The following is a 108,922-nucleotide window of genomic DNA, read 5'->3' on the forward strand; positions in this document are numbered from 1 at the left end:
GCGTGAACCACCCCGTCCGGCCTGCTTGACTGTACTTTTTTTTTTTTTTTTTTTTTTTTTGAGACAAAGTTTCACTCTTGTTGCCCAGGCTGAAGTGCAATGGTGTGAACTCGGCTCACTGCAGCCTCTGCTCCCAGGCTCAAGTGATTCTTCTGCCTCAGCCTCCCAAGTAGCTGGGGCTAAGGCGCCCGCCACCACGGCCGGCTAGTTTTTGTATTTTTAGTAAAGACGGGGCTCCTCCATGTTGGTCAGGGTGGTCTCGAACTCCCGACCTCAGGTGATCCACCCGCCTCGGCCTACCAAAGTGTTGGGATTATAGGCATGAGCCACCGCGTCGGCCAACTGTACTTCTAAGTGTGGTTTATATGCTCACTATAATAGAATGGTTTTTATGTGAAGAAATGGTCTATGTGGGAAATTGATAGCTCTTAGTCATTAAGTAGAAAATAAATTGTGTTTTTTTGTTTGTTTTTTGTTTTGTTTTGTTTTGAGATGGAGTCTGGCTCTGCCACCCAGGCTGGAGTGCAGTGGCGCGATCTCAGTTCACTGCAACCTTCGCCTTCCAGGTTCAAGCGATTCTCCTGCCTCAGTCTCCCGAGTAGCTGGAATTACAGGCATGTGCCACCACGCCTGGCTGATTTTTGTATTTTCAGTAGAGACGGGGTTTCACCATGTTATCCAGGCTGGTCTCGAACTCCTGATCTCAAGTGATTCACCTGCCTCGGCCTCCCAAAGTGATAGGATTACAGGCATGAGCCACTGCACCCGGCCAATAAATGGTTTTTGAGGATTGCCTTGGGATAGTGAGATTTTAAAGGGTTCAAGTGCTAGGAGAAATGACATTTGAGGGTTGTTCAGTTTTTTATCTTTTTATCTCTTCATCAATTTTCAACTTTTGTCTTTGTTCATGCCTCTCATCTCTGAACATTATATCTACTATCTTTTTTTTTTTTTTTGAGACAGAGTCTCGCTCTGTTGCCCAGTCTGGAATGCAGTGGTGCGATCTCGGTTCACTGCAACCTCTGCCTGCTGGATTCAAGTGATTCTCCTGTCACAGTCTCCCGAGTAACTGGGACTACAGGCGCATGCCACCATGCCTGGCTAATTTTTTGTATTTTTAGTAGAGACGGGGTTTCACTGTGTTAGCCAGGATAGTCTTGATCTACTGACCTCATGATCTGCCTGCTTCAGCCTCCCAAAGTGCTGGGATTACAGGCATGAGCCACCACACCCAGGCAATCTACTCAGGATTTTTTATGGGATTCTTAAATAAGAACCTGTAAGTGCCAAATCTCAAAATTTCCCCCATTTCTCACAACAGCAGTTGTCCTGGCCTCACCCAATCCTTTTGATTTCTTTTTTTAAAAAGCCAAAAATCAAACAAAAGTGTTGGGTTTTAAAACCAGTTTTAATATATCTGCTAAGTATTAAAGGTGCTACCAGTAGGTACAATACTACTAGGTACTAAGTCAATAATTCCATTCATAGTTGTTGTTTTTTTTTTTGCCAAGTTCTGTTGTTCTCCTCTTTAGTGTATCCCAGATCATTCCTACCAACATTACATGCCAATCTTCCTTGATGCAAGTTTTCCTTTTATAGTCATGATCTTTCTTTCTTTTTAGAGATGGGGTCTTGCTGTGTTGTCCTGGTCTCAAACTCCTGGCTTCAAAATAGGAAGATCTGTTTCTCTTGTGTTCTCTTTGGATGGCTGCTGGACCACTGTTTCTGTGCACAAGCAAAGGGGCAGAGCTGAGGAACAGTCATTCCTCCTCGCTGTCCATTATCTGTTGCCAACATGGTTATTTTCATCTTTTTGCCACAGGCTCATTGCTCACAGCATTTTCCCTCTCGTGTACCTGCTGCCTCCTGATTCTCACATATACAAGTGTGACCCTGGACAGGTCCTTCTGTTCAGAGCTGAAGCAATATGAAGAGACTTCATTGCTTTTTATCTACTTAGTTAGATCTTTTGACTTATCTGCATAACTTTCGTAAAGTTACAAAACTTAAGTAGAGTTTTGGCCCACAATAGATAACCGCCTTAGAAACTCTAATCGAGGTAAGTAGACCAATTTCCTAAGTGCTCTCTAATTATGTTTTTAAATTTATTGTCAAACCAACTATGACCATAAATTGAAGTGCTGTGGTTAGAGGTTACATTTCTGGTCAAATGAATCACAAACTCATGTCAGCTGGTCAAGGAATAATATGCTATTTTCAGTTTTTATAGTAGTAGGAAGCAATAAATGACAAGGACTCACATGCAATAAAGCTGTTATCAGTCTGTGAGAAAAATCTCATATATTAGTAGTTATGTTATAGCTGTACTAACCTAATAAATTCAGATGTCTTTTGCATATTAGATTACTTTCCCACCACAAACATGCTACAAATAATGTTTGTCTTTCTGAAGACAAACATTTGTCACAGTCATTCCTACCATTCTTGCATGAATCACACTAGTTCATCTGCTATGACTTAGAAGATTATGGCCAATGGTCAACACAAGCCAAAGTGATAAATGTGCAGTTAGCTCATGTGAAAGCCCATGTAGACTCATTTCTAGAGCAATGGGAGGAAGATTTATGGTAGTAAGGCAGTGGCATGTGTGAGAATTTCCATAATGGTGGAGCTGAGACATGGAGGAATTGGGGTGAGAGTTGTTCTTCTTTGTATCCAGGCCCCTCTTAAATTTTTTTCACCATAGGCCGGGCGCGGTGGCTCAAGCCTGTAATCCCAGCACTTTGGGAGGCCGAGACGGGCGGATCACGAGGTCAGGAGATCGAGACCATCCTGGCTAACATGGTGAAACCCCGTCTCTACTAAAAAATACAAAAAGCTAGCCGGGCGAGGTGGCTGGTGCCTGTAGTCCCAGCTACTCGGGAGGCTGAGGCAGGAGAATGGCGTAAACCCAGGAGGCGGAGCTTGCAGTGAGCTGAGATCCGGCCACTGCACTCCAGCCTGGGCGACAGAGCGAGACTCCGTCTCAAAAAAAAAAAAAAAAAAAAAATTTTTTTCACCACCAATAAGGACAAAGCAGCTACTAATGCCAGAGATCTCAAGATCTCAAGAGTGGCCCCTGGCATGGAGTGGAGGCACAAGATTAGGGGATGTCCCATTGAGGTAGGTTTGATTTTTTATAGGCTTGGGACAGGACTTGTGGTGAGGGAAGAAGTTCAGTTCAGTTTCCTGTTATGGTAACTGGCCAATTTTAGCACACACTTTACAAATTATATTTCATTTTGGTGAAAATGCACTTTGGAATTAATCATAAGAAGAATCTTGAGAAAGATGCAGAAAGTAAATCTACTTTTCTGCCGGGCACAGTGGCTCAAGCCTGTAATCCCAGCACTTTGGGAGGCCGAGACAGGCGGATCACGAGGTCAGGAGATCGAGACCATCCTGGCTAACACGGTGAAACCCCGTCTCTACTAAAAAAATGCAAAAAATTAGCCGGGCGAGGTGGCGGGCGCCTGTAGTCCCGGCTACTCGGGAGGCTGAGGCAGGAGAATGGCGTAAACCAGGGAGACGGAGCTTGCAGTGAGCTGAGATCCGGCCACTGCACTCCAGCCTGGAGGACAGAGCGAGACTCCGTCTCAAAAAAAAAAAAAGAAAAAAAAAAAAACTACTTTTCTGCTTATCATTATGAAGTATAATGTTTACTTTTTTTTTTGAGACAGAGTCTCTGCCGGGTGCGGTGGCTCACGCCTGTAATCCCAACACTTTGGCCCAACACCTTGGGAGGCTGAGGCAGGCAGATCACCTGAGGTCGTGAGTTCGAGAGCAGCCTGACCAACATGGATAAACCCTGTCTCTACTAAAAATGCAAAATTAGCTGGGCGTGGTGGCACATGCCTGTAATCCCAGCTACTCAGGAGGCTGAGGCAGGAGAATTGCTTGAACCCAGGAGGCAGAGGTTGCGGTGAGCTGAGATGTCACCGTTGCACTCCAGCCTGGGCAACAAGAGCGAAACACCATCTCAAAAAAATAAAAAATAAAACATAAAAATAAAAATACAAAAAATTAGCTGGGTGTGGTGGCGGGCACCAGAGTCCCAGATACTCTGGAGACTGAGGCAGGAGAATGGCGTGAACCCGGGAGATGGAGCTTGCAGTAAGCCGAGATCGCATCACTGCACTCTGGCTTGGGTGACAGAGCGAGACTCCATCTCAAAAAAAGAAAGAAAGAAAGAAAGAAAGAAAGAAAGAAAGAAAGAAAGAAAGAAAGAAAGAAAGAAAGAAGGAAAGAAGGAAAGAAGGAAAGAAGGAAAGAAGGAAGGAAGGAAGGAAGGAAGGAAGGAAGGAAGGAAGGAGGGAAGGAAGGAAGGAAGGAAGGAAAGAAAGAAAGAAAGAAAGAAAGAAAGAAAGAAAGAAAGAAAGAAAGAAAGAAAGAAAGAAAGAAAGAAAGAAAGAAAGAAAGAAAGAAAGAAAGAAAGAGAAAGAAAGAAAGAAAGAAAGAAAGAAAGAAAACATTCTTAGATAATTTCTACCCAATAAAGAATTCAAGGGCCAGGTATGGTGACTCAAGCCTATAATCCCAGCACTTTGGGAGCCAAAGGTGGGAGGATGACTTAAGCCTCAGAAGGTAGAGGTTGCAGTAGCCAAAACTGAGCTGCTGCACTGTAGCCTCGGTGACAGAGTGAGACCTTGTCTGAAAGAAAGAAAGAGAGAAAGAAAGAGAAAGAGCTGGGTGTGGTGGCTCACATCTGTAATCGCAGCACTTTGCGGGGCTGAGGTGGGAGGATCACTTGAGTTTAAGAGTTTTACATCATCCTGGGCAACACAGCAAGACTCTGTCTCTACAGAAACTTTTAAAAACAAGCTGGGTGTGGTGGTGTGAGTCAATAGTCGCAGCTACTCAGAAAGGCTGAGGCAGGAGGATCCCTGGAGCCCAGATATGCAAGGCAGCAGTGAGCTATGATCAGGCCATTGCATCCCAGCCTGGGTGAGAGAGTGAGACAGAAAAAGAAAGAAAAGAGAGAGAGAGAGAGAAAGGAGGAAAGGAGGGAGGGAGGGAGGGAAAGAAAGAAAAAGAATTCAAGGAAACAAGGATCACGTTATCATACAGGAAGAGTCTTAAATTTATTTGAAAAGGTGAGAAATTGGAGAATTTAGATGTTCTAACTATTGTCAATCTCTTGTGGCTCTTCAGATGGATAGCAAGACCCAGGCTGCTATCACACACAGGTGTGCTGCCATAGCCTGAGATGCTCTGATCTAGAAAACTTCTAGAGGACTTGAAATACAGCTGAGGTAACTCTTTCCTCTCCAAAGTTACAAGAGTTCCACAGAACTACTCCTACTCCAAACAATAAGATTCCTTTATCAAATGCAATAACAGTTTAAAATATAGGCTGGTCGGGCTGGGTGCGGTGGCTCATGCCTGTAATCCCAACCCTTTGGGAGGTTGAGGTGGGCGGATCACCTGAGGTCAGGAGTTTGAGACCAGCCTGGTCAACACGGTGACAGCCCAGTCTCTACTAAAGTTACGGTGGTGGGTGCCTATAATCCCAGCTACTCGGGAGGCTGAGGCAGGAGAATCTCGCCATAGAGCAAGACTCCATCTCTAAATAAATAAATAAATAAATAAATAAATAAAGGCTGGTCTGTGTGCAGTGGTGTTTACAACTAAGATTACTACGAGTTACATATTTATTTGTTCCTTCTCCACTCCCACTGCTTCACTTGACTAGCCTAATTCTTCCAAAGGAAATAGGCACCAGAACAAAAGATAGAACTCAAAACTGGAGTATGACAAGATGTCAAAGAAGCCTGGGGGGGTACTGTACCCAGATACAAGTTCTAATGGCCATGGACTGGCATTTTATTATGATTTATTTATTTTTATTTTTTATTTTTTTTGAGACGGAGTCTGGCTGTGTCGCCCAGGCTGGAGTGCAGTGGCGCGACCTTGGCTCACTGCAAGCTCCGCCTCCCGGGTTCCCGCCATTCTCCTGCCTCAGGCTCCCGAGTAGCTGGGACTACAGGCACCCGCCACCACGCCCCGCTAATTTTTTATATTTTTGGTAGAGACGGAGTTTCACCGTGTTAGCCAGGATGGTCTTGATCTCCTGACCTCGTGATCCGCCCGCCTCGGCCTCCCAAAGTGCTGGGATTACAGGCGGGAGCCACTGCGCCCGCCCGCATTTTATTTTTTTTGAGACGGAGTCTTGCTCTGTCGCCCAGGCTGGAGTGCATGGCCCCATCTCAGCTCACTGCAACCTCCGCCTCCCGGGCTCAAGTGATTCTTGTGCTTCAGCAACCCAAGTAGCTGGGATCACCTCAAGTAATCTGCCCATCTTGGCCTCCCAAAGTGCTAGCATTACAGGTGTGAGTCACCGAACCTGGCCCAAGCCCAGAAATGTGTGTAAAAGTGGGCCCTGAATAGGATGATATCCGTGAAAGCCCTGACAGAAGTTAAAACAAAATCTCCCTTTGGAGACACTTTTATAATTCAAGGCACATGGAATGTCTAATGAACAGTTGCACTTTGCTAAAAATGTGTTCGCAGTGAAAAATTACAGAGCATGTGAGGAAGTGATCTACAGGGGAGTCAGGAAGCAAAATGGGAGAATTAGCACCCCGAGAAACTGAGACAGTAAATGATAAAATAAAAAACAACAAAAGAAAACAAAGAGGCAATCAAATAAAACAACACAAAAAGGAAAGGATGAAAAGTAATATGCTATTTAGTAAAAGAGATGTTAGAATATGACCTAAGTGTGCATACTCCTACAAACTCACTAATTCATAATGGATTCAAATTGAAACTAGCGAATTGAAAGTAAGCTTGAAAATGTTTGGTTATACTTTAGAATAAATTACCTGAAAGAATTATGAATTATGTGACTCTCATTGGATTTTATTATCTCATTGGATTTTATTATCCTCATTGGATTATGTGACTCTCCTTGGATTATATTAAAAGCTATGTGACAGGTTTAGCTTAGATGATAAATGCATACATTTTTCATTGATTTTGAGCTGCTATACAAATAAATTTTTTTCATAGAAATGTTTTCTGGGCTGGGCGCGGTGGCTCACGCCTGTAATCCTAGCCCTTTGGGAGGCCAAGGCAGGTGGATCACCTGCGGTTAGGAGTTGGAGACCAGCCTGGCCAACATGGTGAAACCTTGTCTCTACCAAAAATACAAAAAAAAAATTAGCCCAGTGTGGTGGCAGGCGCCTGTACTCCCAGCTACTCGAGAGGCTGAGGCAGGGGAATCACTTGAACCTGGGAGGCAGAGGTTGCAGTGAGCCAAGACCACGCCATTTTACTCCAGGCTGGGGACAAGAGCGAGACTTCGTCTAAAAAAAAAAAAGTTTTTAAAGTTTTAACTTGTTTAAATTAATAAAATAACATAACTTTTTTATTTGAGATAAATTCCGAAATATGGAAGAGACCAAACCCTCCCCCGCAAAAAACAAAAAACCAAAAACCCAATAGTCTCACTACCCAGAAACACTGTTGATACTCTTTTTTTTTGAGACGGAGTCTCGCTCTGTCGCCCAGGCTGGAGTGCAGTGGCACAGTCTCAACTCACTGCAAGCTCTGCCTCCCGGGTTCACCATTCTCCGGCCTCATCCCAGCGAGTAGCTGGGACTACAGGCGCCCACCAGCATGCCCAGCTAATTTCTTATATTTTTAGTAGAGACAGGGTTTCACCGTGTTAGCCAAGATGGTCTTGATCTCCTGACCTCATGATTCACCTGCCTCGGCCTCCCAAAGTCCTGGGATTACAGGCGTGAGCCACCACGCCCAGCCACAGTATTAATATTCCAGCAGAGTCTCTTCTGGGTCTTTTTCCTGAACAATGTTCGTTTTTTTGTTTTTTTGTGTTTTTTTTTGGAGACAGATTCTCACTTTGTCACCAGACTGGAGTACAGTGGCGTGATCTTGGCTTACCGAAATCTCCACTTCCCAGGTTCAAGCAATTCTCCTGCCTCAGCCTCCCAAGTAGCTGGGATTACAGGCAGGCACCACCATGCCTGGCTAATTTTGATTTTTAGTAGACGTGGGGTTTCTCCATGTTGGTCAGGCTGGTCTCAAACTCCCGACCTCAGGTGATCCGCCCACCTTGGCCTCCCAAAGTGCTGGGATTATAGGCATGAGCCACCGCTCCCGGCCCTGGACAATGTTTTCTTACGAAGCTGAACTTACACTGAAATACTGTTTAATATGCCCTTTATTTTATAAATTTAACCTACATCATACACATTTTCCCATGTCCTTAAAACTTGCTATAAGTATAGTTTAAATGATTGTATAGTATTTCTTCCTGGATACACCATTTATTTAATAATTCTCATTATTGCATATTTAAATTGCTTCCTTTCTTTCATTGTTATAACTCTTCAATAAATATTTGTGCATTAGTCTTTGTTTATGGGTTTAACTATGTCCTTAGGCTACATCTATAATTTTTAAAATCAAGGGACAAGCCTTGATCTTTACAATTCATATATTCAAATGTATTTTATTTCAATTCAACAAAATCCACTGAGCATTCACTAAATGCCACATAACTTTTCCCTAGACACTTATTATTTGTCTTTGTTTTGTTTTTCTGATTGTCAAAGTCATCACATAGATAATTTGGAATATATATGTGTGTTTTTCAAAAAGGAAAAGCCAGGAAAGAGGAAGCATCAGTGAATTCAGCTGTTTTCTATGTTCAGTTTGTAGGATCTAAGCCAACAAAAAGAAAACTCCAAATCAAAGAACTTTTGCTGGGCATTAAAAATTTTGCAAAGTGCACGGTGGCTCACACCTATAATCCCAGCACATTTTGAGGCCAAGGGAGGTGTATCACTTGAGGTCAGGAGTTTGAGATGAGCCTGGCCAACATGGTGAAACTCCGTCTCTACTAAAAATACAAAAATAAACTGAGTGTAGTGACACGTGCCTGTAATCCCAGAGTGCGAGGCATGAGAATCGCTTGAACTTAGGAGGCAGAGGTTGCAGTGAGCTGAGATTGCTCTACTGCACTCCAGCCTCGGTGACAGAGTGGGACTCTGTCTCAGCAAAACAAATAAATAAAAAACTTTAAAAAGTAGACCGGGCATGGAGGCTCCTGCCTGTAATCCCAGCACTTTGGGAGGCTAAGGCTGGTGAATCACCTGAGGTCAGGATTTTGAGACCAGCCCGGCCAATATAGTGAAACCCCGCCTCTACTAAAAATACAAAAAATTAGCTGGGCGTGGTGACGAGCACCTGTAATCCCAGCTACTCCGGAGGCTGAGGCGGGAAAATCGTTTGAGCCTGGGAGGCAGAGGTTTCAGTGAGCCGAGATTGAGCCACTGCACTCTAGCCTGGGCAACAGAAGCGAAACTTCGTCTCAAAAAAAAAAAAAATAGTAAAAATTTGCAAAGCAAGTTTGCTGCATGGGTACAAAGGTGATGGAGTGTTGGTTTATTTCACTTGATCTTTGGAATATGTCTGCACCAAATCAGTAAGGTAAGCCAAATTACCACCTTTCCAGACTTTCTTCCTGCTATCTTTCTGTATTTGGTGGCAATTTTTATAACAACGTTAAAAAACTATGTTGGTTTACCAAAATGCCTAATCAACCAAAACATACACGTTTCAGAGCTGTGTTTACAAACTCCAGCTCTTCATTACTTACTTCAGCTAAAAGAAACACTAACCCTCTAATCAAATAAACCAAATTTACTCACAGCAACAGTTTCCTGGAAAACCTAAATTTAAAAAACAATTAAGTTGAACTTATTTCAAATAGGCCAGTTGATTTCCATTCTGTCTTAGACACAGAGGTAGATAGGCTATTTTACGTCTGTTTAGATACTGCCATAACAGAGAAAATGATTTAAAAGTCATAGTGCTGGCTGGGCGTGGTGGTTCATGCGTGTAATCCCAGCACTTTGGGAGGCTGAGGCTGAGGCAGGCGGATCACCTGAGGTCAGGAGTTCGAGACCAGCCTGACCAACATGGTGAAATGCCATCTCTACTAAAAATACAAAATTAGCCAGGCATGGTGGCATGCGCCTGTAATCCCAGCTACTCGGGCGACTGAGACAGGAGAATCACTTGAACCTGGGAGGCGAAGTCTGCAGTGAGTCAAGATCGTGCCATTGCACTCCAGCCTGGGCAACAAAAGTGAAACTCCATCTCAAAACCAAAAATAATAAATAAATACATGTTGTAGTGCTAAAACCTAGAAATAAAGCAAAAGGTTACAGACAGAGCAGGAGTGATAAATCAAAGGACAATAGTTCTGTTATGAAGTTATCTGCTCCAGTGCTCAGTTCTCCTAGCATACAGCTCTAACCTCAGGGCCACTGCTTATGGTTGTTTGTGCCCTGAATAATCCCAGGGGGCGCCATTCACAGCAAGCCCTGGCAGAGGACTCAAGCATTGTAATTCAATAATGCAACAGACTGAGATGACTTCAGAAAGAATAAATGACAATAGTTTATTATGTGAAGGGATATATTTCTGAAGAAACAAAGAAAAGTGACAATTGTGTATACAGTTGAGAAAAACGAAACACAAAGAAAAGTGACAATTGTGTATACAGTTGAGAAAAACGAAACACCTTTTTTGCAGGGAAATATCTTTTGCTTTGTGCTCCAGTCTAGGCTGGAACCATCTGCAAAATTTCGAAAGTACACTGCAAAAAGCTGAGGCTGTGAGTGTCTGTCAAAAAGTAATGTGGGGAAATAGAAATCTAAGAAATTTAAGAAAATAGAAATTACTTCAATTTAGTGCCTAAATAATCCCTTAAACGATGCTCAATGGTGAGGAAGAGGAAACGCAAAATGAATAACAGGAAAAACTACAAGCTGGTCTTCACTTTGCAAGAATGGTTTCTCTTGTGCTTCCACTGCTCGCCTACCACTTGAGCCTTTTCACACCATTGGCCTAAATAAATAACTAAAACAATGTTTTTAAATTTTTTTTAGAGACAAGGTCTTATTATGTTGCCTAGGCTGGATTCTAACTCCTAGGCTCAAGGGATCCTTCTGCCTCAGCCTCCTAAGTAGCTGGCCCTGTAAGTATGGCCCACTACTCCCAGGTAATAATTTAAAAATATGAGAAACCATGGGGATAGATTCCAACCCTCTGTCTTCCAGCCTGGGCAGGCCCAATAAAGAGTCAGGTTGGATGCAACCAGGACTTATGGATGTCTTCCAAGGCTGGTTTGTTGAAAATGGCAGCTTCCCCTGCCTTATTTTTAATTATTTATTTATTTATTTTTGAGACAGAGTCTCGCTCTGTGGCCCAGGCTGGAGTGCAGTGGCATGATCTCGGCTCACTGCAAGCCCTGCCTCCCGGGTTCACACCATTCTCCTGCCTCAGCCTCCCCAGTAGCTGGGACTACAGGTGCCCGCCACCATGCCCGGCTAATTCTTTGTATTTTTAGCAGAGCCGGAGTTTCACCGTTTTAGCCAGGGTGGTCTCAATCTCCTGACCTTGTGATCCGCCTGCCTCGGCCTCCCAAAGTACTGAGATTACAGGCATGAGCCACCGCACTCGGCCTCCCCTGACCATTTGTAATCTTTTTCTAGGGCCAGAACCCTGGAAGATTCAAGGAGACAAAGGAAGGGTGTCTGTGTCTAACATGTGGTACACTGTGTTTGCGGGGCATTTCTTCTATTTCATGATCTGATTAATCAAATTTTCACTATGCATATACTTTTCCTTTGGAGTCACTATGCATCTTTAGAAGCCATACCAACTTTTCCTGTGCAGAAAGGTGGAAACAGTAAGAGCTTGGGAATCAGGCAAAACCAGATTTTGAATCCTAGCTCTAAACTCTGGGCAAGTGACCTGTACCTTACTTTCTTCATCTGAGAAATGGGGAAAACAATGAGCTCCTCATGGAGAAATAATTTAATAGCTGAAGATCATTTGAGACAGTGCCTGGCATGCAAAAGTCTTAAATAAAATGTAACTAGTGTTGACTAGCCATTTAGAGAGGAAAAGATTGGACTTACAGCCAGACTGCCAGAGCCTGAGCGTGTTGGCTTGTCACTTACAGCTATGAGACCTTGGGCGGGTCACTTCAGCTCTGTTTCCTTATTCCCTAAGATGGGAATAATGAGAGCACTGCTTTGTGGGTAGTCGTGAGGAAGGAATGAGTTAATCCATATACAGGACCAAGAACAGCACCTGTCACGTAGTAAATTCTCAATAAAAATCTTAGCCATTATGATCCCTAGGCTCAGAAGTAAAAAATTATTTCCCCTATCTCATAAGCTTGTTGGGAGGTTTATATGAGACAACCTATAAAAGTACTTACGGCCAGGTGGGGTGGCTCACGCCTGTAATTCCAACACCCTGAGAGACAGAGGTGGGCAGACTGCTTGAACCCGAGAGTTTGAGACCAGCCTGGCCAACAAAGTGAGACCCTATCTCCACAAAAAAATAAATAAATAAATAAATAAATTTTAAAAAGTGCTTAGCAGAGCTCTCAGCTCACCTTAAGTCTTCAAAATTAGGTATTAACTTGGTGATTATTATTACTATGATTATTAGTTCACTATATCGAAAAGTTGTATAGTATGACAGCTTTCTATATTTCTAACAATAATTATTTAGTATTAATAATTAATTAAATACTATCACTAGTTAGTAAAATCAGCATTTTCACATATGGCTGCTAAAAATGTGAACTGAAAAGGGTTACACTAATATAATTAAAGCATACAATTTATTAGCCTTTTTGGAAATTTCCTACTTTACTACTTTCTAACTTTTTATAATACAAATTTTCTGAGTTTTCTACATGTTGTCATATGAGTTCGGTAAAAATATATTTATTTCCTTCAAAGTAATTTGAGTCAGTCCCTTGGTATTCAGCTAAATTGAACTCTGGTATTTTGGAACAGTATCTGTTGACACAAATATATTTGGTATCACTGGCGAATTTAAAACTACATACAGACAGTGTCATGATCCCTCAAACTCAAGGCGACAGTACTATTACAGAGGACAAGTGTTGTTAAAAAGTTTTACGTTGTCATTTCTATACTGAACATATGGGCATTCTAGTTTCTGGTTAGCAGTGGCAGTTACAAAGACTAAACTATAGTTTTGCAAACATTCTAAACAAAGTATTTAGGATTGCTCAAGAAAAGAAGCATGAGAATCTGGCAAGATATACATTGAGACACGTGCAACCTCTCATTCACCTTCTGTCTGATCCTGAGGTGACTGCATGGAGTAAAAATCAGTTCCCTTGCTCACTTCAGCCCAGAGGCATATCTGATTCTCACCAACCTTGAAGATATGGGCTCATGCTCAAGATTGTGTTTGGGTTCTGCCTAGATATTTCTAGTCTCAGAAATTCCCCGATGGCTAAATTAAATGAAAAATCTAAGAATTCAGACACTGACAGGCCCGGGAAGAATATTTGTGACTCTGAATCTTCTGCAACAACATTTTGTTTTTCTAAGTAAAGAAGTAATCTGAGGAGGCCCTTAGTGCTGAATGACCAGACTTTGTCACCTTGCCTCGGTTTCAGGTTTTCATAGGGCCTTCCAGAGGTCAAGAGAGGCATTGGCTACTTCCATATTAAACAAAAACCAAAAAGAAGAAGAAAAGATTTGCCAAAATAGGGTTATAAGATTTGTGGCATATTTTAAGTATCAGTATTTAACAAGTAAGCAATTCTGACACCCACATGCACACACACATTCAGTTCAGTATAATTATTATATTCCCAAAGTGATTGGGGGGTTATTAGGAGATTTATTTAAAATATTGGTTCATACTTCATGAGAGATGAGACAGTAATGAGACAGAGAGCTAAAGTTGGTCGATGCCATCTTCTTTCTTCAACTCTGCCATGCTTCTATTTAACTATGGCTGTGACGTGGTGGCACTAAGGCCCTTGATGATAGTGAGGCCTGGAGCTAGTGGCCTCCTGGTGGAGGCCTTAGTGGTTCAGTCTCAAGACGTTTGCTCTTGGAAATATCCAGCTTATATAGATAGGCACCACTGCCTATCTTTTCTTTTTTTAGGCAGAGTCTTGCTCCATCACCCAGGCTGGAGTGCAGTGCCATGATCATTGCTTACTGCTGCCTCGATCTCCAGGGTTCAAGCTATCCTCCCACCTCAGCCTCTCCAAGTGTTGGCATTACAAGTGTGGGCCACCGTGCCCAGCCCTACCTATCTTTTTTTTTTTTTTTTTTTTTTGAGACGGAGTCTTGCTCTGTTGCCAGGCTGGAGTGCAGTGGTGCGATCTCGGCTCACTGCAACCTCTGCCCACCAGGTTCGAGCGATTCCCCTGCCTCAGCCTCCCGAGTAGTTGGGAGTACAGGCGTGCTTTTTTTCACTGAATGACCCTGTGGAGAGGACTCATGAAAAAATCAGGCTGGTTTCAAATGATAGCTTATCCAGTTTATGAGATTGGGGAGTAGGATGGCCAAGTGGGATGGCAGGGGTACAAGGAGGGATTTGGACTCAGGGTCAATGCCTTAGAAGCGCCGCTTTCTGTCTTGCCCCAAACCTTCAAGCTGTGCTATTAAATAATTAATATGAAGGTTGCAAACTTTTTGATCTACATAGTCTGGGCTTCATGCAGGAGCCAAGGAGCCCCTATAAAATATGTCAGGTTCAGTGGCTCTCCAGTGGCTTCCCATTTCCCCCAGAATACACTCTAAAGCCCTGTCTAAGGCCTGCAGGCACTTTAGGACCTAGTGGTATCTTGCTGCCTCTTCTAACCACATCTTCCATTTTCCCCCAACCCCTCTTCCAGGTACCTGGCTCCTTGACTTTCCTCTAGGGCTCTGCTTTTGGGCTATTCCCCAAATACCCATAGAGCTTGGACCCTCTCACTTCATCCAGGCTGCTTTCTATGCCCCTTGTTAGTCTGCTTGTGCTGCCATAACAGAGTACCACAGATGGGTGAGTTAAAAAATTTATCTTCTCACAGTTCTGGAAGCTAGAAGTCTGGGATCAAGGTGCTGGCAGGATTGGGTTCCTCTGAGGGCCGTGAGGAAGGGATTTGTTCCAGGCCTCTCTCCTTGACTTGTAGATGACCATTCCCTCCCAGTGTCTTCACACGGCCTTCCCTCCACATGTCTATGTCCAAACTTCCTCTTCTTCTTTTTTTTTTTTCGAGACAGAGTCTTGCACTGTCGCCCAGGCTGGAGTACAATGGTGTGATCTCGGCTCACTGCAACCTCTGCCTCTCGGGTTCAAGCGATTCTCCTCCCTCACCCTCCCAAGTAGCTGGAATTACAGGCGCCCACTACTACGCCCAGCTAAGTTTTTGTATTTTTAGTAGAGACAGGGTTTCACCATGTTGGCCAGGCTGGTCTCAAACTCCTGACCTCAGGTGATCTTGGCCTCCCAAAGTGCTGGGATTACAGGCGTGAACCACCAGGGCTGGCTGGCTCTTGAGATTTTGATTATTTTTCTCTCATTGATGTGTATTTTCTGATTTCTCTGTAGTGAATATAAATTCTGTAAAAGAGAAAAAACAGTAGAAGTTATGAATGGTTAATAGAAGATATGTTGCCATACTTTTAACTGGCTGTTAGGTTAAGAAAGAAAAAAGACGCTCTTTTTCTTTTCAGTGGGAATGGTGGGAAGCACAGAGAGTGGGTGATGTCTCTGAACCCAGCAGCTGGGGACATAGCCTGCGCAATCCATCCCATCTGGATTCACGTCCTAACTTGCCACTTTCTAGATCCGTCATCTCAGGCATGTCTGTCACTCATAGTGTCCTGGTTCTTCATCTGTAAAATGGGGTAATATTGTACTTACAGGACATAGAGCTGCCTGTGGTCTCTGGCCCAGGCTGGAATCTTATTTTTTCCATCTCAGTGATTTGGAAATATCAAGACACCAAGGGTCAGAGACTAGTCCAAGGGTTTGGTTCTCCTTTTATTCCCCTTCAAGGGCAAGCCAAGCAATATCCAGACACTGCTCACATTGCTTCTGGGTACAGGGCCTGAACTAGGGTGAAGCAGTAAGGTGCTTGCCACAGGCACCGTTCCTAAGGAGCACCAAAACCACTTGGTACTCATCATAAATAATGCGTTAATGCAATATTTTAAAACATAAAATTATGAAAATTTACAATGAACAAGATAGCAATAATTTTGGTAAAGACACGGTAAGTATTAATAATTTTTTCTTTGCCTCGGGCTCCGTTATGGATGGGTTAAGCACTGCTTCCAAACCACAGCCTGAAGGGAGCAGACCATCAATTATCCAAATCATTATTAATTACTTCTTAATTATAATTAATTATCCAAATTGTCTTGAGCCTCAGAAGCTGCATTGCTTGTTCTGTGTTTATTTTGCTTTCAGTCAAGGCCCTGTTAGGATATCAATAGGGAATGTTTATTTTTCTGACCCTGTTTGTTCCTTTCCTCTATATAGATACCTAATCATAATTGCTACCTAATTGTGGCCCTTCTACCTCACTGGGAACTCTGAAGGGCAGGTTGCTCCTTATTCTTTTATAGAAACATAAAATGCTAGCGGAGTATGATTTCTACCCAAAAGAGCACTAAGCAGAGTTTACAGATGTTGCAGATACTTCTGGGGAAGGGCACTCAGACCTGGGCATACCTTGCTTCAAAAACAGGCCATAGCACACAGTCTGCTCATTCCATCCACTTCCTAAGAGAAGGGAAATTCTTATGTGATGGAGTTAGGCAGGTCTTTGGTCTTGGTGGAGGGTTTCCTGAGGGACTTTCATATTACCATACCCTGGGATTTTTGTGGGTATTAGTTAATCATGTAAAGCAATACCGTGTACACATTCACATGGTAATTGCTAGTTAAAAGTAGCAATGATAGACCCGTGCTGTGGCTCATTCCTGTAATCCCAGCATTTTGGGAGGCCAAGGCGGACAGATCACCTGAGGTCAGGGGTACGAGACCAGCTGGACCAATATGGTGATACCCTGTCTCTACAAAAAATACAAAAAAATTAGCCAGGCGTGGTGGCACATGCCTGTTGTCCCAGATACTTGGGAGGCTGAGGCAGGAGAATCGCTTGAACCCAGGAGGTAGAGGTAGAGGTTGCAGTGAGCTGAGATTGCGCCACTGCACTCCAGCCTGGGTGACAGAGCGAGCTCCGTCTCAAAAAAAAAAAAAAAAACTCAGAGGCAAGGAGAAAAATGGGATTCTTTGGATGCCAGATAGTGCATAAGATTTACATTTGGTTACAGTAATTTTAGCATAATCCATTGTAAGGTGATGATCTGGATGAACGTCACAATAGTGAAGAAACTGGTTTTGAGATTCGGGGTTTTTTTCCCCCTTCACTGGAAGGAATGTTGCTCACCACACCTCTTCTACTTGCCCCATGTTTTTAGATTCATGTTTCCTGGAGAAGTGAGACACACTGAGATTAGATAGCTGTATTCTGTAAGAAGTCTGACTGTTCTGAGATTACCATGCTATGGGGAATATGCAACCAGTCCCACATGTGCCAGCCTTCACGGGCTAGTCACCTGATTTGCAAGTTATCATAAACTTTCAGTCTCGGGGATGTGATCTGGAGAAGAGTGGAAGAATCCCACTGCAGCTAGAGCGAACACTCCAGACATATGGCCCCAGGAGAGCAGGCTCAGCCAGGTCCAATCATTACGTCCACTCCAGCTGAGGTCCCAGTCATCCCGGAGCAGGGATGAATAGCCCCTACAGTGGTCTGCCTAATTTCCTGACCCGAACTCATGAGCTTTATACAATGGTTGTTTTTTTTTTTAATGCAACAGAATAGAAATTAGAAGCAGAGGCATAAAAAAGAATAGGAAAAGGCCGGGCGCGGTGGCTCAAGCGCGGTGGCCTCCAGCACTTTGGGAGGCCGAGACAGGCGGATCACGAGGTCAGGAGATCGAGACCATCCTGGCTAACATGGTGAAACCCCGTTTCTACTAAAAAATACAAAAAATTAGCCGGGCGAGGTGGCGGGCACCTGTAGTCCCAGCTACTCAGGAGGCTGAGGCAGGAGAATGGCGTAAACCTGGGAGGCGGAGCTTGCAGTGAGCTGAGATCCGGCCCACTGCACTCCAGCCTGGGTGACAGAGTGAGACTCCGTCTCAAAAAAAAAAAAAAAAAGAATAGGAAATACTGAACAAAATAAGGAATCATTGCACACAGTTCTCAAATTGTGATTGTTAGTACTGTCAATTCAACTTTTTCATGTATTTATTTATCCATTCATTCAGGAAAAGTTTGTTGAGAGTACTACAAGCTAGTTAGTGTGGGAGATACTAAAAAATAACTAAATTAGCTCTGATCTCAGCAAGTTCCTAGTTTAATGGGGGTGTCAGACAAGTAAACAATTAGCATACACTGTAATACAATGTTGCTCTATTGTAAGGGTTTGGAGAAGGGACTGATTGCTTTGAAGACGCAGAATCTCACAGCCTTGAAAGAATCAAAGAAATTCATAGGAACTCTGAGGCTCAAAGACTGAGTAGAGGTTTATCGGATGGCCAAAGCTGGGCAGCTACAGAGTTCCCAACTCTTTGGATCTTGGAGCTAACACTATGGCTGCAAAGAACAGGACAGGCCCAGTTTGGACACTCTGGCTTCAATTGCTCCTGTGAGCTCAGAGCTTTCCTTTTCCTTTCCTGTGCAAAGCAATGATTACATAGCCAGAATTTTTTTTTTATAAGAGTATTCATGGCCTGGTGCGGTGGCTCATGCCTGTAATTCCAGCACTTTGGGAGGCAGAGGTGGGCGGATCATTTGAAGTCAGGAGTTCGAGAGCAGCCTGACCAATATGGTGAAACCTCGTCTCTACTAAAAAGTACAAAAAAGTTAACTGGGTGTGGTGGCGCACACCTGTAGTCCCAGCTACTCAGGAAGGCTGAGGCAAGAGAATCGCTTGAACCCAGGAGGCGGAGGTTGCAGTGAGCCAAGATTGTGCCATTGTATTCCAGCCTGGGCAACAGAGTGAGACTCCATCTAAGAGAAAAAAAAAGTATTCTGTTTCATCTGTGTGTTGAAAAGAAACAGCTCATGGAGTGTGTGGCATTATTCAAGGTAGACTCATCAAACAAGCACCTTATAGAAGCAAGGTGTGCTCACCAGAGGAGACAAGGACCTATTCCCAATAAAATTCAATCTAAGTAGATATTTTGTTTGTTCATTTGTTTTAATGTGTTTTCTATACAAACATATCGCTTAAGACAAGTTTCCTAGGCCCTATATCCATCCAGGTTGCTGTCCTAATGCCTTCCGATAGAAAATTTCTAGAGGCACTTAAGGGTAGACTGCATGCTGTGAGGATAAAAATAGAGTTGTCTTAACAATAGGGCAACAGAGCCATCACGAGTAAAAGATGACGTCCTAAGATCTATGAGCTTTGTTTCTAGGGGACAAATCTGGTTCAAAAGACTTCTTCAAACTTTTCCCTGCTGTCAAGTTTAATGCAATTCCTCCTCCTCCTCCAGTTTTGCCTTTCTAATGTCAGATTGATTTGAGAAGGTAGCTGTCAAAAAGGCTAGTAGAATAACCTGGAGTGAATGTGTTAAGCCATTGCAAGAAAGTGGTTCCAGCTGGCCGGGCGCAGTGGCCCATGCCTGTAATCCCAGCACTTTGGGAGCCTGAGCTGGGTGGATCACCTGAGGTCAGGGGTTCGAGACCAGCCTGGCCAACATGGTGAAACCCCATCTCTACTAAAAAAAAAATACAAAAAATTACCCAGGCATGGTGGCAGGCACCTATAATCCCAGCTGCTTGGGAGGCTGAGGCAGGAGTATTGCTTGAACCGGGAGGTGGAGGTTGCAGTGAGCCAAGATCGTGACATTCATTGCACTCCAGCCTGGGTAACAAGAGCGAAACCCCGTCTCAAAACAAAATTCTCGCTTTGTCACCCAGGCTAAAGTGCAGTGGTGCTATCTTGGCTCACTGTAACCTCCGCCTCCTGGGTTTAAGAGATTCTCCTGCCTCAGCTGGAATTACAGGCGTCTGCCACCATGCCCGGCTAATTTCTGTATTTTTAGTAGAGATGGGGTTTCTCCATGATGGCCAGGCTGGTCTCGAACTCCTGACCTCCAGTGGTCTGCCCACCTTGGCCTCCCAAAGTGCTGGGATTACAGGCATAAGCCACCAGACCTGGCTAGTTTATTTATTTATACTTGTGTTGTTCCAAGATTAATTTTGTAGTAAGTTTATTTCCTGAGCAAGTGTAGATGGCAGCTCTCTTATAAAACTAGTTAACTGCAAACAACATGTTATCATAGTCACTGGAACTAGGAGTAGAGCAGGCATTTGCTTTAGAAAACCAGGAGCCTGAACAGACACTTCTGGAAAAAAAAAAAAAAAGGATCTTCCACCCCCACTGGGAGGTGATCTGAGGAAGTCTAGCAGTGGGCTGAAAAGGCTGAGTAAGATTTTAGACCTTTCACAGCACCTAGGAAAATGAAACTGGAAGCAAATACACCAGTTTATAAGGTGGAGAAGAGTAAAGAGCCCAAGAAGGCAAAAGGAAGCTCCTAGTCTCTCTTAAAACTGCAAGCCTTTCCTAGATTTTGTCTCATAAAATACCCTGATGTTTGGAACTGTAATCACAGTGGAAATTTGGGGCAAGAACTGACCTGTCCAATAAGCACTATCTGCCCTGGTGATATGGCAAAATAACACCCTTCCCATTTTTTTTTTTTTCCAGAGCATAATTTCACATAAATTAGCTTTCTCATCTCAACTGACTCACTTGGCAGAAACAAATATACATGCTATAGAAGAGAGAAGGCAGGTGAATAGTTCAGAAGGAGTGAAAAGAGATAAGTGGAAGAAGAATTGGGCAGTTTACTAAATTATAGGTACCAGCACCATTGTATGCCCAATTTACTGAAAAATCCAGATTGGAATTTTTTGAAATCAGGAATGAGAGAAGTTGAGCTGTTCCACATCATATTAGGCATAACAGTAATTCTTAAAATTTTTGTTAAGAGTTACCTTTGAGAATATGATGATAACTGTAGACTCTCTGCCGAGAAAAAAAGGACATATGACTTACACACAAAATCTTATTATATTAGAAGAACTAGTTATGATACCTGAGATGGAACCAATTAGTCACAACACACACACAATATACTGTATATCCCTGATCTCTTGACTGTCATAAAATTGTTCTTGCATCTAACCTGAAGTCTCGTTCTATAGTTTAATCCTCTCTGCACTTTTTCTGTCTTCTTAGCTTAAGAAAAGATTATTACAAATTCCTTGTTTTTCACATACTCTTGCAAAGGGCTATGAAATTTTATTGCTATTAGTCTTTCTCTCTCTCTCTCTTTTTTTTGAGACGGAGTCTCTCTCTGTCGCCCAGGCTGGAGTGCAATGGTGCGATCTCGGCTTATTGCAACCTCTGCCTCCCGGGTTCAAGCGATTCTGCTGCCTCAGCCTCCAAAGTAGCTGAGATTACAGGCACGTGCCACCATGCCTGGCTAATTTTTGTATTTTTAGTAGAGACGGGGTATCACCATGCTGGCCAGGTTGGTCTCAAACTCTTGACCTTGTGATCCACCCGCCTTGGCCTCCCAAAGTCTTGGGATTACAGGAATGAGCCACCACACCGGGCCTGTTATTATTCTGGTTTAAAACAGAAACTTCCTTAATTTTTCCTTACAGAATATGGCAGAGACTGCTAGTTGCCTTCCAATATCCATTTCTTCCTTTTGTATTAGTCACCCGAGCTATATGATTATGTTTTTTTTTTTTTTTAGCTTCCCCTGCAGCTAGGTATGGCTATGTGACTAGTCTTTAAGCCAGTGATTTGTAAGCACTATGCTATGTGGGCTTTCCAAATTTTTTTCTTTTTTCTTCTTCTTCTTCTTCTTTTTTTTTTTTTTTTTTTTTTTTTTTTTTTTGAGACAGAGTCTTGCTCTGTTGCCCAGGCTGGAGTGCAGTGGCACCATCTTGGCTTGCTGCAACCTCTACCTCCTGGGTTCAAGTGATTCTCCTGCCGCAGTCTCCTGAGTAGCTGGGACTATAGGCGCCACCATGCCTGGCTAATGTTTTTGCAATTATTTTTGAGACAGACTTTCGCTATGTAACCCAGGCTGGAGTGCAGTGGTGTGATCTTGGCTCACTGCAACCTCCACCTCCATGGTCCTGGTTCAAGCAATTCTCCTGCCTTAGCCTCCCGAGCAGCTGGGATTACAGGCAGGCACCACCATGCCCAGCTAATTTTTGTATTTTTAGTAGAGACAAGGTTTGACCATGTTTGCCAGGCTGGTCTTGAACTCCTGACCTCATGATCCGCATGCCTCGGACCTCCCAAAGTGCTGGGATTACAGGTGTAAGCCACCGTACCCAGCCTTTTTTTTTTTTTTTGTATTTTTAATGGAGACAGGGTTTTGCCATGTTGGCCAGACTGGTCTCATCTCCTGACCTCAGGTGATCCACCCCCCTCAGCCTCTCAAAGTGCTGGGATTTCAGGTGTGAGCCACCATGCCCGGCCCCCCAAATTTTTCTTTCTTTTTTCCTTCCTCCACACTGCTGTCTGGAATGAAGATCCAATAGCTGGAGATCAATAGCCATCCTAGGCCATGAAGGTGGAGGTGATGGCCAATGTTGTCTGTTGACTCCCTTACTGGAAGTTTTGCAAGAACAGGAGCCTTTTTTCATCTTGGTGAAAGCAACATCCCCAGCACTTAAAAAGTATGTGACATGTGCTAAGAGCTCAGGTATTGAATGGATAGTGAATGTATGAGTTAACTCTGGACCTATATAAAGTCTCAGCTTCTCTGACAGAATCAAACTCTTGCTTAATTCAAAGCACATTCCTCCTACTTGCCTCCTTTTGCTCTCCCAGACTTGCCACTGTTATAGAATAGAATTTTTTTTCTTAATTCTCTCGAATATTCCCTTCATTCAGAATGTTTTAAAATCTATTTCCATAACAATGCTTCCCAATATCTTCCTGGTTAGCAACTTTTAAATTCTTCAATTTTCAAGGTCATAGATATCTATTTTTGTGTGTGTCTATTGTTAAATGCAGGCATTATTTTGTACCTTAAAATAGGCATCGTCTCAAGTCTACAAGATCATCCAGAATGGTATCTAATGACATTCCTAGGATTTCAGACAATTTTTTTTTTTCTTTGAGACGGAGTCTTGCTCTGTCACCCAGGCTGGAGTGCAGTGGTCTGATCTGGCTCACTGTAACCTCTTTCTCCCGTGTTCAAGCGATTCTCCTGCCTCAGCCTCCCGAGTAACTGGGACTGCAGGCGCCCGCCACCACGCCCGGCTAATTTTTTGTATTTTTAGTAGAGACAGGGTTTCACCATGTTAGGCAGGATGGTCAGGATCTCCTGACCTCGTGATCCGCCCGCCTCCGCCTCCCGAAGTTTTGGGATTACAGGCGTGAGCCACCGCGCCCGGCCGGGATTGTTTTTAAGGGTTAAATAAATACACCACAGTTGGAACACTGGCACATAGTGCTTGTCAAATGGTAACTATCCATCTTCACGGAATCAAGACTGTGGTACCCCACTGCATGGTTCTCAGTTTTGCGTGAGAAAATCGTGCTTTATGTGCTGTTTTTAGTACAAGAAGGGAAATCTGGAAGTCCCTGCCTAGAGGGGAGAAACAGGCAAGAAAAGGCAGTTGGTGAGTCCCAGCATTTCAGAGTTGGCAGGGACGTCTATTTTATGGACGAGGAAGTGGAAGGGTGACGTGTCCTCGAGTCTCATTCAAGACCCACAGCCACAACTCTTTATGGAGAGTGGGACCAGGGCTCCAGGGTTGCTATGATCACGTTGCAGGTGAAAAGTAACGCTCATTGGAAGACAGGAGCGGAGCATTTAGTTACAAGAACAGTTAATAATTTGGGTGTAACCAAGTTCAGTGAGCAAACGAAAGTTGTCAGACTCGGAAAAACAGAGTTGCTAATGGAACGCACTCTTTACTAATAACGGCTTTGTACAGAGATCATTGACTCAGCTTCCAGTTACAAATGCCCGTGCGCTTCCAGTAGGACCGGAAAGCTCCCAGCAGCCAGCGATGAATGAAAATCGGAGTCCCGGCTGGCGGCGTGAGGGGCGGGGCAGCTGACAGGAGGGGGCGGGGCAGTGGGTCACGTGCCTGGCTTCGAGGCGGGCGCCGGAGGGGGAACTCTGAGCATGATTGGTTCCTCTTAACCAGGTGACCGCAGGTCGCGTTCCGGTTGGCAGGCAGCGGCCAGGGCCAGCGGCCCTCAGTCGGTAGGCGGTGGCGGAAGGAGGAGGAGCTCCAGCCGCGCTCTCTCTGGGCAGTGGCTGCGCCTCACAGCGCTTGTTGTGTTCCCCACCCCTTTTAAATAAGCCGGGCTGGTCACCGCCCTCGCAGACGAGTCAGCTCTGGGGAGGCGGCGGCAGCGCGGCGGCGGGGGTGCGGCCGAGGCCCGAGCCCTGCCCGGGGCCGGGCCGCGGGGCGGGCGGGCGAACCGCGGACGAGGCGGCGCTAGCTTGCGCGGTGCAGCCCCGGCGTAGCCCGGGGCTGCCGGTGCCGGCCGCGCCATTGTTGGGGGAGGGGGTGGCTGCTGAGGGCGGCGGAGTAGGGGGCGAGCGAAGGCGCCGGTGGCGGCGGAGAGGAGCGGAGGCGCCCCATGGGGAACACGCTGACCTGTTGCGTGTCCCCCAATGCCAGCCCCAAGCTGGGCCGGCGCGCGGGGTCGACGGAGCTGTACTGCGCGTCCGACATCTACGAGGCGGCGTCCGGGGACGCGGTGGCGGTAGCGCCCGCTGCTGTGGAGCCTGCCGAGTTGGATTTCGGAGAGGGCGAGGGCCACCACCTGCAGCACATCAGCGACCGCGAGATGCCCGAAGGTAAGGAGGCGGCGGATGCCATCCGCCCTCGGGCTCACCTCTGCCCGCCGCTTCCCCCAGAGTCCCCCGGGAGGCATCTGCCGCCTCGGGCTCCTTCCTGCCGGTAGCGGGTTTTCCCGGGGCTGGGCTCTGGGACGAAGGCTGTCTCTGCCTCGCGTCCCCACCCTTTATTCTTTCCCTGCTGCGTCTGGCCAGTTTCTTTCCCTCCTCCTTACCCTAACGCCCAGTTATTGCTCCCTCTTTCCATTCTCTCAAGCCGGCTTGGGACCCTCTAGTCCGCCGCCCTTCTTGTTTGTAGCTCTGTTCATTGTCTGGTGGGACTTTGCTAAGACTTTTGGGGCATATTGTTTTCCTTTTCTCAATGGAAACTCAAATACCTCAACTTGGGAGTACTCATCCCATTCCCTCAACCCATCCAGATGGTACCTAAGTGAAGGAACCAGGTAAGGGTCTGATTGTTCCTTCCTCCCATCCGTGAAGGTAGCTGATGCCCGCGACAGTTTAGACCCAGATGTTTGGGAATTTCTTATTTAGACTCAAAATAGAGGTTGCCATAGGAGACACTATATTGTATTCCTAATAGGTTAAGTCGGCTTGAAAGAAGCTGCTTTATTCCTTCCAACTATAATTTGAACACAGAAAGAAAGAAATTGGGGGGGAGAGTAAAATGACTGTGAAGGGTGTGAGAGGTTATTACCAGTGGTGCAGAAAAGTTGCTTTTTTGAGACGGAATCTCGCTCTGTCCCCCGCCCAGGCTGGAGTGCAATGGCGCTATCTCGGCTCACTGTGCAACCTCCGCCTCTCGGTTTCAAGCGGTTCTTCTGCCTCTGCCTCCTGAGTAACTTGAGATTACAGGCGTGCGCCACCACGCCCAGCTAATTTTTGAATTTTTAGTAGAGAGGGGGGTTTCACCATCTTGGTCAGCCTGGTCTCGAACTCCAGACCTCGTGATCAGTCCACCTCGGCCTCCCAGAGTGTTGGGGTTACATGCGTGAGCCACCGCGCCTAGTGGTTGTTTTTAACTCAGAGTTTAGCCACCAAGTTCTGATTGCTTTAAAATTCCCACGGTGACAAATACATCTCCAGCCATTCTCCGGTGACTTAACAGACTTCATTACCTCCTTGTTCTAAAAGAGAGGTGGGGTAGTTCATGGTTAGAAGTTTCAAAAGAGACAAAATATAAATTTAGACTTTAATTTATAATGTAATGGTTTGGAAGTTAAAATGCTAGACGCTGCCTGCTCAGAAGTGTTTGTTTCCGTGGCTCCCCTTCCTTCCTCCCAGTCCTGCCAGTAGAATCCTGGTCAAAGATGAGAATGTTGGAGTGCGTCAGAGTCTAAACCGTTGGGGTAGGGGTAAGGAGAGAGGAACGTTTAGTTTTTTGCCTCTAGAATTTTGGAAAGAGATTCGGTAAAAATAATTCCGGACAACGGCGTGGTTCTTGAATAAAAACTAATTCCTTTGAAGTAGAAAAACATTGTATCATAAAGATGTTTAAATCCAGTGGGCTCATTTGTTTCGTTTAAATGCCAGAGATTTCATTACTATAGAGGAAATGTTAGAACTCTTTTATTTAAACTTTGCTTGGGCTCTTAATTTCTTTAAAATAATAATTAAGCTTCATAATGGACATGCCTTCCTAACTGGGAACTACTGTACTCACCTTGCGGAATATTCAGACATTGTGAAAGAATGAACAAATGTATTATGTGAGTTAATTGATTGTACCTTTATACACAAAGCATGTAAGTACTTGTGAAAACTTAATGCTCTCTTAGAGAGGTGCCAGGTAAGCCTCTGAGTGATTTTACACACCAGTTAGTAGATGGATGGGTGGTGCTGGGTGAGAGCCACAAATAAGGCTCTCACCCAGTGTACTTGAAAATACATATTTTCATGTACATTTAATTTAGCCCTTCCAAAATAAGGCCTGTGTATATTCCCTGTGTTGCTAATGAAGAAATGAAGAGTTAGATATCTGAAATGACTATGTAAGACGGCCACTGAACAGAACTGAGGTTCTCAGTTCTCAGACTGACATGGAGATGAGATATGCCAAGTTCAGTTCTTTAAAAACTTTTAAAAATCCAGAATTCATCATGTATTTTACCCACGAAGTAGTCCTGTATTTGAGAACTTACTTCGGTCTTGATTAGTTCCTTTCAAAGTTTGTTTTACACAATTCAAAGGCAACATTTGCATCTCTTTTTTTTTTTTTTTTTTTTTAAGAGAAAGAGTCTCACTGTGTTGACCAGGCTGGCCTCGAACTCCTGGCCTGGGCTCAAGCAGTCCTCCCACCTCAGCCTCCTGAATAGCTGGGACCACGGGTGTGTGCCATCTTGTCTGGCTCCGTCTTATGTCTATACATTCATTTCTGTGGATAAGAATAAAAGTAGAGGTAACAAAATGGCCTAAATATACCCATCAAATAAACAGGTTGATAAATTTGAAGAGTTTGTTCTGGTAACTGTGAATTGAAGCTCAGAATGCCCTGGACAGAGGGATGTTAGGGGAAGCTGGCAAGAAGGAAGGTAGAGTGCCAGTCACTAAGCATTAAGGATGATGATAAGGAGGCCGGGCGCGGTGGCTCAAGCCTGTAATCCCAGCACTTTGGGAGGCCGAGACGGGCGGATCACAAGGTCAGGAGATCGAGACCATCCTGGCCAACACGGTGAAACCCCGTCTCTACTAAAAATACAAAAACTTAGCCAGGTGTGGTGGCAGGCGCCTGTAGTCCCAGCTACTTGGGAGGCTGAGGCAGGAGAATGGCGTGAACCTGGGAGGCGGAGCTTGCAGTGACCTGAGATCCGGCCACTGCACTCCAGCCTGGGCGACAGAGCCAGACTCCATCTGAAAAAAAAAAAAAAAAAAGGATGATGGTAAGGAGTGCTAAATCAGAAAAGTTGAAAAAAGAGAATTTGTAACCACAGAATTTACCGTTGTATATTAGTATGACAGTTACATTTTTATTTCAATTTGTCTCAATTTATTTTTGTGGCATTCAATAAAGTGATAATAGAAATCTCAATTTCGGCATTTGCCTATTATTCATAAGTTTCCATAGAAACATGGCCAGAACACCAAATATAAAGTATAGACACATTGAAAGTTTGCTTTTAGTGTCTTTATTTCAGACAATTTTATATCAGTCTCCCTGGAAACAGAAATTCTTACTTAGATGTAAAACATTTGGCTGGGCGTGGTGGCTCACGCCTGTAATCCCAGCACTTTGGGAGGCTGAGGTGGGCAGATCACGAGGTCAGGAGTTCGAGACCAGCCTGGCCAACATGGTAAAACCCCCGTCTCTACTAAAAATACAAAAATTAGTTGGGCGTGGTGGCAGGCGCCTGTAATCCTAGCTACTCAGCAGGCTAAGGCAGGAGAATCGCTTGAACCTGGGAAGCAGAGGTTGCAGTGAGCTGAGATCGTGCCACTGCGCTCCAGCCTGTGCAATGGAGCAAGACTCTGTCTCAAAAAAAACAAAAAATAATTTTAGCTTTTCTACAATGAAGAATTATTTTTGTTACTTAGACAAAAATCATACATAAATTTTGCTCGGCTTTGTTCTTCAAGCTGTTTCTTTCTTTTTTTTTTTTTTTTTGACAGAGCTTCACTCTTGCCTAGGCTAGAATGCAGTGGCGCAAACTCAGTTCAGTGCAACCTCTGCTTCCCGGGTTCAAGTGATTCTCCTGCCTCAGCCTCCCGAGTAGCTGGGATTACAGGCGTGTGTCACCATGCCCAGCTAATTTTTGTATTTTTAGTAGAGATGGGGTTTTGGTATGTTGGCCAGGCTGGTCTTGAACTCCTGACCTCAAGCGATCCAGCCGCCTTGGCCTCCCAAAGTGCTGGGATCATAGGCGTGAGCCACTGCGCCCAGCCTTTTTTTTTTTTTTTTTTTTTTTTTGAGAAGGAGTTTTGCTCTTGTTGCTCAAGCTGGAGAGGAATGGCGTGATCTTGGCTCACCATTGTAGCCTCTGCCCCCTGGGTTCAAGTGATTCTCTACTTCAGCCTCCTAAGTAGCTGGGATTACAGGTGTGTGCTACCATGCCCGGCTAATTTTTTGTGTTTTTAGTAGAGATGGTTTCACCATGTTGGCCAGGCTGGTCCGGAACTCCTGATCTCAGGTGATCCACCTGTCTCGACCTCCCAAAGTGCTGGGATTACAGGCGTGAGCCACCACTCCTGGTCTGGTCAAGCTGTTTCAAAGAGATGCTCCCAAGAAATTACTAAACATTTCAGGTAGACTCAAAAGTATTTTCTACTACCATGCCTTTATTTAATGTATGTCTAACATAACTGACGGTAGTATCAGTAGCACAAGATAGTAAGATCTTATTGTCCAATTTTATTAATACTCTCGACTTTTCATAGAGCCTTTTATGTTCTGACATTAGGAGCTTTGCTAATTTGCTGACTAAAGGTGCTCTCTGAAGTGACCCTTTCTATTCCCTTCCCTTGATGGGTGAAGGTAGGGAAAGAATTGGCAATGTGATGTGGAAAAACCTCTGAGCAACAGATCTTTCCTCTTTCCAGTAGCTATTTTAAGTCCCCCCCTTTTTTTTGCTTTTTTGAATAATGATATGTTTGATGTAAAAGACTCAGAGAATACAGAAAAGTCATTGATTATACTCAGAATACTGAGTTAACTTTGATTAATATTTTGGTATTGACTTTTTGATTTTTTTGTATGCATATGAATATAACATTTTATTTTAGAAAAATGAGATCATTCTGTATGAGCTGCTTCATAACTTATAGCAGTGAAATAATGTCATAAATTCCTGAACCACTGCTTGCCATCCAGAGTGTGCTCCAGTATATCTTTCCATGCCAGGGCACCCTGCTCTATTGCATGCCTTTTTATAACTGCTTAGTGTACCATCAGATGGTTGGAGTATCATTTATTTACCTGTCCTTTATGAATGGGCATCTTTTATAGTAACATACACAGACTCATTACATTTGATTTCAAGGGTACCAAAACACATTTTGATGACTGATGCCTTGTACCTCCCTATAGAATTAAGTTAAATCTATGGGTTGAGTCATTTTTGTAGTTAAGATATTTTAGTATTAAATGTTCTTATGCCAAATTGGAGTTAGCGTTGACTTTTTCCTGGACATTTGAATTCATCATTTAATATTTTTTGTTTCTTGGTAGCCTATCTTGCATCTTTAATTCTGAATAGCTACCACTTTAAAAGATGTGATGCTGAGAGAGTGTTAGAAGAAGTCTTAAAAGATGTGGGAAAACTGGGAGAAACTTGACTAGTTTTGGGGGTGCTGAAACATGTTTATTGAGTACCTTTAGGTGGCCAGGCTGTGTTCCAGATTCAGGGCAAACAGTGGTATACAAGACAGAGCCTCATTCTAACTCTGATCCTTACGTTCTAGAGGGAGCTAGGGATAGATAATATATGAATAATCAAGAATGTTAGATGGTGAGGTGCTGGGGAGAAAAGTAAAATAGGGTCATGGATTGGGGAGGAGGACAGTTACATGGGGGTTGTGGGGATGAAAGATGGCTGTTCTCCTTAAGTGACCTGTGAGCAGTCCTAAAAGTGAGAAGGGAGCCTTGTGAGGATGGTTGGCGAGAGCCAGGGGTCCACGCAGATGGATAGTTACTTTGGAGTTCCTTGAATGGGAGCAAACTTGTTTTTGGCAAAGGACAGAAAGACATAGGGTGGCTGCAGAAGAGTGAAAAGGATGCCAGGACTATGGTGGGTTAAGTCCATGTATGTATAGTGGGCCTTGGCAAAGAATATATACTCTAGTTGTGATAGGAAACCATTGGAGGATTATAGCCTGGGAAATATTTCTAATTCTTTCTTTTTTTTGAGATGGAGTCTCACTCTGTCGCCCAGGCTGGCTCAATCTCGGCTCGCTGCAACCTCTGCCTCCTGGGTTCAGGCGATTCTCCTGCCTCAGCCTCCCTAGTAGCTGGCACTACAAGCACGTGCCACCACACCCGGCTAATTTTTTGTATTTTTTAATAGAGACAGGTTTTCACCATGTTAGTGAGGATGGTCTCACTCTCCTGACCTCGTGATCCACCTACCTTGGCCTCCCAAAGTGCTGGGATTACAGGTGTGAGCCACCGAACCCAGCCAGTATTTTCAGTTGTTTAAGAAAAAGACCAGACAGTGACTCATGCCTATAATCCCACCAGTTTGGGAAACCGAGGCAAGAGGATTGCTTGAGCTCTGGAGGGGGCTGGGGCTAGCCTGAACAACATACTGAGACCCTGCCTCTACAAAAAGTAAATTAGCCAGGTGTGGTGGCACACACCCATAGTCCCAGCTACTCAAGAGGCTGAGGCAGGAGAATCTCCTGACTCCAGGAAGTTCAAGGCTGCAGTGAGCTGTGATTGCGCCACTGCCCTCCAGCCTGGGTGACAGTGAGACTGTCTCAAAACAAACAAACAAACAAAACAGACTAGCTGCAAAAGTAGGTAACAAAGTGATGAATAGACAAGTCACAGAAAAATAAATGCAGATGATCCGTAAACACAGCTTCACACTTAAGAGAAATACAAATGAAAACTATGCTGTGACTTCTCTGCTGTTGGGAGAAGATCCAAAAACTTGACAATACATTCTTTGGTGTGGCTGCAAAGAGAGTTGCATTCGTATATTGCTAGTGAAAATGCAAAGTGGTTTGAGTCTGTGAAGGGGAATTTGGCATAATCACAAACATTGCAAATGCATTTAATCCAGAAATTCTACTTCAAGGAATTTATCCTGAAGGCATACCCCATAAATATGAAATAACATGTGCATAAGGCTCTGTTGCATTATTTTCAGTAGCGAAATATTGGAAATAATATATCTAGTTAGAAACTGGTAAAATAAACTTGTTATATCCACACAGAGGAGAACTATAGAGCTGCTAAAAAAAAAAAAAAACAACAACAAATCTCTCTTTATTGCTATGGCTATGGCGTGATGACCAGATATCCAGGATATGTTACATGAAAAAAACAAGGAGGAGAACGTACAGTAATCTTATTTCTTACATTACTGTAATGAATAATATGTATTTGCTTATTTAAAACAACCACACTGAAAGGAATTCTTGGTGGTGGTGTGAGACTGTTTTTCCCTTAATTTCAGGGGTAGCCAAAGTGCATATTTCCTCAAGATGTTATTTTGGTATGGGCTTTCCAATAAATGCTGACTGTTCACTTTTGCTTTTAATTTGTGAAAACTTGGTTTTGTAATTTATTGTGCATTATGTGGTATATAGCAATTGCCTTTTCTTTTTTATTTTTTTTTTGAGATGAAGTCTAGTTCTGTCGCCCAGGCTGGAGTACAGTGGCACGATCTCGGCTCACTGCAACCTCCACCTCCTGGGTTCCAGAAATTCTCCTGCCTCAGCCTCCTGAGTAGCTGGGACTGCAGGCATGTGGCACCATGACCAGCTGATTTTTATATTTTTAGTAGAGATGAGGTTTCGCCATCTTGGCCAGGCTGGTCTTGATTTCCTGACCTCAGGTGATCTGCCTACCTCAGCCTCCCAAAATGCTGGGATTACAGATGTGAGCCACTGCACTTGGCCTATCGCAATTGCTCTTGCATTTCATTTTATTCTCACTATATTTTGAGTTAGGTAGTATAGGAATTATACTTGTTTTACATATGAGAAGACAGGCTTTGAGAGGTGTAAATCAAGTTTTCCAAAGTTTTTTAGTTTGTTTTTGTTTTTGAGATGGTCTTTATCTGTTGCTGAGGCTGGAGTGCAGTGGTGTGATCATGGTTCACTGCAGCCTCCACTTCTTGGTCTCAAGTGATCCTCCTGCCTCAGCCTCCCAAGTAGCTGGGACTACGTTTTCCAAGGTTTAAAAAGATAAGACTTGGTATGGTCGTGTGGTGGGTCACGCCTGTAATCCCAGCACTTTGGGAGGCTGAAGCAGGAGGATCACGAGATCAGGAGACGGAGACCATCCTGGTCAATGTGGTGAAACCCCGTCTCTACTAAAAATACAAAAATTAGCTGGGTGTGGTGGCACATGTGTGTAGTCTTAGCTACTTGGGAGGCTGAGGCAGGAGAATCGCTTGAACCCCGGAGGCAGAGGTTGCAGTGAGCTGAGACAGCACCACTGCACTCCAGCCTGGGGGACGGTAGAGTGAGACTCCGTCTCAAAAAAATAAATAAATAAAAAATAAAAGGCTAGGTAGATCAAGAATGTAAATTTCAGATATTTGGCGTATAGGATTAGAATTTATAGAATGACTCATGGGCTTCTTTGGATACTGCCATTTTTCCACCTTGTTTTCAGTTAATAAAGCTTTAGAGTTAAAATGGTAATATTGGATAATGAAAAATGGAGGTACTTATAACCCAGAGTTTTATTTTTTTTTTCTCTGGAGGAGACAGGGTCTCAACTCTGTCTGTTGCCCAGGCTGGAGCACAGTACTGCCCTTAGAGCTCACTGTAACCTCAAATCCCTGGGCTCAAGATATCTTGCCACTGCAACCTCCCAAATAGCTGGGACTACAGGCACGTGCCTCCCCACCCAGCTGATCTTTTAAAAAAATTTTTGTAGAGATGGGGGTCTCACTGTGTTGCCCAGGCTGGTCTTGAACTGTCCTCAGGTGATCCTTCTGCCTCAGCCTCCCAGAGTGCTGGGATTACAGGTGTGAGCCACTGCACTCCACCCAGAAATATGATTAAAAGTCTAAAAAAGGAGTTAAGTGCTATTAAGAAATACACCTGTAATCCCAGAAATACATAAAGGGAGAAAGATATACTATAGCATATGAAGTGTCACAGCTCAGTCACAATCACTAAAACATAGATTGAGGAGTAAAAGTCAGTTAAAGCAAGAGTGAACGCTGGCATAGAAGGAGGTGGAGAAGTGGTTTGGAAACCAGATTTGGGATTGTCAGAAGCTGGGAAAGCCGAAACAAGGCATGAGTGAGCATGAGATTGGAGCTTGGCTGTGTACTGTGTGACCTCAGATGAGGCAGGGCAGCTCAAGACCCATCAGGTAAGAGTTACCTGATGGGTGGAACGTGTGACTTAGATAAAATCTCAGACTTTACATCATAATAGAGAGGTTTGAAATGTTTGTGTTTTGGACCTAAGACTAATACATTGAGCATTATGATAGAGCAGGTCAGTAAATGCAGTAAGCCTTTAAATAAACAGATGCCCAGCAGTTGGCCCAGAAACTGCTGATATCTCCTGTTTAATTGGGATATATTGAAATCAGTATGTTGAAATCAGTCTCTTTCTCTGAAATATGCTACTTCTGTCGGTTACTTTCTTGGTTGCTGCCCTCTCCCTTTAATATATTGACAAGAAAAATCATTTCTTTACAGTTTACAATTGCATAATTTTAACACTTTTGGCCTTTAATAATGCATTTCATTTATTCTAAGTTCCATATTTTTACATTTTTAATTAACATCTGTGAAATTGAGATGGCTGATAGATTCAAGGAAAAGCAGTGTTCAATGTCAGTGGATCTTACAGATTTCTTCTCCTGAGGGGTGTTTATATTAAGACCTGAGTTTAATTTTTTTTGTCTTACTTGCCCCCATCATACTATCATGCTTTCAAATTAAGTTGCAATTTAAATTGATAATACAAAAATGGTGGGTCTTAAAATACAATTTTAGACATAATCCCTAACCATGATATCAAAAACCATTTCTTCTAGTTTCAAACATTCTTAGGAGTGTTTTGTTTTGTTTTGAGACAGAGTCTTGCTCTGTCGCCAGGCTGGAGTGTAGTGGCACCATCTCGGCTCACTGCAGCCTCCGCCTCCCGAGTTCAAGCAATTCTCCTGCCTCAGCCTAATGGCTTAAATGTCCATTCTGTAAAATAGCAATGTGTGGTATTTGTTAGTGCAAGTTATATAGGAAATTGTATCAAATAAATAAATGCCAGTTACAGCCATAGTGATGTTCCTCATTCACATCAATAGGAATTTTTTTTAAGCATCCAAAGCTAAAACTGATATAATTGGTGGCATTATATCCTAATACACCCTTAACTCCTTTAGAAAGCAACTGAGCACTATATACTGAGTGATGAAAACAATCTGACCTTTTGGTCTGATTTTCCCACTTTTGTGAAAAATCTTTCCTAAGGAGATTTTAAAAATAATTTTAAAATACCATAAAATTGAAGGTTTTCCTCCTAAGAGCAGAGCTTTGTAAGTACCTAAGTCCGCAACAATATGGGATTGGCTGAGTAGAGTATAGGAATAACACTTGATGGACCATCATTTATCCATTGCACAGTAAATATTCTCCATTGGAGTGGAGATCATTTGTAAAATAAGACGTAAGTTGTATATGGATTAGAGCTATTTTTTTAACATGCATAAGAAAAGCAACTTAAGGCTGGGCACAGTGGTCACGCCTGCAATCCTGGCACTTTGGGAGGCTGAGGCAGGCAGATCATGAGGTCAGGAGTTCAAGACCAGCCTGGTCAACATAGTGAAACCCCGTCTCTACTAAAAATACAAAACGTAGCCGGGCATGTTGGCATGCACCTGGAGTCCCAGCTACTTGGGAGGCTGAGGCAGGAGAATTGAACCTGGGAGGCGGAGGTTGCAGTGAGCCGAGATCAGGCCACTACACTCCAGCCTGAGTGATAGAGTGAGACTTTGTCTCAAAAAAAAAAAAAAGGAAAGCAACTTAAAGTAATGGTTGTGAGTTTATAATTTGTAATTTGTTTGTTTGTAATTTGCAAATGAAGCATTATTTTGACTCTTGCAAATTTCTGTTCATAAGATATTAAAGGAATGAGTTAGAGGCTTTTATCTATCCCCACCTTTAGTGTGATCACATCAGTATTGTTGATAAACCAAGCCTCTTACTTGCAAGTTCAAAAAATCTATCTCAAAATAGTTAAAAATTAAAAAAAAAAAATGTATAACCAGGGATTCACATAGTCAATTAGGGACTACTTGACCCAGGAATTAAGTGATCTCAGAACTTGTCTCAGTTCTGCTCTTCTGTTGATCTCTCCTGAAAAGACACCCTTCATGATGGCAGAGGGAACCACGGGTGGCAGCTCCTGGCTGTCTCACAGTGCTAGAGTATAGCCCTGCCTTTATCCTCTGGTTCCTAGGAAGTCCCAAGAGAAATGTAACTGATTGGCCAGCTGTAAGTCACATGTCCACCCTAAAACCCCTGAGTTGAGGGAGTGCCAGCTTGTTACTTGGACTAATTTGGCTTTTTTCTCTGTATCTTATCATTTCTTTTATACTAGCTGCCTTGGATTTTTTTTTTTTTTTTTTTTAAGATGTAGTGTCACTCTGTTGCCCAGGCTGGAGGGCAGTGGCATGATCTTGGCTCACTGCAACCTCCGCCTCCTGGGTTCAAGCGATTCTTCTGCTTCAGCCTCCTGAGTAGCTGGGACTAGAGGCACACGCCATCACGCCTGGCTAATTGTTTTGTATTTTTAGTAGAGATGGGGTTTCACTGGATTGATCAGGCTGGTCTTGAACTCCTGACCTCATGATCCGCCAGCCTTGGCCTCTCAAAGTGCTGGGATTACAGGCATGAGCCACCATGCCCAGCCGCCTTGGATGTTTCTTATATTTACACAGTAGCACATCTTGGTTTTCTTATATTTAAGAAATTTATATTACATAGTAGCACATCTTGGTTTGGTGGGGGTGGGGTTGGGTAGAGTGGTATGTGTGTGAAGCCTACTCCTCTTTGATTTTGGTACTTAATTTTCCTGGAGTTCCATTGAAAATTCCTGTTTAAATTTATCATGACGTGGGTACTGATTCGTAATATGGCTTCTTCTGTAAACATTAAGTTATTTTTTAGATTCAAATGGTGGTAGTATATTTGCTTTCTTTTCGAAAGGAAGTAGTCAGGAATCCTTTTAGAAGCTTTAGATAGAGGCTGGGTGTGGTGGCTCACGCCTGTAATCCCAGCACTTTGGGAGGCCAAGGGGGGCAGATCACAAGGTCAGGAGTTTGAGACCAGCCTGGCCAGCATGGTGATACCCAGTCCCTACTAAAAATACAAAAATTAGCCGGGCATGGTGATGCATGCCTGTAGTCCCAGCTAGTTGGGAGACTGAGGCAGGAGAATCGCTTGAACCTGGGAGGTGGAGGTTGCAGTGAGCCAAGATTGTACCACTGCACTCCATCCTGGGCAACAGAGTGAGACTCTGTCAAAAAAAAAAAAGAAGAAGAAGAAGCTTTAGGTAGAGGCAGCTGTGAAAGTCTCTGCCTGTCAGTTTGTGCACAAATGATTTTATTTTTCCAAGTAGCTTAACATTGTCACATCATCTTTTCAAGATGTGGAAAAACTTTAAACATAATTTTTGTGTGGGTCTTTTACATAAGAATAGTTTTCTCCAAAAGCATTTTAATAAAGTTCAGTCAAGGAATTTCCATGGAGAATAAAGCAATTGGTTTAGGTATGTAAGTTTTTAGTGATCTGGCAGTACTATTAAAATGGATGATTCATAATTCTTTTTAACCAGGAAGTCCCAAAATTATGTTCATGTAAGATTCTAACCAAATTACTTGGAAGAGAGAAAAGGATTCTAGGTAGATAAATTTGTGAAATGCTGAGTTTGACAGTAATCACTACTAGACTGATTAGTTTTTAATATATCAATGTGCATTTTGATTTTGTAAGAGCCAGGGATAGAGTATATTGTCATTTGACCACTAAATCGCTTTTTAAAAAATAGAGCAATTACATTAATATGTAGTTTTGGGAAATACCACTTTAACTGTTACTCTGGATCTTGGCCCAGTTTCTTACAAGATTGGTTAAGATAAGTGGCTTGAAATGGACCTTGCTGGGCCGGGCACGGTGGCTCACCCCTGTAATCCCAGCATTTGGGAGGCTGAGGTGGGTGGATCACCTGAGGTCAGGAGTTTGAGACCAGCCTGGCCAACATGGTAAAATCTCATCTCTACTAAAAATACAAAAATTAGCTGGCCTGGTGGGAGGCATCTGTAATCCCAGCTATTTGGGAGACTGAAGCAGGAGAATTGCTTGAACCCGGGAGGCGGAGGTTGCAGTGAGCCGAGACCGTGCCACTGCACTCCAGCCTGGGTGACAGAGTAAGACTCCATCTCAAAATAAAAAAAAAAAAAAAAGTACTTTGCTGAAGAATACCATAGATTTTATTTTTTCCCCTCATGACAGGTTTTACTATCCCATATAATGACAAAGTTTGTTTCATGAAAATTCAAGAGTCTGTTTTGTAGTCTTACCTAAATATATTATCCAACTTTGGTGCAAGGTAGACTACAGGCAGATTTATCGTGACATAGGGGCAAAATTTTTTAGAAACAGCCCTAAGATCTGCTTCAAAACATACTCTTGATGTAACACCAAATTAACCATACTGTTAGAAGGAAGAAGTGAGAAATTGAGGGCAAAAGTTAATAATTTTCTGACAAGTTCCTGTGTATTAGAACACAGAACTTCTATTCAGTCCTCTTAAATCTGCCATGATGAATAGCCCCCCCAAAAACCACAGCTAACTAAATTAGTTCACTTGTTGAATGGAGTTAGAATTAGCCATTTGATTGTCTAAAGAACATTTGCCAAAAACAACTCTTTGTTTTACCATATTTGATGTATTGAGCTGGTGCCTAACAGTAACTGGCCACAGCATCACCTGCTACTTGAGATTGTTCTTGAAGTGTGCTAGTAATAGCAGCAGAGAGGAGAGTGTGGTTATATTTCTATTCGATAAGTTGAAGGAGGGGTGGGTATGTGTGTGATTCATGTAACATTTGTACCAGATTGTTTAGGCACAGATTTTTTATTAAATGTCTCTGACACAGCCTGGTTTTGTTCCACGTGTGTGGAGAGATTCTACAGTTTTGCATTCCCCAGGAGTATTTCTGTATTGTTGTCTTTATTTCCGTCATATTTATTACTAAAAACTTCTCTGAAGACTGTTAAAAGTGATTAAAATGGATGTGTATATCTATTTCAGAAATCATCTTTTCTACTCACCTAAAATATCACATCTTTTTCCTCCTCTTCTGTAGATTTAGCTTTGGAGTCAAACCCTTCTGACCATCCAAGGGCAAGCACAATTTTCCTGAGCAAATCTCAAACAGATGGTAAGACAAAACTGTTTTTTCCTTCCAAGGAAAAGACTGAAAACTGTTTCTATTTTATTGGATATGTTATAGAAGGCATTTAGAAGAACTGATGTATTCGTTTAAATTTTTCTTTTCATATGTTCGCTTATTTTAATATATGATATACTTTCTTTTAGTTGTGATTGTTTAGTAATAACATGTAGACCTTCTATTTACAGGTTTTGTCACCTTTTTATCAACACAATTAATGGCCACCTGATTTAGTAACGTCAATTTTTTTTTTTTTTTTTTAAAGAGGCCGGAGTGCCTTTATTGCCCAGGCTGGAGTGCAATGACGCTGTCTCAGCTCACTGCAGCCTCAACCGCCCATGTTCAAGCAGTTCTCCTGCCTCGGCCTCCCAAGTAGCTGGGACTACAGACATGAGCCACCACGTCCGGCTAATTTTTGTATTTTTATTAGAGACGGGGTTTCACCATGTTGGCCAGGCTGGTCTCAAACTCCTGACCTAGTGATCCGCCCTCAGCCTCCCAAAGTGCTGGGATTACAGGCGTGAGCCACCGCTCCCGGCCAGTATCATGGATTTATACTTATTTCTACACACTTCTTTGACCTCCTTCCCTTGTCCAAAAGAGTACATTTTAAAGATGAATGATAGGATTTAAGTTGCAGCTTGGTTTCATTTGAACACATTTTTTAAAAAATCAGTTTGTATACAGGGATTGAATCTGATTTTGGCTTCCTTTTATACAATGCTCTAACCACATGAGCCTATCACATTCAAATTTATGCTACTCAGAACTTTTAAGCTATTAACTTTTCCATCCTAATGTAATGTAAATGTAAACATGCCCTATGGTGTTTCCTAGAAGGTTAGCCTCAGCAAACGAAACTTTATGTACATTTTCCTTGCCTTGCTTGTTTTAGGATGAGAATCAGAACTGTTGTATTTTTCTGTACTCCTGTTTATCTTCCTTAAAATTATGTTAAATCCTAATTTGTTTGCTAAAAAGCCGTACACAGCTAGGTTTTTCAGTTTATTTCAACAACAAGAATACAAGAAGCGGGGGTTCTGTAATATTTGAAGTAATGCAACACGATACAAAATGCGGGGTTGTAAGCTGCATTTTCGAAGCTTGTGTGGACTTTTATCTGTCTTGAGCTGGTCATTTCTGGTTAGGATAGTTGTTTTTCTTAGTTTCTTTCAGAGCCACAGGCTTCTCACACATGCAGAGTGTGGAAGCAGTAAAAGAAGAGCTATCCCATGCTCCTCTTTCTTCAGTGGTAAGGAGTGTGTGCTTGTGATACTCGTCTAGCATCAAAGGAAGAGGCAGTGTAGGAAACAAAGCGTGGTCCAAGTCCCTCTTGGAGCTTTTATTCTTCTGGCCTTTGTTAAAATGATTTTATGTGCTGAATATACCATGTTCAATTAGGTTAACATTCATTTTAACTTTTAAATTTAAGGTAGTTTACTTTCCACTTATGTAAAGACCCGTTTATTTTTTCAGTAACATATTAGTAGATGATCAGTAAGTGGTTCAGGATGCTTGCAGGGATTGTGGTGCAGCTAGAGATTGGCACCTAGTCAGAAACTGGTTCTTAGAGCTGTCAGCAGTTAGATCTTGGTAATTAAGCGACCTTTAAATGTAGAATTAAAAAATACTACTGGATGATGTTTCAGATGTGCAACAGGGAAACCTATTAGCTAAATTTCTCACTAAGCATAATTTGTTTTGCCCCTTTCTTTTGTACATAGGGATTCTTTCATTTCTATGTAGTAGAATATCTGTTAGGTCAAAAAGCAAAACTAAGTTTTTAGATTTTATTTTATGGGATTCATCTTGCCAGATGATTTAAATGATGAGTTTTGTTGGAAATTATTTTTTAAATGGAATTTTATCTCATTTTGTATATTGGTAATCAGATGATCAGCAACTACTTTTGTACTGTGGCTTTTATATCAGAATTGATCAGCTAATTTTTTTTATTCTTAGTGCGAGAAAAGAGGAAGAGCAACCATTTAAACCATGTAAGTAAACAGTTGGAAAGTTAAGAAATTAATAATTGAATTAAAAGTATGTCTGCTGTGATTCCATAAAAATATAATGGGGACCCAATACTGTTAGTATGGTCCTCTTTTTGTGGATTTTCTAAATGATTTCTATTTTCCTAGGAATCAGATGCAGGAAAGTCTTTGACTTAGTGTGCCCATTTGTTCAGGGTTTCTGACATTTAAGTTAAATTTCGGTAATTTGGTTGTGGTATAAATATCTGCCTTAAATATTTTTACCTAAATTTTTAAATCTTTTTAAAAATCAAGTAACAAAATTATAATAGCTAACTTCATTTTTAGCACTATATGTTGACTTCCTGTCATAGCAGGTGAAAGCTTCCTCACTCTACCGTGACCTTATTTTCTTCCCTCTATTCCCCCCACATATATCACATTTTAAATTAAATCAGTATTTGATGTTTACATTGTTATACAGATGTTATTCACTGCTGAGTCATGTGTTATTCTCACTGTCTCCTCCTTGTACATCCTTTGTTTCTCTTAAATATTTCTGAAATCTGAGCATGTCTGCATGTCTCTTTTCCTAGCCTCCACTAACTCACACAGTCACATGCTGTGAGTATCCCTTGGCTGGTCTCCTTGCTTTCATGGTCTTTTTTTTTTTTCTGTGGAATTAATTCCCTGACTATATTCATTTGACTGTTTTCTAACAGCTATTCCCCCCACCAAATGTTGTAGCATTTGCCACATGCCTATCAAAAATATTTTCCATCTACTAAAACACATCTGTTCCATTTTTCTCTTGGAGACAACTTTACTCAGCCTTTTGTCATCCTCCTCAAATGTAGACGGGCTTTTCCTAAGCCTGCTCTGTGCCTGTTTTCCTGGGATCTCTCTCTGAAGTCACCTGGGATCTCACATAACTCCTCTTGTTTTGGGTCCCTTAAATCCTAGATTCTGTATTCCCTCTCTCTTGTTATCCTTCCTAGTTGTACTGGAGCACATTTTCCTGGGAAAGGGTCCATAGACAGACATGTTTAGAAATCTAGCCTGTCCGAAAACCTCTCGTTTCTTTTTCTTTTTTTTTGTTTTTTTTGAGAGAGAGTCTTGCTCTTGTCACCCAGGCTGGAGTACAGTGGTGTAATCTCGGCTCACTGCAACCTCCACCTCCCGGGTTCAAGCAATTCTCCTGTCTCAACCTCCTGAGTAGCTAGTATTACAGGCGCCTACCACCACGCCCGGCTAATTTTTTTTTTTTTTTAGTAGAGACAGGGTTTTGCCATGTTAGCCAAGCTGTTCTTGAGCTCCTGGCCTCAAGTTCACCCACCTCAGCCTCCCAAAGTGCTAGGACTACAGGTGTGAGCCGCTGTGCCCTGCTAGGTGCGTCTTTTCTGAGTCTGTTCAGTTTCTTCAGAGAAGACTCTCCCAGTTTTCTACTTGGGGAGTACAAGCATGGCTGCTCATTTTCCAGAAGCAGAATTGGAAAAGGGAGGTGGAGTTCTGCTTCTCAGTGTGTAGTTTTTTTTCCCATTTCTCAGATTTCAGTCCTACTATTTCTGAGCCCAGACCTTCTATATTCTTTATAAGATGGGAGGACAGGTGGACCTGGGACCCTAATTACATGTTTTCAACTGACCTTGCTGGTTTTGTTTTATGTTTCATTCTACCTTCCAAGGTACCATGTGTCTTTGAGTTTGGAGCCTGCCTTGGGTTCTGCAAGACAAACTAACTTGATCCTGTTCCAGTCACTCTCTGTAGGCACTAAAGTTGTGCTTCCGTATCAGTTACCACTCCATTGTCTTTTTCATCTTTCAAGATTTATTAAAAATCATCTGCTGTGGCCAGGTGCGGTGGCTCACGCCTATAATCCCAGCACTTTGGGAGGCTGAGGCAGGCGGATCACTTGAGGCCAGGAGTTTGAGACCAGCCTGGCCAACATGGTGAAACTCCATCTCTACTAAAAATATAAAAATTAGCTGGGTATGGTGGTGTGCGCCTGTAATCCCAGCTGCTCAGGAGGCTGAGGCAGGAGGATAGCTTGAACCTGGGAGGTGGAGGCTGCAGTGAGCCAAGATTGCACCACTGCACTCCAGCCTGGGCAACGGAGCAAGACTCTGTCTCAAAAATTAATTAATTAATTAATTAATAAACTCTCAAAAATAAATAAATAAAATAAATAGAAAAATTTTCTGCTGTCATTCCTGTTGCCTGATCCTGTGTATGACCTTTATTTTATGTCTTTAATTCTAATGAATTTCAGGAGAGTGAGGAAATACATTTGTGGTCAACCTGCCATGTTTAACCCAAATTTAGAACCTTTATTTAAAGTGTAAATCTAAGTTTAAATTCAACATAATGATACTAATCCAGACATTTTTTAGTTATACCTATAATAAGCATATTATACTCTTCTACTAAGGGCTTAGGAATTGTATTCAAACTCTGCACCCTGCTGTATTGTCCCATTACTGTGCAACATAGATGGAGGTGTTTTCTTTCTTTTTTTTTTTTTTTTTTTTTTTGAGACGGAGTCTTGCTCTGTCGCCCGGGCTGGAGTGCAGTGGCCGGATCTCAGTTCACTGCAAGCTCCGCCTCCCGGGTTTACGTCATTCTCCTGCCTCAGCCTCCGGAGTAGCTGGGATTACAGGCGCCCGCCACCTCGCCCGGCTAGTTTTTTGTATTTTTAGTAGAGACGGGGTTTCACCATGTTAGCCAGGATGTTCTCGATCTCCTGACCTCGTGATCCGCCCGTCTCGGCCTCCCAAAGTGCTGGGATTACAGGCTTGAGCCACCGCGCCCGGCTGGAGGTGTTTTCATTAATGCACAAAATGTCAGAAATTTTTAAGTTAATTAAAAGTCATTCTTTTTTTTTTTTTCTAAGATGGAGTCTGTAGTACCATTTACCTCTTATTTTAAATGGGTTAAAATAAGAGGCATTAGGTACAATGGGAAAAGTCAGTGGGTAGGGATAGGAGTTCAACAGGTACTTTACCTTTAAGGTTTCAGTTGTGACTCAGTAGACTACTAAGTGTGATTATTTTCTATCTTTGCTATTCTACCTTAAGTCTACTCATACCCCTTCCCTTTCTTGTTAAAGATTGTCATTTGTGCAGACTAAATGAAGATGAATGATATATTCTTTGTCCCTATTTTGTGACTACCTGAAATAACATCTGTAAACTTGCAGTAGTGTTTTGTTGTTTGGATTTTTTTTTTAAGTATTTGTTTTTGTTGTTGTTGTTGGGACGGAGTCTCGCTCTGTCGCCCAGGCTGGAGCGCAGTGGCCGGATCTCAGCTCACTGCAAGCTCCGCCTCCCGGGTTTACACCATTCTCCTGCCTCAGCCTCCCGAGTAGCTGGGACTACAGGCGCCCGCCACCTCGCCCGGCTAGGTTTTTTTTTTTTGTATTTTTTAGTAGAGACGGGGTTTCACCATGTTAGCCAGGATGGTCTCGATCTCCTGACCTCGTGATCCGCCTGTCTCGGCCTCCCAAAGTGCTGGGATTACAGGCTTGAGCCACCGCGCCCAGCCAGTATTTGTGTTTTATATTATTATGTTTGCCAGTTGAGGTTGTAAGTCAGCATTGGTAAGGCTTTAGCCTAAAATAAAGGAAATTGTTGAGTTTTCCAGCAAGATGATGGGGGAATTACTTGTTGCCAGCTATAATTGCTTTGCTCAGAAGCTTAATTCTGCCACCCTCTAGTCTCAAGAGATACAGGGATGCTCTTGATAACAAAAAATTTGGATAGTTGAAAGTTAGTGCTGTGTCTCATGCTACATATTGATTAGCAGAGAGGTTTCTTTTTTTTTTTTTTTTTGAGACCAAGTCTTGCTCCATCACCCAGACTGGAGTGCAGTGGTGCGATCTTGGCTCACTGCATCCTCCGCCTCCCAGGTTCAAGCCATTCTCCTGCCTCAGCCTCCCAAGTAGCTGGGATTATAGGAGCCCACCACCACATTTGGCTAATTTTTGTATTTTTAGTGGAGATAGGGTTTCTCCATGTTGGCCAGGCTGGTCTCGAGCTCCTGACCTCAGGTAATCCACCCTCCTTGGCCTCCCAAAGTGCTGGAATTACAGGTGTGAGCCACCGTGCCTGGCCCCACCTTCCACTTTGAATGAAAGTATTTGAATGAGTCAATTTTTATTTTTTATACTGTATTTGTTTTTTGAGACAATAAAAGTATATACATTAACACAGTTAATGTAAACTATATACATTAAATATAATAGCTTAAGAAACATGAGTTTAGATATAGTTGAAAATATTTCTAGCTTGAAGGAGAATTTGGTCCTTCAAATAGTAATACTTTTTAAAAATAGAATACCTGGGACTTTTTGTTAGTAAGAATTAAGTGACTGCAGTAAAAACATCTGAAACAAAATGGTGTTACACTGTATGGATATTTCTGATTATTGGCTACTGGCAATTTTTTAATGCATGCACTTTTAAAAGCAACAACTAGACCTTCTCCCTGCCCTGTCTTTATGTATATGTGTGGGATACTGATGGAAGAGTGTGACAACGTGGTAAAAATTATCATTAATAGGAAGAAGGAAGGCTCATCTGAATTAGTTTTTTTTTTTTTTTTAAGTGTTAAAATTATTAGTATTCTGTGGTTTAAAAAAATGCTGTTACTTTCAGCTATTCGATGACTGGGATTTGGTTACTGACCTTATTTTTAAGGAAGAGAATTGTCTTAATATAGTTCAGGCTGTTTCAGTATTTGACTGTTGCACTCTTCCCAAATAAATGGATACTTCTAAAGTGTTTTAAAGATGGTTTATTTTCTGGAGGGCTCAAAAAGTTCATGGTCACCTCCTTGATACAACTGCAGATAAATTCTACTAATTTGTGTCTATAGTAGCATTTACCTTCCAAATTGTAACTGATTTAAATAATTTGTCAAACACTTGTTGAACTTCTTAATTTGTCCCCATTTCTGTGCTCAGCAGCCAGGGGTATGAGGAGGAAGAGTCCTTCCTTCCCTGGAGAAGCTTCCCTTCTTTTTTTTTTTTTTTTTTTGAGACGGAGTCCCACTCTGTCGCCCTGGCTGGAGTGCAGTGGCGCAATCATGGTGGCTCCCTGCAACCTCCGCCTCCCAGGTTCAAGCAATTCTCCTGCCTCAGTCTCCTGAGTAGCTGGGATTACAGGTGCGCACTACCACGCCCAGCTAATTTTTGTATTTTTAGTAGAGACGGGGTTTCACCATCTTGGCCAGGCTGGTCTCAAGCTCCTGACCTTGTGATCTGCCTGCATCAGCCTCCCAAAGTGCTAGGATTACAGGCATGAGCCACCACTCCCGGAGCAAGAAGCTTACTTTCTTATGAGGGGATACTCCACGAGCAATTGGTATCATGTAACAAGTGGTGAATTAGATGGATGAATGTACCAAAAGGGAAATGTTTTTTGGTGTGGCTGCTGGCAAAGGGATCCCAGAAGGTAGATGGGGCCAGACTTACTGGGATAAGGAGGAAGAACTAGGTATTCCAGGCAGAGCAGCATGAGTGAGGCAGGCAAGTGCCATGATGCCTGTCAAGTAACTTATAGAATAAAATTAATAACATTTTGAAATGGAGAGTGTTCTCTGAGGTTCTCATTTGAGTAATGTAATGGCAGTTTTATTTAAATATGAAGTGAAAGTTAAATTCCTAAAGTTGTTTTTGTCATCTGTTTTTTTGGAATATTAAAGTGATACTTTTTCTCCTCCACATAAGAAAACAGGCCCCCTCTCGCTGTGGGTGATGGAGCAGCCCTGGCAGACAGAGCCTCTGACTGTGAAACACTTGTTTCTCATACTGTCTCCTGAACTAATACATTTAGTATTAGTAACTTAGTAAATGTAGTATTAGGCTTTCATTTACTGCAATAAAATGCTCTTTTGCAAATATGATTTAAGACATTACATTTTACTGTAGTAAATGAATAATAGAAAATCTCAGCTACTTTTTATTGCTTAAGAAAAAAACACAAATCTTATTGTAAACTTTTCCCATTAATTTATATAGGGAATGCATAACAGATGCTTGCCAGGTTTGATTATAGGTATCACAAGAGCAGCATTTTATAACCCATTCCTCAAAACACTGTCTGTGGGAGAGCCTCCACTGGGTTTCCCATAGAGCTGCACATGATACCACACTCAAGTCAGTTCATGGAGTGTAAGAAATATCTTTATGCTTTATCATTTGACATTTTAACCAAGGAAAAAACCACACTTTTATAGGTTTAACTTACTGTGACATTTTCTTCTATTTCCCTTCCCCTTCAGGTATCTCCAGGGCAGCTTACTAAAAAGTATAGCTCATGCTCAACAATATTTCTAGATGACAGCACAGTCAGCCAGCCTAATCTTAGAACCACAGTAAAATGGTGAGTACAACTAGGCTGCCAAGGGCTGAGTGACAGACCCCCTTTGCTAAAAGCATCCTCGCCATCCTCGGTAATTTCAGCCATTTGATTGTCCTTTTCAGCAATCAGTTTAAGAAATTGGTGTCAACTATATATTGATTTCAAGGACCTCAATATGAATTTTCATTTCCTGTTTTAATCTTAGGCTGCATGGTGGAAGGGAAAGCCAGTTAGTGAAGAAGCAATCCCAGCAAAGTGTAGCTATTTATTTAATGCATTTATGTTAAGACAGTGTTGAACATAATGTGAGAAGGAGAGGCGCTTTTTATTGGATGTTTCTGGAAAAACATTAGTTTGTTATGAGTTACAGGCCTAAAACAATGTGTACTGCTTTGGAAACTACTCTTGGAAGAAGGAACAGCTTGTCCTCTACTGGCACCACAGTGTATCTGCATTTAAATTTTCCCTGTCGTGCATGAGCACCTCTTGGGCACAATCTGAGATGCACTTTCAGAACACCCTAAGATGAACCTTTCAAGTTTATTTAAAAACCAACAACAACAACAACAAACAACTCCATTGGGGTTGTCAGGAAACTATTAACATCTTCGATTATGAGCGTTGATTTTCAGAACAGAGTTTGAGAAGTGCTACACTAGAATATTAATGTCCTTATCCCTAATTTTACTTTTCAGTCTAAAAACGTAACTAGCTTATAAACTTACTTGTTTCTAATGTACTAGCTTTTTTTTTTTTAAGTTAATTCAATTGTCAGTAACTTCTACTTTAAAAGCAAAAAATTTACACTCATATCATGTCACTTTCCTCTTTCCCTTATAACAGTAGTTGAAATTGAATTGTGTTTCAGCACAAACTGGACTCTGACTCTGTCTAAAGTCCTGAGCTTTGACACCTACTGAGTAATCATTGAATGTTTGTATTCAGCCAAGGTCCTAAATCCTTGAGTTAAAAAAACCAGTCCACTTTGGCTAGAGTCCCTGGCTTCTTTTGAATTCAAAAGATTCTGATGTTTCTGTAAGATTCAAAGTAGTTTTAAAGATTAACCTTGCTCAAACAAGTATAATAGATTTCATGCTTTTTTCCCCCTATTTTAGTCTTAATTTTTAGATGTCTACTTTGGGAAGTACAGTAAGTTTTCATTTGTTCTCAGTAAGTTTTAGAAATGATCATTTGGTATATTTCACTATTGGTTAAATAAAGGTTTCACTAGTAGGGCAAATTGACTTTTAGGAAAGATTTTGAAAAACGTTTATCATGGCTTAATAGTGCATTATTCTCATGGGATGGGTGAGCCATATCAGAATCACTTAAGTAACTTTTTTCAGACTGTATGTCTATAAACACATTCATCTCACCTCCACCTTCCCTTGATCTCTAGGCAGTCACAAGCCTTTTAGGAAAATGAAGAAGGCATGTGAGGCATAATTACACGGACAAGCACATCCCAGATGATTCTGATCTTAACCCTAACTCAGTTGTTCCCAAACTTTGCAGCACATAGGAATCATCACCAGGGGAACTTTAAAAACAACCCTCAGGCTGGGCACGGTGGCTCACACCTGTAATCCTAGCACTTTGGGAGGCCGAGATGGGTAGATTGCCTGAGCTCAGGAGTTCAAGACCAGCCTGGGCAACACGGTGAAACCCCGTCTCTACTAAAATACAAAAAAATTAGCCAGGCGTGGTGGCGTGCACCTGTAATCCCAGCTACTTGGGAGGCTGAGACAGGAGAATAGCTTGAATCCGGGAGGCGGAGGTTGCAGTGAGTCAAGATCGTGCCATTTTACTCCAACCTGGGCGACAGAGCGAGACTCCGTCTCAAAACAAAACACACAAAAAAACAACAAAAAACACTCCTCATATCCCAAGTCATACCCAATGCCAATTAAATCAGAATGTCTCAAGTTGGAAGTTAGGCAGTTTTTAAAGCTCCTCAGGTGATTGCAGTGTGCAGAAAGTTTGAGAACCACTGCTTAACTGAGTGCAGGAGGATGAACTCAGTTCTATTTGGTGGGACCTTGGGCAAGTCAGTTTTAAGCCTTGGTTCCCATATCTGTAAACTGGGTGTTGGATTAAATGTCATGTAAGGTTCTGTGGTCCTTTTCAGCATATAACTTGAAATTCTGTAATGTTAAAATCAATTTGGACATGAAACTGTTTGAAGCACTATAGAAGTATCCATCTTAGATGCTAATGTTACAGACTTTTTTAAAAAAGTGCTAACATTGTATAGACTTACTTTTAAAATTCAGATTTGCCTTCCCTCAATTATTTTGAGCCTCAGTTTAGAGACTGAGGGCAAATGGAAGCATATAACTTACCTAAGACAACTCCTTGTTTCCTGATACACAACATCTGTGGGTAATTTAGGACTACAGTAACATATATCTGAAAAGTCGTGTCTGTTCACTAATATTTAAACCAATGTGGAAATACTTGCCATTAATATTACACTTTGTAGTTTTATGCTGCATTGTTAGCACTGCTTATTTCAGGATAGCTATACCTATCATTGATTTTGTGTGCACTTATTTACTAATAAATTTTCTACTAATGATGCAGAATTGATCGTAAATGATTTTATTTGGTATAAAACACTTTTATTTCCTTTAAGGGGAAATAATGAAAAATGGGTGAGTAGGTGATAGCTAATTAAATCAACTGAAATGCAGAGCCTAACAACTTAAAAAGCAAAAAATAAAAATAACCAAAAAACCAGTTTAAATTTAAGCATGTATACAAATAGGTAGAACTTGCATAAGATGAAAGGTTCTATGGGCAGAAGAGCAAATGGGGATATATGTAATTATTTATATATTATAATAGTCAACAAAAACATGTATTTTAACAGCATGTTACTTAGCATTTTGGTTCTTGTATTTTTTCTGAAAGGAACTGAAATAAGGGGAAAGTACCTATATGGTACTGTTCTGAACTAGAGGATTTCAGGGCCACTAGGAGGGTTCCTCCCTTCCCTCATTTAAAAAATGTCTTCAGACCTAACAAATGTTTAAATCAGTTATTAAGAATATTTTTTTTTCCTTTCACAGTGTGACCTTAGCAATATATTACCACATAAAGAACAGGTGAGCTCCTTTAAAACCTGTTTTGTTATTCCAGCTAATCACTTTGCATGATATCAAGTTCAGTATTAGGTCATAACTGTAGACATCATAAGCTGTAGAGTGCTATTACAGTATTGAACTGAATCATTTGTGGTTTTTCTGGTCCCCAAGACAGTTTTAACTATTAAATTACTGAGGATCCCAAAGAGTAATTGTTTGTGTTGGTTATATTGATATTTATTATATTAAAAATTGAAATTGAGAATTAAAAAAAAAAACAACCTATATTTAGTTTTGGTTTCTCAACCTTGGCACTGTTAATATTTTGAGCTAGATAAGTCTTTGTTTCGGGGACTGTCCTGTGCATTGTAGAATATTTAACAGCTGTCCCAGGTTGTGACAACAAAAATATAAACCCTGACTGAGAACAATATTGTTAACACAAATAATATTTTTTCACGAAAAATAACTCTCTTCTACAACAACAAAGTTGAGTAAAATGTGTGTCATGTATTTATATTTTTGCAACTCTCTGGTGTCCAGCTTAATAGAAAACAGCTGGATTCTCATCTCTGTCTTTGTAATTAGTTTTTTTTTTTAAATTTCAACTTTTATTTTAGATACAGTGAGTGCATGTGTAGGTGTATTACGTGACTAATATTGCACCCTGGTAGTGAGCTGTAATTTGTTTTGAAGAAGTGATAAGAAGATGACCTAGCCTCTTGCAAATACATAGTTGGTAAAGGTATATTTTTAAAGCTTTCTGATGGTTGTGGGTATTCTTTATTTTTTAATTTATTTTTATTTATTTATTTATTTATTTATTTATTTTTGAGATGGAGTCTTGCTCTGTTGCCCAGGCTGGAGTGCAGTGGCGTGATCTCAGCTCACTGCAACCTCCACTTCCAGAGTTCAAGCGATTCTCCTGCCTCAGGCTCCTGAGTAGCTAGGGTTATAGGCGCATGCCACCACGCCTGGCTAATTTTTGCATTTTTAGTAGAGATGGTGTTGCGCCATGTTGACCAGGCTGGTCTTGAACTCCTGACCTCAGGTGATCCACCCACCTCAGCCTCCCAAAGTGCTGGCATTACAAGCATGAGCCACCACACCTGGCCAGTATTCTTTAATACTACCCAACACTCCACAAGTGCTAGTTTCTTAAAATGGTTACAGTGGAATTTCATGTATCAATGAATTTTTTGTTAGTACTCACCCATCTGTCTTGTACAATAAATGTATCATTTCCCCTTACTTGCTTTTATAATATTATGCATTGGCTATATGGAAAATATTGGTTCACGTTTCTTTTTTCTTTTCTTTTTTTGAGACAGAATCTCGTTCTGTTACCCAGGCTGGAGTGCAGTGGTGCAATCTCAGCTCACTGCAACCTCCTCCGCCTGGGTTCAAGCGATTCTCCTGTCTCAACCTCCTAAGTAGTGGAGATTACAGGTACACGCCACCACACCCAGCTAATTTTTTGTATTTTTAGTAGAGACAGGGTTTCACCATATTGCCCAGGCTGGTCTTGAATTCCTGAGCTTAGGCAATCCGCATGCCTCAGCCTCCCAAAGTGCTGGGATTACAGGCGTGAGCCATCGCACCCAGCCTGGTTCACATTTCTTGACAGTGTCAAAAGCTCACTTTTGTTAGTATCCCCACCAATTAATTGTATTAAAATATTTTTAAGTATTGAGAAGCTATTAAACTTACATAATAAGGTACAAGTTTCTCCAAATCCTGATTTTTAGTTTGAAAGCTTGAATTTTATCATATCATTGCAACAAATAGTGTTATTTTCTTGAAGTGACGGACCCACTTCATTTTTTAAAATTATTTATTTATTTATCTTTTGAGACTGAGTCTCACTCTGTTGCCCAGGCTGGAGTGCACTGGTGCCATCTTGGCTCACTGTAACCTCTGCCTTCCGGGTTCAAGTGATTCTCCTGCCTCAGCCTCCCGAGTAGCCGGGAGTACGGGTAACTGTCACGATGCCTGGCTAATTTTTGTATTTTTAGTAGAGTTGGGGTTTCACTGTGTTGGGCAGGCTGGTCTTGAACTCCTGACCTCAACTGATCCACCTGCCTCGGCCTCCCAGAGTGCTGGGATTACAGGCATGAGCCACCACACCTGGCCACTTTCATTTTTGAGAATGATAGTTGTATTTTCAAGTAAAAATGATATTCTATGGAAAAAAAGGCTTGTTTAGCTCACAGTTAAATCACAAGTGCTTTTGTTTAACACAACCATACCTCGGTATGCAGAATTACTTTTTGTCTACTTTCTGCTTACTCAGAATAGTAAAAAGGTCAGTATTTAATAATACCATTAATTTTTACTGCTTCATCAAGGATATTTGTAAGTGAAGCAGGTGTTTTTCTTAAACTGCAAGAGGCAGTAAAGAATAGGATGACTACTAGTATAATTTGGTAGCACTGCCTTGATTCATGCTGAGAAGCCAGCAGTTTACCCACTTTTGCTGTTATACATTCATTACAAATGTCAAACAGTCAAAAAGCAAGCAATATCTTAGTATTCTTTTTTTTTTAATTATTTTTATTTCTAAATATTCAATCAGCTTTCTCAGGTTAAATAAGTATTCTTTTTTTTTTTTTTTTTTGAGACGGAGTCTCGCTGTGTCACCCAGGCTGGAGTGCAGTGGCCAGATCTCAGCTCACTGCAAGCTCCGCCTCCCGGGTTTACGCCATTCTTCTGCCTCAGCCTCCCTAGTAGCTGGGACTACAGGTGCCCGCCACCTCGCCCGGCTAGTTTTTTGTTTTTTTTTTTTTTTTGTATTTTTTAGTAGAGACAGGGTTTCACCATGTTAGCCAGGATGGTCTCGATCTCCTGACCTCGTGATGCGCCCGTCTCGGCCTCCCAAAGTGCTGGGATTACAGGCTTGAGCCACCACACCCGGCCCGAATAAGTATTCTTATAAGAACAGTTTTGACCTCAAGGACCTCTTGGAAAAGGATCTTAGAGGGTCTCCAGAAGTCCACAGACCACACTTGGAGAATCACTGATTTTATTAAATGAGCACAATGTATTAGTTTTATAAACTTGTAAAGATTATCAAAGGCTTGTCTCTTTTAAAATAAAAAGGCAATACAGTTTTTAACTCATCAAACTACTTAAAATAAACAAATATATGTCAAGAATTTAATACAGAGAACTAGAGAGGAAAAGCCTGGGAAATCTGAATCTCATTCACAGTCATTAAAGTTCTGAAGGTTGGCCGGGTGCGGTGGCTCAACCCTGTAATCCCAGCACTTTGGGAGGCCGAGACGGGCGGATCACGAGGTCAGGAGATCGAGACCATCCTGGCTAACACGGTGACACCCCCCCCCTCTACTAAAAAATACAAAAAACTAGCCGGGCGAGTTGGCGGGCGCCTGTAGTCCCAACTACTCGGGAGGCTGAGGCAGGAGAATGGCGTAAACCCGGGAGGCGGAGCTTGCAGTGAGCTGAGATCCAGCCACTGCACTCCAGCCTGGGCAACAGAGCCAGACTCCGTCTCAAAAAAAATAAATAAATAAAATAAAGTTCTGAAGATTTTATTGCCCACCACTACTGCTTTGTAAAATGTTCTTGAATTCCAATGAGGGGTTAGAAGAGTGAAAATACACTTTATTACCATTGCCTGTTAGGGAGGGCCAACACTTAAAGGCAATTCTGAATTGTCATTGTAGAAAATACTCCACAGTACAGAACCTCATGTGCTGAGTAAAAAGAGGTCAGGAAATCCTCTGAAGGCTGGGATCCAGGAGAAGAATTTGTACAACTGTTCGCTTTGGTGAAGCAAACACCAAAGCAAACAGGAGGCATCTCCTGCCACCCCCAGCAGACATTTTACTCAGTATTAACAGTTCCTGAATTAACTTCTTCAATGCATATTCTTATTTTATAGAGATGCAAATAGATCCTTGGATATTTTTGATGAGAGATCACATCCACTTACAGTAAGTGTCACTTTTTTTGAGGTAGTATTTTTCTCTCATAGAGTTATGTTTATTTCATGCTGATATTTATAAATAGTCCTAACAAATATACGTGATCTCTATGAAGATTATTAGAAAATAATTTAAATTTAAATCAATTAAAATGGTGTAAACATTTAAAAATTCACTTCCTCAGGTATATGATAGCCGCTTGTGACTAATAACTATTGTATTGGACAATGAAGCCTTTGAGCCTTATGGTTACAGGAAACTGAAAATATTTTTTCAAAGTTTATTTAAGAGAATCATGACATGCCACGATAGTAAGACTTTCGAGCCTACAAGTAGTTTACATTTTGATAGAGTTCTGTGGAGGGAAAGTGGAAAGGAACGTAAAAGTTTTCTGAGTTGTGCCTGTATTTTTCCTTAATGATAAATGGTGATGAGTTTTGAATCATTATGATATTTTAAGATGCAATTGTTTATATTTTAAAAACTAAAAGTCATGTCACCCAACCAGAATTATTTTAAGGGGTACATGGGCTCAAACGTCAACACTGCTGGTCTTAAGAGTACTTAGGCTGACCGGGCGTAGTGGCTCACTTGAACCCGGGAGGTAGAGGGTGCGGTGAGCCAAGATCATGCCATTGCACTCCAGCCTGGGCAATAAGAGTGAAACTCCGTCTCAAAAAAAAAGAAATTTTTTTTCTTCAGTGGATACTAACATTGCATCTTTTCTTCTTTCAGCGAGAAAAAGTTCCAGAGGAATACTTTAAGCATGATCCTGAGCACAAATTTATTTACAGATTTGTTCGTACTCTATTTAGTGCTGCACAGCTAACAGCTGAATGTGCAATAGTAACTTTGGTAAGATATTTCTCATTTATAAAGCGTCTTTAGAAATTAGTCTTGTACACAGGGTATGGTTCTATTTTTCAAATAAAAATAGTTTCCTGAAATTATCATCAGAACTTTTAAGAGAAACCTATGAAAGGAACATAAATACGTACCTTCGCATTTAATCATCATTATGGTTGAACATGTTTCCATTGCTTTTCTCATCACAGAACAGTTGCTGCAAAAGGCAGCCAGGGAGATTTCTGGTTTCTCCCCCTACCCATCAATGCACATGTACACATTCAGTGTGTACACATACAAGGCATGGTGGCAGGGCTAGGGGTGATGGAGAGTGGTAACAAAACCATGTGGTTCAGAGCCAGATACTGATTCCAGTGTAGGTCTAAGCCAAGTCCCAGGCTCTATTCCCCAGGTATTTCCGATATGTGTTGTGATTGAGAACTATTGCTCTAAATTCTTTGTTCCTTGGATGATGGGTTTTAATCATCTCTGCCTACCTCTTGTGCCTGCTTGTGATGTTGCCCAGCAAAGTGGTACAAGTAATACTTGGACAAAGGCTTTGCTGGTTAGCTTACTAAGCTATAGCTGTGTCCTTAACTTTATGTCCTCCATACAGAATTCCTATGGTAAGATTTTATCATTGAATAATAAGTCCTATTCAAGTGGTTAGGATTGTTTTACTCTTCCCCACAGCAAACCTATAGAGGAAGGTCAACTGCATGGCCTGGAGGGAAAGAATACTTAGGTCAGTACCTACTCCATTAGCATCCATTTGGAATTTAGGAGAGAAGGCTTCTGCTGTGCACTTGAATAGAAACCCCTCAGTGGGTACTGGATCAGATTTAGGCCTTTTCATGGAGCTGTAAGCGTAAGCCATTTGGAACACTTAGCACATACTGTAGAGAAGCAGGAGTGGTACTTCCAGAGGTAGAGAGACAGGTGATACAGGAGGGAAAGCTGTATAGGAAGAGGGGGAGTTCATTATAGATAGTTTAAGCTCTGTGTGCCTGTGAGGTAGCAGAGTGGCAGTGTCCGGTAGTCATTTGAATATACTGGACTGGAGCATGAATCTGAGCTTAGAGGTAAGGAATGAAGAGTTAGAGTAGCTGTTCAAATACAGAGAAAGGGTGCAGAATGAAAGTGGACAAGCTAGGCATGGTAGTGCACACCTGTAGTCCCTGTTACTGGGGAGGCTGAGGTGGGAGGATCGGTTGAGTGCAGTAGTTTGAGTCCAGCTTGGGCAACATAGCAAGACCCTCATCTCTAAAAAAAGAAAGTGGATAGAAGTAGATCTCTAAAGACTGTTAGCATTTGAGGGACAAGCCCCCAGATGGAGTGGAAGGAGGAAACCCAGGAGAAGGTTATAAAAGAACAAAGAGTTCAAGGTAAGAGAGGCTGTGGTCCCAGTGTTAAATGCTGCCAAGAAGTTTCTGATTCTGTAAATATTCACTGGGTGCCTACTCTGTGCCACTATTCTTGTATTTTGTTTTTGTTGTTTTTGTTGTTGTTGTTTGTTTTAATTTTTTAGTAGAGCTAGAGTCTAGCTATGTTGCCCAGGCTGGTCTCAGAACTGACCTCAGGCGATCCTGCCAGAGTGTTGGGATTACAGACGTGAGCTACCAAGTGCTAGAGTAGAGGAGAGGATTGAACAAAGTTCTTGCCTTTACGAGCTTACGTTCTAGTGAGGAAGACATTTTTTCAGGTTGTGGTAAGTAGCAAGAAGATGAAGCAGCATAAAGAGACACAGAGTGACAGGAGGGGCTCACTACTTTAGATAGAATGATCAGGAAGAACCTCTCTAGAGGTGACATTTGAGCAGTGACCTGATCAAAGTAGGAAGGTAAGGAGTGCCGGCATTACAGGCAGTCAGACAAGTGCCAAGACTAGACAGGAACATTTTGTGTGTGTGTGTTCAAGGAACAAAGAGCAAGGTGTCCAGTGTGGTTGGAGTGAGTTGGAAAAAGTGGAGGAGGTGAGGTCACATGGGCAATGCCACATACAACTCGTAGGGCCTTTTGGCTTGCAGGCCACAGGAAGGTTTTGTTTTGTTTTTTAAACGGAGTCTTGCTGTGTCACCCAGGCTGGAGTGCAGTGGTGTGATCTTGGCTCACTGCAACCTCCACCTCCCAGGTTCAAGCAATTCTTACTGCCTCAGCCTCCCGAGTACTTGAACTTACCAGCGCCCGTCACCACGCCTGTCTAATTTTTTTTCTTTTTCTTTTTTTTTTTTTAAGTAGAGATGGGGTTTTGCCATGTTGGTCAATCTGATCTTGAACTCCTGACCTCAAGTGATCCGCCTACCTTGGCCTCCCAAAGTGTTGGGATTACAAGTGTGAACCACTGTGCCTGGCCAGGAAGAAGTTTTTATTCCAGTTTGATGGGTACTTTTGGTAGATTTTGAGCAGGGGAGTGAAGTGCTCTTAATTTAAGAGGTTATGCTGATGGCTTGAAGAGAGTAGACCGTAATTGGCAGAATAGAGGCAGAGAAGAGAGTCAAGAAGCGACTAGGGTGATGTAGGTGAGCAGTGACAAATGGCGAGCAGCCTACCAGTGAAGGCGGACATAGCAGGAATTGCGCACAGTCTGGAGTGGGGTAACTTGAGCGTAGGTATTTGGCCTCAGCAACTAGGTGAATGGAAATGCCCTGTACAATATTAGGGAAGACTTGGGTAGTGGAGCAGTGGGATGAAGAGCTCTGGCTTGTAAGTGTGAAGACTCTGGGGACCTTGGCAAGAGGACTCTCAGGAGAGTGACAGCAGCAAGGGACAATAGGATTGGGTTAAGGAGAGATGAGAGATGAAAAGCTGATACCAGGGCATGATGCTTTGAGCAGATGAGAGGACACATCCGGGGAACTGGGGAGGGGGATGGGAACAAAGGAAACACATGGGGGAAAATCTCTGGCAGAGAAGGAGAAAGCCTTCAGAAAGATGCAATTAGGGGGACAGTGTTCTGCACAAGTGGAATGGGATCAACTGCACTAGTGGGAAGAAAAGAACTCACTGACACAGGAGGGCAAGTGGTATCAGTGAGCATCAGCACATCATCAGCTTACCAGTAAAGGCAACAGGAAGTTGAGGGATTGTCTCCCTGTGGTCTAATTATTCCCATTGAGAGTTGAACCCTGTGAAAGAGGTTCATTCTTAGGATACTGCCAGTGCAGAATTTTGGGGGAAAGGGAACAGAAGCTCTCTTAAGAACATGTCATGTTCAATACCTATTTTTGAAAACAAAGTTGAGTTTGGAGAGTACTGCCAGATCTCAGCTGCCTATCTGATAACCTTCAGACAATAAATAAGCTCTGTTAAAATGAACTTTTTTCAGGCTCAGCACAGTGGCTCATTCCTGTAATCCCAGCACTTAGGGAGGCTGAGGTGGGCAGATCACTTGAGGCCAGGAGTTTGAGACCAGCCTGGCCAACGTGGTGAAACCCCGTCTCTACTAAAAATACAAAAATTAGCCAGTCGTGCTGGTGGGTGTCCAGCTACTCAGGAGTCTGAGGCAGGAGAATCGCTTGAACCCAGGGGGCGGAGGTTGCAATGAGCCAAGATTGCACCACTGCACTCCAGCCTAAAAAGATTTATTTTTGTCTCGATACAGAGTTCAAATAGCATACAGACATATACTTCCACAGAGAACCCTTTGAGGTGACAGCAAATTACAGCTTACCTCTGTAATCTTTACTTAGCTGTTCACTTTGCTCAATTCTTTGAAGGATGTTTGGTAGATGTAAAATAATTCATGAAGTTGTCTGATAAACTGCTTGGCAGGTTTAGAGAAATACCAGGGGTCCAGAGATGTCCTTTTGTCCATGTGTGTTCCTTGTGGAGGCACTGAATACGGGGAATATTTTATAGCCCTAAAGACCTGCCCCTATCATGCTGTTCTGCACAGCAGCCACTGGGTGGCTCTCTTGACCAACAGTTCTTCAAGCTAGTGCCACAAAAGGGTTAGTTACTGTGAAAAGGAGAAGGTAAAAATGTGCTCAGTATTACTTCATATTTGAGCATAATATAACTACCTGTAAAATTACTGTCTACTAACATTGCACCTGGTAGGCACTCAGTATTTATTGAACAACTCTATTACGAGTGTGGAGGTGATAAGAGTGCCTCTCTTCATGATGCCCTTTGCTGAGATGTCCAGTCATTCCTGTGACCAAAATCGGGCAGGAAATGTATATGGGCAGAGTAGGTAGCACAGATACCTGACCTACAACTGTGATTTGGTGTCTCGCTGTGGCTGACTGTGCAAAGTCTCTGTAGAACATAAGAATAAAAGGCACGGCCGGGCGCGGTGGCTCAAGCCTGTAATCCCAGCACTTTGGGAGGCCGAGACGGGCGGATCACGAGGTCAGGAGATCGAGACCATCCTGGCTAACACGGTGAAACCCCGTCTCTACTAAAAATGCAAAAAAAAAAAAAACTAGCCGGGCGTGGTGGCGGGCGCCTGTAGTCCCAGCTACTCGGGAGGCTGAGGCAGGAGAATGGCGGGAACCCGGGAGATGGAGCTTGCAGTGAGCCGAGATTGCGCCACTGCACTCCAGCCTGGGCAACAGAGCGAGACTCCGTCTCAAAAAAAAAAAAAAAAAAAAAGAATAAAAGGCACTTATTTTCTGGTCAAAAACAGAAGAAATCTGTCAGTCATGAATTCTTACCAAAGCATTTAGGGGCCAGGTGCGGTGGCTCATGCCTGTAATCCCAACACTTTGGGAGGATTGGGTGTATCACCTGAGATCAGGAGTTCGAGACCAGCCTGACCAAAATGGAGAAACCCCGTCTCTACTAAAAATACAAAAATTAGCTGGGCATGGTGGCGCATGCCTGTAATCCCAGCTATTCGGGAGGCCAAGGTAGGAGAATTGCTTGAACCTGGGAGGCGGAGGTTCTGGTGAGCCGAGATCGTACCATTGCACTACAGCCTGGGTAACAAGAGCGAAACTCCGTCTTGAAAAAAAAAAAGCTTATCAAAGCATTTAAACTGAACTAAAATCAAAGACCAGTGCTCTATTTTACAGGTTTACTTAGAAAGGCTTTTAACTTATGCTGAAATCGACATTTGTCCCACTAACTGGAAAAGGATTGTTCTGGGAGCCATTCTTCTTGCCTCAAAGGTTTGGGATGATCAGGCTGTATGGAATGTGGACTACTGCCAGATCCTCAAGGACATTACAGTTGAGGACATGTGAGTTTCTAAGGTTTTGGTGAACTTTCTAACCATTTTCCAGTATCTTATTTGTTTCTGTAAAGTTAACAAGGAATATTCATAAAGGTTACATTATGCAGATAATGGAAATAGGCATAAGACTATATATTTCTATCTTTAGTATAACAGTTCACAACAGAGCAAGACTCTATCTCAAAAAAAAAAAAACTACATATTTTCTATCATTACTTGATAGGTTTTGATGTGTAATAATCTGCTTGATAAATTGAAAAGTATTTTTCGGGTGGTTTTTGGCAAACATCTTACAAGTATACTACCAGAACAACATAGTACAGTAAATATCTTTATTTTATTTTATTTTTTTCTTTTTTTGAGATGGAGTCTCGCTCTCTGCCCAGGCTGGAGTGCAGTGGTGCAGTCTCGGCTCACTGCAACATCTGCCTCCCAGGTTCAAGTGATTCTCCTGCATCAGCCTCCTGAGTAACTGGAATTACAGTGGGATTACAGGCATGCGCCACCACGCCTGGCTAATTTTTGTATTTTTAGTAGAGACAGGGTTTCACTGTATTGGTCAGGCTGGTCTCGAACTCCTGACCTTGTGATCCGCCCGCCTCGGCCTCCCAAAGAGCTGGGATTACAGGCGTGAACCACTGCACCTGGTCCCTTTATGGCTTTTAAAAAGTTATCTGCCAGTTAAAGCTCCTTGCTCTCTTTCTTTCATTCATTCATTCATTTATATTTTTTCATGTGACCAGTAGGGTATAAACAGCCCTTAAAGGGCATATGTCTGGCCTTTGAAATAATTGTTTGGCCACTATTAAGGTCTTAGGGCCTCTGGACTATTGAGAAGTTACATAGCTTCAACCTGAGTCACACATTGTATATTTGCTTTTGCTAGTCTTTCCACATTTTATCGAAGGTCTGTTTTTACAGAAGCCTTGAGATATGAAGATCCCTGTGCCCCTGACCCCTCCCCATTAGGAGTGTTTTTTGTATTTAGAAATTGGTCTGATGAGTTAGGAAGCTCCACTGTTCCCCTCAGACAGTCTGAGAAACACTGCTGGGGCATCACCTAATGCTCACCACACTTGAGAGGCTCCCTGGGTCCTCCAACAACCACAGCACCACTTTGGGGGCCTTGAGTTACCTATGAGAGTGCAAGGAGCCTTACTGAGTCATGGAGTTCCTCACAGATGGCACCAGTATGACCCTGAAACAGCAGCTTCATCAGAGCTTCCTTCCAGTCTGGCCTCATGACTGCTGTGAAGGGAAGGGCCTTGGAGCTTGGTAGGCAGGGTGAGCCAGGGAAGCATTTCCAGCAAAGGCTCTCAGGGTGCCAACTGGACAGTGAGAATGGCTTTGTGGGTGGCATTTAGAAAAATATGAAGGAGCACCTCTTGATGATGTTGAGTAGCAGAGGAAGATCAAGATCATGACAGGCAGTGGCAATAGTTTGTTTTTATTGCCTTTGCCCATTACTCCATATGACTGTCATTCAGAATTACCATACCATATATTCACAACTGAAGTGAGGATGCTTGTGACTAAAAAGGAACCAGTGATTGTGGTAGCTGTTGAAGTGGCTTTTGTTGAAGTTGACCACTTTACTAATGGTGTAAACCAAACAGCTCTAGTGATATTGCTGGTAGCCATTTTAGCAAAGGGTGTGACAGCAAATGAATTTGAAACAAATGGAAGTACTTTGAGAAGTTGCAGAAGCTAAAGTGACTTTGATCACTGCTGTCATTAGTCTGCAAACTGGTTTCTTCACGGAAGCAAAATTTTATAATTATGAACACTAAGCCCTACCATGTGGCAGCTCAAATGTTCTCAAAACCTGCAACTGAACTGGCTGAAGTTCTTATTCTAGATACAAGATCAGAGAACATGCAGGGAAATGTGCAGGTTTCTACAGATGTAAGCTTCAGGAGCAGCGGTGGCAGAGGCCAGCTCCAAGAAGACCAGTTCTAGATAGTTGCTGTTTGTGTATGCCCAGGGAAGCACCAGGAGCTATGCTACAACCAGGCAGCTTTTGTTTATGATCTTTGGAAAGCATTTCAACAAACTGTTTAATATACATTTGTCTCATCCCCCTGCTCTTGACTATTTGTAGTGGTCTCATTTGAGTCTAAATTGAAACAATTTTAAATTGGTGTCTATGAGGTTATTCTTAAAATTTTTCAACATCTATATGTCCTGTTAGAATATATTTCCCTTTAAAAGAATAAGTTAAACTGAGCAGCTGCTATTCAGACGGTTTGCTGTGCCTGTAAAGGGTATGCTATTCAGCCACCTACCCATTTAAAAAACAACAAAAAACCTAGAAGATGCATGTTCTGTAGGCACAATGCTTTTCTTCAGTGATTAAACCTCTATTAATACGTGTGTTAATCCTATGAAGTACTGTATTTCTACACAGTTAAAATGTATTAGTGGAAAACATATAAAAGGGATTGTGAAGTGCATTTATTAGTGTAGTAAATTAAGTCCTGATTAGCTGATTATCAAAACATTATCTGATTTACATTTCTATAGGCTTATGGACATATGAACAGGAAATTAATTTTGGAAGTAGGTTCAGCTGGGTTTTTAAGCTCAGCAAATGAGAAAACCACATCTCTGCCCATATTAACTGCTCTCCATACAGGAGATCATCAAGCATTTGTTGACTTAGCCAGTGGATAAAATATTAAAACTTTAAACCCAAGAAACCAAATATGTTGTTTAGGTATTTATCATTTTTATACAGTTAAGTACTTGTAGGGATTACTGTGAAAGTGGTTAAGATTTTCTCTAGTTTTATGTTTATTTGCTTAAGCATTTGGCAAGGGCAGCTGTGTGGTCATGTGGCTGAGTACTACTCCCAGCCCTTTCCTCTCCCACTGCATTCAGCTCACTCCTACATTCTGTTCTGACCAGAATGGTAGATACTGAGCACCTCAGGGTTTCATTCCTAACTCAGAAGAAACACTGAGTTTTTAAGTCCAGTGACCTACCACGAGGCATATCATAAAATGGGTTTAGTCTAGCCAAGACATCCACCTTTGATCTTTCTGCCTTCCAAAGTTTAAAGAGTATCTTTACCCTGTCATAGTGACAATTTCTCACCTTCATAATATATTAAAGTGAGCAGAAACTTGCATTATGCCCTTTGACATAGCCTCATGGGCTGGGACAGGGGGAGGGGATTCCCTTCCCCTGTAATGTAGCTTGCTTATTTATTTATTTGAGATGAATCCTTGTTGCCTCAAGAGTTTTTCCCCCTCAGAGATAATAGCAGTGGCTCTCGATGGATCCATTTGTTGCCGTGGTGATATGCCCACTCCTTTTGTTGGTGCTTCTCAACTTCAATAAGCCCCTTCCTGTTATCAGCCTGGTGAAAATGTCTGCAAGTTCTTCAGAGCTAATAAACAGCATACATCATTCCTTTCATCTGATCACTATAGTGGGGCCTTGTGAGCGAGCATGAAGTATGAATTGTACAGCTGCACTAATGGAACTCTGAAGAATGAGGCCTGAGTCAGCAGCACAAGTGCATCAGAGGCCGTAACCTTCAACCTTCATCCCAGTCCCAGAGTGCTGGGATGCAGAAGGGACCACAAGTAACTGTACCTTGTGTGAACATTAGTATGTTAATACAACTGAGTAGCCTATATTTTAAAACAGAGTTTAGAGCTATTCTAGTCACTCAGAATGATATTTTTGAAGATAGCCCAGTTGACTGACATTGTCCTCTGCTGGTTCTGTTGTGTTCTTCCTCCTCCAGGAATGAAATGGAAAGGCATTTTTTGGAGCTTCTTCAGTTTAATATTAATGTTCCTGCCAGTGTTTATGCCAAATACTACTTTGACCTTCGCTCCTTAGCAGATGACAACAACCTGAATTTTCTATTTGCTCCTCTTAGCAAAGAAAGAGCACAGAACCTAGAGGTAAGGCTGTGAAGTCACTAAGTGGGGTTTTCCATCGGCCACCAAAGCCAACATCTGTGACTAAATCATATTAAGTAGTGATTAAGAAAATGGAAAGCTTTAAAATTAACTAACACACTGAAGAGCTTATTAGCCCTTTGGCGTCAGATTTCCTGTGTCTTTTATGGTTTAGACAAGGATCAACATTATTTAAAAATTATACATATTAACTCTTCTGTGACCATAATTCAGAATATTTTAAATCAAATTTAATCTGTTGTTAATGAGGCTTCCTTTTGAACTTCTACCCTTTCATATAATCATACATGAATAATTTTTTTAGCTGGGCGCTGTGGTTCATGCCTATAATCCTAGCACTTTGGGAGGCCGAGGCAGGTGGATCACCTGAGGTTGGGAGTTCGAGACCAGCCTGACCAACATGGAGAAACCCCGTCTCTACTAAAAATACAAAATTAGCTGGGCGTGGTGGCACATGCCTGTAATCCCAGCTACTCGGGAGGCTGAGGCAGGAGAATCACTTGAACCAGGGAGGTGGAGGTTGCAGTGAGCCGAGATCATGCCATTGCACTCTAGCCTGGGCAACAAGAGCAAAACTCCATCTCAAAAAAAAAAAAAAACACACACACACAAAAATATTATCCAGGTATGGGGGCGCATACCTGTAATCGCAGCTACTTGGGAGGCTGAGGCATGAGCATCGTTTAAACCTGGGAGGCGGAGGTTGCAGTGAGCCAAGATCGTAACACTGCACTTTAGCCTGGGTGACAAAGTGAGATTGTGTCTCCAAAAAAAAAAAAAAAAAAAAAAAAATATGTTCTTTGTGACTATATTCCTAATTTTATCTACATACATAATTCACTTGCCACTCTTGACTGTCTTACTCTGTTTGCAAATTCATGTCATGGTTTATATATCACAGTGCAGTCCTGTGAGTTTTTTAGACAAAGGATTAGTAGGTAAGCCAAGAGACCTATACCCTTCACTATATAGGGTGCAAGTGTTTCAAATGCTGGATGTAAGTGCTGGGCATGGTGGCTCAAACCTGTAATTCCAGGACTTTGGAAGGCTGAGGCAGGCGGATCACTTGAGATCAGGAGTTCGAGACTAGCCTGTACTAAAAATATAAAAATTAGCCGGGTGTGGTGGCAGCGCCCAGTTACTCAGGAGGCTGAGGCATGAAAATTGCTTGAACCTGGGAGGCAGAGGCTGCAGTGAGCTAAGATCATGCCACTGCACTCTAGCCTGGGCAATAGAGCGAGACCCTGTCTCAAAAAAAAAAAAATAACAAAAAACAAATAATGTAGGAAGTACATGGGTTTTTTAATGGAAGTGGTAACTTTATGGGGCAAAGTAATATTTATGGCTTATGACTCTTGGTGAGTATACAGCAGAATTACAACTGAAAGGGACACATACTTTAAACTGACACTTTCTGTGGTACCATGGTGGTACTTTAGAATAATATGTATTTCTAGGCTGGGCTCAGTGGCTCACGCCTGTAATCCCAGCACTTTGGGAGGCCGAGGCAGGTGGATCACCTGAGGTCAGGAGTTTGAGACCAGCCTGGCCAACATGGTGAAACCCCGTCTCTACTAAAAATAAAAAATTAGCCAGGTATGGTGGCACATGCCTGTAATCCCAGCTACTTGGGAGGCTGAGGCAGGAGAATCGCTTGAACCTGCGAGGTTTCACGCCATTGCACTCCAGCCTGGGCAGCAGGAGCGAAACTCTGTCTCAAAAAAAAGAAAAAAGAAATAATACGTATTTCTACCATAATTAACGTGCATGTGAAGTAACACCTTTTGGTGCGTCAGTCATTAGACCTCTCGTATATTCCAATATAGTCCAGCACTTGCCTGCCTCATTAAAATGTGCTTTGAGTATATAATAGCTAATAAGGATTGGGTAGAATTTGAATAGCTGAATAAACTTATTTTTTTGCACAAGTGTACGTTTGTTATATTTAAGGAATAAGAGGAGCCTATCACAATACCTTTGACATCATTGGGAATCCAACTTTTTAATAATATAATAAATTCCCCTTTATTCTCTGGGAATCTAATTGTAGCCCTTAAAGGATATTACGTTGGTGAATTGGCAGGAAGTAGTGTCCCCAGAACTTGGCAGTGCAAAACTCAGCCAAAGTAGCTGTAACTGTGAGTTATGTAAAGGAGTCTACATGTGTGGCTTTCATCAGTGGTGCTTTTTCAAATGTGGGAACCCTTTTTAAAATTGTACCTGTTTTCTATTTGATTGACTTTCCTAGGCTATTTCTAGATTGTGTGAAGACAAAGACTTGTGTAGAGCCGCTATGAGAAGGTCTTTCAGCGCTGATAACTTCATTGGTATTCAGCGCTCCAAAGCCATCCTCTCTTAAAGGAAGAAATGAGGGGATATAACGTCACGCGACCTTCTACAAAGACTGGAGAAATATCACCTTTCCTGCTCAAAAACCAGCAAAATTAGTATTTTCATCGAAAGGAAAGATCTCAAATTCAAGAGACTCATGGACAACAAGGATTATACTCCATAGGAAAGAATGGGACCTTGTCAATGCAACAGAACACTCTTCTGTTCTTTAATGTAAACAGAGTTACAAAAACCACTCCAAAGTGAAGGCTCCCATCCCACACACAGATATTTACTTACTGTGTGGGCCGATAGCTGTGAACTATGTAAGTTTTTTTAAACAATAGTTTAAATTTTTAGACTTTAAAGACACTAACCATTTCACTTTTATGTTTCTTCCCGTTTTCCTTCCTTCCCCCCATTTTGCTGCATATGCCTTTCGAATCAATGCAGTATTACCATTAAAACATGGGAATCTTAACTAAAGCCACTTAGGAGCAGACTGCAGCATTGTTAGGTATTGAAGGGTTCTTCCTCCCTTCTGTTACCATTGAAGCTGGTAGTCATTGGCAATCATTTTAAACCAAAAAGCTGCTGGATAACATTCATCATTCATATTCTTTGCAAGCATTACTTTAGCATTTTAGCATGTTTGGGGTCATAAACAGGAAGTATCAGTTATTGATATCTACTTCTATTGGGGTCCATGTTGCATTTCTTGTGAACTAAATGGTGCTTCTCATTTTCTGATAATTTTTCTCTTGTTAAATAAAGGTATTAAAAGATTTTTTCATAATGCCAGCCAACATGGTGGTTCAGTGATGATGAAAAAAAGTAAAGCAGTTTTAAGCTTTAATATAGTTTGGGCCCTCCAGGGCACTCACTGCAGCATGAATATAAATAAATGCTATAAACCTTTAAAAAACATCGTTTGAAAGTTTTTTTGTTTTGTTTTGTTTTTTTAAGAGATGGGGTCTTACTGCCTTGTCCAGGCTGGAGTGTAGTGGCTGTTCACAGGTGCAATCATAATGCACTGCAGCCTAGAACTTCCTGGCCTCAAGCCATCTAGCCTCAGCACACAAGTAGCTGGGACTAAAGTGCACCTAGCACTTGTCTCCTGAATATTAAGCTTTTAATTTTTTGTTTTGCTCACTCTTGATAGCAGACATTGACTGAAACAAAAAATTAAAAGCTTTATATTTAGAATTGGCAAGATGAAGCTGGGTGTGGTGGTGCACGCCTATAATCCCAGCTACTTGGGAGGCTGAGGCTGGAGGATTGTTTGAGGTCAAGTATTGGAGGCTGCAGTGTACCATGATGGTGCCTATAAGAATAGCTACTACACTCCAGCCTGGACAACGTTATCAAGACCCCATCTCTTAGAAAAATGCAAAATTAAATGCAAAATAAATGGGCTGGGCATAGTGATTCATGCCTATAATCTCAGTACTCTGGGAGGCTGAGGTGGGAGGATTGCTTGAGTGCAGGAGTTCAAGACCAGCCTTGGCAACATAGTGAGACCCTGTCTGTAAAAATAAGTCAGTAAATAAAAATAGTTGATATGGTGGCATGTGTCTGCAGTCCCACCCACTCTAGAGGCTGAGGTGGGAGGATCAGTAGAGTCCAGGAGGTCAAGGCTGCGGTGGGCCGTGATCATGTCACTGCACTCTAACCTGGGTGACATCCAGACCCTGTCTCAAAAACCAGAAAAATGTTCAAACATGATTTTGTAAAGGTTTATAGCATTATATTTCTACAAGTATCAAAGCTTAAAATTACACTGAACTTTTGGAATACCTTGTATCTCCATAAAATGCCCTCCTCTTCTTAAAAGTAGTTACCTGCAGAGTTGTGCTCTATATGCTTTGATCACCGAAGTTTCTTTAAAGGAAGATTTTGAAGAGCAGTGTTAATTAACATGTAATAAAAGGAATTGGACCCTAATGATAGAAGGTGATATGAACAGCTGTTTTATCGTCCTACATGCTACCAGGCTGTAGGTGTCCCATTAAGTCCTGCTACTTAAGAAATAACTTACATAACCCTTAGGAACTCTTACTTCAGGCTTTAAAAGGCAAGGAGCAAATAATTTTAGGAGACCGATAATGTCACCTAAATTTGAAATAGTAAAAAGATTAGTGTTCTCAACCATGTGAAATCTGTTTCTCCTACTTTCTCAAATCTAATCCCAGGAATCTTGCTTATAAACAAAGCATTTCTGGGCCAGGAATACTTCCTCTATTATAGCAATGCTTCACATCATATTGTGCTGCAGTTTCCATCATTTTTAAAGGACAGAGACATAAATGATAATGGTATAAAAATATTACAATCTACCACCTCAAAAAAACACAAATAATGTTTATGGAATTCAGAGCTTGGAGATTCAAGTATTGATTGCAGTTTTATTTTGAAAAGAATGCTACAATTTATGTGGTTTTTATTTCTCATGTTTATATTAAAAACTAATAAACTCTATTTTAATTAAAATATGGCTAGTGTGTTTGTAACACTTCTATTCACATAGTGTTACATCTCTGCCCAGCCTAGTTTTAAGTCAGTCCTGATATGTCTTTAAAGCATTTTCAAACCAACCATAATTTGATTTGATCCATGCCTCTAGTTAAGATGTAGTGATCCATTTCTTTTGCATATGCTCTTTTCAACCTGAAGATAATTTATTATACTTAAAATCACTGTCTGGCCACGATACTTAATGGCATAGTATATTAGATGGCATCTTGAATAGTTGGTTATCGTGTCTGAGAGGGAAAAGCACATTAGAATATAAAATTAAGTAAAATGTACCAAAGAGAAAAGAATTTTAGGAATAGCGTAGAATTAGAACAAGAGGTATTTGAGGTTATCAGACAGTTAAACAGGAAAGAGAATGGAAAGACAGGAACTAGAATTTGTGTTGCTGTTGAGAGGGTGTCTTAAGCCACATAATTGGACTTTAACGTGCTATTTTCAAGCTTACATTTCAGTTAAAAATATACCAAGTCACTATTAGGTTTCTTTAGAACTAAGAGTAGCCACTCAGCTTTAGCAATTCTCACTAAATCCTGACAGTATTGCAATATTTCCATCCACTTTAATTCTTCATTACCTAAAATCAAATATTTAAACGATCGTGGCCGGGCACGGTGGCTCACGCCTGTAATCTCAGCACTTTGGGAGCCCAAGGTGGGTGGATCACTTGAGGCCAAGAGTTTGAGACCAGTCGGCCAACATGGTGTAACCTTGTCTCTATTAAAATTACAAAAAAGACTGGGTGCAGTGTCTCACGCCTGTAATCCCAGCACATGAGGTCAGGAGTTCACAACCAGTCTGGCCAACCTGGTAAAAACCTCGTCTCTATTAAAAAAAAAAAAAAAAAAAAAATTGGCCCGGTGTAGTGCATACCTGTAATCCCAGCTACTCGGGAGGCTGAGGCAGGAGAATCCCTCAACTCTGGAGGCGGAAGTTGCAGTGAGCTGAGATGGCACCACTGCACTCCAGCCTGGGTGACACAGTGCAACTCCGTCTCAAAAAAAAAAAATTAAAAAAACATTAGTGGGGTGTAGTGGCACACGCCTGTAATCCTAGCTACTCAGGAGGCTGACACAGGAATCGCTTGAACCCAGGGGGCAGAGTGCAGTGAGCTGCGATTGCACCACTGTACTCTAGCCTGAGCGACAGCATGAGACCATGTCTCAAAAAAACAAAAAAAAACTGATCACTGTGTCTTGATAAGTTGCCGACTAGGATAAGTGATCTGATTTAACTTAGAAAAAAAAAGTATCATACGTCACTTTATAAGATGGTTTGCACCTTGTGATATGCCAGTTATAAGCAGAAATGCTGACATATTTGAGTGGCCAAAGAAAGTTTGGGAGAGGGACATTGGACATGAATCTGTGACTTGAAGAACAAGTTGGTAAAATAAGTATCACTAAAGTTGCTCTTCTCCTTTGACTTTTAATTCTAGAAGGCAGTACAGTGACTTTGATAAATGGGAAATTGGGTCAGTTGAGGAAAAGTATAAATGCCACTGAAAAGCAGGTAGGTTCTCTGACAAATAGGGCATGGAAACTAAGTTGATAGTGGGGTGGTAACTATGGCATTTTTCTTAAGAGTTCTGTACCTAGGGAAGATTTGTTCCCTAACGTGAGACTTTAAAAAAGGACTGATTATCTGGACTCATATTTATTTTCATTTGTAGGTATTTTGTTTAACTACTATAATACAGACCCCAGTGAAATACTAACTTTGGTATATTGTGAACTGAACTTTCACATCTTAATTACAAGAAAAAACACAAAATATCTGAAACATTTGATAGGAGTCTGGGGGTGAAGAGTTAAAAAAATGAAACATATATTTGAACCAAATTGTCGTTTTTATAGGCCTTTTGGTTGCCTTTTGGCAATTTCATGTGTTTCATCCTAAGATGACCACTTAGGGCTCAGTGTTTCTGGTTAAAGAGAAGTTTTATACTGGCCCTTTATTTTACATTTCCTTTTTATGTAATCCATATGTCTATACATTATTGAAATCCAGCACTAAATCCTGGCTTTATAACAGCTCAAGGTTCATTTCTTGGTCTAGTTTTCCTGCATTTCTAAGTATACCTTGATTTTTTTTTTTAAAGCCAAAGCTAATTTTAATCAGAAAACAAATTCAGTCTTGATTCTATGTTCAGGCTCTGCAGTGTTTCTGGGAACTAGTTTAGCCACAGTATGCAGGTTAACTAGAATCTTTCATCACCCAGCCTTTCTCCCTAACTACATTTAACATAGCTATGATGGACTCTCAGACTCTCAAGCAGGCTTTTTTTTTTTTTTTTTTTTTGAGACAGAGTCTTGCTCTGTCACCCAGGCTGGAGAGCAGTGGCATGATCTCGACTCACTACAACCTCCACCTCCTGGGTTCAAACGCTCCTCCTGCCTCAGCCTCTTGAGTAGCTGGGATTACAGGTGTGTGCCACCATGCCCGGCTAATTTTTGGGGTTTTCTTGGGTTTTTTTTTTTTTTTTTAGATGGAGTCTCGCTCTGTTGCCAGACTGGAGTGCAGTGGCACAATCTTGGCTCTACTGCAACCTCAGTCTCCTGGATTCAAGCGATTCTCCTGCCTCAGCCTCCCAGGTAGCTGGGATTACAGTCGTGCGCCACAACCCCCAGCTAATTTTTGTATTTTTAGTAGAGACAGGGTTTCACCATGTTGGCCGGGATGGTCTCAATCTCTTGACCTCATGATCTGCCTGCCTTGGCCTCCCAAAGTGCTGGGATTCCAGGCATGAGCCACCACACCAGCCTCAAGCAGGCTTATTGAGTATAGTACTACTTGGAAAAGACAGCTGGCAGAGAACTCTCCCAGGTAAGTGCTAGTTTCTGTGCAGAATCTGTAGATTACACCCAGTACCTCTCAACAGATTAAGGATTGTATTACCTTAAAGTCTATCTTCTGCCTACTTACCCATATCTGGTAGACCTGGCTGGGGCTGAGTGACATTGTGCCAGCAAGCAATACCTAGGAGACCTTCAGTGAAGCCTGCTCCCCTTGGTATACAGGAGCAATCTGGTTTCTAAGGCAATTTCCATCTAACTATTTGACAAGTGAGAGAATGTGCACTTAAATGTGAAATTTTAAGAATGTTAGTTTGTGGTTTAGGATATCTAGGATGCAGGAAGAACAACTAACTGTGAAAGTGAAAATGGTATAGAAATTAAGAGGAATCCTGAGTCCAATGAAAAAAGGTTAACAGTCTTTAAAAAGGGACAGGTTTAGCCGGGTGCGGTAGCTCACGCCTGTAATCCTAGCACTTTGGGAGGCCGAGGCGGGTGGATCACCTAAGGTCAAGAGTTAGGGACCAACCTGGCCAACATGGTGAAACCCTGTCTCTACTAAAAATAGAAAAATTAGCCTGGTGTGGTGGCACGTGCCTGTAATCCCAGCTACGCAAGAGACTGAAGCAAGAGCGAAACTCCATCTCAAAAAAATAAATAAATAAAAGGGACAGCTTTGGTGATTAACTGCTGTAAGGGAGCAAAGCAATTGGAATGTGATTAGGAAAATTCAGTAATGGTCCCAGAACCTAAGGTCTTCAATGGGCTATCAGTAGTATCTACTTCAAAAGACCTCAAAAGATTCCCAAATTAGACTGCTAGCTTTAAAGGAAACAAACAAAAAAAAACACCAAAAAATCTGTTGCTTCGTCTTAACCTCTATTCTACAAATGTTTACCTGTCACCCCCTAGCTGGTGGCTCAGTGTGTCACCCCCTAGCTGGTCTGCTCGGTGTGAGAACTCTCTGACAAAGGCGGAGCTTCAAGTGTTTTATGCACCTTCCACCCGCTCCTTCACTTTTAGGTGAAGATCCTTAGGACCCTCCCTCAACAATATCATCCCAGCCTCACCCTGACCCAATGTGGCAATGCTTGATGTTGGTCACTGTGACCCACTGCCAAAGCATTAGCATCAGGTTCTGGGACATGCAGGTTTCATGAGGCTCACAGGCTAACAGGCCTCCTGTAATTCCCTTTCATCACCTATTTGAGCCCACCTGTGTTCCCCAAAGCAGCTGTTCCCAACTTACTGCACTTACCCGTTCTCCTGACTTGCTCACAACCCTAGTCATATATCCTCAATCTAGGCTGCGGACTAAGTGGCATCTGCACCTTCCAAAATCTACTATTTCCTCTGGCATTAGATGCCTTCTTTAAAGTAACCCTCCTCATCTAGTGGAGAGCATTCCATCTCCAACTCTAAAATCAACCTTCTATATCTACCCTCTTCACTACTTTATTCCCTTCTGCTTTAAAATAGCATTCATCTCCCCAGTTTGGGGATGCAGCAATTGTTGTCCAGTTCTTTAAATGTCCCAGTGATTCTCACGATGTGGTCCCCAACCCACCTGCTTCTCATCAGCTGAAAGTGCCTGTGAAAAACAAAGCTTCTCTAAAGGCAATGTGGTGTCCTGCACTGGATCCTGGAACAGATAAAGAACATTAGTGGAAAATCTGATGAAGTCTGTAGTTAATAGTAATGTGCCAAAATTGACTGCTTAGTTTTAACAAATGTTAACATTGGGAAATGAGTAAGGGGCATACAGAAACTGATTTTCGCAACTTTTGGTAAATCTAAAATTATTCCAAAATTAAAAGCTTATTTTTTAAAAAAATAGCTTATTGTGCCCCAGAGCTACTGAATCTCAATTCCTGGGGCTGAGCTCTGGGAATTGATATTTTTAACATGAACCTCAAATGATTCTTAAGCAAATACAAATTTGAAAACCTAATCTCTCCATCTTTCATTCCATGTCTGAACAGCGGCTTCCCCATTGTTTTACTTAACTTTGCCTTAATCTGAGTCAATCCTTTAAATCTTTTTAACCCTAAAATATAAATCCCCCTTTTCACAAATGAGAAAACTGAAATACTCAGAGATTGTGTCCAGGATCACATGACACATAGTGGTGGAGCTGGGATGTGAACTCCTAATAAGTCTGGCTCCCAAATCCATGCTCATAACCACTCTGCCTCTCAACCCTGTTACCATCCAAGGACAAATGAACGAGCTGTGTAACTAAATCACTAAAAGAACCATTGTTACCAATATTATCCTGGGCCCACCTATTTCTGCAACCTTCTTTTTTTTTTTTTTTTGAGATGGAGTTTCACTCTTATTGCCCAGGCTGGAGTGCAATGGCGTGATCTTAGCTGACCGCCACCTCCGACTCCCAGGTTCAAGTGATTAGGAGAATCGGCCTCCCGAGTACCTGGGATTACAGGCATGGGCCACCATGCCTGGCCAATTGTAGAGACAGGGTTTCTCCATGTTTGTCAGGTTGGTCTCGAACTCCCGACCTCAGGTGATCTGCCCGCCTTGGCCTCCCAAAGTGCTGGGATTACAGGCGTGAGCCACTGTGCCTGGCCTATTTCTGCAACCTTCTAAGCCCAACAGTCCTCTCTGTTCCAGCTTGAGGCTTTGCCCTTTGCCCCTTTTACCAATGGGGAAAAATGAATGACAAGAAAGCATGGGGAAGATGTGCTAACTACCGTGTCCTGGACATGTAAGGTACAGTTGCTCTTCTCTTAGGATTCAACTCAACTATATATATATATATTTTTTTTTTTGAGACAGAGTCTTGCTCTGTTGCCAGGCTGGAGTGCAGTGGCGCAATCTCAGCTCACTGCAACCTCTGCCTCCCAGGTTCAAGTGATTCTCTTGCCTCAGCCAAGTAGCTGGGACTATAGGCGCACGCCACCACGCCCAGGTAATTTTTTGTATTTTTAGTAGAGACAGGGTTTCACCATGTTGGCCAAGATGGTCTTGATCTCTTGACCTCGTGATCCGCCCGCCTCGGCCCTCCAAAGTGCTGGGATTACAGGCGTGAGCCACTGTGCCTGGCCAACTCAACTATATATTCTAGTCTGCCTCTCCTAACTACCTTATGCATCAATCTAATAAAGTTCCTAGTGTTCACCTTGTCATTGAATTACATACTCTCATATTGCTAACTAACTTCTTATTGGATTTATGTTGTCTCCTACAAATATTTTAAGCTAATTACCCATGTTCTCCGACATGCTTATGTCTCAGAGCATTGGTGGAGAACACTGACACACCAGGCATTAAAATGAGGTGGTGTTTGGTAGACTGGTGGCTAATCTGCATTTTGCCAAAGCAGCATCAGTAGAAGGTGGTCTGACAATGTATCTCAGGCTCACTAAGCATCTGTCCAGATGATCAGGGAAGAGCCAGCTCAGTTTCACTGTCTCTTCTGGGCTCCCTCACTCGTATTTAGAGCGCAATACCAAGTTGCAGATCCCACTGCTGGATGATAAAGTTTTGGGAGTTCCTGCCCTCCAACCAGACACACAAAACAGCATCATCTCTAATCAAATTGGTTCAGTATAAATGGAGGGTTTATAAAATAGAATGCAATCTCAGGCAAAGTCTCTGTTCTTCCATGTATCTCCCTTCATCAAGTGAATCATGAGACAATCACAGGATCGGCAGGCGTGAGACCTAGGAAATATATTCCAGTAAAACATGTTTCTTAACTAGTTCTGTTTCTGGTGATTGCAATTTGCTTGATTTTACTTACTAATAAAATTTTTGCTGCTTATATTTTAAGTACATCTGAAAAACCTGATTATGAAGTTAGAATCCATACATCTCCTCAAATACTCTTAGAAAGCAGTGTCTCTCCATAAAAACATGAGGAGAAAAAGACTTCTACAGCATCTCTTTATTGTCTTCACCATTACTTTAATGCATTTTAAAATTTATCTACATTAATTGGGAACAAAGAAAAATAGACATTTCTTTGTTTTTCATAAATAACTTCATATTTGATAAAAATCTCAAACCATTATTTTACCTTCCCACAAATATAATACATACAAAAGTTTTCTGAAGTAAGGTCAACAAATTAAGTATCTTGAGACTAACATAACCACATACAACTGCCGTTTGTACTGACTCCCAGGAACGAAGCAGAAAGAAAAACTCATCAAGCTGCTCTGGGTTTCCTTTTGTAAGTGTTACAGATTCAGAACTGTAATCATGTATCATCTGCCAGTAATAACATATGGATTCAAATTGATTGTCTACCAATAAAATATCACTGGCTCTGGGGTAACTTCTGGATTTAACATGACAGTGACTACTGCATGGGATAGGCACTACACATATATGGAAATCATAAAAAGTATTGAATGCCCTGGACTTGAACTACTGACTCGGTATGTGCCTCATTTGGCTCAGTAATAAATTCACCTGCACCAAACCCGTATCAAAAGTCACCAAATCTCTCATATATATATGTAATATATATATGTATATACACAACCCACAAAACATACATACTATACAGTTTGTAACAACATGAAGTCATATTGTCTTAAAATGATGTACTCACAGACAGACATTATCCTGGCTGAAATAAATCCTATTGTCATCAGGCTGCTAGCTTTTGAGAGTCTTGACTCAGGTTAGCTACTTATATTCTGCCTACTCTTCACCCTTCTTTAATGTCTTGGCAGTTCTTTCAGAACCACCCTCCCCAATCCAGACAGATTTCTTTCCCAGGATCACTTGATTGGACTTTGGAAACAAGAAAGAGCATGCAGAGGGAGCAGGCAATTCTTAGCCACTGTCCCTCACACCTGCCTTTATGTGTGATGTGCTGTGTCCTGTTGGCCACATTTAGTGTTAGAAAGCAGTTATTCAAAGCTTTGTCCCTCCTACCCCCCTTGGGCTTTCTGTAGAGCACAAAAGTGAAAGAAGCTTCTTTGGCAGGGGTAGCAGTTCATTAAAATATACAACTACATTTCCTAGCTCTGGGGTTCCCATTCTGTACTGGAGAGTGCAGGTCACGGATGCTGTTATTAAGGTTCGGTGTGTGATCCATGAGGTTTTCTCCTGGCAGCCAGTGTCAGGATTAGTGCAGCTCCAGCCCAGGAGGAAACAGCCTAATGAATACCAACTTTGAAACAGTGCTGTCGGCACGTTATTTAAGCTTGTACATGCGCACAATTACACACAACACATACAAGGGCCTTGGTCACTGGCAATGGTCATGAGAAAATATGACAAAGGTTTGCAAGGATAAACCAATAAGGCACCAAGAAAAATTATTTCCAGTCAATTTGACCATTTCAAAATATAAGAAGGGAAATCATAGAAATTAAAAAGATTTCCTAAAATCGGGTCAGCTGATTCACTGAGAGGTCCCATTATTTCCTTTACACAACCTACCTAAATCGAATCCTCACCCGCTAAACTATGAAGTGAGGTACGGCTTAAAATCAAACTGAAAGGGATAGCCCTGAAGCTGCACACATAAGAGACTCCAATGGGCCCTAAGTCCTCCCCAGCTTCACAAAGCTGGCTGTGAAGAAGTTGCAGAACTAACTACTCCATAACCTTTTATTTTACAATTGTTTTCGTGAGCATGACTTGTTTCCATAATCAAATGCAAACTGGGGAAAGTTAAGTCTATGGATGGAAACAGGGGGTGGCCGTCAGTAGATCCAGTTTCCCTCCCCTGGGGTGGCTGATATCAGTAAGACTTAGGGAAGCAGGTGGGCTTTTATCTTTGTCTCTCTTAGGGGATGAGGGAAGAGAGGGACAGCAGAGGTGAGAACAGAGACAAAGAAGTGCCTCTGAAAGTTGGTCTGGAATTAGACCCCAAAGATCCCAACTAATATTGGCCCCGCTTGAGCTTAGCATCCTTTTGTTTTAACTGGCTTATTTTTAAAGTAAATTAGTTGTTCAGCATGTTGCTAAAAAAAAAAAAAAATTCTAAAAATGAATTAAATCACTTTCATCCACTTCATCCCACAACTTTTGGATACACTGCGCATCATTTCTAGATTTCTCCACAAAGAAGGAGGGACAACTCAAATTAGGCACAATGACTGAAGGCAGCAGAGCAGTCTGTGTACTTTCTGGGAAGACATATGAAATGAGGGAAAAGGTCAAGGTGATCAGAAAAGGTTCTCTCATTTGAAAAACAGGAGAGGAATTGGCACTCAGTCAAGGGATCTATTTCAAGATTCTAGGAAGAGGCTTCTTCCTAGAAGAATAGAGGAATGAAATAGGCACAAAGTTCTGTAGCTATCTGTATGAGGTTTTGTAGAATCCACTGAAATTTTAATTTTAATTCAGAGGATGAGTTGGGTAAGAGCAGTGCATTCTGATAAATGTGAAGTTTTTGAGAGTCCTTAAAACTTTAATACTAGGTTTCTTCCCACTAGTGAAGTGTTGAAATTCCCTCTGGGAACTATGCATTTGTCTAACATCCATGAAATAAAAATGGACCTAGGCTTACATTTTACTTTTCCAGCTTTGGTGTAAGTGAATTACAAATGCCTAGACTTCAGTTGTTTTCCTAGACAGGACTTTCTCAAATGTTAATTGCTCTGGTCATTTTAGCTTCCTAAATTTAGTCCCCAATCCTGGTCATTGGTATTTTGCTGGCTGAGGCACTGTCACTCCCTTCCCCAGTAATGGCCCCACACTCTTCGTGAATGAATGCTTAAACAGATTAGGAAAGCAAACAGAATTTTCTAATAGCAAAGAAACCTCTGTGTGTGTGTGTGTTCATCAATATAGGCTTTCATAATGAATGAAGGAATAAACAGATTAGTAAAGCAAACCAAATTCTCTAATTGCAAAGTGTGTGTGTGTGTGTGTGTGTGTGTGTGTGATCAATATACAGGCTTTCTCAGAAGAGGAAGAAAACTATAGAGGTAGCACTACATGGATCTATATTTTAAAAGGTTGTGCAAGCATGTTGTGGGTCTCTTTTGTTTTCAGAGACGGCAGAGAGCAACGTCTTGCTGCTTTTGGAATATCTGGCTATAAACTAGTCCAAAGTCCAGGGACACTTATTTTCCCTTATTTGGGCCAATGTTTGTTCACAGGTAGCCAGCCTCCCTCCCCCAGTTCCAGCACTTCATTCAAGGGTGGGTGTGGTTTCTAATCACAGCTCTCCAGGAGAGGAGGAATAAGAAAAGCAAAAAGGCTGTTTAACATGATAAAGGGGGAGGGGTGGGGGTGCAGCAAATAAGTGTTGGAAATTTACTTTAATTATTGGAAGTATATCCATTTTAGTCCTTACATTTAAAAAGGAGCCCCTGTTAGCAACTTCGCTAAGTACTGTCCAGAGGGAGTGGGTTTATACTTTTGCCAAAATTATAACACAAGTTCCTTTAAAAAAAAAAAAAAAAAGCGATCACTGAAGCCTAAGAACCACCCACTACCTCTCAGGCACAAAGCTGCCATCTCACCAGCCTAAAATTCAAGCTCCACCAATCACCATCGCTTAGGTTCTCACTATTGCAAATATTTATGCCAGATCCTCTATAATGCTACCTCTAACTTATTCAAGACACAACGATGGTGCTGTTAGGAGTGAGAATTATTACAAGCACTACAGAGAAGAAACTGAACCTCCCTCTATAAACAAAGCCAAGGATGAACACAAAATCGCTAAGCACTCCCTAACCTTGCCACTTTGGAGAGGCCCTGAGCACATTGTGCTCCCCTCCTAGGTATGACCTGGGGCTATAAACTGCAGCTCACCTTAAATAATCATGGATACTTTAAGCAGTAGAAGGAAAAAGCACACCCAACAACTTCCCAGTTACAGCAACCGAAACGTTCACTGTTCACATTGTTTTTTTAAAGACACACATATAGGAAATATATTTTCCCAATTGAGACCACACAGTTCAAAGAAACCTGAACCAAGTGGAACTTCATTACAACGCCAACCTTAGGATTGTAAAGCCCCCAAAGCAAAGGTAAATTTTGTTGCCAAAATGCAACAAAGTTACAAATTAAGAAAAATACATATAAATTAAAAAGAGGGTTCCCATAAAGAAGGCAGAAAGAAACGCAAAATAGAATACATGTGAGCTGGGCCTCTTGGAGAAGACCTGGAACAGGTTCTTCCTCGAAAACGCCCCTCTTCCCTCTCTCCAAGTCGCCGCGGGAGGGGGCAACAGCACCATGAAGGTAAACGGAAGTGACCTTGGCAAAACTACCAAACAAAACGCCCCCCTCCCCTCAGCTCTTCGGCCGGGTCCCTCGGCGGCAGCCTCCTACACGTGCGACAGGGACACCTGCTTGTGGTAGGTGGCGGCGGGGCCTGGCGGCCCGGTCCTGCCTGTGAGAGCGGCGCTCGCCTCGGGGTAGTCCCCAGCGGCCATGGCGCCCCCGCTCTTGTGGCCGCGCCGCGGGCGGCAACAGCAGCGGCTGGTGAAACGCCGCCACGACTCCACCGTCTTGCCCGACCAGATCCAGACGCCCGACGTGATGCCCACCACCAGGCACATGAAGTACTTGAGCATGAGCACCCAGTACTCGGGCTTGGCGCGCGGCTGGCCGGCGTCGGGGCCCGGGCAGGCGCAGGTGAGCGCCGCCTCCCAGCTCTCGCGGTAGTGCTGCTCGTACAGGTAGCAAGCCACCACGATGCTGGCGGGCACCGTGTAGAGCAGCGTGAAGATGCCGATGCGGATCATGAGCTTCTCCAGCTTGTCCGTCTTGGTGCCGCCCTGCTTGATGACGCTGCGGATGCGGAAGAGCGACACGAAGCCCGCCAGCAGGAAGAGCGTGCCCACCAGCAGGTAGAGCACCAGCGGGCCCAGCACGAAGCCGCGCAGCGAGTTCAGGTTCTGGTTGCCCACGTAGCAGATACCGGCCACCGGGTCCCCGTCCACGGAGCTCAGCGCCAGTGCCGTGATGGACTTGACGCTGGGGATGAGCCACGCAGCCAGGTGGAAGTACTGCGCATAGCCCGCGATAGCCTCGTTGCCCCACTTCATGCCGGCGGCCAGGAACCAGGTGAGCGACAGGATGACCCACCAGATGGAGCTGGCCATGCCGAAGAAGTAGACCAGGAGGAAGACAATGGTGCACAGCGCAGGGCCCGTGGTCTCGTAGTGTATGTGGTTGTGCTCGCGGCTGCAGGCCACGCTGGCATGGCCCACGACCAGGCGCACTAGGAAGCCCAGCGACACGCACAGGTAGCAGGCTGACAGGAAGATGATGGGGCGCTCAGGATAGCGGAAGCGTTCCATGTCGATGAGGAAGGTGGCCACCGTGGTGGATGTGGAGATGAAGCACAGGACCGACCACAGGCCGATCCAGAAGGTGGCGAACGTGCGCTCGTCGGCACTGAAGGACGGCTGGTAGCAGGGTACCGCGCAGTTGGGCACCTGGCCCGTCCGCACCTTGTTGTAGAGGGGGTGTGACTCCTTCAGGATGGGCACGAAGGGCTCGCGACACTTGCACACGGACGGGCCCCCAGCGGGGCATTCGCCCCCAGAGGCCGGCGCCCCTGGCGGGCCTGGAAGGGTGGGCTTGGCTGGGAAAGGCCTGGGGGGCGCCGTGGTGGCCTCGCTGCGGTTGTAATCCATGCAGAGGACCTCGGCGTCGCGGCCCAGCACCGGGAGGCGGTCGCAGCTCATGCGCTCCGGCCAGGCGAAGCCGTACTGGCGCATCAGCGGCGAGCAGCCGGCCTTGGCGCGCTCGCACACCGAGCGGCAGGGCGGCAGCGGCTTGTGGTAGTCGGGCAGACAGATGGGCGTGTACATGGAGCATAGGAAGAAGCGCAGGTCCGGCGAGCATTGGATCTCCACCAGCGGCCAGAACTGGTGCACCTCCAGGCCTGCCTCGTCCTGCGTGTCGTGGTTGAACTGGTTGGGCATGTGCGTCAGGTTGTAGCCGATGCCGCGGCACATGGGCACCGTGATTTCCTGGCACACCGGGGCCTTGGACGCAGCGGCCGCCCGGCCCACCAGCTGCGCCAGGAGCAGCAGCAGCAGCGAGGGCGGCGCGGACGGGTCAGGCCGAGCCATCGCCCCCTCCCTCCCCTCGCCTCCAGCAGCCCGCGAGGGACCCACACAGGCAGAGGAATCCGGGCCGGGGCTTCTCCCTCCGGCGTCTCGTGTGTTGCACCGGGGCTGGCAACCTGTTGGTTGCTTTTTCCTTTAAAAAAAATTCGTCCAAAGATAAACTGCTTCGGGAAGGCGCTGCCTCCGCTGGCAGCGCTCCGCTTCTCGCCGGATGGGGACGAGGAGAGACGGTTAGGGCTCGGATTCCAGGGAAAAGACTCTTTAAAAAAGAAGGTGGAGAAGAAAGATTGCAACCACTCCCTGTTGGAGGAGCGTCAACGGTTCGGTCCCCGCGAGCGGTCCCAAATCTCTAAGTTAACCCCTTTCCTTTCCTCCCCGCTCCGCCTCCTGGAACCAAACTACTGACTCCCCCACCCTTTCTTTCCAAGCTGGGCCCTCCAGGCAGTGCCCGGAGACCAGAACCCTCAGTCTCCCGGAAAAGGGCACAGGAACTGGGAGAAGAACAGGGAGAGACGGAAGACTCTCACCTCCACGGATCCCGCCGAGAGAAGCAGACAGTCCTCAGCCAGCCTGGGTCCTCCGTCCCTGGGTCACTCCGCTGAGAAGCGCGAATCAGAGCCGGGCTGGCGCCGGGAAAGTTTAGCGACAGGCTGGGTACCCGTGGCAGCGGCACATGGCAGCAGGTGGGGGCGACTCAGAGAGGGGGGCGCCCCCAGAACAGGGGCGGCGCAGGCCGGTCACTCGCCCTCTCCTCCTCTGGGGCCCCCCGCATGATCCAGACGGAGCCGGGCAGGGGCAGGCCGTGCGTTCTCCCCGGGGCCGGGAGCCGGACGGAGGGCGAGCGCGCCTGGCAGCACCTGGGCGGAAGGAAGGCGGGAGGCGGGAGCCGTGGGACCCCGCCGCCTCACAGCACCGCGAGCAGCCGGCGCTGGCCCGGCCGGGACTGCATGGTGCGCGCCGGCCGCCGCGTCCCGCCCGCCGCTCGCCTCCTCCCCTGCAGGGGGCTCCGCGCTCCAGTGGACTCCTGGGGGCGGTGGCGACGCTCTCGGGACGTGCCCTGCTCGGCTCCTCCCCCGCGCTCTCGCACCCTTTAGCCCACCTCCGGCGAGCACGGAACCGCGCGCGGCGGCGACCACAGAGGACTCACGGCCGCAGGCTGCCTGCCCTCTCCCGCCCCGCCCGGGTCACCTGCTTCTAATGCCCGCCGGGAGGCCCCGCCCCGGCCCCGCCCCCTCAGGCCCGGGCGCGGTTGGTGGGCCGCCTCGCCACGCTCTCCTCGCGTCCCCGCCCACTGCCCCGCGGGCTCGGCCTTTCCCCCGGCGCCCTCTGGCCCCGCCCGGAGCGGGCAGCCAAGGAGCGCTGACCAATCGCAGGCCGGGAGGCGATGGAGGCGGGGCGAATGCTAATCATGCCGCTCTGGGAACCCGGGCGGGAAGCCCTAGCCAGAAGTCCCTCGGGAGTTCTCTGCCGGCGCCCTGGGTGCAGGACTCGCTCCTGTAACGTCCTGGCTTATGCACCTTTGCTCCCAGGGCCCCTGCCCTTTTCTACAGCTAAGCGTCCTTACAGAGTTCAGTGCTTCTTTGAAAGAATTGCTCAAGGAATCATTCTTAGGCGTGGCTGTCTCCCTTCTGCGCTGTCTTGGAACTGTGTGAAAGAAGAGAGAATACTTACTGAGCCCTTTCTGTGTGCCCAACAAAGTGTTAATCGTTTACATCCTTTTTTTTTTTTTTTTTTTGAGACGAAGTTGCTCTGTCGCCCAGACTGGAGTGCAGTGTCGCGATCTCGGCTCACTGCAACCTCCGCCTCCCGGGTTCAAGCGATTCTCCTGCCTCAGCCTCCTGAGTAGCTGGGATTACAGGCGCGCGTCACCACGCCTGGCTAGTTTTTGTATTTTTAGTAGAGAAGGGGTTTCGTCATGTTAGGCTGTCCCTCGAACTCCTGACCTCGTTATCCGCCCGCCTCGGCCTCCCAAAGTGCTGGGATTACAGGCCTGAGCCACCGCGCCCGGCCCGTTTACATCTTAAGACAAGATCTCACTCCTTACAACAATTCTGCGGCAGGTACTCCCTACAGGTGAAGAAACCGAGACAGACTTGGCCAAGGCAACCGAGCTAGTCATAGTTCCCGCAAGAAAGGGCGACCTCGGCAAGCAAGTTCACCTCCGTATTCCGATCTCCTGCCATTCGCCGCCCAAATGGCAACCCTGGGATTCGAACCCACGTAGTCTGGCAGCGGCATTCACCATCGTAGCCACCCCTCCCCCCGTACTATCGAAGCCTCCCTGGCTTCGACCTTTACTTTTGCATCTCTTAACAAACTCTTGTTGTGACAAGAAAGTGGATTTCTTTCTGCCTTTAGAAGACCCAGAAAGATGTGAGTCCTTTATTAGTCGTGGTTTATAATCCCAGGCAGTTCCGAAGTCGCCCGCAGAGAGAAGCGATACCAACCCAGGGCTCTATGCTGGGCACGGCGCCGGCCTCCCTGTCCCCTCCGGTCCCCGGCTGCCTGCTGCTAAGCCGCGCACTCGCGCGCCGTGGGGGGTCAGAGGGCGCACGGATGGCGGGGACACGGCGGCGCTCTTCAGTTGCGCAATTATGCTACAAGTTTTAAGTGTCCTAAAAATGCCTCTTTTCTATGTATTGTAATTAGATTGGAAGACTGAGGTATTTAGCATACTTGAAATACATTCACACGCCTAGGAAGAGGATTTAAATTGTTTCCTTCTCCCCAAACTCTTCCTTTCACTGGGCAAAGGGCGAAAATAGGCAAGAGGGCCTGGGGACACTTGAAGGAATAGGGACTGGACTAACTGGACTAGATCCAGATCAACCGCGGGTTACTGTCGATCTCCTGTCCCGGATCCCATTGGCACAGGTTGGAAGAATAAATTGCGGAAGTGCCACTCCCCTCCTGCGTATCAACAACGCTTTGTGGGCAATAATGAAGAACATGTGTATTAATCCCAGCCTCCAAGTTAAAAAGGAACAAATATCAATCACTTCGCAGATATCAAAACTATTAATAAACGTTTAAAAGCCCGGGTGCCATGGCTCAAGCCAGTAATCCTAACACTTTGGGAGGTTGAGGTGGGAGGATGGCTTGAACCCGGGAATTTGTAGACCAGCCTGAGCAACATAGCAAGACCCCCCACTCTAAAATACATAATTAAATAAATGAATAAATATACCTTACATCTTTCATTCTCTGGAATTCTACAGGTGTTCATATTTTATCTCTTGTGTTTTGGAATTACTTGGCACTCTGGGTCAGGAAGCATCCCAGGGTTGAAAATAGTGGGAGCTGAAAAGTTGTGGGCATAGCAGTGAGCAAGAAAGGGGAGCCGTCAGTGGAAAGTATGTGCAGACTATGAACATGCCAAGGGAGGCCCATCTCATTCTGTGCTCTTTATGCAACGTGTGTATTACTGGGGATGGACAAGTGTTGGCTAATAATAAAAATTATTTGAAGTTGGAGAATGTTAATCACTCACACTGGAATTTAGCCAGAATATTTGTGTTATTTCACACGGTTCTGTCAGAGGCATTTGAACTGGAGCAACTCCATCTTGGATAGGGACTGGGTAAAATAAGTCTGAGACCTATTGGGCTGCATTCCCAGGAGGTGAAGACATTCTAAGTCACAGGGTGAGAGAGGAGGTCATCACAAGATACAGGCCATAAAGACCTTGCTGATAAAACAGGGCGCAGTAAAGAAGCTGGTCAAAATCCAGCAAAACCAAGATGGCCAGGAGAGTGACCTCTGGTCGTCCTCACTGCTTATTGTACCTTAATTATAATACATTAGCATGCTAAAAGACAGTCCCACCAAAGCCAAGGCAGTTTACAGATGCCATGGCAACCATCAGGAAGTTACCCTGTATGGTCTAAGAGGGGGAGGAACCCTCAATTCCGGGAATTGCCCGCCCCCTTCCGGGAAAACTCATGAATAATCTACCCCTTGTTTAGCATATAATCAAGAAATAACCATAAAAATGGGCAACCAGTGCCATATGCCCTCTGCTCTGTCTACGGAGTAACCATTCTTTATTCCTTTAATTTTTTTCTTTCCTTTTTTTTTTTTTTTTTGAGACAGTCTGGCTCTGATGCCCACGCTGAAGTGCAGTGGCGCGATCTCATCTCACTGCAACCTCTGCCTCCTGGGTTCAAGCGATTCTTGTGCCTCGGCCTCCCAGGAAGCTGGGATTACAGGCCTACGCCACAACACCCTGCTAATTTTTGTATTTTTAGTAGAGTCGTGGTTTCGCCATGTTCACCTTCACCAGGCTGGTCTGGAACTCCTGGCCTCAGGTGATCCGCCCACCTCGGACTCTCAAAGTGCTGGATTACAACCATAAGCCACCTCGCCCGGCCCTTTCTTACCAAACTCCTTTCTCTTTACTCTGTGGACTCGCCCAGAATTCTTTCTTGCACGAGATCCAAAAACCCTCTCTTGGGGTCTGAATCGGGACCCTTTTCCAGTAACGGTTCCGAAGCAAACAATGTTTGTAAACCTTTTCTTCATCAACCGCAAAATCTTAATTTTGCTTGGAGATCTCTAATAATAATAGTGATAGCAGACAACTTTATGGAAAGAAACTTATTTCAGCTGGGCAAGGTGGCTCATGCCAGTGATTTCAAAACTTTGGGAAGCTGAGGCAGGAAGATCACTAGGGCCCAGGAGTTCAAGACCAGCCTTGGCAATATAGTGAGACCTCATCTCAAAAAAAAAAGGAGAGAGACATTTTATATTGTATATCTTTTTGTATTGTATTGTGTTGCTTTTTGTTTATATTTTGAATGCAAGTTTAAAATATGCTGACTGTTTAACATGTATTAGGCAGGGTGCTAGACCTCATTTAATCCTCAGATGAAGAAACCAGCATTATAATGACTTTAATGACTTGCTTGAAGTTATTTACTTAGTCTGTGGGAAGAGTCGAAATAAAAATTTTCATACACCATGATGACTACAGTTCATTAACAACATACTGTAAATGAAAATTGCTAAGAGAGTAGATTTTAAGTGTTCTCACCACACACACACAAAATAGAAAAATATGTAGAGGTAATGCATATGTTAATTAACTCCATTTAACCATTCTAGAAAGTATTCATATGGTACATCATAAATATATACAATTGTTATTTGTCAATTAAAAAATAAAATACTTCACAATTTTCACCTGAGTCATACTTTATTACCCAACAAACTATAGAACACACTGAATTTTTTTTTTTTTTTTTTCTTGGAGGGACAAGGTCTCACTGTCACCCAAGCTGGAATGCAGTGGCACGATCTTGGCTCACTGCAACCTCTGCCTCCTTGGTTCTAGTGATCCTCCCACCTCAGCCTTCTGAGTAGCTGGGACTACAGGCGTGAACCACCATGCTCAGCTAATTTTTAAAAAACGTTTTGTAGACACCAGGTCTCACTATGTTGCTGAAGCTGGTCTTGAACTCCTGGACTCAGGCAATCCTTCCACCTCAGCTTCCCGAAGTGCTAGGATTATAGGTGTGAGCCACTGTGCCTGGCCAAATTTTTTTAAACATGCGATGTTTAAGCATTTAGAACATTGCTAAGCATCCTTGTCTATTTATTCACTCATGTATCCTTCCACCTATCGATTAATCCGTTCATTCACTGAGCACCAAATTTCTGAGTTGAAGACACCACTGCCATATAAAACATAATTTGACACAGCCAAACTCATGAAATTCAACTGAAATTATTGTCCAAGTTGTGTTTATTAATTGATGAAAACATAGAGGATAATGCTAAATATTCCATCTAACAGGCGTGTGACATTCCATAAGTTTTGAAGTATTGGTTTTGGATTTTTGCCATCAGGGAACAGTTACATCATTTTAAAACTTTCTAGATTTGGGCGGGCACGGTGGCTCACACCTGTAATCCTAGCACTTTGGGAGTCCGAGGTGGGCAGATTGCCTGATCTCGGGAGTTTGAGACCAGCCTGGGCAACATAGTGAAACCCTGTCTCTACTCAAATACAAAAAAGTAGCCAGGCATGGTGGTGTGCTCCTGTAGTCCCAGCTACTCAGGAGGCTGAGGCAGGAGAATTTCTTGAACCCAGGAGGCAGAGGTTGCAGTGAGCCAAGATTGTGCCACTGCACTCCAGCCTGGGCGACAGAGCGAGACTCTGTCTTCAAAAAAAAAAAAAGAAAGAAAGAAAACTTTCTAGATTTATGTTGTTTATACATGCGTTATTTTGTTGAGATTCTTGAAAGTTCAATGCTGTAGGAAGGAATGAACAGGTGCCCTTTGTATGTATACTATTCAATATCTTGATAATCAAGCCTGGAATGTTATGTTACATCTAGACACCGTCAATAAATAGCTGTGAAATAAATAAATGAGCGAATGACAACTGATACTAACGTTTTCAATTTTAGCAACTGGCATTGAGTCTTTGAATGCAGCTTATCTTATGAACTCTCCCTCTGAGGTTGACCAGGTACTGTTAAATGAAGCATAAGTCCAAATTTTGGCACTGCCTTTACAAGCTAGGCAACCTCAGGCAAGTCACCTAACAGCTCCAGGCCCCCTTTCTTCTCTGTAAAATAGAGTTAGAAATAGTTATCTACCTCTTAGAGCTATAGTGAGGAGTATGTACATTTATATGGTAAAGAGCGTAGAACCATGTCTAGCCCCTAAGTCTATATAGATCTTGGCTGTTATTAGTTTTTTCTAGGGTTCATTCTGTTTCTCCAGTTTTCTGTATTTTCTTTTGTATATTACTTTAACAATGGGAAAAAAAAAACTTTTTTTTTTCCAGATATACTTTATTTCTAAGCACACTGCCAGCTCTCACCAACTATCTCTGGCACTTAGATATTGGTAAATTTAGTGCCAAAGCAGGGATCATGTCACTTGCCCAGGATCAAAGTGCACACACCTGATATCATGAACCGTGTGTGCACACTTGCTGGCTCAGGATAGAGAGCCACCAGCCAACCCAAGTTCCTCACAGGTATTTCCAGACTAGCTCCCGACATGTCCTATAGCATCTCTGATCACTCCTCTTCCCATCATATCAGATACCTCGAGACACAAACCAGAGGATTAACACGATGAGCCATTTTCCCAGGTTCAGAATGAGAATTTCTTTTATAAGTGGGATAATTCAACAGTAATCTTCAGTCCTCTCTTCTCCCACAATGTGGTGGAGATTATGGAAGAGTAAAAGCAGCTTTCTTTTTCTCCCTGGGGTAATGGAAGTACTGGACTAATCTTTGCCACGTTGATCAGTGGCTCTCAGCTGCGCGTTACAATCACCTGGGGAGATTTTAGAACTACTGAAGCTTGGGCCCTATTTAATCAGAGTCTCTGGTTGAGGGACAGACAATGTGTTTTGGTTTATTTGTTTGTTTTGGTGGTTGTTTTGTTTTTAAGTCCTAACCCTGATTTGGCTGGGGTGGAGAACCACTGGCATAGATGGTTTCGGCCTTTCCTCAGTACAGCCCCAAACTTGGGCCTAGGTGAGTCTTTTGCAAAGAGGGTTATTCACATCAGTGTGTAAAATGGAACACCAGGAAAAGGTATAAGGAACTGCATTCTAGGCTAATTGCATCCGAGTCTGTTTAGGCTGAAGGAAAAATTACGTAAAGTAACAGAATTGTAATAAAGTGACAACAATGACGACCATTATAAGAGCTACTGATAAACACTGAGCACTTCCTATGTACATGCACTGTAGTAAGCATTTGATATTTTATGCATACATTTTTATGCCTAAGAATCCTGTAAGATTGATTTTATTATTCCCATTTTATAGATGAAAAACCATGGCTGGGCAAGTGGCTCATGCCTGTAATCCCAGCACTTTAGGAGGCTGAGGTGGGAGGGTCTCTTGCGCTCAAGAGTTTGAGACCACCCTGGGCAATATAGGGAGACCTCTATCTCCACACAAAAAAAGTTTTTATTTTTATATTAGTGGAGCATGGTGGCAGGCACCTGTGGTTCCAGCTGCTTAGGAGGCTGAGATGGGAGGATCACTTGAGCCCCAGAGGTTAAGGCTGCAGTGAGCCATGGTCACGCCACTGCACTTCACTCCAGCCTGGGCGACAGAGTGAGACCCTGTCTCGAAAACAAACAAAAACCTGAGGTTCAAACAAGCTGAGTGACTTGCTGAAGTTTGCACACCTTCCAACTTGGAGGGTTTTCCTGGCCCCAAAGCCAATACTCTCATCCACTGCAGCCTTCACTGCAGCCTAGCAGCCACCATTCGTCAAGTACAGGACCCTAAGAACCACCAGATGGTCAATCTTGAGATAAGCAATTTTTCTTGTTCCTTAGCACCTTTTTCCTGGGACCAGGTCAACTCTCCAATTCTAGTGTGGCCTCTTGTGGCAGGGTGGTTCAAGTATGGAAAAGCTGAGGACCTGGGATTCATCTTGAATCCAGTAAGCGTCCAGAGGCAACACGTTCTTTGGGGTTTGCAGAGCAAGCAGGAGGTGGACTGCCCCGTAGGCTAGATTATAGAACCTCCTGGTATCTTGGCAGAGGGAGCTTCAGTTCATTAAACATTGACTCTGCACCTGCTGTGAGCCAAGCACTGGTGCCAGGGTCACAAGATGAAAAGGCAGGAACTTACAATGCAGGGCATAGTGGGAGCTCACACGAGGCACTTAGAACAGCCTGGTGGTTCAGGGAAGACCCAGGCTGGCCTATGAGTTAATTGGTCCGTCAGGGTTTAGTATAGGAAGTAGAAATCTCTGTAGGTATTTCTTTTTTTGTTTTTTTCAGACAGGGTCTTGCTCTGTCACCCAGGCTGGAGTGCAGTGGTGCAATCAAGGCTCACTGCAGCCTCAGCCAACTGGGCTCAAGCGATCCTCCCACCTCAGCCTCCTGAGTAGTTGGAACTACAGGCCTGTGTTACCATGCCCAGCTAATTTTTGATTTTTTGTATAGATGGGGTTTTGCCATACTGCTCAGGCTGCTCTCCAGCTCCTGGGCTCAAGCCATCAGCCTGCCTTGGCCTCCCAAAGTGCTGGGATTACAGGCATGAGCCACTACGTCTGGCCTTTCTAGGTATTTTAAGCAGAGAAAAATTTAATACTGAGAATCAAGCAGAGATTACACAATTGTCGGGAGGGCTGGAGGGATGCACGCCAGGGGGTACCCACCAAGGGCCCACCACAGTAGCCATGCTCCTGAAACCAGGATGGTGGTGCTGTTGCTGCAACTGCCTGTGACAAAGGCAACTGCCACACAAAGCTGGCGACCATCCAGTCAGAAGGGACACTGAGTCCAGCAGCATTCAGTGCCTTCAGCCCGCTTGCTTTATGCAGCAGCCGCCACAGCAACAGCGGAATGTTGGCTTCTGCTTTGCCTGCCAAATCTCACACGAGAACTTATTTCAGATCCACACCTGAGCTGTAAGGGATTCTGGGAAATGTAGTTTTTTTTAAAGATGGGGGTCTTACTATGTTGCCAAGGCTGCGTCTTGAATTGAGCTCAAGTGAGCCTCTCGTTTCAGTTTCCTGAGTAACTGAAACTCTAGGCACACACTGCCACACCTGGCGCTTGGAAAGTAGTTTCGAGGTTTCCAATCTCTCCAACTAGACTAGAGGAATAGAAAGATAGAAAGGAGGCCAGGAGAGTGAAGCCTCAGTGTCTACTATGTGTGCAAAAAAAGTGAGAAGGACTTCCTGGATGGAGGAATCAGCCCAAGCAAAGGGCTGGAGTGAGGCTGACACAAGTGGTGAACAGCTGGGGATTACCAGGTTATCAAGAAGTAACAGAAGCAACTGAGTCATGGTTTGCACCTGAAAGTCAAACTTGTACCTGATTAGTCACTCATGTCTAATCAAAGTATTCTTTTTGTCTTTTTTTCCCCCTTTTTGTGGAGAAGAGGATCTCACTACATTGCCCAGGCAGGTCTCAAATTCCTGGGCTCAAGCTGTCCTCCCACATCTGCCTCCCTAAGTGCTGGGATTACAGAGTGTAAGCCACCACATCCAGCCAAAGTGTTTCTTAATGAGTTAAATTCATATACACACTCTACCTAAAACACTTCTTTATTAATACAGAGTTTGATTATCCAACTCATCACTAATGCAAAAGGACAGAGGAAAGGAGCAAAGAGCACAAGAGGGAAAAAACAAGAGTGTTGGGTGATACCCACAAAGAAAACAGAGCCTTAGCCTTCCCCAGGCTTCATGCTACGAACACTATGGATTACTACCCGAGTTATCTCTCCTTTCAATTTCCTAACAGAACCCCAGTTGGTTTTTTGTGTTTTGGTTTGTAGGCATCTACCCTTCTTTTCACAGCCATGTGCTTCAGTGGAGGCAGGAACTCCAGTCCAAGCCCATAGATGTAACACGTAGTTGGTCCAGTTGACCATGTTGCTCCCTCCTGCCCCTCCTTTTTTTTTTTTTCCAATTTTTTCTTTCTTTCTTTTTTTTTTTTTTTTTTGAGACGGAGTCTCGCTCTGTCGCCCAGGCTGGAGTGCAGTGGCCGGATCTCAGCTCACTGCAAGCTCCGCCTCCCGGGTTTACGCCATTCTCCTGCCTCAGCCTCCCGAGTAGCTGGGACTAGAGGCGCCTGCCACCACTCCCGGCTAATTTTTTGTATTTTTAGTAGAGACGGGCTTTCACTGTGTTAGGCAGGATGGTCTCCATCTCCATCTCCTGCCTGCCTTGGCCTCCCAAAGTGCTGGGATTACAGGCGTGAGCTACCGCGCCTGGCCTTTCTTTTTTCTTTTTCTTTTTTTTGTGACAGGGTCTCAATCTGTCTCCCAGGCTGGAGAGCAGTGACACGACCACGGCTCATTGTAGCCTCAACCTCCCAGGCTCAAGCAATCCTCCCACCCCAGCCTCCTGAGTAGGTGGAATTACAGGCATGCGCCACCACGCCTGGCTAATGTTTGTTTTCTTTGTTAAGACGGGGTCTCCCTGTGTTGCCAGGGCTGGCCTCAAACTTCTGAGCTCAAGTAATCCTGCCGCCTAGGCCTCCCAAAGTGCTGGGATTACAGGTGAGAGCCACCACGCCGGCTCCCCAGCTTCTAATAAGTACTGAGGTTACACGGGTACATGTTACACAATTCTGGCCAACAGAGGAAGGGACCAGTGTGAGGTAAGTCCATCAGGGGCTTATGGGAAAGCTTTACTCAAAAGAAGAAAGGGTCCTCCCTCCTGCTGGGCATTGTTTTCTTTTGTCTGCATGCAACGCCTACTCCTGTAGGAACCACTTTGCAACCACACAAGAGTGAAGCCGATATGCTAGGAGGAGTGGCACCGAGACTGCCTGCCTCCACACTTCTTGTTATGTGATACAATCAATTCATTACTTATTTTTAAAGCCAGTGGAATCCATGTTTTCTGTCATTTGCAATCAGTAGCATCCGGACTACTTCATGTAGCCTGTACACTCAGGATGAGAATATGCCCACTTACAGTTGGTTAATGGAAGTCTCTGAAGGAGATTTAAGGACAGGAACTTTTTTCCTGTTTGTCACCCAAAACATTCAAGACCCACTCAAATGTCACTTCTATTAGCCTGAGTTATTTGTCACTGCCTGTACTCCCATAGCCTTTCTGCCCCTCCTCTATGAACAACATTTTACCCATCCGCTCTTTCCACAAATCTTTATTGAGCACCTATTATGTACTTGGTACTCCTTTAGGCATAGGATAAAGAGCAGGGAACTAGTCACATGCATGGAGATTCTCTTGAGGGAGGACAGAAAATGAATGAAAAATTTAAATGTGAGAACTGGGGAAAAAAAAGATTCTACGATAGCATTTAAAATAAGTCACTATTTGTGACTTGTTTTATTGTAGAGAGATTATCTGTTCATATGCTAGTTTTTTCCACTAGATTGTATGTTCTTGCAATCTCACATTTCCCACCCCTGTATTTTCCAAAGATAGGTGCAAAAACTCGTATCCGTTTGTCTTCTGCAATGTTACTTTGCCATTCCCCCCTTGGAAGAGGGAAGGTAAGATGTCTTAGGTCCCCTCTCCTGAAATCTTGGTGGACTTGTGATGGTTCTGACCAATAGAATATGTAGGAAGTAATGCTGTGGGACTTCTATGGATAGATCACAAAAGGCCATGCAGCTTCCACCTGGTTCTCTTAGAACACTGTTCTCCCAGGACACTCCCTCTTGGAACCCTCATGTAATGTTTCCAGCTGAGTGAGCCTTCAAGTCATCCCAGGCCAGGTGTCAGGCACATGACTAAAGAAGCTCCCAGATGATTCTACCCCCAGTCTCAAGCCACTCCCTGCCGTTCAAGTCTTCCCATCTGAGGCCCCAGATAGCATGGGGCGGAGACCAGCCATCCGCCCACAGTGGGAGACCACTGAGCTCTCTCCCTCTTCCTGATCTGCAGCATCCATGAGCATAATTAAATGGCTCTTGTTTTACACCACTAATTTGGAGTGGTTTGTTACACAGTAGTGGTAACTGGAATACCCCCAAACCCACTGTCCCATGACATCTTAGATAATCAGGTAGACAACTTTTTTCTTTTTGCCTGACCCAGTTGGTGATCAACTTATACACTGAAGCTTGAGAACTTTCATCTGCTGTACTTTTATCCTGTTGGGCCTCACTGTTGATGATATGCATGTGAAATGTCTAATCCTTTAAAACACAAATCTTCACCATTGATCTTAATATCCTGCTGCAGTGAGTTCCCCGGGTCAATTGTGTGTAGTGGGGGAAAAAAGTACCTCCTTTTATCCATTTAAACATGCTTCCTTTTTATCTCATCTTGTTCTCTTGTTCTTCCCCAAGTAAAGCGATTTCCATTCTGTGGGTACCTACACACAGAGACCTAAGTTGAGACAATAATTTTCCTTTGAGCTGGTCACCCAGAAGGCCTCGGGCGCACTGGGACATGGAGCAGTGGATTTTAGTTGGTGACTTAAAGGTGGTGGAACACTCCATTCTAATTAGTCACAGATTTAGTTCCAAGCTTTAAAAAAAAAAAATAGTCTCTAAATTCTGCAAGAGGCATGGTGGCTCACGCCTGTAATCCCAGCATTTTGGGAGGCTGAGGCAGGCGGATCACCTGAGGTTGGGAGTTGGAGACCAGGGAGTTTCTTTTGAGACAGGGTCTCACTCTGCCAGCCAGGCTGGAGTGCAGTGGCACGTTCTCTGCTCATAGCAACCTCTACCTCCCAGGTTCAAGCGATTCTCCTGCCTCAGCCTCCTGAGTAGCTGGGATTATAGGTGCACACCACCACACCCAGCTGATTTCTGGTACTATGTTCACTATCCGCATGATGGGATAATTCATATACCAAACCTCAGTGACACACAATTCACCCATGTAACAAACCTGCACACATACCCCATGAACCTAAAAGTTTTTTTAAAAACCCTAAACCCCACACACCAACATATTTAAAATACAACAACTTTTCTCAGATTCACCTCTTAGTGAAAGAACATATGCCATCCTGAGGGTTGCCAACATCATATTTGCAGATGGCAATAAAAGATTTATGGAGTGCTTTCTATGTACCAAGCCCCTGGCTAAATGCTTCATGCATATCTCATTCAATCCTCACAACATCCAGTAATAACAGGTTCTTTTATTTTCCCAATTTTACAGATGAGGAAACCTAGGCATAAAGAGATTAAGTAGCTCGCCTAGGGCCACTCAGTGTGTAATTGGCAATGCTTCACTTGCAAGGATTCCTCTTAACTCTATTGTGGTTTTATTTTAAATATCTCTGCCAACTTACCTCTGCTATTAAATACCTGGGCAAAGATTAATGCCACATCAATGTCATTCTTTCAATGTACAGCGTAATGAGCAGGGATAATGGTGGGAAAAATCACAGTCACCTGTGTGTGCTGGAATGGACCTTGATGATCCTGCGGTTTTTACCTCCTCATTTTACAGATGAAGAAATGGGCCAAAGAAGGTTTTGGATAAACTTAAACTGAATGAGAGAAAATTAGAGAGTCCAAATACTCCTGGGGAAACTCCAGGTAAAGCTTCCTTGGGCAAGTAGGGGCTTTGACTTATTTATTCTCACCCTTGGATATGCAAGTCTGTGGCCTTTGTAAATACAACTTTGTGGCCAGTAATGTTACTATTATTATTTGGTTTAACATTCGTCACAAGTGAATATTATTATTTATAGAATTGTAGGTCTCTGTATAGTGAGCTTATAATCTAAACCAGAGAAAGAGCTGATGATCACAGTTATCTGAGTGGAAAAGTGGGTTCTCTCAGGTTTCTCTGAATGTGTTCCGTTTCTTTGGATTTCAGTCATATGTGATTGGCCTCCTAGCATATTTATTCTGGCAGTGAAAGGGGTAGGGTGTGTGAAAGAAATCTCTTGGAGAAGTTTTCATTGAAAACTTGGTGTTACACATCTAAGTGTTTTCTTGAGCACTTCCAGGAAGCAAAACAAATCTCAGAAAGTATGAGGCTTGTTGCTTGTCCATATTTCTCCTCTAAGATGATTTCAGAGTTTCTCAGAATTGTTAAAAAAATGTTTTCTTCTGTTTTAGATCTCTCTCCCACCCCTCACATCCGCAGGTTTATATCTACTCTTCCAGTTACCCACAACCCTTATCCTGCTTTGTTCAGTCTTTCCTAGACTTTTTGGTATTAAACTCCCTTTGAATCGAAGTGTCTGGCCTGTTGCTCACTAACCTTTTTTTCATAGCAATTTTCTCAATACAAATTACACTCTCAATTACTTTTCTCTTCCTAGAGCAGTGAATCACATTCTAAAAAGCCATTAGGGTGGGGACAGCTGGATGCAGAGCTGAGAGGTTCGAGCCAGTGCCAGCTTGTCAACCTCACTCTGTTTACCCTGCTGCATCAGGCCAAAGTGCAGCCTTTGGGCTGAAGTCACCAGCCAAGGAAGTACCTTCAGTGCCCATTTCTGCTACACTTATGTGCTTGGGGTACCTATGTGATGGGGAGGCCATGTTTTAGAGAATGTGTTTGTGCTTGGAGGTAAGAAAAAACAATTAGCTGAATGCAGGATGGCTTGATATTTGAAGGCTGTGGGAGTTTGCATTAGTGCCTCCACTCTTCATCCCTCCCGATATCCGTACCCTCTGCCATGGGACTTTGCAGTTCCTTCCATCAAGAGATGAGTATATTCCCTCCACATTGATTCTGACCATGACAACTGCTTTGGCCAATAGGATGTTACAGATGTGACACAAGCAGAGACTTGAAAATGTTCTTGTGTGATTGGACTTGCTCCCTTGCCTCTCTGCTTTTTCCATGAGAAAAGTATGCCAGGGTGCCAGGGCTAGCCCGCTGGTTCCAGCAGGAGGATGAGAAATATGTCGGGCAGAGCTGCTCCAAGGAAGCTGCCCAGACCCAGCCCTGCCTGGAACAGAGGAGCCCAGCTGACCCAGAGGTGCATAAACAAACCCAGCCAGGATCATCAGGTCTCCGTAGCTAGCCTTCCAGTGAACTGTAGATGCAGGAGCCAGAGTAGGAAGTGATTGTTGTTTTAAGCCTCTGAATTTTGAGGTGGTTTGCTATCCAGCAATAGCAATGAGGTCATGCTCTCTGAGACTTATGATGATTACCTGAGCAACTAGAAACAAAAGCACTTTGCAAATGTACAGGCATGGGAACTTGGAGAGTGGACTGAACGGGCTCTGAAGCCTGAGAACCTGAGTTACAATTCATCGTCACTCTAAGCTCACTCTGTAGATTTGGGCAAATAATTTCACTTTTCTGGGTCTTACCATAAAATTACAGAGCTGACTTGCCAACTCAAAACATAAGAGCTTCAGAGGATGTCAAAAAATTAATATGGCTCCTGGAATTTCATTGGCAGAGATAAGGAAGGGGTGAGGAAGGTAGGAGAAAGCTTAGAGGGAATTTTGAGTATAAAATATTATACCCTGTAGTCCCAGCTACTTGGGGGGCTGAGGTGGGAGAATTGCCTGAGTCCAGGAGGCTGAGGCTGCAGGGAGCCAAGATCGTGCCACTGCACTACAGCCTGGGTGACAAAAGTGAGACTCTGTCTCAAAAATAAATAAAATAAAATACTGTACTCAAATAAAAGGAGCAGATCTGTTGAGTTGTGAATTGCAGAATTTTGAAGAAAATGTTTGATTAAAGCTGAAAGGTAGTCTTGAAGCCCAGATACAAAATAGTCTCACTTCCCCAGAGATCAAAGACATTGCCCTGAAAGTGTGGGCTACATGAAGGAGTACGTGAGAGAAGAGTGACCCTGAAAATGGCTTCTAGAAGGCACTTTCCTGACAGCCCTTCCCTTGGAATAAAGCAAAGCTGGGGACAATGATGAAGTGTTTGGTCAGGTGGAGAGATTAACAGGCCCGACTAGCGGTCAGATGCTCCCTCCTTAGTTACCTTTAGCTCGTCTTGGTCACTCAGTATCTGACCTTGGATGACTCACCTATCTTATGGACAAATGAATAAAATAGGATTAATTTATTCATTCCATTCTGATTACATGATCCCTTCCAGAAATTATTCCGGACTCTGGGGATGACATGGTGAACACGTGATTCCTGAGCTGGCTACCAACTCAGGCTAGATAGACTTCTCATATATTGTCATTCATGTCAAAATATGTAATACTAGGCCAGGCACGGTGGCTCACACCTGTAATCCCCAAACTTAGGGAGTCTGAGGTGGAAGGATTGCTTGAGCCCAGGAGGTCAAAGCTGTAGTGAGCTATGACTGGTCCACTGCACTCCAGCCTGGGCAAACAAGCAAACATACACACACACACACACACAGACACAGACACACACACACACACATACATATATATATATATATATATGACTAGATCCTTTTTCAGAGGGAAAAATTATAGCTCAGAGAGATTAAGTGGCTTGTCCAAAGTCACACACTTTATATGAGAAAGACAAAAAATTAAGTTTTTTTTACCCTAAAATATATGTCATTTCTATTGAACTATGTCAGAGGCAGAGCCTGGAATGAGCGAGGTGGGTTGGGGGCAAAGAGGTCCACTTTGGTGGGATCGAGGAGACAGATGCAGAGAGGGACTCAGTGATGCCGGCACGGTGGCTCACGCCTGTAATCCCAGCACTTTGGGAGGCTGAGGTGGGCGGATCACAAGGTCAGGAGATTGAGACCATCTTGGCTAACACAGTGAAGCCCCATCTCTACTAAAAAAGAAAAAAAAAAAATAGCCGAGCGTGGTGGCGGGCATCTCTAGTCCCAGCTTCTTCTGCTGAGGCAGGAGAATGGCGTGAACCCAGGAGGTGAAGCTTGCAGTGAGCTGAGATCGCTCCACTGCACTCCAGCCTGGGTGACAGAGCAAGACTCTGCCTCAAAAAAAAAAAAAAAAAGAGTGACTCAGTGATAAGATGAAAAGGGTAGATGGGGCAACACTAGAGAGGGCTTTGGATGCCAAAATAATGATCTGGAATTTTGTTTAAGTGTTTGAGTGAGAAGCAGCAGGCACAAAACTTTGTGTTGGGAGTGTAATCTAGCCATCCTAGGCTAAGCAGATTGTTGCAGAGGAGGTCTTCAGTTTAGGAGATTCCTGGAAACCATGATAGAAGCCCAGGAATGAAGTGAAGAGAGGCCCAAGCTAGGCTGGTGGGTGCAAAGGTAGAAAAAGACAGGCAGACACGAAGCCATCATTCCTCAGCCTCCTCTGCCTGGACACGACTTTGACATTCCACAACACACCTCCCTCCCTGGCAAGTCATAATTACCATGACAGTTATCATCTGCATAATGCTGTGCATATGCAGGTGATAGTGCTGTGTTTTGCAGGTGCATAATGCTGTGATTGTGCAAGATCTTGAGGGTCAAAGATCATCAGGTTCTGCTTCCGTCTCTGGGTCTCTGTTTCCAGGTTGTCACAGATTGAAAACTGATGGGGGCCATGTCTTCCAGCAGATTCAGAACTGCACCCATCTTGCTGGCTGTGTCCACCGAGAAATCAGAAACAAAAATCCACTTCCTGAAAGCAAAGACTAAAGGGTAAAAGCAGTTCTTAAAAGTTGTTTTTCTAGTATTCAAAATTCTAGAATTTTGACTGATTCTTTCATTAAAAGGGGGATTATTGGCCAGATGCGGAGGCTCACGCCTGTAATCCCAACACACTGGAAGGCCAAGGCAGGCAGATCACGAGGTCAGGAGTTCTAGACCAGCCTGGCCAATATGGTGAAGCCCCATCTATACTAAAAATACAAAAATTAGCCGGGCATGGTGGCACGCTCGTAGTCCCAGCTGCTCGGGAGCCTGAGGCAGAAGAATCACTTGAACCTGGGAGACAGAAGTTGCCGTGAGCCGAGGTCGCGCCACTGTACTCCAGCCTGGGCAACAGAGCGAGACTCCGTCTCAAAAAAAAAAAAAAAAAGAGGGGGGATTATTAAAATAATATGTAACTGTTTAAAAAATTAAGTTGATTATGAATGCTATTATGTAAAAAGGCCTGTGCTCTATTGTTGAGTGATAAAAGCAAGTAAAGACAGTATCATGCGCACTGCTTCTGCTAAAAGCATTATTTAACGTTATTTAAATATGAAGCCTGGGAGGCCATTCTCCAGGTCTGGGACAGGGTCGTGGAGAAGAAGGGGGCAGAATGGAAAAGCCACTTTTTGCTTCTGCATTATTATAGTAGTTTATAAGCAGGTTATGCTCCTAATAGAAAGATTTTTTTAAAGCATTCAGAACATCCCAGAGCAGGTAACCTTCATACTGCCTTTCTCAAGCTCAAGACTACTTTAGGAAAATAGATAGAAATGCTGCTTAGGAAAATGCAGGCAGGGAGAGCAATAGTAAAGGCCTTTCTTGATTCTATTCTCCAGGATAGTTCCCCAACATACTATAGTGTGGTTAAGAGCATGGACTTGTAAATTAGCTGGTCATGGTGGTGAGCACCTGTAATCCCAACTACTTGGGAGGCTGAGGCAGGAGAATCGCTCTTGAACTCAGAAGGTGGAGATTGTAGGAGCTGAGATCATGCCACTGCACTCCAGCCTAGGTGACAGAGCAAGACTCTGCCTCAAAAGAAAAAAAAAAAAAAAAAAAAAGAGAGCATGCACTTGTTTAGTTGAGCAAGTTACTTAATGTCTCTGGGCTTCAATTTCCTCAACTGTAAAATGGGCATGTTGTGATTACGTAAGGTAAGATTTAATTAATTAAATAAAATAAATTAAATTACAATAGACATTAAGTTTGATATATTCATACAAGGATGTAATCTGTAGCCACAGATTGATATTCACTAGCATGGAAAGACGTCCAAAATACATTGTTGGTGAAAGCAGCAAGTTATCAAACAGTATTTATAGGCTAACTTCATTAAAATTATACACGGAGTTCATTTTTAAAAATATTTTCTGAATTTTTGCAATGAGCATGTGTTACATTTAAAATCATAAAAGCCAATAAAGCTATTTTGATCTTGAAGAAAAAAATAAATATTTAAAATGTCACTTTGCACACAGTGGCCAACACCCAGTTAAGTTTTCAATAATTACTGGCTATTACTGTTATTATCTACTTAACATATCAAATGTCTAAGTGACTTTCTACTTTCACTTGACTCTTTAGATTTTTATTCGCTTACCCCTCTGTTAGGATGTGCATCCTATGAGGGCAGATTTTTTTCAAGTTCTTTTAATTGTTTTTCTCTCCTGCTGACAAAAATAATACATTCTTTCTGGAAAAAAGGAAAAAAAAAGAAATGTAAGAATCTGCCCTAATCTCAATCTCTAAAGATAATCATTGTAGATTATCTAAACACTGTTGGGGCAAAACTGAGAGCTTTTTCCTGTAAAGGGCTAGGTAGTTAATATTTTTGGCTTTGTGGCCATACCATCTCTGTTGCAACCACTCAATTTTGCCCTTAGAGCAGAAAAGCAATGTTAAGGAAAACTTATTCATGACACTTCTTTTTTTTGAGATGGAGTCTTCCTCTGTCACACTGGAGTACAGTGGCATGACCATGGCTCACTGCAGCCCCAACCTCCTGACTCAAGCAGTCCTCCCACCTCAGTCTCCATCATAGTTGAGACTACAGGCTTGCACTACCATGGCCTGATAACTTTTTAATTTTTTGTAGAGACAGGTTCTCATTATATTGCTCAGGCTGGTTTTGAACTCCTGGGCTCAAGCGAGCCTCCCTCCTTGGCCTCCCAAAGTGTTGGGATTACAGGTGTGAGCCACCAGACCTGGCTCACAACACTTGTTAAATATGGGAAGGGAGATTTTACTTAAGAGGCAACTATCACCATAGCAATAGGGACCACCACAGTGGGGTCTTGCAGTGGGCTCAACTCCGGCAAGGATAAGTGGAGATTTACAGCCGAGGAGCAGGCTTGGTGGCAGTGGATGGAAAATTACTAAAAGGAAACATCAGGAGTAAGGGGGCTTCTTGCTAGAAAAACTCAGTAGAATTATTGTTGAAGGCAGGCCAGGGTGATAAAGATATTGAGCGTGGGGGATGTTCGCTAAACTGACGTAGTGGGATCTTGCTCAAAGTAGATTCTACAAGGACAGGAAGGGAAGCCCAAGGTCAGCTCAGTCAAGCAGAGGACTCAGGGGAGCCTGACTCAAGTTTGGTCAAAGGAGAGCGTCTCTGTGAGCAGTCCATAGACAACACCTAAACGAACAGGCGTAGCTGTGTTCCAGTAACACTTTATTTACAAAAACAGCATTCAGCCTGACTCGGCCCTGCAACTACAGTGTGCCACCCCTGCCGTAGAACCATGCGGTCCAACAGAAATATAATGGAAACCACATATGTAATTTTCCATTTTCTTGTAGTTTAAATAAAGGTGAGATGAGATCAATTTCCTTTCTCTCTCTCTCTCTTTCTTTCTTTCCGGAGTTTTGCTCTTGTTGACCAGGATGGAGTACAATGGCACGATCTCAGTTCACTGCAACCTCTGCCTCCTGGGGTTCAAGTGATTATCCTGCCTCAGCCTTCCGAGTAGCTGGGACTGCAGGCATATGCCACCATGCCCAGCTAATTTTTTTGTATTTTTAGTAGGGACAGGGTTTCACCATGTTAGCCAGGATGGTCTCGAACTCCTGACCTCAGGTGATCCACCCACCTCAGCCTTCCAAAGTGCTGGGATTATAGGTGTGAACCACTGTGCCAGACTGAGATCAATTTCAATGTTATGTTTAACATTCAATGTTATGTTTAATTTAATCCAATATATCTAAAATATTATTTCATCGCAAAATCAAAAATAATCAAATAATAAATTACCAAAATATTTTACATTCTTGTATTTTACTAAGTCTTCAAAATCTGCTGTGTATTTTATACATTTATATATTTCAATACAGACCTGCCACATCTCACATGTTCAATGGGCATCTGTTGGACAGCTGAGCTATAGAATCTAGATTGTCAGCAGGCACAGTGGCTCATGCCTATAATCCCAGCACTTTGGGAGGCTGAGGTGGGTGGATCACCTGAGGTCAGGAGTTCAAGGCCAGCCTGACCAACATGGAGAAACCCCGTCTCTACTAAAAATACAAAATTAGCCAGGAGTGGTGGCACATGCCTGTAATCACAGCTACTCGGGATGCTGAGGCAGCAGAATCGCTTGAACCCGGGAGGTAGAGGTTGCAGTGAGCCAAGATAGCGCCATTGCACTCCAGCCTGGGCAACAAGAGCAAAACTCTGTCTCCAAAAAAAAAAAAGGAAAAGAAAAAAAAGAATCTAGATTGTCTTTGTATGTACATAATTACATATATATTATATATTATATTATAATATAGATTATATTACATATATAACATAATATATTATATTATATATTTTATATTATTTATATGATTTATATATTATACATAATATATATGTAATTATGTGCATATCATATATATTATATATGATATTATATATATATATTTTTTGAGACGGAGTTTCACTTGTTGGCCAGCCTGGAGGGCAATGGTGTGATCTTGGCTTACTGCAACCTCCATCTCCCGGGTTCAAGAGATTCTCCTGCCTCAGCCTCCCGAGTAGCTGGGACCACCACGCCCAGCTAATTTTCATATTTTTAGTAGAGACAGGGGTTCTCCATGTTGGCTAGGCTGGTCTCGAACTCCTGACCTCAGGTGATCCACCCGCCTTGGCCTCCCAAAGTGCTGGGATTATAGGTGTGAGCCACTGTGCCCGGCCAATTACATATTTTTAAAAAACAAAAGTAGTACAATAACTTTTTACTAAATCATCTTTCTGGCCGGGCGCGGTGGCTCAAGCCTGTAATCCCAGCACTTTGGGAGGCCGAGGCGCGCGGATCACAAGGTCAGGAGGTCGAGACCATCCTGGCTAACACAGTGAAACCCCGTCTCCACTTAAAAAAATACAAAAAATTAGCCGGGCGAGATGGCGGCGCCTGTAGTCCCAGCTACTCGGGAGGCTGAGGCAGGAGAATGGCGTGGACCCGGGAGGCGGAGCTTGCAGTGAGCTGAGATCCGGCCACTGCACTCCAGCCTGGGCGACAGAGCGAGACTCCGTCTCAAAAAAAAAAAAAAAATCATCTTTCTTAGAGATCTTTCCCTACCATTCTACAAAGATCAATAATTTATTGGGCCAATTGTAACATTCCATTATTTAGATTTATCATACTCTATTTTGTCAGTTCCCTACTGGTGGACATCTATATTGTTCCTAATTTTGGATTGTTATTCAAAATAGTGCAGGGATTTCCTTTTACATGTAAGTTTTGGCACTAGGCTGGGCGTGGTGGCTCACATCTATAATCCCAGCACTTGGGAGGCTGAGGAAGGTGGATCACTTGAGCTCAAGAATTCAAGACCAGCCTGGGCAACACAGTGAAGTTCTGTCTCTACTAGAAATACAAAAACTTAGCCAAGTGTGGTGGCATGCCCCTGTGGTCCCAGCTACTCGGGAGGCTGAGGTAGGAGGATTGCCTGAGCCCCGGGGTTGGGGGCAGAGGTTGCAGTGAGCCGAGATCTTGCCACTCTACTCCAGCCTGGGCAACAGAATGAGACCCTGTCTCAAAAAAAAAAAAAAAAAAAAAAGCTTTGGCACCTATGGGAGTATATCTTTAAAATAAATGTTTCGCAAATTGAATTGCTGGGTCAAATCTGTAATGATAGTTAACTTTTTACTAGCAATTGCCAAGCTGGAGGGCTGAAATTCTACCTTGTTTTCCTTTTTTTTTTTTTTTTTTTTTGAGATGGAGTCTTGCTCTGTTGCCCAGGCTGGAGTTCAGTGGCAGATCTTGGCTCAACGTAACCTCTGCCTCCCAGGTTCAAGTGATTCTCTTGCCTCAGACTCCCAATAGCTGGGATTACAGGCGTGCACCACCATGCCTGACTAATGTTCGTATTTTTAGTAGAGATGGGGTTTCACCATGTTGGCCAGGCTGGTCTTGAACTCCTGACCTCAAGTGATCCACCTGTCTCGGCCTCCCAAAGTGTTGAGATTACGGGCGTGAGCCACTGCTCCCTGTCTCTTGCTTTCCTTTGTATCTCCAGCATGTTGGCACTCCATGAATAATTGTTAAGTGAATAGATGGCTGAAAACCTCCCAACATGCGTGTAGGGGATGAGGAGAGAAATAAGTATATACAATGGAATACATGGAACAATTAATGGCACATTAAGGAGACACAGATTGCAACTCCGGAGGTGATGTAGTGAAAGATGCTTGTTTAATATTTCAGCAAGCTCCTCTGAGCTCAGCCCAGTTCCTACCCTCTTCAGAAAGCCTCTAGGCCTTGGGCCTCAGGCTATGGCATTTGGGGTTTCCCTGGAAAAGTGCTCTCTGCATTTGGAGGCCAGTGTGAATCTCAGTCTCTCCTGCTGTGAGCAGGACAGAGTGGTGGAGCAGGGAGAGGGGCAGTTGAAGGTTCTGCCATCTCCCAGGAACATCAGGAAACCCCCTGTTCTGCAGAATCAGACAGACTCCCAGAAGGTTGGGAGTCCTATCTGTGGGGGTCTTTCACACCAGCCGGCTGCCCTTCTGGAGTAGGGGAGGCTGCTTCCCCAAGACACAACAACTTGTCACCACTATGGCAGGGAAGGTTCTACTCTCAAGTGGCCAAGCACATGGCTAGAAAATCTGTCTACAAAAACCTGAACTTGTCTTGAGGTCTCCCTTCCTCCACCAGTTGAGAACTCTCCCCTGGTGCTGTCTCTCAAACCAGTGCCTCTGGCCACATTCCCAGCCCTGCCTGGTCCTGTCCAGCCACAGCTAGAGCCTTCCGACTAGCCTCCCACCCATCAGTGTCCCTTGTGCTCCAGTTTATCCACTCCCCAGCCAAATCCTCATCTCTAACATCATGAAACCTGGCTCTTATGCAGCACCCCCAAGAAGGCAGCGTCTGGCTTCTGTGCCTTTCTCAGAGCCTGCCTTAGAGCTCAGCATGTAATCATTGTTGGTTAAATAAAAGGACAAAACAATCACTGGATTTGCAAATTGAAAATTTGCTATCCGAGGTCTTCCTTATGGAATAATTCATTGGAAAAGTACTATCAAGTGCCAGTGATATGCCAGGCACTGTGCCAGATAAACCTGAAGGACAGGGTCCCTTAAATTCATGGAGCTCATGATCTCTGATCCATATCTAACACTTCCCTAAACAGATTATTTTCGCAGCTCCCCCAAAACATCCATGGATAGTTCTTTGCTTTTATTCGGTGCAAATGTTTATTTCGGCATCTATGATGTACTAGCATGATGCTAAACTATAGCCTTTAATTTAGTCCTCACAAGACTCCTCCAAGGAAGGTAACACTGGTCCCACTTTGTACCTGGGAAAAATGAGATGAGGTAACGCCCAGTTCCACATCTGCCCACTAGCAAGTGGAGTCAGCATTCCAGCCCAGGCCTGCCTCTCTTAGCATCCAACCCTGTCCTCCTGGAGCTCCATTACCTGGCAAGGAAGTATTTGACCCTCCAGGGGTGGGGGCATTCCAGTCCAGATAAACACCTGGAGCCCAGCAGGCATTCACTCGTGTGTCCGTGTGTCCGTGTGTGTGTGTGTGTGTGTGTTGAAGGGGGGCAGCTGGGGGAGCTGTTCCATTTGACTGGGGAACTGGAAATAAGGATATTGAGAGAGAAAACTGGGAGAGATGGGAAGTTGTTGTTTGCAGTTTCTTGAATTGCTTATCTCTACATCCCCAAACCTTAGTCCTCAGCATTTCTCATTGTCACTTCCAATAACACATTTCCTTGCTTTTGTTAGGGGACTGCTTCATACGTGTTGCTGAATGGAAGCTCCCTGAAGAGCCTGGATGTTAGGTGGCTTCCCCAAGCTCCCTTGGTTAGTAGTGGGCTGGGACTAGAATCCAAGCTTACTTTCCAGATTACATAGGAGGAGGTGCAGAAGATTAGAATCTCCCCCTCCCGCCCCCCACCATGTCAACTGTGAGCTGGAGGCTGAACAAAGTCAGAACTTCCTGGATCTAGATGAGTCACTGGTTTGTTCCTTCCTAGCCACCTTTAGAAAGCCACGCTGAACATGCTATTTTCCTCACTTGGGCTCAGTGATGGGGAGACTGACCATGTCTTCTCACCTCCAAGACGGGGCAAGGAGTTGGCTAATGGCCCAGCTTCGTTCCTGTGGCCTCTACCTTTGAAAATGTGTGCTCCTACTTGGAGCTCTTTAGCATGACTGCTTCTCTTTACACATGAGGAGACTGGGGTCCTGAATGATTGACTCCCCCAAAGACAAAGTCAGTCCCAGGAGAAGCGAGGGCTGGTTGAGGTCTTACAAATCCAAGTTCCCAGTATCTCCTACTCTAAAATGCTGCTGCCTCCCATTCCAGATTATATTTCCCCCCAAACTCTCTTTGCCTCCATTTTGTCCAGGCAGTGAACCTCGAGGTCCTGAGTGACAGGAAGAATGCGGAAAACAGTCAGCTTTAATCTAGCCATTCTCCTCCTAGATATTCACCCAAGAGAGAAAAAATACATATCTTCAAAAAGACTTAGACATGGGGTTTTTTGTTTTTTATTTTGTTTTTTTTGAGACAGAGTCTTGCTCTGTTGCCCAGGCTGGAGTGCAGCGGTGTGATCTCGGCTCACTGCAACCTCTGCCTCCTGGATTAAAGCAATTCTTCTGTCTCAGCCTCCCGAGTAGCTGGGATTACAAGTGTGTGCCATCATGCCTGGCTAATTTTTGTATTTTTAGTAGAAATAGGGTTTTGCGGCCGGGCGCGGTGGCTCAAGCCTGTAATCCCAGCACTTTGGGAGGCCGAGACGGGCGGATCACGAGGTCAGGAGATTGAGACCATCCTGGCTAACACGGTGAAACCCCGTCTCTACTTAAAAATACAAAAAAAACTAGCCGGGCGACGAGGCGGGCGCCTGTAGTCCCAGCTACTCGGGAGGCTGAGGCAGGAGAATGGCGTAAACCCGGGAGGCGGAGCTTGCAGTGAGCTGAGATCCGGCCACTGCACTCCAGCCTGGGTGGCAGAGCAAGACTCCGCCTCAAAAAAAAAAAAAAAAAAAAAAAAAAAAAAAAAAAAAAAAAAAAAGAAATAGGGTTTTGCCATGTTGGTCAGGCTGGTCTTGAACTCCTGACCTCAGGTGATCTGCCTGCCTCACCCTCCCAAAGTGCTGGGATTACAGGCATGAGCCACTGTGCCCGGCCTTTCTCTGCATTTTTATTCTTAATAATCAAAAACTGGGCCGGGCGCGGTGGCTCAAGCCTGTAATCCCAGCACTTTGGGAGGCCGAGACGGGCGGATCACGAGGTCAGGAGATCGAGACCATCCTGGCTAATACGGTGAAACCCCGTCTCTACTAAAAATACAAAAAACTAGCCGGGCGAGGTGGCGGGCGCCTGTAGTCCCAGCTACTCGGGAGGCTGAGGCAGGAGAATGGCGTAAACCCGGGAGGCGGAGCTTGCAGTGAGCTGAGATCCGGCCACTGCACTCCAGCCCGGGCGACAGAGCAAGACTCCGTCTCAAAAAAAAAAAAAAAAAAAAAATCAAAAACTGAAAACAATCCAGGTGTCAACTGACAGATGAATACACAAATTATGGTAGACACATGCAACAGGCTAATACTTATCAATTAAAAAAACAAACTAGCCGGGCGCGGTGTCTCACACCTGTAATCCCAGCACTTTGGGAGGCTGAGGTGGGCAGATCACAAGGTCAGGAGTTCGA

General features: G+C 43.5%; 2 protein-coding genes across 3 annotated transcripts; one reads left to right on the forward strand and one right to left on the reverse strand.

The window, feature by feature from the left end:
* The first annotated feature begins 24,166 nt into the window (after window positions 1-24,166).
* On the forward strand, window positions 24,167-68,977 carry CCNYL1 (cyclin Y like 1). 2 transcript variants are annotated; one of them, XM_030916772.1, is made up of 10 exons: window positions 24,167-24,749; window positions 38,746-38,820; window positions 40,795-40,829; window positions 47,085-47,185; window positions 50,236-50,271; window positions 54,155-54,206; window positions 54,933-55,052; window positions 60,061-60,227; window positions 63,976-64,138; window positions 66,405-68,977. In XM_030916772.1, the coding sequence occupies exons 1-10, from the start codon at window positions 24,530-24,532 to the stop codon at window positions 66,513-66,515; spliced, it is 1,080 nt and encodes a 359-aa protein (XP_030772632.1). In that variant the 5' UTR covers window positions 24,167-24,529; the 3' UTR covers window positions 66,516-68,977. The 2 variants fall into 2 exon arrangements, with proteins under 2 accessions (XP_030772632.1, XP_010384368.1); XM_010386066.2 differs by lacking the exons at window positions 47,085-47,185; window positions 54,155-54,206.
* A 6,729-nt stretch (window positions 68,978-75,706) lies between these two features.
* On the reverse strand, window positions 75,707-83,008 carry FZD5 (frizzled class receptor 5). Its single transcript, XM_010386065.2, has 2 exons — window positions 82,367-83,008; window positions 75,707-82,098 (listed from the first exon to the last, which is right to left on the reverse strand). Exon 2 carries the CDS (start codon window positions 81,840-81,842, stop codon window positions 80,085-80,087), a length of 1,758 nt encoding a protein of 585 aa, XP_010384367.1. The 5' UTR covers window positions 81,843-82,098; window positions 82,367-83,008; the 3' UTR covers window positions 75,707-80,084.
* Window positions 83,009-108,922: the final 25,914 nt, after the last annotated feature.

This window comes from Rhinopithecus roxellana, chromosome 14 (genome assembly GCF_007565055.1).
Source record: "Rhinopithecus roxellana isolate Shanxi Qingling chromosome 14, ASM756505v1, whole genome shotgun sequence".
NCBI lineage: Eukaryota > Metazoa > Chordata > Mammalia > Primates > Cercopithecidae > Rhinopithecus > Rhinopithecus roxellana.

Excerpts from the sequence above, each read along its gene's own strand:
- CCNYL1 (XM_030916772.1), top strand. The coding sequence starts at position 24,530 with ATGGGGAACACGCTGACCTGTTGCGTGTCCCCCAATGCCAGCCCCAAG. Across the intron at positions 40,830-47,084 it reads AGAGCAACCATTTAAACCAT|GTATCTCCAGGGCAGCTTAC; the intron begins GTAAGTAAACAG and ends CTTCCCCTTCAG. Across the intron at positions 64,139-66,404 it reads AAAGAGCACAGAACCTAGAG|GCTATTTCTAGATTGTGTGA; the intron begins GTAAGGCTGTGA and ends TGACTTTCCTAG.
- FZD5 (XM_010386065.2), bottom strand. The coding sequence starts at position 81,842 with ATGGCTCGGCCTGACCCGTCCGCGCCGCCCTCGCTGCTGCTGCTGCTC.